The 116,713-nt window shown below is 49.9% G+C and overlaps 6 protein-coding genes across 14 annotated transcripts; 2 read left to right on the top strand and 4 right to left on the bottom strand.

The window, feature by feature from the left end:
* Positions 1–17,149: 17,149 nt before the first annotated feature.
* Positions 17,150–18,309, bottom strand: AHSP (alpha hemoglobin stabilizing protein). Of its 2 annotated transcripts, none has more exons than XM_510954.9 (3): positions 17,991–18,309; positions 17,739–17,817; positions 17,150–17,495 (listed from the first exon to the last, which is right to left on the bottom strand). In XM_510954.9, exons 2-3 carry the CDS (start codon positions 17,811–17,813, stop codon positions 17,262–17,264), a joined length of 309 nt encoding a protein of 102 aa, XP_510954.1. In that variant the 5' UTR covers positions 17,814–17,817; positions 17,991–18,309; the 3' UTR covers positions 17,150–17,261. The 2 variants fall into 2 exon arrangements, with proteins under 2 accessions (XP_510954.1, XP_009428975.1); XM_009430700.4 differs by having other exon boundaries at positions 17,739–17,813; positions 17,991–18,103.
* A 19,213-nt stretch (positions 18,310–37,522) lies between these two features.
* Positions 37,523–56,473, top strand: RUSF1 (RUS family member 1). Of its 3 annotated transcripts, XM_001159530.8 has the most exons (13): positions 37,523–37,903; positions 38,099–38,213; positions 45,249–45,294; positions 46,452–46,484; positions 46,570–46,675; positions 49,027–49,128; positions 52,006–52,076; positions 52,155–52,339; positions 52,418–52,475; positions 52,905–52,975; positions 53,613–53,756; positions 53,867–53,944; positions 55,030–56,473. In XM_001159530.8, exons 1-13 carry the CDS (start codon positions 37,604–37,606, stop codon positions 55,125–55,127), a joined length of 1,407 nt encoding a protein of 468 aa, XP_001159530.1. In that variant the 5' UTR covers positions 37,523–37,603; the 3' UTR covers positions 55,128–56,473. The 3 variants fall into 3 exon arrangements, 2 of the variants coding, with proteins under 2 accessions (XP_001159530.1, XP_009428972.1); XR_010152586.1 differs by lacking the exon at positions 52,905–52,975; XM_009430697.5 differs by lacking the exons at positions 52,418–52,475; positions 52,905–52,975.
* On the bottom strand, positions 55,193–62,895 carry SLC5A2 (solute carrier family 5 member 2). 3 transcript variants are annotated; one of them, XM_003315069.7, is made up of 14 exons: positions 62,694–62,895; positions 61,219–61,290; positions 61,040–61,144; positions 60,070–60,234; positions 59,688–59,793; positions 58,562–58,642; positions 58,203–58,432; positions 57,789–57,924; positions 57,472–57,579; positions 57,190–57,340; positions 56,914–57,082; positions 56,624–56,839; positions 55,732–55,858; positions 55,193–55,653 (listed from the first exon to the last, which is right to left on the bottom strand). In XM_003315069.7, the coding sequence occupies exons 1-14, from the start codon at positions 62,838–62,840 to the stop codon at positions 55,427–55,429; spliced, it is 2,040 nt and encodes a 679-aa protein (XP_003315117.3). In that variant the 5' UTR covers positions 62,841–62,895; the 3' UTR covers positions 55,193–55,426. The 3 variants fall into 3 exon arrangements, with proteins under 3 accessions (XP_003315117.3, XP_009428973.2, XP_009428974.2); XM_009430698.5 differs by having other exon boundaries at positions 55,193–55,858; positions 62,694–62,891; XM_009430699.5 differs by lacking the exons at positions 61,040–61,144; positions 61,219–61,290 and having other exon boundaries at positions 55,193–55,858; positions 62,694–62,889.
* A 5,085-nt stretch (positions 62,896–67,980) lies between these two features.
* On the bottom strand, positions 67,981–75,082 carry TGFB1I1 (transforming growth factor beta 1 induced transcript 1). 2 transcript variants are annotated; one of them, XM_001159480.7, is made up of 11 exons: positions 73,738–75,082; positions 72,383–72,498; positions 72,205–72,257; positions 71,962–72,104; positions 71,700–71,787; positions 71,484–71,589; positions 71,182–71,376; positions 69,754–69,927; positions 69,377–69,458; positions 68,929–69,077; positions 67,981–68,629 (listed from the first exon to the last, which is right to left on the bottom strand). In XM_001159480.7, exons 1-11 carry the CDS (start codon positions 73,748–73,750, stop codon positions 68,363–68,365), a joined length of 1,386 nt encoding a protein of 461 aa, XP_001159480.1. In that variant the 5' UTR covers positions 73,751–75,082; the 3' UTR covers positions 67,981–68,362. The 2 variants fall into 2 exon arrangements, with proteins under 2 accessions (XP_001159480.1, XP_009428970.1); XM_009430695.4 differs by lacking the exon at positions 73,738–75,082 and adding an exon at positions 73,490–73,510.
* Positions 75,083–78,753: 3,671 nt separating this feature from the next.
* Positions 78,754–97,307, bottom strand: ARMC5 (armadillo repeat containing 5). Of its 3 annotated transcripts, XM_016929757.4 has the most exons (8): positions 87,418–87,851; positions 86,943–87,065; positions 85,920–86,451; positions 83,893–84,000; positions 83,005–83,791; positions 81,034–81,527; positions 79,939–80,071; positions 78,754–79,840 (listed from the first exon to the last, which is right to left on the bottom strand). In XM_016929757.4, exons 1-8 carry the CDS (start codon positions 87,520–87,522, stop codon positions 79,030–79,032), a joined length of 3,093 nt encoding a protein of 1,030 aa, XP_016785246.1. In that variant the 5' UTR covers positions 87,523–87,851; the 3' UTR covers positions 78,754–79,029. The 3 variants fall into 3 exon arrangements, with proteins under 3 accessions (XP_016785246.1, XP_063653850.1, XP_063653851.1); XM_063797780.1 differs by having other exon boundaries at positions 86,579–97,307; XM_063797781.1 differs by lacking the exon at positions 83,893–84,000 and having other exon boundaries at positions 86,579–97,307.
* Positions 97,307–114,220, top strand: ZNF843 (zinc finger protein 843). The gene is given in 3 exon segments (XM_063797783.1): positions 97,307–104,216; positions 109,669–110,425; positions 110,427–114,220. Coding segments are annotated over 2 exon segments (1,044 nt in total). The 5' UTR covers positions 97,307–104,216; positions 109,669–110,003; the 3' UTR covers positions 111,049–114,220.
* Positions 114,221–116,713: the final 2,493 nt, after the last annotated feature.

The raw sequence follows: 116,713 nt of genomic DNA, 5'->3' as shown, positions 1-116,713 counted from the left end.
TAATTTTTTGTATTTTCAGCAGAGATAGGGTTTCACCATGTTGGCCAGGCTGGTCTCAAACTCCTGACCTCAGGTGATTCACCTGCCTCAGCCTCCCAAAGTGCTGGGATTACAGGCCTGAGCCACCACACCCAGCCTATTTGTGGGGTATTTTGAAGCCAATTTTATAATGGCCAACCTTATGCCTTGAGGGATAAAAGATGAAGGGCCAATGTGGATGAGGAATTTTAATGGTAGCTTTGTTGCTCCATAATCAGCCAGAGACAGAACATTGGTTCACTCCTCTTAACCTACAGCATAGGGTGAAGAGAATATTGCCAGGAGGCCTTCACGCTTGTTGATGGGCATCATTTCTTAGGTCTCTTTTTCTATGGTTTGGAGTAAATATAAATGAGGCAATGATTAGACATTTGTCCCTCATAGTGGGCTCTGTAGCAGCTTCTACTGTGAAGGCTTTGGTTGTACAGCAGTCTTCTTCAAGTTCCCTTGCTATAGTTGTGCTAGATAATAGAATAACTCTAGGTGACCTAATGGCTGAACACGGAAGAATCTGCACATGGTTGAATACATAGGTATTAGAGAGATTTAGTTGTAGGGAATTAACGAACAGCCTGCTGGGTTAAAACAAGTACTCTATCTAGCTCACTCCTTGATCTATTTTATTTTAATTGGTTTGGTTTGGACCCTGGCTAAGGAGCATACTCCAAACTCTTGGTATTATCCTCCGGATACTCACAACAGTAATCTCCCAAGTATTCTGTATTCTCTCAAAAGTATTAAATGTTTGTTTGCAGTCATCTATGGAATGGCAAATGATCTCTTTGACTGGAATGACAAAAACTCAAAGAAATGTATGATCATTGTTTGAAATGCTTGTTCCCTGGTGGTATAAAGAAATAGCACTTGAACATAAATTTAATTTACTCAGCAAGGCCATTTTTACTTCCTGCAGAAAGGGTACACTTGCCAGCAGTTTTGCCAAGAGAGTACACTGAACAAAGGACACAGGGTTATTTATAACCTGACGTGTCCACCCTACTGCTGTGCCTGGTTTCCATTGGCTGGAATGGGGCCTTACATTCTGTATTTGTCCCAATTGGCTAGCAATTTAGAACTTTTTAAAAGAGGCAAAGGCAGAGGAGAACAAAGGAAGGAGGAAGTAACTTGTGGAATACTAAGAAAGGTAAAAACACCTTCAAATAAGGAAGAGGAACAGGCTATGACTTAATGCTTGCTTGAACCAGTATAAGCATGCCAGGGCAAATATTTAGGCAAATTGTGGGAGCTAAGAACATAAAGTACATTGATTTCTTTATCATGGCTAGCAGATATTTAAGAATTGTTAGCACAGGTCTTTGAATAAATTTTGCTTCTAAGAGAAGTTACTATTTATTCCTAATTAAATGGGGAGGAAAATCTTTGAAGAGGAACCTCTACTTTACTTTTTACAATCATGAAAACAACACAATCTACGAATGTATTTGCTGAGACCAGAAGCCCAACATGATAGTGACTCAGAGTAGCACTAAAGCCCTAAGTTTTGGTCACACACAAAATTGAGAGTTTGACCAAAAGAGGAGATTGTTAAATTAAGTTTAGCCTAAAGCTGTCTTCTTATATATTTTAAGTTTGGCCTAAAAGGTTCTCTCTACCTAGTTAACTGTAACTTACCTGGATGTATAGATAGACTATGGCCTGCTCTTGTACCAATCATTGAGCTTTGGCCAAAGATGGCCAATTGTTCACGTCATGTTCAAATAAGATAAATGCCAAGCTATACCCAATGCAGATGTTTCTGCAGCTCACTTCTGTACTTTTTTCTGTATGTCACTTTCTTGATTCTGTCCATAAATCCTCTCCGACCACACAGCAGCATGGAGTCTCTCTGAACCTATTCTGGTTAAGGGAGCTGCCTGGTTTGCAAGTCATTCTTTGCTCAATTAAATCCTGTTCAACTTAATTTGCCTAAAGTTTTTTTTAAAAAACATGACCACAATGAACATGAGCTTGGAATACCTTAGGTGGGAGGAACATGGTAGGTGACATTGTTGGGAGGATGAGGTGAGGCCAGAATGGGGTTTGAGGGCCAGAGAGGGACCCGTCTGTGAGGCTGATGAGGTCGCTATTGGTAACTGTGCCTGTTATATGGGGACAGGGTTATTACCCCTACCAAACATAAGAGAAGAGGAAAAGCAGGAGGTATTTCCCTCACATTTTTTACATTTCCGCAAGAGCCAATAGCCAAGTACATGGCTTCTATCCTTCATTCTCACAGTGTCCAGAATAACCAGCAATGTCCAGTGAAGAAGGGGCTCAAGTGGACACAGCAGTCTTCTAAATACTGACCAAAACAAATTAGGTTTAAAAATCATCTACATATTTCTCCATCACAAAATTTTTATCAAGTTAATTTTTAAAATTGCGTTTGATTTAAAAAAACTTTTTAAATATATAAACATTACTTTCAAAATTCTGGTTGGTTAAATGCCAAGACCAGCTCAGTCGGGGAAGACCCTAACCCAGTGGGGTTAGAGGAATTAAAGACACACACACAGAAATATAGCATGTGGAGTGGGAAATCAGGGGACTCACAGCCTTCAGAGCTGAGAGCCCTGAACAGAGATTTACCCACATATTTATTGACAGCAAGCCAGTGATAAGCATTGTTTCTATAGATTATAGATTAACTAAAAGTATTCCTTATGGGAAACAAAGGGATGGGCTGAAACAAAGGGATAGGCTCTGGCTAGTTATCTGCAGCAGGAACATGTCCTTAAGGCACAGATCACCCCTGCCATTGTTTGTGGTTTAGGAATGCCTTTAAGAGGTTTTCCACCCTGGGTGGGCCAGGTGTTCCTTGCCCTCATTCCGGTGAACCCACAGCCTTCAGCATGGGTGTCATGGCCATCGCAAACAAATCACAGTGCTGCAGATTTTGTTTATGGCCGCTTCTGGGGCCAGTTTATGGCCAGATTTGGGGGATATCCCCAGCATGTCCCCCTTCTTGTTTTTGCAGGGCAATAAAAGCAAAGGTGGCTTTATCACGGTGAGCTACTTCTCACAGGAGTCAGGATCCACATCTGCAGACTACACAAAAACAAACAACACAGATTAAAAGCACAATCACCATTGAAATCACAAAGCCTCCAAGTGTCTTTATCTATTTTAATGGGTTAATAGCTGCTAATCCGTCTGCAGCTCCTTCAAGCACTCCAGTTCCTGGCATTAAGGTCAGGTGTGCCTGGGATGCTTTAAATATTTGTTCTTTTAATTTTGCAATAGCCAAAGACAAATTTGTAGAGTGTCCTTCTAGATCCTTTTTTATTCTTTCCCAAATTTTGATCTTACTAAGAACTATTAATAGTTTCCACAAATCCTTATGTTTAGCTCCTATAGCGGGCCATATCATTTGAGGTTGAGGTGCCACTATACCGCCATGTTTCAATATAATAGGAACTCTTGCTGTACTTCTTACCATTTCTACCATCTGACCATTTTGTTTAGACCAGTTGAACATAGTGTGGCCATGGCACACTATGCTCCAACACTATGCTCCAATCCAGTGATCATAACATTGGAGTACTATTTCTAGAGTGGGGGCAACACAAAGTATATCATCCATATAATGAATAATGTAATGCTGTGAAAATTTTTTACAAGTAGGTTCAGTTGCTTGCCCTATATAAGTCTGGCAAATTGTTGGACTGTTTAACATGCCTTGTGGCAACACTTTCTAGTGAAGATGCTTAGCAGGCTGCAGGTTGTTTACTGCAGGAATCGTAAATGCAAACCATTCACAGTCTTGCTCAGCTAAAGGAATAGTAAAGAAACAGCCTTCTAAATCTATGACTATTAAAAGCCAATTTTTTGGAACCATAGCAGAAGAAGGCAATCCTGGCTGTAATGCTCTCATAGGTTGTATAGCTGAATTAATGGCTCTTAAATCAATTAACATTCTCCATTTACCTGATTTTTTCTTAATTACAAAAACTGGAGAATTCCAAGGGGAAAATGTTGGAGCTATGTGTCCTTTTCCTAATTGTTCAGTAACTAAGTCCTCTAAAGCCTCCAGTTTCTCTTAGCAGCCGTTGTTCTATCCAAATTGGCTTATATGTTAACCATTTTAAGGGTATAGGTTCTGGAGTCTTAACAATGGCCACCATCAAAAATGATATCCTAAACCTTGGTGGGAACTTTGTCTTTCTGCTTGAAGCAGTTCCTTCAAATCTTGCAAATTTTTTACTAGTCCCATACCAGGGACATACCCCATTTCATGCATCATATGTTGACTTTGAGGGCTGTATAATTGCTCTGGAATTAGAACTTGTGCTCCCCATTGTTGTAATAAATCTCTCCCTCATAAATTTATAGGTACAGAAGTTATAATTGGTTGAATAGTCCCAGGTAGTCCATCAGGCCCCTCACAGTGCAAAATATAACTACTTTGATATACTTCAGGGGCTTTACCAAATCCAACTATGTTAAATTTAGCAAGTGGAATTGGCCACATTGATGGCCAGTGCTGCAGAGAAATGATTGAAATGTCCACTCCTGTATCTATCAAACCTTTAAATTTCTTTCCCTGGATAGTTATTTCATAGGTAGGATGTTTATCAGTAATTTGATCCATCTAATAAGCTGCTTTGACTTGTTTATTTGTGCTTCCAAATCCTCCTGCTCATTTAATTTCACTTTTCCCTATTTCTACATATGGCACAATCAGGAGTTGTGCTATACACTCTCCTGGCTCTGCTTTCCAGGGAACAGAAGTAGATATAACAATTTGAATTTCCTCATTGTAATCTGAATCAATGACTCCTGTTTGTACTTGCACTCATTTAAAATTTAAACTAGACCTGCCTAGAAGTAATCTTATCGTCCCTGCTGGCAAGGGTCCACAGACCCCTGTTGTAACTTTTTTTCAGGTTCCCCAGGCAGAAGGCTCACAGCTTTTGTGCAGCATAAATCTACTGCAGCACTCCCGGCTGTGGCAGGTGACAGACATTGTACAGGGGTTAGGGAATGGCCTGAGCTGGAAATGTCCCAGTTTGGAACAGGGCCCAGGACCGGCCCCTCATGCCTTTTTCCGAATTTAAAAGGAAAAGACTCAAATGTAGCTGTAATATCTCCCTGTTGATCTGGGGGGTGTATTCTAACAGGGAAACTGCCAAGCCTCTGTATCACCCTCTTGTCTAGTTTTCTGAATTCCTGCCTGAATAGAACTGAGAGCAGTCGCTCAAGGTGCTGCTCAAACAGTCACTGGGGCAACTACTTTTTGCCCAGTGTCTGCCCGAAAAGAAAGATCTGGGGGGTCAGGCCACTCTTTTTCTTCAAAATAATGAGGGGATGCAGAAGGGCAGGGATGAACCTCTCCCTCCTTTGCTGCTTTAGCTTTAGCTGGTAAACAAACCTGCTCTGTCATCTCTTCTGTTACTTCGTTATACTTTCCTTCCTCCTCATCATGAGTGTTCCAAGGTGGAACAAACCAAAGTCCACACTTGTCCCATTGTTACTCTGATGCTTCCAAGCTCCCCTTCTTACTCACCATGGGGATTGCTTAAGAGTACTTGGGTGTCCTCCAACTTAGTTCCACGTTCTCCAACCCTCACTCCGGTGATCCTTCGACCTGGGTTCGAGTCCCCACATTGGGTGCCACTTGCCAATACCAGCTTGGTCAGGGAGACCCTAACCCAGACACACACCCAGAAATATAGCATGTGGAGTGGGAAATCAGAGGTCTCACTCCTTCAGAGCTGAGAGCCCTGAACAGAGAGTTACCCAAATATTTATTGACAGCAAGCCAGTGATAAGCATTGTTTCTATAGATTATAGATTAACTAAAAGTATTCCATACGGGAAATAAAGGGATGGGCCGAAACAAAGGGATGGCCTCTGGCTAGTTATCTGCAGCAGGAACATGTCCTTAAGGCACAGATCGCTCATGCCATTGTTTGTGGTTTAGGAATGCTTTTAAGCAGTTTTCCACCCTGGGTGGACCAGGTGTTCCTTGCCCTCATTCCGGTAAACCCACAACCTTCAGCATGGGTGTCATGGCCATCACGAACATGTCACAGTGCTGCAGAAATTTTGTTTATGGTCAGTTTTGGGGCCAGTGTATGGCCAGATTTGGGGGCCTATCCTCAGCAGTTAAACAATTATGTAAAGTTCACAAAGTATAGAGGAAGTTCCAAGAAAGTGCCAGAGCCGGAGCTACTCCTAGAGTATGCTTTGGGGCTGCTGTCTCATCCTCAGGGTGTCCCCAAATCCTCCAGCCTGGACGCTGCCTCCAGGGTCCACCCTTGTGGGAGTTCCTACTGAGACCTCCCTCACCAGAGCCCAGAAAGAGCCAAGCCAAGCTCAGCCGGCAGTGGCTGCTCACCCCGGATGATCTGCCTGCTCTGCCATCAGTTACACCACTGCTGCCTACTCTCAACCAACTCCACCCTACAAAGAGACATGGGCGGCACATGCCTGATCATGCCTTTGGTAACAACCCCCCTGCATCTCACCTGTCTCCAGGTCCCCACATCCCTTGAAGCTTGGTTTCCTTGATCAGGATTAGGGGTTTTCAGTATGGCAGGGACTCCTGATAGTCACAGAATGGCATCTATGAGGCCAAACCATGTCTGAATTAACACTCCATATACCTACGTACTGGCCATGTGGTTTGGCAACTTTGTGAGCCTCAGTTTCCAAGTGAGTAATATCCCTGTAATTAAAAGTTCTCACAACTTAAAGTTCTTGTTAACTGTCCATGTCAAGATTACAGGCTAAATTATGGTTCTATTCAGGGGACCATGAGATGAGGAGATCATCCTTGACTATCCTGGTAGGTGCAGCAAAATCACAAGGGTCCTTAGAAGTGAAAGGATGCAGGAGAGAGTTGGCCTGATGTGATGTGAGAAAGACTGGACCTGGTGGTCATTGCTGGCTTTCGAGCTGGAAAGGGACCAGGAGTGAAAGAATGTGGGTTCTTCTATAGACTAGAAGAGGAAAGAGAAAGAACTCTTTTCCAGAGACTCCAAGGGGAACACAGCCTAGAGGACAACTTAATTTTAGCCTAGTGAGTCTCATTTCAGATTTCTGATCTCTAAGTCCATAAGATCATAAATTTGTTTGTTTATTTATTTATTTTGAGACAAGGTCTTGCTCTATCGCCCAGGCTGGAGTGCAGTGGTGTGATCTCGGCTAACTGCAACCTCCGCCTCCCAAGTTCAAGCGACTTTCCCACCTCCGCCTCCCGAGTAGGTGGGACTACAGGCGCCCACCACCACACCTGACTAATTTTTGTATTTTTAGTACAGATGGGGTTTCACCATGTTGGCCAGGCTGGTCTTGAACTCCTGGCCTCAGGTGATCTGCCTGCCACGGCCCCCCAAAGTGCTGGGATTACAGGCGTGAGCCATCCGCCCAGACCATAAGATAATAAATTGATGATGTTTTAAGCCGCCAAGTTTGTGGTCATTTGTAATGACAGTGATGGGAAACCACCTCACAGATATGGAAAGATGTTCACCTTCACTTACCATGAAAGCCATGGAAAAAAATAGATCATCTTTTTTTTTCTTTTTTGCCTACTAGGTTAGCATTAATTAAAGAATTTTTAAAACGAATTAAAAAAAAAAACTTAATATCCTTGAGCCAGTCAGTGGAAAAAAATGATACCATGGTTCCTTACTGGAGAAAGAAAAAAAAATTAGCTCAAACACTTAAGGTGGTAATTTGGAAATACACATAACTATTTTACATGGACTTGTCCTCTGACTCAATATGCTAATGGCTAGAAATGTACAGTCTTCTATTTCCCAAAGTCTGCCAAACAACATGTACAGAATTTCTTTAAAGCAGCTTTATTGAGGTAAAATGGAATACCAATAACCGCATATATTCAACGTGCAAAATGTGATGAAGTTGAATACCTCCTGAAGCCATCACCAGAATCAACAGCGTGACCTTCCCATGACCCCCAGCGGTGTCCTCAGGCTCTGGAATCGGAATCTCCTTAATTTGCATCGGGCGGTTGGGGGTGTGCGGCCCTCCCGGGAAGCTCAGCCCCGGGCACCCAGGAAGGGAGGGCAGCGCGCCGCGATCCCCGCTGGGCGGCAATGGAGGAGCGGGGGTCTGGGCGGGTCCGAGCCAGCGAGGCCCCGGGGCGCGTCCCAGTTAGTGCAGCGCCGGTGCGGCCGGTGGCTGCGGGCCGGACGTGTCTGTCGCCAGTTCCTCCTGCGGGAACTTGGGGGCGGCTGGGCAAGGGGTGGCTCCACGGGCGGCTGGTCCCAGGTGAGCTGCGGCCGGAGCTCCTGGGGCACCCGGGGCTGTCCGGGGACCGGGCCTGGGCCGTGGGGACCTCATGACCTCCGCGGGGAAACGCCGGGGGCGCGGCCTGGGCCCGGCTGCTCCTGGGCTCTGGCCAGGGAGTCGCGGAGTGGGAACTGAGAGGCGCCGGCCCTGGTGACAGCGTCCTGGCTGCAGGACTTTGGGGCGATGGGCTCTGGGGGCGCCCTGGGGCGCGGCCCGGGGCATGCCGGAGTTCCCACAGATCAGTTAAAGGGCGGCCGGGAGGCATCGAGGTCGGTGAATTGTACAGTAGACTTAAATTGTCACCTAACGTCACGTCTTCGCTCCTTTGCTCTCAAATGGATACCCCCCCCCCCCCACACACACACACACACACCCTTGTTTTTCTTATACAGGAGTGTGCTTCTGAGGTGGAAGTGTTTGCAGCTTTGCTTTGGCAAACCTTTTGAACCTGACCTTCCTAGTGGGATTGGACTCACATCTAGGAACAGAAAACGAGGCCTAGGAGGCCGCGCTTCCGTCCAGGAGCGGCCCCGCAGCCCCCACCTTGCCTTGGGTGGGCAGCCTTTGCACAGCCTTGGGAGCCTGGAAAGGCCACAGCCAGAGGACAGGACCGCAGCCCAGGAACGCGCTCCTCCTGCTCTCAAATCCTGGGACTTCGCCTACCCATTGCAATCTTGACATCGTTGTATTTTACCAACTAGATTTTTGAAACTTGTTTTTGGACTTCAAAGGGTTTTTTTAATCAAACCAAAAATTTTTAAATAGATTTGATAAAAATCTTGTGATGGAAAATGACGTGATAATTCTCAACCCTAATGGACTTCTGGCTGTGTTTAGAAGAGGATGTGGGCACCTGAGTCCTTCCTGGCCAGGCTCACTAACTGCTCAGGACCGCGGGCAACAAGGGAAGGAAGCCATACACTTGGCTTGCGGCTCCCTTTAGAAAAATGACATTTGGAAGCAAAGTCCTCCTCCTTGTAGATTTTGAGGCTCAGATATTATTACTATTATTATTATTATTATTATTATTATTGATATGGAGCCTCTCTCTGGGCTCACTGCAGCCTCTGCCTCCTGTGCTCAAGCAATACTTTTGCCTCAGCCTCCTGAGTAACTGGGATTATAGGCACAAGCCACCACGCCCAGCTAATTTTTGTATTTTTAGTAGAGATAGGGTTTCACCATGTTGATCAGGCTGGTCTCGAATTCCTGACCTCAAATGATCCACATGCCTCCGCTTCCCAAAGTGCTGGGATTACAGGTGTGAGCTACCATGCCTGGCAAGGCTCAGATTTTAATAACAGAATTTCCATGGCTGGATGATATCACACAGGACTTACTTTTAAACTTTGTTGGAAAAAAATTAATATGAGTCCTATAAGTAAAACAGAGCCCTAGAGGAGCAGGTCCACACTCTTGGTGTTTTGGCTCTGGAGTATGACGGTTCCTACCAATGATAGCTACACAGACATTTGAAGGTTTTGCCTTCTTTTAGGTAAACTCAAGGAAGATGATCTGTAAACGATCAGTGTCACATTTCTACTTCTTTAGTGGAACTTAGGCAGATAGCGGTGGGAGCTCCAGGAGAGAATTCCACGTGATTATTTATACTCCTCTTGTCTAAATCACCCCACTACCTTCTGGAGGCACCACAACAGCCTCTCTACTGGTTCCCTGATGCTATCTGCATCTACAATCTGTTTCCTTACTGTAGCCAGAGCGGTTTTTTTAACATGATATTTCGTTGTTTAGAACTGTTCCGCAGTTTTTGTTGATGAATAAATTCCAACATATCCTGGCGTTAGAATAGCTTAACACTTAGGAGTGGGGAGTGGGGGGCTCAGAAATCAGAGCATCTGAGCAGATCCCACGTTCACTGAGCTGTGTGAGAAGTCACGTTACTTCTCATTGTTTGCCTCTTCAGTTTGTCTAACTAAAAAAAAAAAAAAAGAAAAAGAAAAAGAAAAAAAAAAAACAGGAAAATCACGAATTTCCCAATCCATTTCTTTCTTTTTTCTTTTCTTTTCTTTTCTTTTTTTTTTTTTTTTGTTTTGTTTTGTTTTAAGATGCCCAAGCTGAAGTGCAGTGACGCTTGGTCACCCAGGCTGGAGTGTAGTGGTGCAATCTCAGCTCACTGCTCCAACCTCCGCCTCAGGGGTTCCAGTGATTCTCCTGCCTCAGTCTCCTGAGTAGCTGGGATTTAAAACACCCACCAATACACCCAGCTAATTTTTGTATTTTTAGTAGACACGGGGTTTCACCATGTTGGCCAGGCTGGTCTTGAACTCCTGACCTCAGGTGATCCCCCGCCTCGTTCTCTCAAAGTGCTGGGATAACAGGCGGAGCAACCACGCCCAGCTATTGATACATTTCTTAATACAAGCTCCTCGTTCTGCTATTTTGATATATTAAATATCCAGCAATAAATTTCTAGGTTCATAAATCTACAAAAATAAAATTAAACCTATTGCTGAAGACAAATTTTGTATTGCAGTTTTGTGAGCTTTGATTCCTTCTCCACTTGCAGGTAAATGCTATTTAGCAGCACGAAGACATTTCGCTTCTGTAAAAGGTATTAGAAACAATATAGCAGTAACAGAATTTATAACTACAAAACTATGCGTTCTTAAGACTGAAAATGCAAGCACATCTCTCCCAAAACATTTGTAATGAATAATGTGTCAACAAAAAATATACAGTCATTATAGTCAACTCAATTTATACACTAAAGTCTTTTTTTGTTTGTTTTTGGGGGTTTTTCTGAGACGGAGTTTTGCTCTTGTTGCCCAACCTGGAGTGCAAAGACACAATCTCAGCTCACTGCAACCTGCACCTCCTGGGTTGAAGCAATTCTCCTGCCTCAGCCTCCCAAGTGGCTGGGATTACAGGTGCCTGCCACCAAGCCTGGCTAATTTTTGTTTTTTGTTTTTTTTTAATAGAGACAGGGTTTCACCATGTTAGCCAGGCTGGTCTTGAACTCCTGACCTCAGATGATCCACCTGCCTCGGCCTCCCGAAGTGCTGGGATTACAGGCATGAGCCACCATGCCCAGCCTAATTTATACACTAAAGTCTTTTATATTTTAATTTTGGCCACTAACTCCATTATGTGACACTCCTGTTTGTTTTGTTTTGTTTATGGTATCAGCAAAAACTCTTAAGTTGTAAGAGGGAAGAAAGTGTCAAAAAAAATTCATGAAAAATATAATTAATTCTCATGAGTGCACAAACTCTGGAGGCTACAATAGAAGTTTTATATGGAAAATCCAATCAATACAGTAATTTTCAAGGTTGGGAGAGGGGATGCTCATGGACAAATGGGCCTCTGACATCTACAGAATTTTTAATTTGGTTCATCTACCTTCAGAAAACCTTTCACAAAAACATGACATTTGCTATAGAAAGATCAAGTAGTTTATTCCCTCACACATACAAAAATAGGAAACTGAGGCTTACAGAAGCTAGATTACTTACCTTGAAAATATATATATATACATATATATATATATATTTTTGAGCTGGAGTCTCGCTCCGTTTCCCAGGCTGGAGTGCAGTGGCAGGATCACGGCTCACCGCAACCTCCGCCTCCTGGGTTCAAGCAATTCTCCTGCCTCAGCCTGCAGAGTAGCTGGGACTACAGGTGCGTGCCACCACATCCAGCTAATTTTTTTGTATTTTTACTAGAGACGGGGTTTTACTATGTTGGCCAGGATGGTCTCGATCTCCTGAACTGGTGATCCACCCGCCTCGGCCTCCCAAAGTGCTGAGATTACAGGTGTGAGCCACTGCGCCCAGCCAATTTTTGTATTTTTTGTAGAGACAGGGTTTCCCTGTGTTGCCCAGGCTGGTGTCTTAGAACTCCTGGACTCTTTAGCCCAGCATGGTGGTACGCACCTGCAGTCCCAGCTACTTGGGAGGCTGAGGCAGGAAAATCACTTGAGCCTGGGAGGCGGAGGCTGCAGTGAGCTGAGATTGCACCACTGCACTCCAGCCTGGGCAACAGAGCAAGACTCCATCTAAAAAAAAAAAAAATCCTGGGTTCAAGTGATCCTCCCACCTCAGCCTCCCATGTCACTGGGACCACAGGCACGCACCACCACACCTGGCTAATTTTTGTATTTTTTGTAGAGACAGGGTTTCTCTATGTTGCCCAGGCTGGTCTCTTAGGACTCTTGGACTCAAGTGATCCTCCCAACTTGGCCTCCCAGTGTACTGTAATTACAGGCATGAGCTACTGCATTATTAATATATAAATGCATCAAACAAATGTATCGGGGATTCCAGTGGATTCTAAGTGGACTTGGACATGTTGGGATGTGCCTGGAACACTAGTGGGCATGGACCTCCCATCTGCATTTGCAGGAGAACTGAAAAATATCCAGAAGGCAAAACCCTTTAGGAGCTACAAGAAGCAGGCCCTAGAGGAGAGTAAGGCAAGCGAGGCATGCAGGGCACAACATTTAAGGAGGCCTCACTCTCAGGAGCTGACCCTGCACTTTCACGAGCCTGCGAGAGAGGGCTTCCTTAAATTTCCCACTGATTCCTCTTTTGTCTCACCAAGTCACAGCCCTGGTAAGAAGCCAGAAGTGGCTGGGCTTGGTGGCTTATGCCTGTAATCCCAACACTTTGGGAGGCTGAGGCAGGCGGATCACCTGAAGTCAGGAGTTTGAGACCAGCCTGGCCAACATGGTGAAACTCTTGTCTCTACTAAAAATACCAAAATTAGACAGGCATGGTGGTGGGTGCCTGTAATCCCAGCTACTTGGGATGCTGAGGCAGGAGAATCGCTTGAACCTGGGAGGCGGAGGCTGCAGTGAGCCGAGGTCGCACCACTGCACTCCAGCCTAGATGACAGAGCAAGACTCCGTCTCAAAAAAAAAAAAAAAAAAGAAGCCAGATGTGTCCAGCTTGTTCCAGTGGTCAGAATTGGGCACAGAGTTTTATCATAAGAACATGTTGCAGCTACTAATAGGAGTAAAAAGAAAGAATTTACTACAATGATGTAGCAGACATTTGTAATGCAATGTGAATATTTTGTTGTACAGATGGGGGTGGGGTGTCTTGCTATGTTGCCCAGGCTAGTCTCAAATGCCTGACCTCAAGTGATCCTCTCAATTCAGCCTCCCAAAGTGCTGGGACTACAGGTGTGAGCAAATTGCTGAGTCTTGATGAGGGTAAGGGTCATGTTCCAGGGTCAAAGTCCAGCTGAGAGTCATCGTGAGGATCAGAGTGGGGGTCAGTGTCAGAGTGAGGATAAGGAGTGTGAGGCAAACATTCAAAGCCTGGGTCAGGGTGAGGGTCAGAGTCAGTTTCAGGGTCAGAGTTCATCACAGAGTGAGAAAGACTTAGTGCCAGGGTCAGGCTGAGTGTATAGTTCAGGCTCAGCATAAGTTTCAGATTCACAGCATGTTCAAGGACATGGTGAAGGTATGGATAAGGGTCCTTATAGAGTCAGGGTGAGGTCAGGATCAAGGAGACCATAAGGGTCAAGTCAGGGTCAGTGGAAAGTAAGCAGCAGAGTCAGGGTCAGGTAAGGGTCAGATTTATGGTCATGATGAGGGTTATGGTGACATTAAGATTCCAGGCCAGGGGAGGGTCAAGTTGAGTGCCACTGTAGGGTTAGCTTCAATGTTCGGTTGGGATTAAGGGTGATGATAAAACTGAAGGCAAAAGTGAGGGTCCGGGTCAAGTACAGAATCAGGGTCAGGGTGAGAACGAGATAGAGTGTGTAAGTGACAGTCAGGATCAGGGTCCGGTGAGTGTCACAGTCAGATGCAAGGTGAGAGTGAGCACCAGGGTAAGGCTCAGGTGTGAAGGAGGGGGTGGTGTCAGAACGAGAGCAAGGTCAGAGTCAAGGTGAGAGTGTATGCTTCAGGGTCAAGAGTCATGGTTAAAGGCCAGGTGCAGTGGCTCACACCTGTAGTCCCAGTGCTTTGGGAGGCTAAGGTGGGAGGCTTGCTTGAGGCCAGGGGTTCAAGACCAGCATGGACAACATAGTGAGACCCCATCTCTACAAAAAATACAAAAAAAATAGCCAGGCATAGTGGCATGCACCTGTGGTCCCAGCTACTCAGGAAGCTGAGGTATGAGGATCGCTTGAGCTCTGGAGGTCAAAGTTGCTGTGAGCCATGCTGGCACCACTGCACTACAGCCTGGGTGACAGAGCAAGACCCTGCCTCTTTAAAAAAAAAAAAAAAAGTCATAATTATGATCACTGTCTAGGTCAAGTTGAGGATCAAGGGTCAGGGTCATAGTGAGGGTCAGAGTCAACATCATGCTAAGGGAAGGGTCAGTGAAGGTCAATTTCAGGGTAAGGGTCAGGGTAGGATTCAGGTTGAGGGTCAGAGACAGGGTGAAAATTAGGATCAGGTAAGGTTTAGGGTCCAATTCAGCATCAGGATCAGTATAAGAATGAGAATGAGAGGCAATGTCAGTGTGAGAGTCAGGGTCATTGTGAGGGCAAGGTGTCCATTATGATCAGGGGCAAGATGAGGCTAGAGGTGAGGCTCAAGTTCAGGGTCAGCTCTAGGTCAGGTTCAATATGAGGGTGAGGATAAGGGCAGGGTTATGGCTATAATGTTTTACCATTTATTTACAATCTTATTTCTAGTATTAATTCAGATACTGCTAAGCAAAGGAAGGTTATTCTTACTAATTCTAATTTATTTTCCTTCAGGAACAGTAATGGATTTGGGGCACTCTCTGCTTTAGTTATTTTATTTTTATTATTATGAACCATCAGGTTCATATCACCATCTCTGAAAAATCAAAATATCCCCAATTTTACTTCTTGTAGATTTATAACCAGTCACTTCGTTGATAGTAATATGAGAGCAGAAAGTGCAGGTAACAGATTTTTCTGTCTTAAAAATATTTTTTGCAGCTTCTCAATTGCACAAGCTTATGGAATGGTCGGAATGGAGTTTCAATGTTGAACTTCCCAGTGAGAATCTTTTCTACCTTACACCTGTAATTGGTCATTTTCCTTTGAGCACCTGAGAAGTGCTTAGCTCAGCAGCTCCCATAGCTGGATAGTTATAAAGGTATGGAAAATTCCTCTTCATGAATTGAGCCAAAGCGGCTTCTAACATTCTTTTCAGCTAAGCTGAAAGACAAATACAGTGGTCCCTCCGTATCTGTGGGTTCCGCATCTGTGGATTCAACCAACCAAGGATGGAAAATATTTGGGGAGAAAAATGGATGGTTGCCTCTGTACTGAACATGTACAGGCTTTTTTTCTTGTCGTTACTCCCTAAATAATACAGTGTAACAACTATTTGCATAGCATTGACGTTGTAGTTGGTATTGTAAGTAATCTAGCCATGATGTGAAGTCCACGAAGAGATGTGCGTGGGTTACATGCAAACATTTCGCCATTCTGCATAAGGCACCGGAGCGTTGTGCTGTGCGCTCTCCTAGCGTCCCCCACTCACTGTCCTCCACCCACACACACCAGGCCAGGTCTTTCTTGCAAAGGTGAGGCTGCCGACTACTGTCCCGCCTGAGCGGGCTCTGGTCCTCATTCACAGACTGAGATTTCCTGAGAGGTGCCGTGGAGAAGGCCCCAGACTCTGCCTGGACCACCGACCCCAACCCAGAGGAGCTCGCCGCCTGCTTCCCTGGGAGGCGCCACTCTCCCAAGCTGGGTCTAGGGCCGACCACACCCCAGGGTTGGAAGCACCGCTGGGGACACTGAGCGGGTTCCCTTTCCACCCTGATCCAGGCTGCAGAGACCTACAAAACAACAGTCGGTTCACAGGTCCCAGAGGAAAGCTTGCTGGAGGTTGGAACGAGGAGCAATCCCTCTGGGCCCCAAACTTTTCCCGCGTTAGAGAGAACACCGAAAAGGTCCAGAAGTGCGCCCTCCAGCTCCCCGCGCGCACCCTGAGCCGCGTCTGATTGCTGTGCGGCGCCTCCTAGCCGCGCCCCCGCCCCGCGCACCCCCGCCCCCCGGGTACCCCCGCCCACCGCCCAGCCCCGCCCCGCCCCGGCACCCGCCCCGCGCACCCCCGCCCCCGCTCAGCACCCCGGGAACCCCCTCCCCCCGCGCGCCCCCGCCCCGCGCCCCCTCCCCCGGAGGGCCCTCCCCTCTGCGCGTGGAGGCTTTTCCTGGAGACTGCGCCGCGGGTCTAACACCTTCATTTCGTTTTTAAAAAGCTCTTGAGTCTGGCCCGTCCCTGGTTCCGCCCAGAGCCCTAAAATAGAGGCTTCGAGTCTGGAGGTCTGGGAGAAAGGGAGCTAGACCGGGAATTGATCTGAGAAGCTTGGGGTGGGGGGAAGGCGGGTTCCTCTGCTTCCCAATCCTGGCATCTGCGCCCAGGGATGTTGGAGCCAAAGGGAAGCGGCTTCCCCGCCTGAAATATAAGGGGCGCGCTAAAGGGTTCCCAGGATCCCTTCCAACTCTAAATTCCTGCGATGCCTGGGGCTCCGGGGAGGTATTTTGCGGTAGTCAGAGTCCGAAGATCCTAGAATGTAGTTTGAGCTGGGGCTAAGGACAGGGGATTGAAAAGTCGAGGCGGTGGACCTGGCGCAGGATGAACAAGACTGGGAGACTTCCAACAGTTTCCTCCTCGACAAGCAGGTCACAGGACAATGTCTGGAGGACTTCTATCCCCCTTTCTTGTTTCTGCCACCCCCTCCCCTGCAGCTCTGCACTCTCTCTAGTCCCGCCTTCCTGGCCCTCGTTCAGCCTGTTTTAGTTTAGAATCGCTGCCCGGTGGTCACTCAAGGCTGCTAACCTCTGCTGTAAGGAATTAAGCTTCCAAGAGCATATCTAAGAAGGAGGGCGGAAGGAAAGGGACCGAGTGCCTCCACATGTCAGGACAGACCATGAAAGAGAAGCCAGGAAGTCCAACAAAACCAGCACTGGTCTTTATTGAGGTGTCAGGGTAGAGTGGCAGGAGCACAGCCTAAGGACATGAAGGTCAGAGTTTCTCAGAGAGGAGGGGCTGGGTCCCTGAGCTAGGAGGAGGGCGGTGGGTGACTCGGGAGCTCATGAGACTTCAGGAAGTCCCTGTACTTGGCCAGGAAAGGGTTGGCCAGAGTGTTCAGCTCTTGCCGAAGCTCCTGCAGAGCCTTGTCTCGCTCTTGGGGCTCCCCTGTCACCTGCTGCCTGTAATAGTTGATGTAGAAGTTCATCCAGTCCTCCACCACAGTCACCATGTCTTCTTCAGAGACGAGAGGATCATTGAAGACCTGGGGGGTTGCGGAGAGGCAGTTGGCAAGGGAGAATGTGGTCAGCAATGGGATTCGGGAATACCAGAATAGTGCCACAGCACCAACTCTCACATTCTCTTTCCTCTGCATTGTATCCCGTGTCTCTCATTGTTTCCATCAACTCCACCATTACTTCACCAGCTCCAATTATCCTCTTCCTCCACTTCCCTGGCACCCTCCAGTCTCCAGGCCAGTCCTTTGAAATGGAAAGCTTGGACTCACCTGCTGATTCAGCAGAACGCTGAACTCCTTCAATCCTGCGGAAATGAGATCCTTATTGGCCTTAAGAAGAGCCATCTGCCTGGGTAGAGAAAAGGGTAGAATTTACATATCTGTTTCCCTCCTCACTGGGTATTTCCCCCAACCCACTCCCTCCCCTTAAAAATCCCTCCTGCCCTGCAGGGCCATCTCCTTTCCAAAACCTTTCACATCCTGCCCTGCTCTGAGGTCACGATTTTCCCAGGTTGGGCTCACCTTCAGGTCTAACAGGCTGTATATGTCTCACCCACACTCTTGAGGGTGCGTGAATCTCTCTGTGCCAAGCTATAGATGTAGGCAAGGAGTCAAGTGTCAGCCTAAGATAGAAACGCCCTGCATCTAGGTCCTGAAGGAGGGTGATAGGTCATTCTAGGGAGGAGAAGAAGGGAGAGGCTTCCCTGAAGGTAGAAAGATAACAAGGCCAAAAAAAAAAAAAAAAAAAAAAAAAAAGATAAATGAGGAAACCCAGGAAATGCAAGAAGGCAAGAGCCAAACCAGGGGCATGTTCCTGCCTTTTGCCCCATATCTCAGTATCCAGGCTCGAAATGCTATGGAAATTGACGTTTACTGAGCCCTATTACATGACAGAGGCTTTTGTGTAATCACAACGATGTGATCGCAATGATTCTCCCAATTCGGAGATGATGTATTAATAGCAGCTTGCATTACATTTATTCATTTGTGCCAAGCACTGTTTCAAACATGTACAAAATATTTATCCTATAAAATTTCTTTTTAGACACATTTTGCAGATAAGCCACCTGTAAGCGTGTGGACTGAACTCCACCACGCTGTGCTCCATAAGAATGGAGATAAATAGCCGGGCGTGGTGGCGGGCACCTGTAGTCTCAGCTACTTGGGAGGCTGAGGCACGAGAATCGCTTGAACCCAGGAGGCAGAGGTTGCAGTGAGCCAAGATCACACCACAGCACTCCAGCCTGGGTGACAGGGCGAGACTCCATCTCAAAAGAAAAAAAAGAATGGAGATAGATTTGTCTTGTTTACTACCCTGTCAACAGGTACCCAATAAAGCAGAAATACTCTTTTTCTTCTTTTTAAATATTTTTCCAGGTATTTTCCATTTTCAGTAGATGTTTCTCAAATTTCAAAATCACTATATACTAATTGAAATAATTAAAACAATACAAAAACGTACACTGAAAAACTGAATCATTTTTGCCCCCTCCAAAGTAACCAGCATTAAACATTGTATATTTCCTGTCACTTTTTTTTTCCATTCAAAACCCAACATTCATAGGTGCCTATACACTCATAAAGCTTTGTTGATTTGCCTTTTTGGTTGTAGCATTTTTTAATCAATATACAGCAAAACTGACTTCCTTTTGGTGTACAGTATATTAAATTTTTTTTTTTTTTTTTGAGAGGGAGTCTCCCTCTGTGGCCCAGGCTGGAGTGCAGTGATGCGATCTCAGCTCACTGCAAAATTGCCTCCCAGGTTCAGGCGATTCTCCTGCCTCAGCCTCCCAAGTAGCTGGGATTACAGGCGTGCATCACCACGCCTAGCTAATTTTTGTATTTTAGTAGAGATGGGGTTTCACCATGTTGGCCAGGCTAGTCTCGAACTCCTGACCTCAAGTGATCGACCCACCTTGGCCTCCCAAAGTGCTGGGATTACAGGTGTGAGCCACCGCGTCTGGCCTAGTTTATTAATTTTATAACAGATTTGTGTAACTACAAACGCAGTTAAGATACAGAATGTTTGTCACCCAAAAACCACTCCTTCACGTTACCCTTTTGTAGCCACCCCTACCCTCACCCATAACTTCTGGCAACCACTTATCTGTTCATCACTACAGTTAAGCCTTTTTCAGGATGTCATATAAATGGAATCATACAGTATGTAACCTTTGAGACTGACTTTTTTTGGTCAGCATGATGTTCTTGAGCTCCACCCAAGTTGTGGCAAGTGTCAGTGCACACATTGCATTGTATGGATGCACTGTAGTTTGTTCATTCAGCCACGGAAGGACATCTGGATTGTTTGTACTTTGGGGCAAGTGTGAATAGAGTTGCTATAAACATTTGTGTACAGGTTTCCATGTGAACATGTTTTCATTTATATAGGGTGGAAAGTATGTGTTACCGGCCAGGCACGGTGGCTCCCATCTGTGATCCCAGCACTTTGGGAGGTCAAGGCAGGCAGATCACTTGAGGTCAGGAGTTCGAGACCATCCTGGCTAACATGGCGAAACCCCCTCTCTACTAAAAATACAAAAATTAGCCAGACATGGTGGCATGCACCTGTAATCCCAGCTACTTGGGAGGCTGAGGCAGGAGAATCGCTTGAACCCAGGAGGAAGAGGCTGCAGTGAGCGAAGATCACGCCACTGCACTCCAGCCTGGGTGACAGAGTGAGACCTTGTCTCTAAATAAATAAATAAATAAATTTATTATCTTACAGACTTAGAGGTCAGAAATCTGAAATGAGACTCACTAGGCTAAAATTAAGTTGTCCTCTAGGCTGTGTTCCCCTTGGAGTCTCTGGAAAAGAGTTCTTTTTCTTTCCTCTTCTAGTCTATAGAAGAACCCACATTCTTTCACTCCTGGTCCCTTTCCAGCTTGAAAGCCAGCAATGACCACCAGGTCCAGTCTTTCTCACATTACACCAGGCCGACTGTCTCCTGCATCCTTTCACTTCTAAATAATTTTTCTTAAACATTTCTTTAAAAATAATTCATTACCAGATGGGAAAGATCAAGATCCCAATGCCCTTCCAAAGCTCATTAAGGAAAAGTTTCAGGAAGGTCTCTGGTACATGCCAGGAAACTCAAAAGAGATGGTGCTGCCTCAGATGGCTTAGAAGACCATGCTGCCAAGAACACATCTAACATTGAAGCCACGCACAGTGGCTCATGCCTGTAAGAGGCAGAGACGGCAGGATCGTCTGAGCCCAGGGGTTCAAGACCAGCCTGGGCAACATAGTGAGACCCCATCTTTTAAAAAAAAAAGGAAAAAAAATCTAATTTTGTTCATTCCTCAAAATTTCCTGGCACAGTTGGAACTAATCTAACTACCTGGACTATAATGAATTGCAGAGTAAAATTAGTGAGATGTAGTGAAGAATTGAAGTCTCCTCCCTCAACCAGTGTCTTGAGAATAGCAGGGGAAACTGATTCCCTTTCAGCATGCTAGATACATCAATAAAGGAAGGGTTGAACGTGAGATTACAAAGACACATTTGCTAAAGAATTGTAGAAAACCAGGATCACAAACTCATTCTGCAACAGAAAAATAAAGCACTGCTGATTTACAGAGGAATTCACTTCTGGTGATGTCTCTTAAAAATTAAGAAACCTAATAGGAACTCCCTCATCGAGGCAGGCTCTGCTTCAGCTGAACAAGAAATTAGCCAGAGGGAGGAAAAGAGAACTGTTTGGACTTCCAGGAAGGCCTCTCCTTCCACCGAGAGGACTGCAATGAAGACCTCAACCATCAGGGAAAAAAGAGCCTTCTCCAGAAATCTGATTGGAATTGATGACCCAAATCCCACTCTCAGTCAACGCAAAACCCTGACTTGCTCGTGGCAGTACCAGGTTAGAGTCAGGGCAAAAAGGTTGTAGATTTCATGTTACATAGTTTGGCCCATGGTTTCCCCTGTGAACATTTTGGGAGGGAGGTGAGAGCTGAACTGGTTAGGTGGAACCTTGGTCTTATTTCCTGGAGATGTGACGTTTTGGGGGCCTGTTCCTGCTGTGACTGGCACAGCAATCAGGACCTGCAGCCTCCAGAGGGTCCCAGGGCTGGGGAGGAGACATGAGCCTTGCGCATCTGAAGGTCAGCGTCTTGGCACCATGGCTACTCGCAAGAGGGAGGAGCTCACTCTGGATCCATTCGAGAGAGACTTGTCCCTTCCCCCTCTTCTGCCCCACCCCTGGGCCACTTTCCTGTCCCCTGACTCCCACTTGACTTTGTTTTCACTAATTGGAGCTTAGCTCAGAAAATGGAGGGGACTGAAGTTATAGGTTATGGGAGGGGAAATTTAAGTTTGGGAAGACAGAGGCTCCCTTGATTGGCACTACCAGCCACATCTGCAGCCACATGAGGGTCTCAATGCTGGGGCAGGGGGCAGTGAGACTGGCCGGGAACCTGAGTCCCCCGGGGACTCGCAGACACCTGCCCCACACATCCTGAGTGTGCTGAGGGAGACCCAGCCGAGATCAGCTGTGCTCCTGGGTAGGTGAGAGCAGGCCCTGCAGGGGGCCCAGTCCACCCAGGAAGGATGCCCAGAGTGGCTGAGTGTGCACCTCCCTCTTCTGCCTCTCCTTTTCCGCTGCAAGCAAGACCGGGGGTCAGGAGTTACAGCTGCCAGAGTCCAGAACGGGCCCCTCCTCCCCAGCAATGTGGGTGGGGTCAGGGGCTCAGGTCAAATTCAAGGAAAATCTTCAAGCCACATGGTATAGAGCCAAAGCTAAAGAGGCCGCCCTAATAATAGACAGCAGCAGCCCCTTACAGATATGCTCAGACTCATAGGGTCTCAGAATGCAATTCTCCACAGTAGAAAGGACATCTGCCCTGACAGAAGACTGCACTCCTAGATAAACAGGGGTCATCTGGCCCATTATTTAAAGGTAGACCTGTATGTTCAGATTATGTTAGTGGAATAAAATTCATGACATGAACATTTTCTTTGGAAAGAAACATCCCTTAAATGGCTCCTGGAACCTAAAACATCCTCTGGAACTTCCTTGAGGCCATGTAGGTCATGACTGCTAAAATTATGATGAGAACCAAGTCTTATTTTCCTACAGGAAAATAGAACAAATGGAGACAAAGGCCTGGGCAGCCCCACTGCATATTTCAGGAGGAAAAGTAATGTCAGCTAGGGATTAGACTTTCAGATATTCTTTCCTTTAACTGTCTTCAAATTCTTTCATCCAATCCTTCTAAAGAATCTTTGTGTATACTCCCACACAAGTTTTGTAGACATTTATTTTTGCCTCATACATTTAAATCATAGCAAAGGCTTTTAATTGTGACAGGATCCAAACACATTTAAACAAACCACACATCGCTCTTTTGAATGTGTCCAACACAATGTTAATGGGGTGGTGATTTGGCCCTGACCACTATATATTTTTTTAAAAACCAAACAAGTTTTTCCTTAGCAGCTGGGAGTTTTACAACATGCCTTTTACTTCTTGAACTTGTATTTCTATTCCACTATCCCCACTTAACTTTATCGTAAGATAACTCACATGCTTTTGTGCTTGTGAGTATTTTGTTCACTCCCATTCTACTTACTTGCAACTTCTCTCATGTGCTGTGTCTTTCTGTTGTTCTCTCTGTATAGATACATGGATAGACAGCTCTGACATATATATTCAAGAGGAAATTTATATATATATATAACATATATAGACACATATTTAGTAAAATGCAGTTTACCAAAGTGAATGTTTCAAATTTTAATAAATATTTATGAAACAGAAATTCCAATTGTATTGGAAATAAATCCTCTAATCAGAAGGATGGCATAGAATTGAGGGAATTGTTGAAGGGTCCCTATTCTGGTGGTCTGGGACAACGCCCCTTGTAAATTTCAGGCAGGTGAGATTGGCAATTGGGAGAAGGAAGGAAATGTGAGAAGGGCCCAGGGGCAGGGACTCCCCTGGACACCGTTTCCGGGCCTAGTTGATTTTGAGAATGAGTGAGTATGGACTTCAAAGATCTGGAATTTGATTCTCTAAAACTTCCCAGGACCGCATACCCATTGGAAGGGTTCTTCCTGCTCATCTCGGGACCATGGTGTTCTGACTACAGGGGTCTCTGAAATACCTGGATTAGTAGGAGACAGCTGAATTCTCACAACTGCTTCTGCTTTGGGGAACTCCACCCCACACTGCAGAGCAGAGGAGAGTGAAAAAGTTAGATAACATGGAGTGTCAATTCAGACATGGTTTGGCCTCAGAGATGCCATTCTGCGACTATCAGGAGTTCCTGCCACACTGAAAACCCCTAATCCTGATCAAGGAAACCAAGCTTCAAGGGATGTGGGGAGCTGGAGACAGGTGAGATGCAGGGGGGTTGTTACGAAAGGCATAATTGGGCATGAGCCGCTGACGTCTCTTGGTGTAGACTTGGTTGAGAGTAGACAGCAGTGGTGTAACTGACAGCAGAGCAGACAGATCATCCGGAGTGAGCAACCACTGCCGGCTGAGCTTGGGTTGGCTCTTTCTGGGCTCTGGTGAGGGAGGTCTCAGTGGGAAACCCCACAAGGGTGGACCCTGGAGGCAGCATCCAGGCTGGAGGATTTGGGGGCATCTTGGAGACAAACTGAGCTGGGGTTCCCACAGGAACCAGTTAAGGTGCGGGCTGGGCTGGCAGCTGGATCTGTGAATTGTACAAGGGACCCTGTTTGGTCACTGAAAAGAAAGGCCTCACCCCCTTTGCTTTCAAAGTGATTCCCCAACCCCCTTATTTGTAGTATTCAGGGGCATGCTCCTGAGGTTGAAGAGTTTGTAAATGTGCTTTGCAAATCATTTGAAACTGACCTTCTTATAGCGACTGTACTTAACATCTAGTATGGAAAATGGGACCTATGAGACACCTTCTTTCCATCCAGAGGAGCAGAGTTAAAGGTCCCCTATTTCTCTTACACAGCAGCAACTGTGTGTTTGAAAGGTCAGCTCCATGTGTGACCTATGTAGCTTAGAAAGACTGTAGCACCCTGAGGACAGGACAGCAGCCCCGAAGCTCGCTCTGGGAGTAACTCTAGCTCTCACACTTCATTGGAACTTCCCCTATATTTCATGAACTTGACATAGTTGTTTTGCCAACCAGAATTTTGAAACTAATGTTTATATACTTTAAAAGGTTTTTTGTTTGTTTGTTTTGAGACGTAGTCTCGCTCTGTCACCCAGGCTGGAGCGCAGTGGCGCGATCTCGGCTCATGGCAACCTCCACCTCCCAGGTTCAAGCGATTCTCCGGCCTCAGCCTCCTGAGTATCTGGGATTACAGATTACCTGCCACCACGCCTGGCTATTTTTTGTATTTTTAGTGGAGACGGGGTTTCACCATGTTGGCCAGGCTGGTCTCCAACTCCTGACCTCAAGAGATCCGCCCACCTTGGCCTCCCAAAGTGCTGGGATTACATACATGAGCCACTGCACCAGGCCTTAAAAACGTTTCCTTAATCAACCAAAACTTTTTAAATTGACTTGATAAAAATTCTGTAGTGGAAAAAGATGTAGATTAGTATTTAGAAGACTGCTCTATGCACCTGAACCCTCCTCATTGGACATGGCTGGCTACTCTGAACACTGTGAGAATGAAGGACAGAAGCCATATACTTGGCTTTTGGCTCTTTGTGGAAATATAAAAAGTAGGAGGGAAATACCTCCTGCTTGTGTTTTAAGAACTTTTCCCCTTCTCTCATGTTTGATGGGGGTAATAACCCTGTTCCCATATAACAGGCCCAGTTACTAACAGCACCCTCATCAGCCTCTCACACAGGTCCCTCTTTGGCCCTCAAACCCCATTCTGGCCTCACCTCATCCTCCCAAAAACATCACCTACCATGTTCTTCCCACCTAAGGTATTCCAAGCTCTTGTTAACCTTGGTAATGTTTAAAAAAAATAAGTAAAAAGTAAAAAAATACTTTAGGGAAATTAAGTTGAACAGGATTTAATTGAACAAAGAATGACTTGCAAACCAGGCAGCTCCCTTAACCAGAATGGCTCAGAAAAACTCCATGCTGCTGTGTGGTCAGAGAGGATTTATGGACAGAATCAAGAAAGTGACATACAGAAAATGGTACAGAAGTGGGATACAGAAACAGCTGCATTGGTTACAATTGGCATTTATCTTATTTGAACATGGTTTGAACAATTGGCCAAAGCTCAATGATGGGTACAAGTTTATACATACATAGTCTGTTCATACACTGTTCCAGCATCCCCGAGCAGTTGGTCTCTCCCTGGACTGTTCACAGACTGTTATCACCTGTGGGCTTGGGTAGGAGGGGTTCCCAGATAGTCTCACACCAGGCAAGTCACCAACTGAAGGAATTACTAAAACAGTATGTGACTGTTTTTAAGGTACCCAGAGAAAGTGGGTCAGATGCAGACAATAAAGTGTTACCGAAGGCAGCCACATCTCAGCTCACCAGAAAACAGGCTGTGGGCTCTTAAAACAGGTTACAGTGTGTATTGTGCCCGTAAAAATGTTATCCATCAGACAATAGCCACAGCTGCTCTATTCAAAGGCTGAATACCCTCCCTGCACTTGTGGAAACACCATCTCTGTGGCAACAAAACACATGAGGAGACAAAGGCTTAGCTACATATTTATGGGCTGTGGTCTCCAGTGAGACACCCCAAATCCACATTTCTACTTTTGTCACTGCTGTCTTATTGTAATTAAAATTGTAAAATATTTTCATATATTTTATTCTATTTTAAAATTTGTATTCCACTCATTTCTATTTCTATTCATGAATCAACAGTACACTATTTTAATTCCCATGTTTTTTATTTATTTATTTATTTTTTCCTATGGAGTCTTGCTTTGTCACCCAGGCTGGATTGCAGTGGCGTGATCTCGACTCACTGTAACCTCTGCCTCCCGGGTGCAAGCAATTCTCCTGCCTCAGCCTCCTGAGTAGCTGGGATTACAGGTGCCCACCAAGACCTGGCTAATTTTTGTATTTTTGTTAGAGACGGGGTTTCACAATGTTGGTCAGGGTGGTCTCAAACTCTTGACCTCAGGTGATCCGCCTGCCTTAGCCTCCCAAAGTGCTGGCATTACAGGCGTGAGCCACCGTGCCAGATCCCCATGTTTTAATAATATATGACAAGGGAAGTCACTCTTTTTTTTTTTCCATTTCAAATTGTTCATGGATTTTTTTTGTTTACTTTACATAGCAATACATTTTTTAAATCTTCAGAACTCAAGTACATGGTATTATATTTGGGTCAAACTCAACATATAAATTTATTCAAAGATTATTGACTTCTCAATATTGTTGAATTTTCCCACCCAAACATTTGGTGTCATTATTTTTCATTTGTATAAGTCTATTTTCATGTTTTTCAGAAATCTTTTACACCAATTTCTTACTAAATTTATTAAACATAATTTTCTGTAGAATTCTGCCAATTTTTTTGCATTGATGAACATAGTCACATGACATTCTCATTCATTCTATTAATGTGATTAATTTCATCGATGAATTTCTTAATATTGAATCATACTTACCCTCATAACATAAAGGGCGATTGATTATGCATTAACATATTGATGCAATAGTTTCTAATATTTAATATTTTACTCTTAAATGTATATGTCACCAGGCACTGTGGTTCACGCCTGTAATCCCAGCACTTTGGGAGGCCAAGGGGGGTGGATCACCTGAGGTCAAGAGTTCAAGACCAACCTGACCAACATGGAGAAACCCTGTCTCTACTAAAAATATAAAATTAGCTGGGCATGGTGGCGCATGCCTGTAATCCCAGCTACTCGGGAGGCTGAGGCAGGAGAATCACTTGAACCCGGGAGGCGGAGGTTGTGCTGAGCTGTGATCGTGCCATTGTACTCCGGCCTGGGCAACAAGAGCAAAACTCCGTCTCAAAAAAAAAAAAAAGAAAAAAAAGTATATGTCCTATTTGTCTATAGTATTCTATATGGCTAAATCTAGGCAAGGTTCTGGTATCACCTTTATATACCCTTCCTAAAAACTATCTTAGGAAAGATTTACCTCTCTATAACTCTTGACTAGTTTAACTAGCATTAGTTTATTGATTATTCTATCAGTAGAATTTCCCTCTCAACTACATAAACTTGGTGCTTGTGTGTGTGGGAGGGGAAATTCCTTGTTAAATGTCTTTGTTTCTTCTATGACTATTGCTCAGTTTAGCGTCTAACTCTATTGAGTTACATTTTGATAAAACATGTATTCAAAACACACACACACACACATACATATGCAATCTACATGTGCATATCAACTTGCATTGAATTACACAGATGTCTCTATTTTCTTTGTCAATATTGAACCTCACATTCTTCCTGGCACTGTAATCTGTTGACAAATCCTTCTCAAGTTACCATTTATCTATTTATAATTCAAAGATTGTTCATTTAAAGAATTTGGGGAGTAACAGAAAATGAGAGTTTCAGCAAAAACACATCCCAGGAGGCACAGAATCCAGCACCCACTGCGCTTCATTGTCATCCCCTTCTGTCTCAGACTCCGCATTTTCTGCTTCCTCCAGGAGAGCCCCTGTCTGCCTCAAAGGATCATGGAAAAGCAGAGCCTCTCCAGGCACTGCCATCTCTCTGGAAGTGCTGCAGGGAAGTTGTCATTGTTTTTGGTAATTGTAACTGGGACAAAGTTTTTCAAAAATTACTGGGGGAAATTCAGCCCCGATATTTCACATAGGTTCTTTTCTATTTTCCCTAAGTGTCGGCCAGTCTGAGAAATAAAGGGAAAGAGTACAAAAGAGAGAAATTTTAAAGCTGGGTGTCCAGGGGAGACATCAAAAGTCAGCAGGTTCTGTGATGCCCCTCAAGCCACAAAACCAGCAAGTTTTTATTAGCAATTTTGAAAAGGGGAGTGAGTGTACGAATAGGGTGTGGGTCACAGAGATCACATGCTTCACAAGGTAATAAAATATCACAAGGCAAATGGAGGCAGGGCAAGATCACAGGGCCACAGGACTGGGGTGAAATTAAAATTGCTAATGAAGTTTCAGGCACACATTGTCACTGATAACATCTTTTAGGAAACAGGGTTTGAAAGCAGACAACCGGTCTGACCAAAATTTATTAGGCAGGAATTTCCTCGTCCTAATAAGCCTGGGAGCACTACTGGAAACCGGGGCTTATTTCATCCCTCCACTACGACCGTAAAAGACAGCTGTCCCCAAAGTGGTCATTTCAGAGGCCTCCCTTCAGGGACGCATTCTCTTTCTCAGGGATGTTCCTTGCTGAGAAAAAGAATTCAGCGATATTTCTCCCATTTGCTTTTGAACGAAGAGAAATGTGGTTCTGTTCCACCTGGCTCACCGGCAGTCAGAGTTTAAGGTTATCTCTCTTGTTCCCTGAACATTGCTGTTATCCTGTTCTTTTTTCAAGGTGCCCAGATTTCATATTGTTCAAACACACATGCTCTACACACAATTTGTACAGTTAACACAATCATCACAAGGTCCTGAGGTGACATACATCCTCTTCAGTTTACAAAGATGACGGGATTGAGAGATTAAAGTAAAGACAGGCATAGGAAATCACAAGGGTATTGATTGGGGAAGTGATAAGTGTCCATGAAATCTTCACAATTTATGTTCAGAGATTGCAGTAAAGACAGGAGTAAGAAATCATAAAAGTATTAATTTGGGGAACTTATAAATGTCCATGAAATCTTCACAATTTATGTTCTTCTGCCATGGCTTCAGCCAGTCCCTCTGTTCAGGGTCCCTGACTTCCCGCAACAAAAATATTTTCAATTCCCCAAGTGTGTACTGTCGTTGCTGCCCCAGGTGAAAGTATAATTGCAGTTCTGTGGGGAGGTGAGGTCACAGGATCCCGAGCCCATATCTCTGACCTGGCCGCCTCCCTCCATACACTTGCTGGCCGTCCTAACAGTCACTGAGTTCCACAGCCCGGCAACAGGGAGGCGCCTGGTGGGTGTGTTACATTTTGGTCTATGAGGGATCGCCTCCAAGGGGAGGAAGTGTATCAGGAGGTGGGGTAAATGCTCTAGTCTGGAAAGGGGACTTCACTGGGCCAGAAACTGACCAGTGCCAAGGCCATGTGGGGAAAGGAAATAATTGCTGGGTCATGGGCTAAGTTGTAGAGAGGGAGCTAAGTTCTAAGAACATGAGCCAGTCCCGAACTGCGGCTCATTTATGTCATTGTTGGTTTTTGATGCAAGAGGCCAAAAATCTGTTGTTGTTTTTTTTTATTTGAGACAGGGTGTGGCCCTGTCACCCAGGGTACAGAGGGACGATCTCAGCTTGCTGCAACCTCCACCTACCAGGTTCAAAGGTTTCTTGTGTCTCATCCGCCTGAGTAGCTGGGATTACAGGCATGCACCAACATGCCTAGCTAATATTTTTTGTATTTTTCATAGGGAAATACAAAATGATTTCACTATTTTGCCCTGGTTGGTCTCAAACTCCTGACCTCAAGAGAGCCGCCCACCTCGGCCTCCCAAAGTGCAGGGATTACGGGCCTGAGCCACCATACCTGGCCCCAAAAATCTGTTTTTGTTAATCTTTCTTGTCTAAGATCTCCTTACCCGTAAAATGGGAATAATGGGTTTTTTAAAAAGTTTTGTAGTTTAATTTGGAAATTAATTCACTAGTTGTTCTATCAATTCCACAAGTCAGAACCATTTTCAGGATGAGTGGAAGCATTTCTACAATTCCTTCATGCCTGTGATAATGTATAAGATACAGCTGATTAAATTATCTTATTCTTTTTCAAAAGTATTAAATATAAAGCTTTAACCTACTCTGGACATACAAAGTACCTAATGGAGACTGTGATGTGTGGTGACAGGAAACATCTGGTCTCTGAGAATGATGAAAAGACCATATTCTTTCATGAAGTCAGGGGATGAGCTGTCAAGGTATCTTGATGACCTTAGGTTTTCATATTAGAACAAAAATCATGGACTTCAGTAGTTTTCTTAAGTAAATTATTTGATAATATTTACTCTGCCTTCAAAAATGTCCTAAAGCCATTCTTCGGCTCAATACTCATCTTAGTAACACTTAATTCAGTGAATAATTTTCCGTACCTCGAGTTTTCCTTTTACATAATAGACTTGTGTTTTAATATATCTAACAATTCTGACATTGAAATAATTTTTTTTTTTGAGATGGAGTCTGGCTGTGTCACCCAGACTGGAGTGCAGTGGCATGATCTCGGCTCACTGCGGCCTCTGCCTCCCAGGTCACGTGATTCTCCTGCCTCAGCCTCCCAAGTAGCTGGGCCCACAGGCATGCGTACCACCACGTCCAGCCAATTTCTGTATTTTTATTAGAGACAGAGTTTCACCATGTTGGCCAGGCTGGTCTCAAACTCCTGACCTCAGGTGATCCACCTGCCTTGATCACCCGAAGTGCAGGAATTACAGACATGAGCCACCATACCCGGCCTCCCCATCTCTATTTTTTAAAAAATAAAAATTTATTCTTTCCACAAATAGGTATTTGGACCCTACCTTGTGCCAGGCACTGACACAAAGCCCTGGAAATAGATTAGTGTTCCTGGATCTTATGATCGTTAGGGGAAGCGACAGGATGAGTGGCAGGGGTGAGGTTCAAGAGATCAGGCAGGGCCGGATCTGCAGAGTTTTGTTTGCTCTGACAAAAAGTTCAGGTTTTATTTTCAAGTATGAAGAAAAGCCATTGAAGGGTTTGGAGGAGAATGTTGCAATCTCCTTCCATAAAAGTAATGATAAGCCACTGTGAGGTGTTTTTGTTTTTGTTGTTTTTGAGACAGAGTCTCATTCTGTCACCCAGGCTGGAGTGCAGTGGGACAATTTCGGCTCACTGCAACCTCTGCCCCCCAGGTTCAAGTGATTCTCCTGCCTCAGTCTTCTAAGTAGCTGGGATTACAGGCTAGTGCCACCATGCCTGGCTAATTTTTATATTTTCAGTAGAGATGGGGTTTCACCATGTTGGCCAGGCTGGTCTCAAACTCCTGACCTCAAGTGATCCACTCACCTCAGCCTCCCAAAGTGCTGGGATTACAGGCATGAGCCACTGTGCCCAGCCCACTGAGAGTCTGTAAACCAGAGAGTTGGAAGCTGTGTGGAGAGTGACTACAGGAGGCAGGATTGGAAGGGGCGAAATCAACTAGGGGAAAGTCAAGGGGCTGAGAGCTTGGAGTATTCTGCCCCGTGCTTGATATACCGGTGATCTTTGAACAACACGGGTTTGAACTGGGCAGGTCCACTTATAACGTAGATTTCTTTCAACCAAATATAGATCAAAAATATAGTAATGGCTGGAAGTGGTAGCATGCACCTGTAATTCCAGCTACTCAGGCAGTGAGATGGTAGGATCACTTGAGCCCAGGAGGTCAAGGCTGCAGTGAGCCATGGTCACACCCCTGCACCCAGCCTGGGTGACAGAGTGAAACTATCTCCAAAAAGAGGAAAGGAAGAAGGGAGGAAGGGAGGAAGGGAGGGAGGAAGGAAGGGAAAAAGAAGGGAAGGAGGAAAGGAAGGAAGGGAGGGAGGCAGGAAAGGAAAAGAAGGAAGGGAGGGAGAGAGGGGAGAACAGAGCAAGAAGAAAAGAAAGGATACCAACATTTTTTCTTATTCAGTTAAATAATAAAAGGAAAAGGAAAGAAAATACAGCAGGCTGGGCACAGTGGCTCATGCCTATAATCCCAGCACTTTGGGAGGCCGAGGCGAGTGGATCATGTGGGGTCAGGAGTTCGAGACCAGCCTGGCCAACATGGTGAAACTCCGTCTCTACTAAAAATACAAAAATTAGCCAGACATGGTGGCATATGCCCGTAATCCCAGCTACTTGGGAGGCTGAGGTAGGAGAATCGCTTGAACTCAGGAGGCGGAGGTTGCAGTGAGCTGAGATTGTGCCACTGCACTCCAGCCTGGGCAACGAGAGCGAAACTCCATCTAAAAAAAAAAAAAAAGCAAATACAGTAACAGAGGGTTGCAAAAGCCACATATATGCAGAGCCAACTGCAAGACGAGTGTGTGCAGGTTTGCGTATACTCCAGGGTCCTGGAACCAATTCCCCAACTATAACAAGAGACAGTTGCACTGTCAAATGACAGGATTTAGGCGCAGGCTCTCAAGAGACCTCATGAGAGAGAAATGTTACAGGCCGAAAGAATGAGGGTCATGATCAACTCAGTATACCACTGGAGGCTGTATGAGTAAACAACAAACTGTTTCTCATAAATGCAGAATGTTGGCAAACTGACAAACTGCGTCTGCCACCCAGAAGGAATGCTGAGGGCAGTCATGCCCCAAGCACAGTGTTTCTTGAGATTAGGTACATCTGAAGCCTGTTAATAATATTATGAACCTGTTTTCAGTTAAGCAGCCAACCCATCATTACCTCCTCCTCCCTGCTCTTGCTACCCAACAAATACGAAGGGCTGTGGAAGCTCAAGGGCTGCCTTTGCTCACTAGAAGCAGGGAGCTCTCTTCTTCTTCCCCTGGACCCTTCCTTTTTGCTTTAAGTTTTCATTGTCTATGTTCATCCCTTCATTCAGTCTTGTAATGAGGGTGTTAAAGAGTAATGGCAGTAACTGTTATAATGATGGGCTCAAGTAGTAACAATAGTAACTGTTGTAGTGATGGTCTCAAGTAGTAACAGCAACTGTCATAATGATGGTCTCAAGTACTAACAGTAGTAACTGTCATAGTGACGGTCTCAAGTAGTAACAGTAGGAACTGTCATAGTGACGGTCTCAAGTAGTCAGTAGTAACTGTCGTAGTGAAGGTCTCAAATAGTAACAGTAGTAACTATCGTAATGAGGGTCTCAAGTAGTGACGGTGGCAGTCAGCCATAAAGGGGAACTATCACTCATCTCTTTGTCAAGCCACCTGTCTGCACACTCGGGTCACAGGGAAGTGTATGATGGGTCCTTGCCCTCAGGCACTTACAGTCCACTTGGGAAGACAGGACATCTGTACCTAACAAAAGCAAATACAAACTGGCTCCAGACAGCATAGGCTAAGAGTTAAGTAAATGCTACAACGAACAGGGACTGTCATAGTCTCTGAGTAGGGAGAGGTCAAGGTGGACAATGGTGAGCAGTAGAGCTGCAGTGGGTTCATAAATAATGTGACCATATATTCCCATTTGCCCGAGACAGCTTCACTGCAGACCTGTTTTCCCGCAGACCTGTTTTCCCAACACAATTATTACCAGTGCTTCCTTTAATGACCCTCTCAAAAGTCCTGGTTTGCACAATAAATTATATAGTGACACTAGTCATGAGGGCCACTTGCCTCACTTGGAGCCAAGGGCCTCACATTTGAACACTTGACATTATCTCTGAATAAGAACCAACACTTAAACAGTATGTACTATGTGCTAAATACTTTAAGACTTTTGCACATACGACATGACTTTTTTTTTTTTTTTTTTAGACAGAGTCTTGCTCTGTTGCCCAGGCTGGAGTGCAGTGGCACAATCTCGGCTCACTGCAACCCCCACCTCCCAGGTTCAAGCAATTCTCCTGCCTCAGCCTCCCAAGTAGCTGGGACTATAGTCACATATCACCACACCTGGCTCATTTTTGTATTTTTAGTAGACATGGGGTTTCACCATGTTGGCCAGGATGGTCTTGATCTCTTGACCTCATGATCCGCCCGCCTCGGCCTCCCAAAGTACTGGGATTACAGGCATGAGCCACCGCGCCCGGCCAAGACATGACTCTTAATTCTCGTTCCAACTCTGTGTGGTAGGTACTAGTATTATTTCCATTTTACCATTACCATTTCGTCTTTCAGAAGAAGAAACTGAAAGACAGAGAGATATGTAACTTGCCCAAGATCTCACAGCTTCCTGGACAGCTTCCTGGACAGAACCTACATTCACAGTAAGGCCCTCTGATGGAATTCATAGACGTTTGCCCCAGAGTCCTATCCACTCACAGAAGCTAACCTTTCAAATATAACACAATGCTTGATCTTTCACTGTGCCAGGAAACTCAAAATTATTTTGAAAGGATAATTTATTGACAGTGTTATAAGCTAAATGGAAAATAAGAATTAAACATTAAATTTCTGCCAGGCACAGTTCATGCCTATAAGCCCAGCACTTTGGGAAGCTGAGGTGGGCGGATCACTTGAGCCCAGGAGTTTGAGACCAGCCTAGGCAGCATGGCAAAACCCTGTCTCTACAAAAATAAAATACAAAAATTAGCTAGCCATGGTGGCACACGCCTGTGGTCTCAGCTACTCGGGAGGCTGAGGCAGATCGCTTGAACCCTGGAAGTTGAGGCTGTAGTGAGACTGTAGTGTGATCGCACCACTGCACTCTCTGGGTGACAGAGAACCTGTCTTTTAAAAAAAAATTAAATTTATTCAACTACTTCTCTAAAGTGCCACTCCAACATATACCAATATATTCTTTAATCTCAAGAGCTTTGGGAGGCTGAGGTGGGAGGATCACTTGAGGCCAGGAGTTGGAGACCAGCCTGGGCAACATAGTGAGATCCCATCTCTACAGAAAATTTTAAAAGTTGGCCAGGCATGGTGGTGCATGCCTGTAGTCCCAGCTACTTGGGAGGCTGAGGCAAGAGGATCACTTGAGCCCAGGAGTTTGAGGCTGCAGTGAGCTATGATTGCACCACTGCACTCCAGCCTGGGTGACAGAGCAAGACCCTGTCTCATCGATCGATTGATTGATTGATTGATAGAATAAAAAATAAATCTTAACCCTAAGGATGAAGAAGAGCTTGGCCTACAATGTCCTGCAGTTTGGCCCCTAACTCCCTAGCAGCCCTTTCCCCATGCCCCTCGTGCTCTAGACTTCTGCTGCACCGGCCTTTGTTGGATGTTAGGTACCATGCTCCCTCCCCACTCAGGACATGCCACTCCTTTCCAGAAAATTATTTTCCCATCATAATCAAGTTAACTCTTACTCTAGATCTCAGCTAAATACACACTTCCTCAAAAAAAAAGTTTCCCAGCTGGCCTCAATGGCTCATGCCTATAATCCTAGCATTTTGGAAGACCGAGGCGGGAGGCCTGGGCAACACAGAGAGACCCCAACTTAAATTTTTGTTAAAAAGTTTCCCTTGGCCGGGCACAGTGGCTCATGCCTGTAATCCCAGCACTTTGGGAGGCGAGGCAAGCAGATGAGTTGAGGCCAGGAGTTCAAGACCAGCCTGGCCAACATGGCAAAACCCCGTCTCTACGAAAAATACAAAAATTAGCTGGGTGTGGTGGTGAATGCTTGTAACCCCAGCTACTCCGGAGGGTGAGGCAGGTGAATCACTTGAACCCGGGAGGTGGAGGTTGCAGTAAGCCAAGACTGTGCCACTGCACTCCAGCCTGGGTGACAGAGGGAGACTCCATCTCAAAAAAAAAAGTTTCCCTTGATTCCACTGATTAGCTCAATTCTCCTTCTAAAAGTCCTCATATTAAATAACATGTACCCCTCTACAGCAATTGAAATAGTTCCAACTTTGCATTTATTTGTATGATTGGATCAATATCCTTTCCTAATATAAGTTCCAAAAGACCAAGACCCTTGTTTGTTTTTGCTCACTATCCCAACGAGCACATAGGTAGCAACAGATATTTGTAGAAGAAACTGGCAAACCATTGGTAAAAAAGAGATAACAAACACGGAGTTAATGACAACTGCACGGTTCAAGCGATTTTCTTGCCTCCGCCTCCCGGATAGCTGGGATTATGGCCACACCACCCCCACGCCCAGCTAATTTTTGTATTTTTAGTAGAGATGGGGTTTCAACATGTTGGCCAGGCTGGTCTTGAACTCCTGACCTCAAGTGATCCAACTGCCTCGACTTCCCAAAGTGCTGGAATTACAGGCGTGAGCCACCACGCCCAGCCCGAGGATCACTTTTGAGGCCAGGAGTTTGAGAGCAGCCTGGGCAACATAGGGAGGCCCTGCCTCTATTTAAATAAATATGTTTTTAAAGTACTTAGTCTTCAAACCTTGTTTTATTTTTGTCCTCTATTCAAACCAGTACCTGAATTTAGACAACATTACAGAAATGTTGTGATTAGGCCATTTGTATTTTGAAACCCGAAATTAAAAAAAAAAAAAGAAAGAAAAGAAAAGAAGTGTTCAAGTTTATCTCAGTCAGAGAGAGACTGTGTTTGTGTGAGATAAGGTGAAGTGGGGTAGAAGGGCCTTCCAGGATTAAGTCCACGAGGAAGGTGATGGTTTGGGAGAATCTGAAGTTTCAAGTAAGGAGTTGTCGGTTGGGATCAAACTGTGGGGATCCAAGAATGCCAGGCTAAGAAACCAGGATATTTTATTTTCTGATAAAAAGAGGATGCTTTTTTGGCAAATTTCTGCTTCGGAGTGAAGATGCTGCACTAGATGGGAAGGAGAAGAGGAGAAATGGAAAGAAGAAAAGGTGAGTTCCAAGGACAGAAACACTCCCTCTTTGGACTCCCCCCAATTTCATGGACTCTCTCCCGCAAAAAACACACAAGAACTTCCTGCCTTGTTTCTTTGTTTTGTGACATCATTGCAATCTCTTGATTTTTTTCATCCCTCGGATTCCTTAGCATCCTTCAAAAGTAATGTTCCTGCAGTCTCGCAGAAGGCCGAAGGATGGAGAATTTCTAGTCCAGGCCAGGGACACTCAGAAGAGAAAAAAAAAAAAAAGAACAAAAAAAGACCCAAGCAGCTTCACAGGGCCTCATCTGGTCCAATTTCTTCTCATGATGCATTCATTCACTCATAAATATCTTTTGAGCACCTACTATGTGTTGGGTAGATCTAGGGATAGAATCAGGGTTAAAAATACAGTCGCTGGTCTCACAGCAAAAAAAGGCACCTGAGGCCCAGAGAGGGCCACTGACTTGCCAAAAGTCACACAGCTAAAACTTCTGTGGCCGAACCGCGTCTCGAACACAACTGGCGGAGGCCCACGGCGCCTGCAGCCCAGCTGCAGAATGCTACAAAGCAACGGGGGCCGGTGCCGGGGCGTCCGAAGCAGCGCCGAGGCCGGAGAGAGCGACAGTCAGTTTCCTAACTGCGCGGCGGACGCCGGGGCCGGCGCTTGTTTTTGAAGGATGTCCCTCCGCAGCCGCGGTAGCCCAGCCGGAAGTGCCGCGTGCCCCGTCCACCGTGCGGCAGGGGCGGGGCTGCGACCCAGAAGCTCGGCATGGCTGACGACGCGGGTTTGGAGACCCCGCTGTGTTCCGAGCAGTTCGGCTCCGGGGAGGCACGGGGCTGCCGCGCCGCCGCGGACGGGAGCCTGCAGTGGGAGGTCGGGGGCTGGCGCTGGTGGGGGCTCTCCAGGGCCTTCACGGTCAAACCTGAAGGACGAGATGCGGGCGAAGTGGGGGCTCCCGGGGCCCCCTCACCGCCCCTCTCCGGGCTCCAGGCCGTGTTCCTGCCTCAGGGCTTCCCTGATAGCGTCAGCCCGGACTACTTGCCCTACCAGCTGTGGGATTCCGTGCAGGTCAGCTCGGTCGTCTGGGGCAGGGGACAGTGCAGGCCACTCCTCCCTCCCCAATAATGGACGGGTGACTGAGACTCGGAGCCGGGGGGGCGGGGGGTCTGACATGCCTCATACACCAAGAACAAGAACAGATGAAGGCACTTAGACCGCCACGCTCCTACGCCCGCTTCTCACCCTACTTGTTTTCTTCTCCAGGCCTTTGCTTCCAGCCTCTCCGGCTCCCTAGCCACCCAGGCAGTCTTGCTGGGCATAGGGGTGGGGAACGCAAAAGCCACTGTTTCAGCTGCCACGGCCACCTGGCTCGTGAAAGGTGAGCTGCACCCCTGGAGCCTCACGTATTGCTGCTCTCAGCCCTGCCTTCGCTGGGCTCTTATGTGTATATATGTATGGACTCGTGCCCCATTAGGTAGAATTCAGGCAGGTCTCCCCAGTGATTAGAGCGGTGCTTTGTAACCCAGTCTTACTTCCCACATCTGGAAGACCCTCATCCCACTCACCAGCCTAGCAGCCGCACTCCATTCCCCACACAGACTTCTGAGTCTCAATCATCTGGATCCCAAATCCCGTCCCCTCCCCTTTATTCCTATTCTCTTTGTGGAAGATTGCATAAGAATGCAATTGATGGAATAAAACTGCCAGCTGCCCAGGATAGGGGAAATTGGTGAGCTCCAGAAAAAAAAAGATATAGTTGGTCCTGAGAAGGAGAGAGGAGAGCCTGGAAAGAATGGAAGGTATTGTGTATGCTCTGGGATACCAGATGATGCTGTAAATAATAGAGTGACTATCTGCTGAATATGTACAGCTTTTAAAAAAATTGTTTAAGGAAAAAAAATACAGTTTGGTACCATGCCACCCAGAGAGGGAAATAGAACAGAAAGGGGAAATTGTTACATGTTCTACACGAGGAGGCCCCATGGCTTTTGCCACTGCCCTTTGTCTTTCACTACTGCTCCCAGGGGATATTTATTAGGCTGGTGCAAAAGTAATTGCGGGGTTTCTTTGTCGTTATTGCCATTAAAGGTAATGGAAAACCCGCAATTACATTTGCACCAACCTAATAGATCTAAGGAAAAGCGCTTTCCATTCATAGCATCAGTCTGGCCACATCCCTTGTGAGCCTCTCTGGATTTTTTTGAGAAAACAGGAGCCTCCTGTTTACACCTTTACCATTAAGACTGAGAAAACTGGGCCGGGCACGGTGGCTCACGCCTTTAATCCTCGTACTTTGGGAGGCTGAGGCATCCTGGGCAACATAGGGAGACCCCCATCTCTATTTTTTTTTTTCCAGACTCGTAATCTCACTGTCACCCAGGCTGGAATGCAGGAGTGCAGTGGCACAATCTCAGCTCACTGCAGCTTCCTCCTCCCGGGTTCAAGCGATTCTCCTGCCTCAGCTTCCCAAGTAGCTGGGATTACAGGCGTGTGCCACCCTGCCCCGGTAATTTTTTGTATTTTTAGTAGAGACAGAGTTTCACCATGTTGGCCAGGCTGGTCTCGAACTCCTGACTTCGGGTGATCCATTCGCCTCAGCTTCCCAAAGTGCTGGGATTATAGGCGTGAGCCACTGCGCCCGGCTTGTTGGCCGTATTTTTGGAATGCATTTGGAGCTTGGGTCAGTAGTTTTTGTTTTCATGTGATGTCACCAACATGTTGCCTGTACAGATTGAATATCCCTTATCCAAAATGCTTGCAACCAGAAGTGTTTTGGATTTTGGAATTTTTTTTGGATTTTGGAATATTTTCATGTATATATGAGATTTGTTGGGGATCAGACTCAAGTCTAAACATGAAATTCGTTTATGTTTCATATATACTTTATACACATACCTTAAAGGCAGTTTTATACAGTATTTTCAATGGTGTGCATGAAACAAAGTTTGTGTTCATTGATCCATCAGAAAGCAAAGATGTCACTGTCTCAGCCACACGTGGACAATCTGGTTGGTTAGCGTCCCCATCGTTCCTGACTCTGAATGTATATGCTACCAAGAAGCAGTCATTTTCTTATACCTATTCACACAGAAGTACTTAACAGTATAAAACATGATATACCACTAATACAGTGAGAAATTGTGTGTTCAGGGTAACTAAGCAGCACAGCAGGTCACCAGAACACCTGTATCAGCTTCTGAACCATAGCAGCAGCAACAAAAATGGCAGGCTGTCAGTCTTCAGCTGTTTTGGTGAAAAGGTTACTGGACACCATATTTTATTTTTTTAAGGTGAGAAGAAACATTAGAAGCAGTTGAAGGACAGGAAGCGGGTCCTCTAGGGATGAGGAAGTGTTCTGCTGGATGGCTTTTTAAAATGTTTCCTCCAGAGTCATTTGCCTCATTAACTGTGGTTTCTATCTTAGAAGTCTCTCTTGGATTCTATGAACTGCCTGATTTCTTGTTCTGTTATGAATGTATGCTGCTCTAGTGCCACAATAATCCCCTCCCACATCCTCACCATGCTGTCTATAGGCACTTTTTCTGTAGTGGTAACAGTATCCTCTTCATTGTCACTGTTACCATGATTGCCTTGATTCAGAACTGAAGGAGGCCAGCCCTTCCACACTGTGGGTATTTCTCATCAGGTGGGACGAGAGACTGAGAAAAGAAATAAGACACAGAGACAGAGTATAGAGAAAGAACGGTGGGCCCAGGGGACCGGCACTCAGCATGCGGAGGACCAGCACCAGCACCGGTCTCTGAATTCCCTCATTATTGATTACTATTTTCACTATCTCGGCAAGGGGAATGCGGCAGGAGAACAGGGTGATAGTGGGGAGAAGGTCAGCAGGAAAACATGCGAGCAAAGGAGTCTGTCACAAATAAGTTCAAGGGAAGGTACTGTGCCCGGATGTGCACATAGGCCAGACTTATGCTTCTCTCCACCCAAACATCTCAGTGTAGCAGAGTAGCAGAGCAGCATTGCCGCCAGCATATCTCTCCTAATACTCCTCAGCACAGACCCTTTACAGGTGTCGGGCTGGGGAACAGTCAGGTCTTTTCCTTCCCACGAGGCCACATCTCAGGCTGTCTCAGTGGGGGGAAGCCTTGGACAACATCCAGGCTTTCTTGGGCAGAGGTCCCTGTGGCTTTCCACAGTGCATTGTGCCCCTGGTTAATCGAGAATGGAGAATGGCGATGACTTTTATGAAGCATACTGCCTGTAAACATATTGTTAACAAGACACATCCTGCACCGCCCTAGATCCCTTAAACCTTGATTCCATACAGCACATTTCTGTGAGCATAGGGTTGGCGCTAAAGTTACAGATTAACAGCATCTCAAAGCAAAACAATTTTCTTAGTACAGATCAAAATGGAGTTTCTTAATGTCCTCCTTTTCTACATAGACACAGTAACAGTCTGATCTCTTACTTTTCCCTACAAGAACAGTTTGTGCTATTTCACCATCGGCTCTTTCTACTGGTGGCATCGTGTCTGCACTCCCAAAAGCTGCAGGTTTTGGAGCATTTCAGATTTTAGGTTTTTGGATTAGGAATGCTTAACCTTGGCCGGGCATGGTGGCTCATCCCTGTAATCCCAGCACTTTGGGATGGGGGGCCAAGGTGGGCAGATCAGTTGAGGTCAGATGCTCAAGACCAGCCTAGCCAACATGGTAAAATGCCATCTGTACTAAAAATACAAAGATTAGCCAGGCATGGTGGCACGTGCCTGGAATCCCAGCTACTCGGGAAGCAGCGGCAGGAAAATCACTTGAACCCAGCAAGTGGAGGTTGCACTGAACCGAGATAGTGCCACTGCACTCCAGCCTGGGCAGCAGAGCAGTATCCTGTCTGAAACAAAAAAGGAACGCTAAACCTTTAGCTCCGACAAGTTATTAAGAAAAATCAAGATCACTTTAAGATATGAAAAAAAAAAAAAAAAAAAAAGGCCAGGTGCCGTGGCTCACGCCTATAATCCCAGCACATTGGGAGGCAAAGGCAGGTGGATCACTTGGGGTCAGGAGTTGGACACCACCCTGGCCAATATGGTTTAACCCCGTCTCTAACAAAAAACTCAAAAATTGGCCAGGCATGGTGGCAGGCACCTGTAGTCCAGCCTGGATGACAGACTGAGACCCTGTCTCAAAGAAAAAGGATGAAAAATCTACTTAAAAGGCTTGTTATTGGCCAGGTGCGGTGGCTCACGCCTATGATCCCAGCACTTTGGGAGGCTGAGGCAGGCAGATAACCTGAGGTCAGGAGTTCGAGACCAGCCTGACCAACATGGAGAAACCCCCTTTCTGCTAATAATACAAAATTAGCCAGGCATGGTTGTGTGCACCTGTAATCCCAGCTACTCAGGAGGCTGAGGTAGGAGAATCACTTGAACCTAGTAGGCGGAGGTTGTGGTGAGCCGAGATTGCGCCATTGCACTCCAGCCTGGGCAACAAGAGTGAAACTCCATCTAAAAAAATAAATAAATAAAAGCTTGTTATTGATAGTAAAAGAAGCTCTCAATTAGGATTTTACAAGCTCATTTTCATCAAACATGGGAAATTTCTGTGCAGAGCTTCATCTGAGAAACTTACTTGGAATTTTTTGATGTGATCATTTTCAGTTACCTATCTCAGTGGAACGTGATGCTAATTGTCATGAGTAGCAATGGTAATAAAACTTGTTGCTAATATTTTGGCAACCTACCTTAATTTGTATGGTTACATGTAATATGTGTCTTGATCTCTGCAGCAGCCATATTAGTTAGCTGCCATTATTCATTTTTTAGATGGAAAAACAGAGACAAAAGTGTGTTTAAGTAACTTGTCCAAGGTCACTTAGGGCCATGATTTTGACCCAGGCAGACTTATTCCTGTGTTCCACTCTCAACTACCACACTCTTTTGCCAGCTAAGAATTTCAAGTGGAGCCAAGTACAATTTGTGGTCAGCTGATTCCTTATTAGGACTCAGATGTTTCTAGATCTTACAGCTTGGCCAGTTGTAAATGAAGAGGAAAAAAAAGCAAGTGGGAGTTTTCTATTCTAGTGGACAGTAGTGACTCAGATGCTAGGGAGTATATATATCATTTGTCCTGTAAATGCCTCTGATGATCCATGGAAAGGTAGAATAGGCTCCCTTTCTGTCAGGTGGCCCAAGGAGGACATACACCTGAGTGGATACAAGTGTGTAGCCAAAGGGAAGAAAAATAGAGTCTGAGCTGGGCACAGTGGCTCACGCCTATAATCCCAACACTTTGGGAGGCGGAGGCGGGTGGATCACCTGAGGTCAGGAGTTTGAAACTGGCCTGGCCAACATGGTGAAACCCCATCTCTACTAAAAATACAAAAGTTAGCCAGGTGTGGTGGCTGGCACAATGATGATTTTGCCGAGAATATAATGTACTTGAAGGGAAGAGGTTAAAGTGAGGGATGGGAGGCCTGTAAATCCACCTTGTTGGGTGTTACTTCCAGAGTCAGGACAGAAATGGAGAAACAAAGCAGGCCAGATGGCAGTAGCTTGGACCCATGCTTTCCTTCAGTGAGGTAGCCCCAGCTGATGCTGGCCGTGAGAGAGGGCAGCCCCAGTGTGGCCATGTCTTCAGTTTCTTCCAGAGAAGCTGGAAATCCATATTTTCTTGTAAAATGCCTCAATTTTATTCACCGATTTAATGGGAGCCTTAGTGAAGGGGAATGATCCCTCCCAAAGTCTCAGGATCATTGTGAAGATGAAAAAGCACAGGTATTTCAGGTGTGCACCGGAGCGCTTACTGATTTCCCTCAAGTCCAGGGTGGGCAAGCATGACTCAGTGCCCAAGAAGGCTCTGGAAAGGGGAGAATGCATCTGCTCTCAGTGGAGAATGGGAGGGCTGGCCCGTGTCATTGCATTTATGTTTCGTGGGAAGCTCCCAGCCCTCATTCCCATAACGTAGTGTCCTTTCTCCTACATCCCCAGCTCAGGATCAGTGCCCTCAAGCTCAGACAAGTCCAAATCCTCTCCCCATGGTATCTGTCCTCTCCCGTGTCCACTGTATGAGTCCCTCCCAGGTGTCTCGTTCTAAAATATTCCTGCCAGGCTTCATGGGTGCTGCTCTCTGTATAATGGATGGTCCAGATTGACAAACTTTTTCTGTAAAGGGCCAGATCTTAATGCTTTGCAGGCTTTATAATCTTAGTTGCAGCAACTCAGTTCTGTCATTGTCTTGCAAAAACAGCTATAGACAATCTGTAAACAAATGGGCATGGCTGCATTCCAGTAATACTTTATTTCCAAAACCAGGGAGTAGAAACAGTTTAGTGATCCCTGGTCTAAGTCAGTGTTTTCTATACTGATTGTTATCTGCTCTTTGGCTGGATTTTGACCCTGGGATCATCTTGGTCACTGTGGTCATGAAGTACCTGGCAGAGAGAGTTAGGTAGCCAGAAAGCATTTGTTGTGCAAACGAAGGTCCCACTGATTCCAGAGACTTTTCTTACTCTGCCCAGCCTAAGGAGGCCTGTCCCTCTGCTGTGCAACCCCAGCTGCAGTTCAAATCTTTTTTTTTTTTTTTTTTCCTGAGACTGGGTCTTGCTCTGTCATCCAGGCTGGAGTGCAGTGACATGATCATAGCTCATTGCAGCATTGATATCCTGAGTTCAAGCCATCCTTCCACCTCAGCCTCCCAAGTAGCTGGGACTACAGGCATGCCACCATGCCTGGCTAATTTCTTTCCTACTTTTTGTACAGATGGGGTCTTGCTGTATTGCCCAGGCTGGTCTTGAAGTCCTGGCCTCAAGCGGTCCCTGGGCCCAAACCCCCTGTAATCCCAAAGTGCTGGGATTATAGGCCTGAGCCACCATACCCGGCCTAAATCCTTTTATTTATTTATCCCATAATAGCCATCTGTGAGCCAACTGCCCAGCCTAAGAGCTAGAATAGGTTAGCAATAACCTTTGAATTTCCACTTAAGATTTCCTGCTTTTTTGAATAGTTTTACCAAATAGGTAAATATTCCTAAGTGCTATATTGTTTAGTTTTAATTTTAGAGCTTTGCAAACTGTGCTGTATGTGGTCTTCATGAGTTATTTTCATGCAAGAGTTTAATAGTATTCATCTATGAATGAATGCCTCTGGGTGAATATACTAGAATTTATGTATTCTGTCAGTCAACATTTGCATTATTCCCAGGTTTTTTGCTGTTATGAACAATTCTGCAAAGAACATTTCTTGTCCATGTCTCCTAGGGGACATATTGAGGAACTGCTATTTGTAGGCACTTCTGACCCCATTATGTAGCTATGACTATCCACAACTTTTAGTACCAGACTGAGTTCCCAAAGGCAGTGACTCAGTGAATTGGCCAATTCAGTGCCAGGGTCTGCCAGGCCCCACAGCTCCCACGCCTCTTCCTTGCTCCTTACCTGTGCCTTCTTCCCCCAGATTCAACTGGCATGCTGGGCCGCATCGTCTTTGCCTGGTGGAAAGGGTGAGTTTGTCTTCCCGGCCAGCAACTCTGGCAGCTCTTCCCAGTGGTGGTAGTAATGATAGTAATAGTATTGCCATTAGTTGTGGCTGTAAGGGTTCCATGAGATGATCTATGCAAAGTGCTTAATGCCCGTGGCATCGTACATAATGGCTTGGTAAACACTAGCTACCATTAACAGCTGTAACTGTGCCCCCTGAGCCTCTGTATGTTGTCTCTAATCCTTACAGCAACTCTGTAGGATGGGATTGGATGTGTACATTTCATAAATGTGAAATATACCTGCATGAGGGAAGTTACCTGCCCAAACCATACAGCTTATAACTAGCGAGATGGGATTTGAACGTGAAGCCTGTGCTTTCCATGGTATTGGGCAGTTCGCTGGGCAGAACCCTCAACCAGGCCATGTGTTCAGGATCTCGTTATGTGTGTCTGATACCTCTCCCAAGAATATTCCCATTCCCTCCAGGAGATCTCAAACTGAGACTCGGGCCTAATGCTGCAAATCCTGAGCTGGGCTGGGGCTGCAGTATCTCCTGCCACTGGGACCCTAGAGAAGTTGTTTCCAAGTGTTTGTGCACAGGGCAGGGAGTCACTGTCGGACGAAAAGGGCAGGTGAGGTAGCCGTCCACGGTGTTGTGTAACAGAAGTACCCTAGGCCTGGATGTCGGAGCCCGGCTCTCTTAGCCTTTTCCCCAACTCTGCGTGTGATCCAGGGAAATCATATCCCCTATGAGGGCTAGTTGTCTGTAACATGCAGGGTTACACACTCAATGTGATGTTTACTAGTCCAAAACATGCTCACTGGGTACCCTCACTCTAAAGCAAGAAGAGCGGAGAGAGGCAGAGGAACCCAGGAAGAGCCTCCCTCCAAGGACAGACAGAGGCTGGGGAGCAGCCACAAGACAATCAGGGTTTTTCCTTGGTAAATCGTGAGTTCATAAGCGGGAGACACTAGGTGATCAGTCAGTCACTGAAGGTCCTCCCAGCTAATGGTGGCATTTTAGGTAGCAGTGACCGGCTGTGGGGACAGATGTCTGTCTGGGGGTGTGGGTTTTCCTGAGCTCTTCAGACTTTACTGTGGTCCAAGACTCCCCACACTGCCCATAGGATGTGTTTCTCCTTAAGTCCAAATTACAACAACCTCTCCTCCCCAACAGGAGCAAACTGGACTGCAATGCCAAGCAGTGGAGGTGAGGAGGGGCGGGGACGGGGGAGGGGAGTCTTCCATTATGAAAGTCTCCTACCTCTGACCTCTAACCTCTGATCCCTCCCCAGGCTTTTTGCGGACATCCTCAATGACGTAGCCATGTTCCTTGAGATTATGGCTCCTGTATACCCAATCTGTTTCACCATGACCGTCTCCACCAGCAACCTGGCCAAGGTAGCCGCCTGTGGGGGCACCCATCTGCCTAAAACACCTGCCTTGGTAGTGTGTGAGTTTACCTGGGCTCTGTGAGTTTACCTGCCACTTCAAGAAGAATAAGAAAGTTCAGATGTTTCTACTCGAACCCAACCATCCTTTCTGACCCTCCTTCAGCCAGACAGCGTCTAGTGCCCCAGAAAGTGTAAGGCAATGTCTAGAGCCACAGGACTGGGGAGGGAGCTCCGAGCTGAGAACTAGAAGGGGTTGTCCAATGTTGACATTTTGGGACCAGCTTCCTTGACTTCCCTTTGGTTCTTTCAGTACAGTATTTATTGAGTGCCTACTGCATATTTGGCACAGAATGTGGGCCCCCGTCTTTGAAAGGAAACCACACATAATTGCACCAGTGTTTGTGGAATTATAGGTACAGGTATTCTAAATGAGAAATGTTGGGGCCTGCAAGAGGCTGAGGCGGGGATTCCAGCCTGGTCAGGGAGTGTAGGAAGAGCTCCCCTGAGCCTGGGTCCTGAAGATGGAGTTTAAGGTGCAGGGCGGGTGTTCCGGGCAAAAGAAACAGCACAGCTTAAGGTCTGGAGGCGAGGTGGAGATGGAGCACAGACCGCACAGTGAGCTGGGGGACACGCGGGGCTCAAGCACACTCTTCCTCCACGCCAAGCTGTTGCCTGCACAACCCTTGCAGGTTGATCTCACCCAAATGAGGACACTGAGGCCTGGCGTGGTTCAGTAAAGAGCATATCCTGTCAGAGTTAAGTCCCTGGCCCAGAGGAGAAACTCAAGAAAATGGAAAACCCATTCCAAGGCCCATGTGTCAACTTAAAATCACGTTAGGGCCGTGTTTCTCCATAAGTACTAGCATTTGGGGTGCAACGGTTCCTTGTGGTAGAGGACATTTAGCTTCCCTGGTTGCAAGCCTAAATGCTACGAGCACCCCTAAACAGGGTAGGAAACCCCAGAGAAAAGCATGGCTGTAGCTATGGACCGAGGGTTGTGCCATCTGGCTTTTGCTTCAAACTCTGCCTTTGAGACTTCAGTCTCTTCATCTGTCCAACAAGGGAATGGAACAGGGCCATGAGCTTCCCTCTTAAGACCCCTCTCTAGAGTTCCCCTCTCCACAACCTCCATCTCCAGCTGCACCAAGAGAAGCCAGCCTGGCTGTCATCTATGCTGCCGCCACCACCACTGCCACCACCTCCTCCTCTTCCCCCTTCCCCTTATCTGTCACCTTCGGCTGAACCTTCAGTTCTGTTATTTTTCCCTCCTCAAAATCTCCAGTCCATTCTCTCCTCCGTCTTCCTGTCACCACCTCTCACTGCTGAGAGAGCACCGTTGCTTCCCAGGTAGCCTCCCTGCCGCTCCCCTCTCAGAGCAGCCCGGTGATCCTTTCAGAGAGGAAAGCAATCAGGTCACTCTGCTGCTCCATTGCTCTTAGGGAAAGACCTTCACCAGGCTTGCCAGGCTCTGCGTGGTCAGGTCCCTGCCAGCCACTTCGCCCTCACTTTGTCCCTCGTTCCTCTGGCCTTTGAACAGACTGTTTCCTCTGCCTGCGTATTAACTTGTTTATTTGTTTATTATCTGTTGATCTATATGCTCCATGAGGGCAGGGTCTGGGTCTGACTTGTATCACAGCACCTAAGTCTGTGTCTGGCATCTAAAAGAGCCCTCAGCCAGGGGCGGTGGCTCACGCCTGTAATCCCAGCACTTTGGGAGGTTGGCGTGGGAAGATCTCTTGAGCCCAGGAGTTCCAGGCCCGCCTGGGCAACACAGGGAGACTCTGTCTGTATTCAAAAACTAAGGATAAATAAAAATAGTAATAAGTAAAAGAGCTTTGATGAACTCGGGATGATTGTGAGTGACCAGTGACCCTCCTTGATTAGCTTTATGCTGCGATCTCAGAGGGAGAGATCTGGGTACCCTGGGAGGTCAGGGCCATCAGTGTAGGTTTCGACAGCTTTAACTGGGGCAGGAGGAGAGTAGAGGAATTACAGGAGGCAGATGTAAGCATGAAGCTGGAAACCAGCCTGAGCCTCCCGCCAGTAATGGGGAGGGTATAGCCCAAGCAGGAGCTGGAGGGCTGGGAGTTCTGGGCTGAGAATGATCTTTGGGCCTCCACCTTGGGGAAGGAAATTGAGCTTCTGTGAGGCCAGTCCCCAAGGTGATAGTGGCAGGTGGGACTCCAGTTTCCTAGAACAGGACAGGGAAGTTGAGCCTAGGGGGCATCAAGGTGAGAACTAGATGCCAAGGACAGCATTCAGAGTTTGGCCGGGGCCAGGTTTTCTCCAGCTGGTCTGAGTGCCTGTGTTACCAGGACACGTGTCTCTGCCAACCTTCTCTCTTCCCCTCCCACCCAGTGCATCGTGAGTGTTGCTGGTGGGGCCACTCGGGCTGCCCTGACCGTGCACCAGGCTCGGAGGAACAACATGGCTGACGTGTCAGCCAAGGACAGCAGCCAGGTGAGTGCCAGAGCTGGAGGGAGGGCGTGGAGTGGGGAGGGGAAGGGGAGAGAAGCCACTTGAGTGCCCTGGAGGGCCCAGGAACACACAGGAAGAAGTGTGGGTGCTCCCTGCTGACTCAAGACACCCAGGCAGGAGTAGGGGTTTGGGCTCTGGTGGCGGCAAGTCCGAGCTGATCTCAGGCCCTGCCCGCCACCTGTGTGGCTGAGAGCAAGCCCTCAGCCTTACCCTCTTCAGACCCCACCGTGCAAGCTGGATGTTCTGATCACATGAGGCCCCACATGTCAAGGCAATTGGCAAGTCAGAGTTACCCAGCATGTGGGGTTGCTGGGTCACTGGCTGGGGCCTCCACTCAGCAGTTTAGCAGGCCCGCTGGCCCAGCCCCCCTGCCCACCCCAGGGAGCCTGGAGTTGGGGTAGGGACACCCCTAAGGCTGAACTCCGCATGGATTAGACCTCTACAAACCCCGTGCTGAGTGCTTACGTGTACTGCATCACTTAACTCTCACGCCTGTCATCCTAGCACTTTGGGAGACTGAGGTGGGAGGATCACTTGAGGCCAGGAGTTTGAAACCAGCCTGGGCAACCCGGCGAGACCCCATCTCTACATAATATATAAAAGAAACTTTAGCTAGGTGTGGTGGTGCACACCTGTAGTCCCAACCTCGAGCTCAGGAGGTGGAGGCTGTGGTGAGCTAAGATCCCCCCACTGCACTCCAGCCCAGGTGACAGAGCAAGACCCTGTCTCAAAAACAAACAAACTCTCACACCAACCCTTTGAGGTAGGTACTACTTTATCCCTAGTTTACAGATGAGGAAATTAAGGCCCAAGGAAGTCCCAGAAGTGTGAGATGGTTTTCTTTGACACTGAAGCAATTTAGAAACTGCTGTTCTATGCATTCCTACTTTCTGGCCTTCTCTTCCATTGTTTGGCTCAATAATCTTAACCCAAGCTAATATTTATTAAGCACTAACCATGTGCCAAGTATTTTGGTTCTGGAAACTCTTTAAATTCTCACAGTGGGCATGTGCAGTAAATGCTCATGGTTGCCTTAGTACAGATGAAGAAATAAAGCATGGAGAGGTCCCATCTCCCTGGGGGCCCCTGGGGAAGTCCCTTCTCTCAGGATGCTCGGGCTTATTCCACCCATTGTCTCTTCTGAACCTAAGTCCACAGGCTGTTAAGGAGCAAGCAGGAAGCACAGCACAGGCCCCTCACCGCAGGACTCCCAGCTCCATGCCTGGTGTCCCTCTCCTGTTCTCTCGCTGGCCCCCAGACCTCCCCCTAACCCCAAGCCATTTTTCCCAAGACCCCAGGGCTTCCTCGGTCCACAGAGCCAGGGACGTATCCGGGACTAACCTGGGAATGTGTCAGTCCCACAGCAGACCCCAGCTTTCTGCCAGTGCAGCTTTGCTGTCACTGGATGTGGCCACTGGAAATGACTCTTCCCACCTGGGGGAGAGGAGCTCCTGAACTCCCCAGGTCCCTGATCCCCAGTTTCCTGCCACACCCACAGCGTTTATTCCCACAGCATATGCCCTTCCCAGGAGGGCTGGGTGAGAAGAGCTCTCCAGTCTCGGGTCCTCTCTATGCCAGGACCAGGTGTCCCTGGGAGCCCAGTAGTCAGGGGCACCAATCCAGACTCCTCCCTCATGATGAGTTGGGGGCAGGTAGCCTGGGGTCCCTTCCCCTAGAGTGATCTCAATCCAGCCATCAGAGTGTTCTCCTAACATTGATACACAAGGGAAGAGGTGTGGGTCTTGTTCCTTTTCTTCCTGGGTGGTTCCTTGACCCCTTTGCAGATCTGTCTGCCAGTTACTGCATACCAAAGGAGCTTGGTGGGAGGGGAGCAGTCAACTTTTTAAAATCAGTAAATAAAAGTTATTCCAGCTCATGCCTGTTATCCCAGCACTTTGGGAAGCTGAGGTGGGGATTGCTTGAGCCCAGGAGTTCAAGATCAGCCTGGGCAATATAGCAAGACCCATCTTTACCAAAAAATGCAGTAATAATTAGCGGAGGCGTGGTGGTAGGATCACTTGAGCTCAGGAGTTTGAGGTGGCTATGAGTTATGATTGCACCACTGCACTCCAGCCTGGGTGACAGAGCGAGACCCTCGCTCTTTAAAAAAAAAAAAAAGTACACATTAGTGAGTGCCTGAGTGTGGGTCTATTCTGGTGACTTGCAAGACAAGATGTGTTCAAGGGTATTCCGAGGGCATCTACCTGGGCAAAAAAGCAACTGATACACATATGTATTTAGACAGGGTATCACTGTGTCTCCCAGGCTGGAGTACAGTGGTGCAATCATGGCTTTTTTTTTTTTTTTTCTTTTTTGGAGACAGTCTTGCTCTGTTGCCCAGGCTGGAGTGAAGTGGCGTGATCTCAGCTCACTGCAACCTCCACCTCCTGGGCTCAAGCAGTTCAGCCTCCTGAGTAGCTGGGACTACAGGCACGCGCCACCATACCCGGCTAGTTTTTTGTATTTTTACAAAAATGCAATGGGTCTCACCGTGTTGCCGAAGCTGGTCTTGAACTCCTGAGCTCAGGGAATCTGCCCACCTCGGCCTCCCAGATTGCTAGGATTACAGGCGCGAGCCACTATGCCCCACCAAATTTTTAATTTTTTTGTAGAAATAGGGTCCCACTATGTTGCCCAAGCTGGTCTCAAGCTCCTGGACTCAAGTGATCTGCCCACCTCAGCCTCCCAAAGTGCTGGTACTACAGGTGTGAGCCACCTCAAAAACTAAAAATTTACCCACATTGCATTAAGGAGCCCTGGGAGGTTGTGGAGCAGGGAGGATGAGGTGAAAGGCACTCGGGCACTCAGTCTGGCCTGGAGGGGCACCTTCCAACTCCTTCTCCCTCTGCCATTTTCCAGGAGACGCTGGTGAACCTGGCGGGGCTCTTGGTCAGCCTCCTGATGCTCCCTCTGGTGTCAGGTTGCCCTGGGTAAGCCGGAAGCAGGGTGGGCAGGAGAACCCCAGCTGGGCCTCTGCCCACTTCAGCTACCTCACTCTCTCACCCCAGCTTCAGCCTTGGATGTTTCTTCTTCCTCACTGCCCTCCACATCTACGCCAACTACCGCGCGGTCCGAGCCCTGGTCATGGAGACCTTGAATGAAGGCCGGCTCCGGCTGGTCCTGAAGCACTACCTTCAGAGGGGAGAGGTACTCGACCCAACTGCAGCCAATCGCATGGAGCCGCTGTGGACAGGTGACCCTGCCCCTGGTCTCGGGTCCTGTGTCTCAGCCTCTCCCACTGCCTAGGCATCCTGACCCCAGCTTCCCACAGGTTTCTGGCCAGCTCCGTCTCTATCCCTAGGGGTCCCCTTACACCGCTTGGTCTCCAGGTGAGTGGCCTAGCGTCTCCCACTCGTCACCACCGCCACCCACACTCCCCGCACACACCCCTCACTCCGATTACACACTGGCCTCCCTGGCAAGGCCCCACCTCTCTGTCCTGGGTTCTTCATTGCTGCTGAACAGACATGGGGTTGGTGTGGGTGTGTGAGGAAGGAAAGGGTGTATAACATGAAGCAGATGTAAGAGATGTGCTTGATGGGTGAAGGAAGGATGGGTAGATGGGGAAGTTGGATGACTGGATACAGGAAGAAAGGATGGATTTGGTGTGTATGGGTAATGGCTGAGGGAGAGAGGAAGCGAGGGGACCTGAGTGAAGCCTGGATCATTTCAGTTCACTGGGTGGCTGTTCAGTGGCTGGTTGGGCATGCCTGCCTTTGCTGTCCTCCACCCCCACTGCACTGTCCTCTCCCCCACAGTGTCTTTGAGCTGCAGCAGCTGGTTGAGGGGCACCAAGAATCCTACCTCCTCTGCTGGGACCAGTCACGAAGTGAGTGTGCCTCGTTCTCCCAGCCTAAGACGCACCCTCCCGGGTCAGCCTCTCATTCCTCCAACCTAGGGCCCCGAGCTCTGGGCAGTTTGGAGGCTGCCTGTTCTGGGGGTTGCTCTAGACCGTTCAAATTACAGCTGCAATGCCCCAGTGAAATTCACGTCACCGCTTTGTAAAACAGAGCTAACAGTACCTGCCTTATTCCTTGCAGTGTTTTTATGAGGATCAAATAATGTGACTGCAAAGCTACATTGCAGCACTCTTAGGAAGGCTATGACCTTTGCTGTCCGTGGGAAACCACCCTTCTCTCCATCCTGGGTTGCCTCTTGGGTAAACAAGTCCTTGAGTGTGCTGGTCTGCTGGTTGAGTGTGAAAAGGTGCTTATTCTCACTAGCCATTAAAGAAATGCAAAATAGAACCAGCCCAGTGAGCGGCTGTGAAATTGTATTTGGAAATTGGTCAGTTTGGCCCGAACATTGGGGAGCAACAGGAGATGAATTGGAAAGGAAAGGGTGAGGTGCTGGCCTTCCGTGCCAGGCCAAGGTCTCGGGGCAGCCAGGGGAAGCAGGGTGATGGGATAGAAGGGGTTTGGGAGGTGGCCCTTCCCTGATACCAGTCTGTCTCTGGGTCCCTCCAGACCAGGTACAGGTAGTTCTGAACCAGAAGGCAGGCCCCAAGACCATCCTAAGGGCCGCCACACATGGGCTGATGCTTGGGGCCCTGCAGGGAGATGGACCCCTTCCAGCAGAGCTGGAGGAGCTGAGGAACCGGGTGCGGGCAGGTAAGTGCCTCAAGATTTAGACTGCTGATGCCTCAGGGTGGGGAGGAGAGAGGACAAACTCTGTCCTGCTGGAGGACACAGAGCTTCTGGTTCTGCACCCCTGTACCCAGGTCCTAAGAAAGAGAGCTGGGTCGTCGTTAAGGAGACACACGAAGTGTTGGACATGCTGTTCCCAAAGTTCTTGAAAGGTAACATCCCTCAGCCCATGGCTGCTTGGCCCCTGAAGCCTTGTCCCTGGGGGCCCCGCCTTCCCCCACTCCCACCCTTTCACCTGAAAGGTAAAAGACTTGGGTTCTTGGGCCTGGTGCAGAGGCTCACACCTATGATTCTAGTGCCTTGGGAGGCCTAAGTGGGCAGATTGCTTGAGACCCTGCCTGGGCAACATGGCAAATCCTTGTCTGTACAAAAAAAATACAAAAATTAGCCAGGTGTGGTTCTGCTCTTGTGGTTGCAGCTACTCAGGAGGCTGAGGTGGGAGGATCACCTGAACTGGGGGAGGTCGAGGCTACAGTGAGCCATGATTGTACCAGCCTGGGTGACAGAGCAAGACCCTCTCTCAAAAAAAAAAAAAAAAAAAAAAAGACTGTCGGGCACAGTGGCTCACACCTGTAATCCCAGCACTTTGGGAGGCCAAGGCGGGCAGATACTTGAGCTCAGGAGTTCAAGGCCAGCCTGGGCAACATGGTGAAACCCTGTCTCTACCAAAAATATTAAAAAATTAGCTGTGCGTGGTGATGCACGCCTGTGGGACTGTCAGGAGGCTGAGATGGGAGGATCACTTGAGCCTAGGAGGCAGAGGTTGCAGTGAGCCCAGATTGTGTCACTGTACCCCAGCCTGGGTGACAAGAGACCCCATCTCAAAAAAAAAAAAAAAAAAAGATGAATTCTCTCTGCAATCCTAAGTTTGGGACTCAGTTACTCAGTTTCCCTGTTTATAGGACGGAGAGCTTAGAATGGTCTTTGAAGTGGTATCAGTGTAGACAGTCTGTGTAATCCCAGTTGGCATGTAGGAAATGGGAGGATGGAGCAGGGAGGCCCTCACATTGGCTGATGAGGATGTTTTGTCTGGCGCCTGTTCCATCCCAGCGCTCTTCTGTGTGCCATTTCAACGAATTCTTGCTGCAGCCAGGTGTGGTTTCAGCCTCATTTTATGCCATACTCACCCAGCAGAGGCAGTGGGAGCCCCAGTAGTGCACAAAGCCTGCACCCAGCCTGTGCCTCTCCTTACCCTTGTCCCCAGCATTCCCGGCAGCACCCCATGATCTCTCCCCAGGACTGCAGGATGCCGGCTGGAAGACCGAGAAGCACCAGCTAGAGGTGGATGAGTGGAGGGCCACATGGCTTCTGTCTCCCAAAAAGAAGGTCTTGTGAGCAGCCCAGACGGAGGCCCAAGCCCAGGGCAGGAACCTGGAGCAAGGACACTTTGGCCACAGCAGGACAGGGGAAAGGCAGCTTTATTTTTCCTTAGGGCAACTGCAGTGGGTGGGCCAGGCCCTCATGGGAAGTGACTGCCAATCAGATGCAGTGGGCCCCAGGCAGAGGAAGGCCGGGAGAAGGGGAGCCAGGACCTTCTCACCCCACTGCCCCTTCCCCTTTTCTGGGGAGCACCGCAGGCTCCTCACCCCCACTTCCTGTGAGGCTGTGGCTTATGGTGTCCAACGCAGTTGGTCTTAGGCATAGAAGCCCCAGAGGAACACGGCCACTGCCATCATGAGCAGGGCATTGAGGTTGACCACACGGGCCCAGCTCGGGTCCTCGCTGATGTCCTCCAGCCGCCTGGCTGCTGCCGCTGCCTCCTCCTGGGTAAGGGGCGGAGGACTGCCCACCCCACCTCTGCTCATTCCACAAAACCAGAGCAGGCACTGGCGGAAGAGGCTTGGTGCCAGGGCCTGGGGCTCTGAGGGAAATTGAGGCCCTGCAGTTAGTTTGCGGGAACTCAGCTTCTCCAGCCCCACCTCCCAGCATGGTGCCCTACCATTCGTCTCCATGGCACTCTCTGGGCACCCATTCTGTACAGGGAATGAGGAGCCTTGCTGCTCATCAGCATCCAGGTCCTCCCGTTCCTCCTTGCTGTGCCGGAGACTGAAGACCAGGCGGTGGAGCTGGGGAGGGTGGGAGCACGAACGAGGTGGGAGTTCTGTCCCCCCATGCCTGGCCCTAAAGTCTCTTGCACACCAGCTCGTCACTGCCTGCCCTACCCACCTCTGTCCAGTCTACACACCCAGCCCAGGCTCAACTCATGCCAACTCCACCCTACATGGCTGCCCTGTGCCCTCGGGATAAACCCCAAGCCCCTGAGCTTGTGTTTAAAGCCGTTGGCCTTGCTCCCCCAGCTTTATCAGCTCAGGTCTGTCTACACCCAGATGGTAGCGCTTGTGACACTGGCCTGGCAGTCCTGCTCACAGTGTTCTGTGCCTGTGTGCTCCCACCCTTTCCTCCTGCTGCTGCAGAAACCCGGCCATCCTTCCACACCCAGATCTCTTGTCCTGTCCTCACCCCACCCTGCCACCATCAGCCCTGCCTGGAGCCACCTGCCCTTTGGCAACAAAACCAAACCTTTTTGTGGGCGTTCAAGATGGTATTGTGCCCACCAGTCAGATCCTGTGTTTTGAGTCCCAAAGGCCATGCCAAGGATTGGCTTTGGGAGGCTTTAATCACCAACCCATCAACATCAAGCCTCCCCCAGGCCGGTTCAAATAAATGTATTTAAATAAAAATTCTTGCTCTGCAATTGCAACTGCAGCTGGACCCCCAGCCCATTCCCAACTCTCAGTCGAGAAATTCAGGTCCTCCCAGCTGGGCACTCCAGGAAGCAGAGGGTAGGTGCTGTGTCCCACAGTGCTTGCCTGGGGCACCTGGCCACTCACGTGCTTTCGGGGGATGGGCGCGGTGCACAGGGAGACCGTGAGGGTGAGGAGGCCAGAGCAGAAGAACAGCACAATGGCGAAGTAGAGGTAGTGCACGCCGCAGAGGAAAGCTGGGCACGCCGAGGGCTGCACACAGCTGCCCGAGCCGAAGGAGAACTCGGGAATCAGGCGTGCCAGGCCCATCAGCAGGCCCCCGATGAGTCCCCAGAAGGCGCCCTGCGAAGGAAACAGGTCAGCCTGCTGAGGATGTGCAAGCCCAGCCCTGCCGTCACCACGCGCGTGCCGCTCACCTGCTCATTAACGCGCGGCACGAAGAGCGCCAGCACGAAGACGGCGGACACGGGCGGTGCCAGGTAGCTAGAGACTGCCTGGATGTAATCGAAGAGCTGCCCGCCCTGTGCCGCCTGCACCACGGGAAGCCAGGCCACCGACACTACCACGATGAACACCACCCAGAGCCTGCGGCGGAGGCCGTCGGATCGAACCCGGACCCTGGGCTCCCCTGCAGGTGCGCAAGCCCCCGCCCCGGGCTGATCCGTTGGGGAGGAGGGGAGCCCAGGCCGCACCGTCCCACCAGCAGCAGCTCGCGGTCGCCGGCGCGTGGCCGCAGGCGCGTGTAGATGTCCATGGTGAAGAGCGTGCTGCTGCTGTTGAAGATGGAGGCCAGCGAGGACATGAGCGCGGCCAGCATGACCGCCAGCATGAGTCCGCGCAGACCTGCGGGCCGACGGCAGCCGTGAGGCTGGGGCCACTGGGGGTCCAGGGCGGCTGCAGCTGCGCGAGGGACGACCCCTCCCAGCAGCGGGCTCCACAGCGAGCTTGCGCCTGTGGCCCGGGGCTGCCCTTACCGTTGGGCATGAGCTTCACGACGAGCCGCGGGTAGGCGATGTTGGAGCAGCCCACCTCCGTGCCGCACACGCGCCTGCACACCTCAGGCACCACGCACGCCACCTCGTCTGCCAGAGAGAGGCCACCGCACCGCTAGGACGGGGCCTGGTCTGGGAATCCCAGGAGGTGGGGACTGGGAATCCTAGCAGAGGAGGCGTGCGACCCCCGGAGGGAGGCGGGACTCCGGGCCCAAACTGCCGAGTCTTAGGAGGGTGACGGAACTGGGCGACGGGCGCCCGGTTGCTGGCACAGGAAAGGGGCGGGGCAGGGACGTTACCTGGGTACAGAATGCGGCTGATCATGCCTGGCATGACCATGAGAAACATGGGCGTCAGCTTCAGGTACCCACACAGGATGCAGCCCGCCTTGATGTGGGTCAGGCTCTTCCCGGCCAGGCAGCGCTGCACGATGACCTACGGGAGGGGCGTTCAGCTGCCCGCTTGCGGGCGTCCCCTCGGCCCCGCCCCGCGCCCCGTTCCGCTCTGTGCCCCGCCTCTGGCTCGTGAGTGCCCCAAGTTCAGCTGCACGCTTGGAGTAGATGGAGCCTTCTGTCTGGTTTAGCACCAACCCGAGGGGTTCCCGCCCCTCAGACTGCGCCTTAGACAGTTGTGGGGAAGGCGGGGAGGGACTCAGGCTACGCCCGTCTCGGCTCCGCCCCGGCCTCACTGCAGGCGCAGCCCTATACCCGCACCTGGTCGCTGCACCAGTACCAGCCCGAGACGATTGTGAGTCCGAGGAGCAGCGCGGGCCACGGCAGATCCCCGGTCACGGGGTGCCGGAGCAGGTGGTAGGAGTCGGGCCGGGGTCGATAGCAGAAGCTGGAGATGTTTCCCACGGCTGGATCCTCGGACACCGTCAGCGAAGTCGCTGCTCCCAGGTATTTGTCGAAGAGACCCGAATACCCGCCCACCTCGTGGAAGGCTGCCGGGCAAGGCCGTCAGGGGACCCTCCTTAGGACCCTCAGACCGGAGACGCGCAACGGCCCCGCGCGCAGGCCGAGAGCTCCGCGACCATGCCCTCCGCGCCCCTCCCTGGTAGGCGAGCCCCTACCGTAACCCATGAGGATGCAGGCGCCCCCCAGAATGACGAAGGTCTGTACCGTGTCCGTGTACATCAGCGCGGCCAGCCCTCCTGCAACAGGCCGGGGTCAGGGGACAGCCCAGCTGTTTATGTTACAGGCTGGCCTTAGCAATAAGGCGTCTTTGTGGGAATTTGAAAGAGTTCCCCTTCCTGGAGAATAAATTTCAAAACGATAGCCTGTTCTCGGGGCTCATGCACGCAGGCACCAACAGGCAGGGCTTGGCGGGCAGAGTGTGGCTGAGTTTTAGGGCCAGGCGCCTACTTGCAGGACCCCCACTAGCAGCCCCCTCTAGGCCCCAGTTTTGTTTGTTTTTGTTTTTGTTTTTGAGATGGAGTCTTGCCCTGTCGCCCAGGCTGGAGTGCAATGGTGGATCTCAGCTCACTGCAACCTCCGCCTGCCCGGTTCAAGCAATTCTCCTGCCTCAGCCTCCCGAGTAGCTGGGATTACAGGGGCGGGCCACCACGTCCAGCTAATTTTTTGTATCTTTAGTAGAGACGGGGTTTCACCATGTTGGCCAGGCTGGTCTCAAACTCCTGACCGCATGATCCGCCCGCCTTGGCCTCCCAAAGTGCTGGGATTACAGGCGTGAGCCGCTCCCAGCCGGCCCCAGTTTTTTCTGCATCATCATAGGAGAGGATGATTGTCTAATGTCCTATACTCAGTTCGGTTCCTTCTGGAGGTGGGTCCCCTCAAGCGGGCCTTGGCACCAAGCCCTGCCTACTCTGGTCCGCATCTGACCTCAGGCCCCACCCCAGGTCCCTATGAACCATACTGGGTTTGGCCAGAGATCTTGGAGACTCGTCAGGTATGCTCTCCCAGGTGTTCAAGGCAGGCAAGAGCTGCTAAATCTTCCTTTTCTCAAAGTCCTCACTCAAGCCCAGCATGGCTTTCTCTCTGAACTTCCAGTCAAAATCCAAGAGACAGTGGAAAGAGAGGAAGCCTTTGCTCTCCAAAGATTTAGTTCCTTCTCCTGCTTGGACCACACCACACTTCCAGACCTCTCCAGCTTGCTTTCCTCTGGCAGCTCCCTAAACCCTGGCCACAGCTGGCAGCAGTGTCCCAGGCCCACTCCCTTTCCTAAGCCCCTGCTGGCACCTGTCACCGTGTAAATCATGGTGATGCCCAGAAGCGCGATGACGGAGGCATAGATGTTCCAGCCCAGAGCCTGCTGGATGAATACAGCTCCGGAGAACATGTCCACCTTGGGGGAGAAGCAAGTGCCAGGTCAGGACCCAGGGCAGTGTCCCCAGCCCACCTCCTGCCCAGGCCATGCCCTACTAGCCTCAAAGCTTCCCTCCATTTTTCCAGGTCCCAGCACTGTAGCTGGTGCCCCGGAGACATTCATTGCAGGCTCTGCCTCCATCATCATAACCCTCGCAGTGGTTTCTCCTAGGTCTCACGCCCTCTAGGGTTCTCTAGAGACCCCACTTGAGCCCCGCCCTTCTAGGGCCCAATCGCGTCTGCCACAGGCACTCACTGAGATCTTGGTGAAGATGTACAGGAAAAGGGAGAGCACAGACAGGTAGAGGCGGATGCGGCGGCCGCCGAAGCGCTTGCGCAGATACTGTGGCATCGTGATGACCCCCGCTGTCAGGTACACGGGTGCAAACAGCCAGCCCAGTAGCAGCACCACGAAGAGCGCCTACGGGGGGCAATACTGCCGCTGAGGGTGGCTTTGCCCTCATCCCTGAGGATCTGACCTCTTCATGAAGGTGCTACTCCAAGCAAGTGGCCCTGGGAAGGGCCACATCTGGGGCCCAGAGGACAACTGCAGGTGATGGCCCCGGGGCCCTGGGCACCAAGGAACAGAGCTGACACCCTCCTGGGCTCTTAACTGGAGCCCTCCTTGTCTCCCCAGGCTATCACTTCTGGCCCGTTTTTCCCAATGTTGTCCCTATGATCATCTAGAGATGAACCCCAGCATAGACCCCTCAGACTGACCTGAGCCAAAGCCACCCAAACCTTGTGTCCCTCAAGGATCAGCTCAGCAGTCTCCTCCTCCAGGAAGCCCTGAGCTCAAAGCCCAATCTCCCCTCCAACAGGAGCCTCAGTCCCAGAGCTTTGTCTCTGCTCCTCACTTCTGCAAAGGGCTTTAACTTGGCCCCAAATTCCTCACAGACCACAGCTTCGGAGCGCATCTGAGCAGGTGCTTCCCTGGCTTTGAGGCTGCTCACCCCACTCAGAGAGGAATAAATGGAAGCCCCCAGAGGCAGTGGCTGGTGCAGGCTGGCTCACATGGCAAGTCAGAAGCAGGACCAACAGTGGTCACCCCTGCACCCCTCTGCTTCCTGGCTAGATGTATGACCTCCACTCCCAGCCCAGCCACACCCCGCAGTTGGGAAGTCCCACTGCCAGTCTCATTCCCCCTTTCCTGGAGTTTCCCTAAGGTGTGACCCTTCCAGGTGTTCTCACTGAGGGTGGGGTTATTGGAAAAAAGAGGGCCTCACATTCCACTCGAATCCAGCAACAGCCAAGCCACTTGCAGCGCCAGTCCCTGCCAGGCCCACAAAGTGGCCACTGCCGATGTTGCTGGCGAAGAGAGAGGCCCCAACCTGGGTGGCCAGAGGAGGGAGTGAGCAGGGCTGCTTCTCCAGGCCCCTCCCGTTCCCGGCCCAGCCCGTCTCACCGGCCACCACACCATGCTGCGTCCTGCCAGGAAGTAGCCGCCCACAGTGCCTCTGTTGGTTCTGCACATGGACTGGGAGACAGAGGCGGGGGAGACCTAAGTTTGGGGCACAGCCTTGGACCTCATCAGCCACCTCAACACATTCCTCAGCCTTGTTTCTGGCTGAAGATTAACGAGCCAAGTTTCCCTGATCATTTGCACTCCCACCCCCAACTCCTCCCAGACACTCAGGGCAACCCAGGCTCTAATCCCAGTGTCCAATTCCCCCAGTTTTTTTCACATATTTTTTCTTTTTCTTTCTTTTTTTTTTTTTCCTCATTTTTTGAGACAGAGTCTTGCTCTTGTTGCCCAGGCTGGAGTGCAGTGGTGTGATTTCGGCTCACTGCAACCTCCACCTCCCAGGTTCAAGCAATTCTCATGCCTCAGCCTCCAAAGTAGCTGGGATTATAGGCACACACCACTATACCCAGCTTTTTGTGTGTGTGCGTGTGTGTGTGTGTGTGTGTGTGTGTATTTTAGTAGAGACAGGGTTTCACCATGTTGGCCAGGCTGGCCTTGAACTCCTGGCTTCAAGCAATTCACCTGCCTCGGCCTCCCAAAGTACTGAGGCATGAACCACCTCACCCAGCCCCACATCTGTCTTTCTTTTTAGAGACAAGGTCTCGCTCTGTCTCCTAGGCTGGAGTGCAGTGACATGATCATAGCTCACTGCAGCCTTGAACTCCTGGGCTCAAGCAATCTTCCCACCTTGGCCTCCGAGTAGTTGTGACTACAGGCACACACACCACCATGCCTAATTGTTCCTTTCTTTCTTTTTTTTTTTCTTTTTTCTTTTTAAGAAACAAGGTCTCACCCAGGCACAGTGGCTCACATCTGTAATCCCAGCACTTTGGGAGGCAGAGGCAGAAGGATTGCTTGAGCCTAAGAGTTCAAGACTAGCCTGGGCAACATGGTGAGACCCCTCTCTATTTAAAAGTAAATAATTTTTAAAATAAATTTTTTAAATAAAAAAGAGATATGGTTTCACCATGTTGGCCAGTCTGGTCTCAAACTCCTGGCCTCAGTGATCCCCCTGCCTTGGCCTCCCAAAGTGCTGGGGTTACAGGTGTGAGCCACTAGTCCCATCCCAACTCCCCAGGATTTATCATGTGTGGATTTGGCTTGACCTTCCTGGGGACCTTGAATATTTTCTGCTGGTCAGCCACAATGTGGCCAGGGGAATGAGACCCCATTTAGAATGTCGACCCTGATGAAAATCCATGGACCCCTTCAGCTAGCACAGTCCCAAAGTGGGAAGACAAGGGAGGAATGTTGGCTGGGCCTCCCTGAGAACTTCCAAAGACCTGCTTGCCCCCAGGCCTAGGTTTCTCCTTCAAAGATCCAAGCATCATTCTCCCACCTAGGGTCCCCCTGAGACTTTTCCCCCAGGCCCCCGAAGCCAGCAGCCACCAGCAGCACACCCCCCAACTCCTCACCCACAAGCCAACGCCAATGACCAGCAGGAAATATGCAGCAATGACTAGGATGTCAGCAGGATTGTCAATCAGGGCCTTCTGGGCCCCCAGCTCTGGTGCCGAGCCTGCCTCTGTGTGCTCCTCCATTCTCCCCAGGATCTGCCCCATCCAGGAACCAGCCCCTGGATTCCCCCAGGGGAAGGATTAATGGTTACCTCAGGGGCACTGAGCCGACAAGTCCCCCAGGTCTCATTCCCGCTCCCCAGCTTTGTTTAGCTGAATCAGGTCATATCAAGGCTGAAGGCTGGTCTTGGGGAGCTGGGCCCTTCCAAGTTCAAGAGCACTCTTTCCTGGGCCTTAGCATCCGCCCTCTCCCCTGTGCTCCAGGCTCAAAATCACTCTTTTACTCCCTAAAAATGCATCGCTTCCTTAGCTAAGCTAGCACCGCTGGATTTAACTAATCCAGAGGAATCATTTTCAAATCCAAGTCTGACAGGGTGACTCGCCCTCCTCAGGAACCCTCCATAGCTCTTAGTACAAGCTCTTCAGCCTGATTTCCAATCCTGGCCATGCCCCAATTCCCGCTCATCCTTCCCCCTGCTTCTCCAAACCAAATCTAGAGGAAATCAGAAATCCTTTCCCACTCCTTTAACCTACCCAGCCCAGATTTTTGCTTTTTGCTTTTTTTGACCAGATATTTTTATCCCCACCAAATCCTTGCACAAACTGTGTCTTCTGTTTAGAGCACTTCCCTGTCTCCCAAATGGCCAACTCCTACTCAGCTTTCAGTACCCAGCCTGTGTCGCCTCTTCAAGAAAGACTTCTCTGACATTTCTGATGTAGTTCTGAGCACACTGTGTGGCCCTTGCCTGGGTCCAGGTCTGTCTTCCCAACAAACTAGTGTCTCCTCAAGAGCAGGACTGGCTGGGTGTGGGGGCTCATGCCTGTAATCCTAGCACTTTGGGAGGCTGCAGCAGGAGGATCACTTGAGCTCAGGAGTTTGAAACCAGCCTGGGCAGCGGAGTGAGACCTCATCTCTTAAAAAATAAATAAATAAAAATTAAAAAGAGCAGGACTGATCTGATTCATCCCTGGAGTCTCATTTCTCAGCACAGGACTGGATTCAAGAAGGGAGAGGCTGGTTAATATCTGTATGTCTACCTTTCTAGAAGAATTGACCAGACTTGGATGTCAGGAGACAGTCGAAGGAAAGTCCTGCCTGATTATGGCAGCGATGGTCATCCCGGAGATGGGGAACAGAGAAAAATGCTTTGAGTGTAATATGACAGAGTTTGGATGAAGGAGTACCTTAGCTTGTGTTCCTCTAAAAGGAGAACCTGAGATGAGAATTTGTGTGCAACGACTTTCCTGAGGAGGTGATTCCAGTATGGACTGTGATGGTGTAGGGAAGAGAAATGAAACAAGGAGAAAAGCCAACAAAGCATGTGTTTCTTTGTTTTGAGACAGGGTCTTGCTGTGTCACCAAGGCTGGAGTACAGTGGTGTGATCACAGCTCACTGCAGCCTCGACCTCCTGGGCTCAAGGGATCCTCCCACCTCAGCTTCCCAAATAGCTGGAACTACGGGCACGCCACAACACTCGGCTAATTTTTGTATTTTTTATAGAGATGGGGTTTCACTATGTTGCCCAGGCTGGTCTCAAAATCCTGAGCCAAACTGCCTCAGCCTCCCGAAGTGCTGGGATTACAGGTGTGAGCCACCACGCCTGGCGTAAGGGTGTGTCATTTGTCAGGTTACCACAAAGAGCAGTTGGAGCCTCATCCCAAAAAGGACACTCTGAGACACTGTGAAGAACACCCCATAGCAATGTTCCTTGAGGGGCCAGGTGGTTGGGGTATCTATTCCCTGATTTGTGTCTGTCACTGGCTAAAAGCTGCAGAAATGCCCACACACTTCAGGCCTGCTGAGAACACGGAGCACACTCCCTCCTCCCAAGAGCAGCCTCAGACAAGAAACTCCAGGAGGAGCTGCAAGTCAGGGTGTCTGGAAACTGTCACAGTATATGACTTCCAAGGTGGGCCATGCAGGTATATGGGTGGGGCACCCACAGTGTCTGCTTCAGGGGGTGATGAGTTTAAAGTGCCTGAGAGAAATCCAGCGCCAAGTGTCAGAGGACACGTGTGTGTTACAGACATTTCAGATAAGGTCCCTTCACCACGGCCGTCAAAGGCCTTCATGATGTGACATCTCCTTCCTCTTTGGCCTCCCCATTGCTGGCTCCAGTCCAGCCACAGTGGCCTTCTTTCTTCCAAGGCATCAGACTCTCTCCTCCTCCTGGCCTTTGCACCTGCTTCCTGTCTGCCGGGAATGCTCTCCTTGGCACCTTGCACAGCTGGCTCCTTCTCCATGTTCGGCTCTCAGCTGAGACCTTACATTTTACTACCTGGTGAAAGTAATCTCTTCCTCACCTCCCCTAACTTACTTCTCTATTTCATCCACTGTACTCTCTCTCTTTCCTTCCTTCCTGGTTCCTTCCTTCATTAACAAACACGTATGGAGACTGGCTATGTACTGGACCTGTTCTAGACACCAGGGAGAAAATGATCAGCAAAACAAATGCACTGCCTGCTCTCGGGAGCTTCTGTTCCGGTTGCAGAATCAGATAGAAGCCAGAAACAATAAGGTCCAGGTGTGGTGGCTCATGCCTGTAATCCCAGCATTTTTGGAGGCTGAGGCAGGGGAATCACCTGAGGTCAGGAGTTCGAGACCAGCCTGGCCAACAAAGTGAAACCCCGTCTTTACTAAAGATATAAAAATTAGGGCTGGGTGCAGTGGCTCACGCCTGTAATCCCAGCACTTTGGGAGGCCAAGGCGGGTGAATCACCTGAGGTCAGGAGTTCGAGATCAGCCCGACCAACATGGAGAAACCCCGTCTCTACTAAAAATACAAAATTAGCCGGGTGTGGTGGTGCATGCCTCTAATCCCAGATACTCGGGAGGCTGAAGCAGGAGAATCGCTTGAACCCGGGAGGCAGAGATTGCAGTGAGCTGAGATCACGCCGTTGCACTCCAGCCTGGGCAACAAGAGCGAAACTCCATCTCAGAAAAAAAGTAGCCAGGCGTGGTGGCACAAGCCTGTAATCCCAGCTACTCAGGAGGCTGAGGCAAGAGAATCGCTTGAACCCAGAGGTTCAACCTCAGGAGGCAGAAGTTGCAGTGAGCCCAGATGGCACCACTGCACCCCAGCCTGGGCAACAGAGCTAAACTCTGTCTCAAAAAAACAAAAACAAAAACTCCTACTTGCAAGAGCACTGCATGCTAGGAAGGAACTAGGGAGGGGCCGTGGCACGGAAACCAGGGAAGCATTGGCTTCAGCTAGGCGGTCGGGAAGGTACCGCTCCTTCATCACGCATGTCACCTTTGTACTTGGCTGTCATCTGTCTCCGCTACTAGACTTCAGCTCCCTGAAAGCAAGGGTCATAGCTGCTTGGTTCCCCATTGTCTCCCCAGAGCCTGGCACAGGAGTGCTCAGTAAATATTTGGTGAATGAATGAATGCCAATTTGGGCATCCTCAAGATAGGGAGGTGGTTACAGGCTGGGGTTGGGGGTACATTCTTTGGGGAGAATATGTGGAAGGAGAAGAGCAGGAGACCTGGGAAGACCATGGGAGAGGAGCCTTAGAGAGGAAGAGATCTGGGGGCCTGGGAGAGGCTGCGGCCATGGACGCCTCACCTTTTCCTTGTGCCCATACATGCTCCCTGTGGCTTCTAGCTCTTCCTGATGAGCTGGAAAGGGCTCTGAGGACCTATCATTTCCAGCACCAGAGGTCCCTAGAGTCTAGACCCAGGGGACCACCCTGGGACTTAGGGACTCAGATGGAACCTGAACTTCTTCACACCTGAAACCCTTGGCTCCATCTTCCACACCTGAAAACCCCTGGCCCCATCCTTCTCTGCTAGGACTTGGCTCAGGTCCTGGGTGTCAGTTACTCCAGGACGCATCCCTTGACTCCCAGTCTGGGTTAAGAAGCCACCTTCTGGCTTCTACAGCCCCCAGTGCTTCCCTCAGTCACAACCTGGCCACACCAAGTGTCATCCTCTGTCCAAGTATCTGCCTCCTCAGCCTGGGGCTCTCCAGGGCAGTGAGCCTGACTCATCTCTGGACCCAGCACCACCCAGCACAGGGCTAGGCCGGGAGAAGCCTCAGGTGGTGGCAGACAGGCCAGCAGGGACAGTAAATAATGGCTCTGAATGCGCTGATTGTTCTGCCTTGACTGGGACACCTGGGGGTGGGAGTGAGAAAGGGTTAAGCTGAGGCCGTAACTACATGAAACATTCAGGTGATCCAAGATGTTGTGGGTCAATAGTAAGAGGGAAGCTGTACCTTAGTGCCCAGAACCAAAAGGTGAGCACAGCTGGCACTCTGAATAGAGCTCCATCCCTCAAGGCCCTTTAATAGGAGAAAAAATCTGGGAACCAAAGGCAGTGCAGGAGGGGAGCAGATTAAGTTCTTTCTCTCTCCTTCCTTCCTTCTTCTTTCTCTTTCTTTCTTCCTTTCTTTTCTTTTTTTTTTTTTTTTTTGAGACGGAGTCTCGCTCTGTTGCCCAGGCTGGAGTGCAGTGGCGTGATCTCGGCTCACTGCAACCTCTGCCTCCCAAGTTCAATTGATTCTCCTGCCTCAGCCTCCAGAGAAGCTGGGATTACAAGCGTGTGCCACCATACCCAGCTAATTTTTGTATTTGTAGTAGAGACGGGGTTTCACCATGTTGGCCAGGCTGGTCTCAAACTCCTGGCCTCAAGTGATTCACCCGCCCTGGCCTCCCAAAGTGCCAGGATTACAGGCATGAACCACTGTAAGCGCTTATTTCAAGAATAAAGGGAAGGGCGGGCACAGTGGCTCACACCTGCAATCCCAGTACTTTGGGAGGCCAAGGCGGGAGGATCGCTCAAGACCAGGAGTTCGAGGTTGCAGTGAGCTATGGCACCACTGTACTCCAGCCTGGGCGACAAAGTGAGACCTCATCTCTTAGGACAAAACAAAACAAAACAAAATATAGAACTGAAGAAGGAGTAATGAGGGCGGGAATATTCGGTGGGGCCCCAGTTGGAGCTCTTGTCCTGGCTCTGCCACTATCTGTACAGTCCTGCGCGAGTCGCCACCCTTTCCAGCCTCAGGCTCATCTGATACTTGAAGTAGGAAGTGCAGGAGTGGCTACCTGCAAGGGCTGAGGCTGCAGGTCCCGCTGCGGCCACAGGGCAGTGGCCTAGAGACGGCCGGGAACAGAGCCAGCGCGGGGGTGGGGCGTCAGGGCCAAGCTCCTGCGCGCATTCAGAGACAGCACCAGGGAGAGGTGGAATGCGTGTGTTTATGTAGGTAGAAAAAGTGCACAGAACAGTGAGGGTGCAGGGAGCAAGGACGTCCTGGCCTGGCCTCCGATTCGCTGGAATTGCAAGGACCCTCCCCCAGTAAGGGGGCTCCCTCAAGGGTGGGAATAGAGTGGAGGCCCGCACGGGAGCTCTTGTCTGTGTGCGATCCACTTTGTGGGCGTGTGGGTTTAGGTCTGGCTGGGCCTTTTCTGAACTTGACCCCTGAGGACTCATAGTACCTTAGGGGCGGGGCTCTCCAGTGGGTGGGGCCTCCCGCTCTGAGAGCAAGGCCTCGGGGTCTGGAGGACCCGGCTTTTCCGGGAGGGCGCGGCCTCCGGGGGAGAGGGCGAGCCGAGCGGGCTGTCAGCCGAAGAGCTTCAGGAAGCAGGGCTGGCAGTAGGGCTTGCCGGCGCGCTCCTGGAAGGAGCCCTTGGTGAGCGGGCGCAGGCAGAAGGTGCATGTGAAGTGGTCCGGGTGGAAGCGGCGACCCAGGGCCGACACGCAGCGGCCGGTCACGGGGAGGCCACACGTGGCGCACAGCGAGCCGCGTCGTGCGTGGAAGTGGTTCTCGCACAACGGGCGGCCCTCGTGCTCGAAAAAGCTGCCTCCCGAGAAGGGCGCGAAGCATTCCTGGGGAAGGGAAGCCGCGAAAGAGGACAGACAGGTCAGCGGCCACTGCCAGACAACGCGCGTTACTAGCGGATAACGCCCTGGGACCCCGCAGCCCGCCCTAGACGCGAAGAATCCCGTCCAGTGGGACCCTGCCCGGAAAACTCGCCCCACCCGAGGTTCCTAGCAGCGCCTCCCGTGACCCGCCCCCCCGAGGGCCCGCCCCCTGCCCTGCACCCTTGACCCGCCCCTCCAAGGCCCCGCCCCACAGCCTTGTACCCTTGACCCGCCCCTCCAACGCCCCGCCCCGCAGCTCGCACCCTGCAGACGAAACAGTCCGGGTGCCAGAGCGCGCTGAGCGCCGAGATGTAGTTATCCAGGATGGGGCCCTGGCAGCCCTGGCAGCGTGGGGCGAACAGCTGCAGGAAGTCCCGGCGGCAGTAGGGGCGGCCCTCGCGCTCGTGGAAACCTAGGAGAGGGAACCGAGTGGGCTGAAAGCAAAGGGTGCGGGCGGGACGGGGGACCCACAAGACCTGAGATCTGGGGCCGAAGGAGAGGCAGTCCGAGGGAGCCTTGGGGAAGGAGGAGCTGGGTCTATGGCGGGACAGAGCGGGGAGGGCTCGGGTCCGGAGTCTGTGTAGGAGAGGGCAGGGCCAGAAGAGAGCAGAAGGAAAACCATGGCCCTGAGGACTCCGGAGGTCGGAGGGGCTGGGGCGAGACGTCGAGGGGACCCGCAGCTTTTAAGGTGGGAGTCGAGTTCACTCTCACCCTCATCTCCGAAGGGCTCCCCGCAACTGACGCAGCAGAAATGCTCTGGGTGCCAGTGAGTGCCCAAGGCGGTCACCATCTTCTGCAGGGAGGGAGAGGGCACTCAGCGCGGCCTCCGTGCCTTCGCGCCTTCCTCTCCCGCGCGGAACCCGGGTGACTGGACTAAGGCATGCGTGGGGGGAGGGGGAGAAGATCTAACTAGGAACGTGGGGGTCAGAAAGGAAGAGTGGAGTCCAAGGGGCCGTGGACATTGCCAAGGGGAAGGGGTAGGGGTGGAGTGGGGTATCGCGGGTGGGGCGGGACCCATGCGGTGGAGGCCCGTCCCACAGCTCTCCTGGTGAGATAGGGCGGGCTCGGTGCGGCCGGGCGAGGCTCACGTGTCGGATGGGCTGGTTGCAGAAGCCACATCTTGGCGAGAAGCGCTCAAAGTAGCACTCAGGGCAGAAGGGGGCTCCATCCTTCTCGAAGAAGCTGCTGCCTCCCAGGGCGGTGGAACAGCCTCCGCAAACGAAGTGCTCGGGGTGCCAGGCGCGGCCCAGAGCCGTCACCACCTGCGAGTGGGAGGTGAGGCGGGTCAGAGCGGCTCTGACAACCACATGCCCAGTGAGGCAAGATTTACGCGGCGTTTTTCGAGTCCTCTCTGAGCGATCAGAATAAAGAATCCAGTGTTCGAGATCACGCAGCCTGTAAGCGATGGAGATCTAGCTCCCGTCTTCCGTCTTCCAGCTGCGCTCCAGGATTGACCTATACATGAGGCACAGCAGGCACAGCTCCTGGAGCCCACAATACATTTAGGGGCCCATAAAAACGTTTTAATTTTTTTAAAATCAAAATACGATCAGGCTGGGTGGCTCGTGCCTCTAATCCTAGCATTTGGGAGGCTGAGGTGGGAGGATTACTTGAGCCCAAGAGTTTGAGACCAGCCTGGGCAACATGGCGAAGCCCCATCTCTACAATAAATAAATAAAATTAGCTGGGCGAGGTGGCGGGCGCCTTTAGTCCCAGCTACTTGGGAGGCTGAGCTGGGAGGATCGCTTGAGCCCAGAAGGTCGAGGCTGCAGTGAGCCACAATCGCACCACTGCACTCCAGCTTGGGTCACAAGAGTGAGACTTTGCCTCAAAATAAATAAGAGGGAGGAAGTGAAAAATCCGTTTTTAAAAATTCAGAATAAAAAAATGAACTAGAAGAAAATGCTGTAATACACAATAATAACATACCCATCTTTACACCAACACAGGCATAAAAATCTATTTATTTTAATGGACGAAGGGACTCATGAAGATGAAAGTGCCTATGATCCACAAAAGTCACAATGCCACCCTCCTTTGCTGAGATGGGCAATTCTGGGCTGGGAGTCAGGTACTTGATCTAGCAGGGGGCACTAGGTTAACCCCTAGGCACAGCTGTTGTCAATCACATCTGCTCAGTCAATAAAACAAGGACCAGTGAACCCAGTCCAGACTCCGACGGAGGAAGAGAGAGCCTTTGTAGATGCCTGAGAGATATTGGGTGGAGCCACAGAGTGTTTTGTGAAGATCAGATGAGATGAGGGTTTGTAAAGGAGCTGGCACAGTGCCTGGCACACAGTAGGACCACAATAAATGGTAACATGATTGGAATTTTCACCCTACCACTAACCTGCTGTGTGGTTCAGAGCTTCAGTTTCCTCATCCATAAAACATAAGTAATAATGATACCCACTTCCCAGATTAACTTACTAAAAGGGAACAGCATAAAGCCCAGCTCTCACTAAAGATGGGTCTGTGACAGGTCTCTGCCTCCCTTCTCACAAGGCTCCACTTACTTGCCCAGCAATAGGTTTATTGCAGGAGCCACAGAGGCCTTTGGCCTGGGTGGGAACACCCCGGCGGCTGAGGTCGGACTGCAGCAGCCCCAGCATGGTGTCAAGGCTGCCCTTGCCAGTCGGCTCTGGTGGGGATGGGGAGCCCTCATTTGTGGAGCTCACCACCGGTGGCTGAGTTGGCCCAGAGGCTGGAAGCTGCAGCGGGGAGGACATGAGAATTGAGTCAGCAAGGCAGCAGATGTGGAATTGTCTAGAAGGGGTTGGGGAGCCACAAATGGACACTGGCCCACTGCCCAACTCACATGGTTTTGAACGCGGAAGTCAGAGAGTGAGGCCATCAGTCTATCCAGCTCCAGAGTGGCTGAGGTGGCAGAAGCCTTTGGGAGGCCAGGAGACGGGCTGGAAGGGCTGTGAAGAACATGCTTGTGTCATCCCAGAGCCTCCCAGAGCAACGCTCCCTCTAGTGACTCAGATATCCAGGACTCATCTCTCAGCCCTGACAATGACGCCAAACTCACAGGCTGGGTCTTTTCTTATCTTCAGACTGGTCCTCCTTCTGCTCTCCTGAAGCCACCTTGCTAGATGGGAACTGAGACATGATTTCATCTGGAGAGAGGAGAGGAGGACGCTACATATAGGGCCATGCTCAACGCACCCTCACACTTGAGGCTTTAGGTCCCTTTAACTGCTACTCTGGGAAGTGTATTCCTCTTAGTCTCTGCCCCACCCTTCCCTCCCCTGCCCCTATCGCATCAAGGCCTCTCTCAGTCACCCTGGTACCTGTGATGTTGAACTGAGTGGCATTAAGTTCCTGAAGCAACCGATCTAGCTCACAGAGCCCAGTACCCAAGACACCGCTGGAAGAGGAGAATGGAGGGGCCGCCGGGGCTGCAGGCTTTGGGGACCGAGGCTTGCATACCGTGCTGGGAAGCAGAGTGGGAGCCTGGGTTCAGGGGTGGGGAATCCAAGCCTCCTCACCTGAGACTCAGTTGGCCCCCATGCCCTGGTTTCCAGGCCCCTCACCTGTACAGGTGGTCCTTGTCCCCCGAGGCTCCTGAAGACTCCCCAGACCCTGTCTACAGAGCGGAGACGCACAGGTGGGATGACAGGCCTGCACTCTGCCCCACTGAGGCTGAGATCCCCATAGACCAGGCCGAGCCTGGCCCTAGTGGCTGCCCCAGTCCCCAACATCCGATCTCACCTGTGGCTGGTGGCCATAGGATGGGGGAGGGGTGAGAGGCTCCGCAGGGCGCTCTTTGGGAGCCCCTGACCTTGGCATGTGCGAGGTGGTAGTCTCCAGGTCAGAGAGCAGGGCATCTGCAGGAAGAGGCCATCAGGGAGAGAGACAGGGGTCACGGTTAGATCAGAAGATAAGGTTCCCAGTGGGCAGTACTGGAGAAGGACAGAAGCCAGTATTAAGAGAAGAGGTCACAGGGCCAGAGCCAGGCAGAGCACTGCTCGAAGGGTAGCAAGGAATATTTATGACCAGAATATCCCAGTTGCTCACGCTTGGAGCCAAGCACAAACCCAGCCTCCTGATTATTTTATTCTCCCCATCTTCTCTGATGCAGTCAAAATGGGCTCTTCACCCAAGCCAAATTTGGCTCCCCTCCAAATTGCTCCATTGGCCCAGTGCCTGGCCCCCAGCTTTCTGATTGGACGCTCTCTCTTCCATGCTGGTTAACTCCTCCCTCTACCTACACAGGCCCCGCCCAGCCTGGCCACTCCCAGGCCCCTGAGTCCCGCCCTGCGCTCCTCACTGGCGCTTCGCTGGGACCTGCCTTCTGATTGGCTGTTTATCTGCGGTACAGCGTCAGTTACCCCTACCGAGCAGCGCCCTCTACCGCCAGGGGCCGGAAGCCCCTCTCTCCCGTGGAGCGCACAGCCTTCCAGCCCCAGGCTTCGCAGGGAGGACGAGATACCTGGGTCCCCCTTCCGGACAAGACACCTCTCTCCATCCCTGCATCCCCAGATCCGGGTCTTTTGAGCCCTTTCACTTCCAGAACCCAGAAGTCCTGCCCTCAGTCTTCGTCTCTGAGCACCCGCGTGAAACCCTGAAGCCTTCGCGGGCGCCTAGGCACTCCTGAGTTACTATTCTCTTCCTTGCCTCAAGGACCTGACCCTCACCGTGCTCAGGAGCCCTTAACTCCTCCTCTCCCAAAACTCTGGTGCAGGCAGGCCCGCTTTTTTTCTCCAAAACTTGATGCCAGACTTTCCCGTGCCCTCTACTTTCCCGGTCCCCGGGCCGAGGCCCCTTTCACCCCTCCCTCCCCAGAGCCCCGCGCCCGGGAGCCCGCGGGCGCCGCACCTCCCGTTCCATCTGCCGCAGCCTGGGATGGAGGAGCACAGCGAGGGAAGAAGGGAGGGAGCGGCCGGCCCAGGAAAGGCAGGAAGGGAGAGGCAGGAAGGGGGACGTGGAGTTGGAAAGGAGGCGCGGGCAGAGGCGAAAAGCAGAAGTAAGAAGACAGGGATGGGGAGATGCGGGAGAGCGACGGCGGGGAGGCAGCTCTGGGCAGCGGTGAGGGGCCACGGACCCGGGGATCCGGCCCCACTCACCCAGGTCCTCCATGGCGGGGCGCGGGCCGGTGGCGCGGGGCGAACAGGGCGGGGGCCGTGTCCGGTGGGGGCGGGGGGCGGGGGACGTCCGGGAGCTGGAAGCCCGGCCGTGACCATGTAAGGAAGCCGGGACCCGCTGAGATGGGGATGGGGGGGCGATGAACGGGGGAACCCGAGGTGGGGGCGTGGAAAGGAGGGAGCGCCCCGGCCCACCCGAGCCCAGCCCGCCGGCCTGCCGCGGAGGCGGCCACACCCCAGGCTTGGCCTCAGCTGCAGGGAGCCCCAGGAGGCCAGAGCCAGAGAGAAGTGGCTTCTCCAGACCAAGCCCCAGAGCTGCTCCCTAGGGAGACTTACAGACACGGACTGAGGCCCCCAAACAGACACCGCTCAAAGCCAGCGCCTGAGTCCTAGACAAGAGCCTCCCTCCCACCCATGCCATTCCTGGGAGACTTGTCCCAGACGGAATTTTTGGATTGGTAGCAGGAGTGATATTCTAAGGCTCAATTAGACCTCAGGTTCGGAGACCCTCCCATCGGAGACCCTGACAGATAAATAGAGGCCCCAAGAGGCATACATACCAGACACAAAGAAATCTGAGGGACGGGGACAGACACAGTGAACCCACCCACAGACTCTACACTAGGACCTTCCCTCCAAGACTTGGTCATGGACACACGTAAACTCGAACCCGGGCGCAAGCCCCTTGCAAATTCGGGGAAAACACTCCCAGGCAACCAACCCCCAGCCAGCCTGCAAGACAAAGCCCTTCCTCAACACTGAGGTGGCCCAGGCCTGCTCTGAAACAGCCCTTTCCCAAGTTACTGATGAACTCAGAGCAGAAAGCAAGACACAGTCTCCAGCCACAAAGTAGCAAGGCCTTCCCTGGACTGAGACCCTGAGAAACGAGGTGGAAACGAGAGGCCCTAGAGGTAGTTATGGACAGACAACTGTGCTGCAGCCACTCTTCTGGACAGATCTGAGCACTGGAATGTGAGTATCAACCCAGCAGCAAATCGGAACAACCTGGGGAGCTTTTTAAAAATGCCAGACGGGCATGGTGGCTCACACCTATAATCCTAGCACTTTGGGAGGTCAAGGCGGGCAGGTCACTTGAGGTCAGGAGTTCAAGACCAGCCTGGCCAACATGACAAAACCCCATCTCTACTAAAAACACAAAATTAGCTGTGCGTGGTGGTGGGAGCCTGTAATTCCAGCTACTTGGGAGGCTGAGACAGGAGAATTGCTTGAAACCTGGAGGCAGAGGCTGCAGTGAGCTGAGATTGTGCCACTGAACTCCTGAGCAACAGAGGAGACCCTGTGTCAAGAATAAAAAAGAAAAAGAAGAAAAAATGGGCAAACGACCTGAATAGACAGTTCAAAGAAGTTATATAAATAGCCAATGATTACATGAAAAGATCCTCAACATCATTAGTCCCCAGAGAAATGCAAATCAAAACTACAATGAGATGCCACATCATACCTATTAGGATGGCAATAACAAAAAAGGTAATTAGGCAAGGAGCAGTGGCTAACACCTGTAATCCTAACACTTTGGAAGGCCGAGGTGGGTGGATCACCTGAGGTCAGGAGTTCGAGACCAGCCTGGCTAACACGGTGAAAACAGTCTCTACTAAAAACACACAAAAAAATTAGCCAGACATGGTGGTGGGCACCTGTAGTCCCAGCTACTTGGGAGGCTGAGGCAGAAGAATCCCTTGAACCTGGCAGGTGGAGGCTGCAGTGAGCTGAGATCGTGCCACTGCACTCCAGCCTGGGCAACAGAGCGAGACTCCATCTCAAATAATAATGATAATATTTTAAAGGCCAGGCTCAGTGGTTCACGCCTGTAATCCCAACACTCTGGGAGGCCGAGGCGGGCGGATCACCTGAGGTCGGGAGTTCGAGACCAGCCTGGTTAACTTGGCAAAACCCCGTCTCTACTAAAAATACAAAAATTAGCTGGGTGTGGTGGCACACCTGTAATCCCAGCTACTCGGGAGGCTGAGGCAGGAGAATCACTTGAACTCGGGAGGCAGAGGTTGCAGTGAGCAGAGATTGTGCCACTGCACTCCAGCCTGGTGACAGAGTGAGATTCCGACTCAAAAAAAAAAAAAAAAAAAAGCTGAAAAGAAAGAGGTAATTAGCAAGTTTTTGTGAGGATATGGAGAGATTGGAACCCTCACACATGGCTGGTTGGAATGTAAAATCGTTCACTAACTTTGGAAAATGGTCTGGCAGTTCCTCACATGTTTAAACATAGAGTTATATGATCCAGCAATTTCCCTTCTAGATATGTAACCAAGAGAAATAAAAGCATATTCCACAAAAAAACTTGTACATGAGTATTCATAGCAGCATTATTCATAATAGCCCGAGTGGAAACAACCCAAATGTCCGTCAACTGATGATTGAAGAAATGAAAGTGGCATATCCATGTCTTAGTCTGTTTTGTGCTGCATCGTAGAATGCCTAAGGCTGGATAATTTATAAAGAATAGAAATATCTTTCTTTGTGTTCTAGAGGCTGGGAAGTCCAAGATCAAGGGCCCTGCATCTGGTGAGGGCCTTCTTTCTGCCTCATCCCACAGCAGAAAGCGGAAGGGCAAGACAGTGCAAGAGAGGGGGTGGGGTGGGGGCAGAACCCATCCATTTATCTATCAGCTGTCCACTCCCTTGATAACTAACCTACTCATGCAATAATGCCATTAATCCATTCATGAGGGAAGAGCCCACATAACCTAATCACTTCTTAAAGTTCCCACCTCTCAAGAGTTGAATTGGGGGTTAAGTTTCCAACACATGAACTCTGGGGTACATGTTCAAACCACAGCAATCCATAAAGTGAAACTGTATTATTCCTAATAAAAAGAAATGAGATGCTACAGTGTGGATGAACCTTGATAACATTAAGCTATATGAAAGAAGCCAGATATGAAAGATCACACATTGTATGATTCCATTTATATGACATGTCCAGAATAGGTCATCTGTAGAGATACGATGTAGATTAGTGATTGCCTAGGGTTGGGGGAAAGGGAGTGTTATGGACTGAATGTTTGTGTTTCCCCCACATTTATACATCAAAGTTCAACCCTCAGTGTGACTATATTTGAAGATAGGGCCTGACTGGGCACGGTGGCTCACGCCTGTAATCCCAGCACTTTGGGAGGCCAAGGCAAGCAGATCACCTGAGGTCAGGAGTTCGAGACCAGCCTGGCCAACATGGTGAAACCCCATTTCTACTAAAAATACAAAAAAAGTTAGCCGGGCATGGTGGCACCTGTAATCCCAGCTACTGAGGCATGAGAATTGCTTGAACCAGAGAGGCGGAGGCTGCAATGAGTCAATATTGCACCACCACACTCCAGCCTGGGTGACAGAACAAGATTCCAAAAAATAAAATAAAATAAAATAAAATACCGATGCCCAGTCCAATGTGAGCAAAAAGACCCCAGGCATCAATAGTTTTTCAAAGCTCACTGCTTGGTTCTAATGCATAGCCTGAAAACCAGAGACCTGGACCAACACTCACAGAGACTCAGAGACAGCAAGTGCCAACCTCAGCTGCCCAGAAGCAAACCTTGGCAGGCCCAGTGCAGCTCTCCCCAAAATCAGGCTGCCACTGAGGAGTCAAAAATATGCAAGCCAATTATTAAAAAGTACAAGAGCAACAGATGTTGGCATGAATGTGGAGAAAGAGGAATACTTATACACTGTTGGTGGGAATGTAAATTAGCTCAACCTCTATGGAAAACAGCATAGAGATTTCTCAAAGACCTACAACTAGAACTATCATTTGACTCAGAAATCCCACTAATGAGTATCTACCCACAGGAAAAGAAATCATGTAAAAGACAGCTGGACTCATTGTGTTTATTGCAGTACTATTCACAATAGCAAAGTCATGGACCCAACCTAAGTATCCATCAATGGGTGACTGAATAAAGAAAATGTTGGCTGGCACAGTGGCTCGTGCCTATAAATCCTAGCATTTTAGGAGTCTGAGGCAGGAGAACTGCTTGAACTTAGGATTTTGAGACCAGCCTGGGCAACATAGCAAGACCCTGTCTCTTAAAAAAAAAAAAGGAAAATGTGGTACATATACACCATGGAATAGTACACAGCCTTAAAAAATGAAATAATGTCCTTTGCAGGAACATGAATGGAGCTGGAGGCCATTATCCTAAGTAAACTAACTCAGACACAGAAAACCAAATACTGCATGTTCTCCGTTATAAGTGGGAACTAAGCAATGGGTACACAGGGGCATGAAGATAGAAACAGACACTGGGGACTCCAAAAGGGGGGCGGGTGGGTGCGGGGCAAAGGCTGGAAAATTACCTAGTGGGTATAGTGTTCACTCTTTGGGTAATGGGTTCACTAGAAACCCAATCCTCCCCAGTACACAATACACCCATGTAACAAACATGCACGTGCCCCCTGAATCTAAAGCAAAATAATAGTCAAAAAAAAAAAAAAAGATCTGGAAGCCAGATGATGGAGACCCTGCCTTGGAGACCAAAGCAATGTGAGCCCTTCCCTCCCCTCAACGCCAGCACAGGTCTTTGTCTGTCTCTGGGCATGACTAAGACAGGGCTCAGAGATTCCCTCCACAGCAGGTCTTCCCTCAGACAGACAGCAGTAGGACACGTGGCCCAGGAGATGAAAAGGGAGCCAAAGAATGGGGGCCCAAGATGGGCAACAGTCAGTAACGCAAAGGCCTTCAACACATCATCAGACTAACAGCATTCCCTCAGCACAACCCTTTCAGCCCCAAGCAAGGTCTGTGTGTCCAGTTGGGTTGCTATGTCAGAGGAGTGAGGCCCTGACAGCAGGAAGCAGGCTTCCCCTGGGGCCCAAAACCACATCCTAAGCAGCAGCCTGGGAACTCAACCCTGTCCCAGTACTTATTAAACTGTCACATGCAAGGGTGGTCTGTGTCCAGACACAAAGACCTGAACAAGACCCTGCTTGGTGGGCGAAGAAACAGAAGCAGACACACCACACAACACAGGTATCCAACTCCAAAGTGTTTAATCTCAATTCCAGAGGTCTAGGCCAGGCCAGGCACCTGAGGCTCTGGGCTGTTCTGCTTCTCTGGGCCCTACGCCCAGAACCTGGCCTTGGCTTCTCGCTCCCGGGTCTTTAGATCGTCATCTTGGAGTCCGGTTCCATGTTCTCACCGCTCCTCCACGACGACTCCTTCTGCTCAGCCTCCTCCCTTGCCAGTCTCAGGGAGGATCCTTCACAGCCAATTCATCCTTGGGTCCCCTTCCCAGGGGACGTCAACAGTCTAGGCAGGGACCCTTGCCCCCAACTCAATCCCCATCACCACAGCCAGCAAAGCCTCCGTCAGGGGCCCTGCCTCTTCACCTGCTGCCTCCACAAGCCCCACCAGGGCCAGACCCCGCTTCCTCGGGCACTGCTCTGACCCCAGTGTCCAGCGGGCACAGTGGGCAGCCAGCCGGGGCCGGCCCAGGCGGAACACCTCACCCACTGACTCCGGGCCACCCTGGGGTCCCAGGTGGATGCGGCCCACGGCCTCTTCCAGCTCCTCCTCCAGCCCAGGCAATAGGAAACGGCCAGCGGCCTCCAGTGCCTCCTCGGCCTCTGAACCCAGCAGGGGCTGGCCTGGTGGGGGCACGGGCCCCAGGGCAGCCCCACACCCCCGACAACCATGCAAATGATGCAGGACAGGCCAGGCTGCACCAGGCGACAGACCTCGCAGGGGCACCAGGTCCATCTGGGCTTCTGCAAAGCTGCCTGACAGCAGGGCCCGGAAGAAAGGGGAGGCGGTGGCTGAGGCCGCTCGCTGGGCAGGGAGCTGGAGGCCTGAGTCCAGCAGGAAGTGCAGGTCGGGAGCTGGGACAGGGGCTGGGCCCAGCAGAGGTTCATAGAGGCAAGGGGAGGGTGAGTCTAGGTCCATGGGGACTGCCTGTGGGACAGCTGGGCTCACAGTGGGAGACACCAGGTCTTGGAGGCAGGAAAGGGAGTCTGCGGCAAAGAAGAGGAAGAGCGGGTGTGGGGCCGGCCGGGTCAGCGCCGCAAGGAGGAGCCGGAGGCCACCCTGCTCCAGAAGCAGCCGGCGCCACAGAGAGGGCTTCCTACAGGGAAGAGAGAGGGCCTTTCAAAAGGTGGGCAACGGGCCTGGGAAACACAGCACTCCTCCCCCAACCCCGCAAGGCACCCACTTCCCACTCACCGGCAGATGAAGGGCAGGGTCAGCGCGCAGGCCACTCGGTCCTCAGGGCTCCCAGAGAGCAGCAGGTGCGTGAGGGCCCCAACCCCAAAGGGCGACTCAGCCTGAACCGTCAGGTTCTGCAGTAGCCTCTCCCCTGTGAGTGGAAAGCTTGTCAGGCTGGGAGCTGGGGTCTAAGACAGGTGGGGTGAGTGAGACAGGGCTCTGGGCCCGTGAGATGAAGGAGGGTGAAACCTCTGGGTGAGAAATCAGGGCACTGAAGAGACAGTGCTGGGCTCGGGACGCTGGGAACCTGAGGTCCAGGACAAGGACAGAAGGTGGGACAGTCAGGGTGTAAGTCTGGGCCCCTGAAGTGTGGGCGGCAAGCCACCCAGGCGCCGAGGCAAGAGACGGAGGACACGAGCTGTTCCAGTATAATACAATATAAAACAAGAATAGTTATACCAGATATAGATCTTAGAGATATATGAATATCATTAATCATTAGTTTGTAGTAATTACTCTTTATCCCAATATTATAATAATCCTCGCTCTACAATCATAACCTGGGAAAAACCAGGTCATAAAGAGATAGGAGCTGAGGGGACATAGTGAGGTGTGACCAGAAGAGAAGAGTGCGAGCCTTCTGTTATGCCCGGACAGGGCCAGCAGAAGGGCTCCTTGGTCTAGTGGTAACGCCATGAAGCAGCCTGTGGTCAGGGCACAGCAGACAGGGCAGTCCCTGGCAGTGCTGGGGGTGATGGTGAGGCTGGGGTTCACAGGTCAGCGTGCTGGTGGGGAGCAGTCAGGACAGTGCTGAACCAATGGCAAAGCCAGGAAAGAAGCACAGACCAGCCCAGATCCTGGGCGCGGGGCTGCATCTAGAGTTAGGGTATCTGGGTCCCAGGGCTAGGGCAGAGGACACAGCAGAACTCTGCCTGTGGGCCCATGGAGGGACTGGAACGCCCTGCTCCCCACCCCACTCTGGTGACAGGTTGTCTGGAGGACGGGCTGGGGAGGACAGGTGAGTGGGAAGGTGAGGTTCTGGGCCCATGGAAGCCATGGGGGAGGATGGGGACTCACATGGGGGCAAGGAGACGGGTAGGTGTGGGAACTCACCCAGCTCTCGGTGCCGGCTGTGGAGAGTGGGCCGGGCACGTGGTGCCGGCCAATCGTCAGGCGCCACCCCCAGCACCAGCCAGGCCCGCAGCAGCGCCGCGCCATAGCTGCGCACGAAGGCCTCGAGGCAGGCAGGGTTGCAGGTGAGGCGTGACAGAATGCGCAGTGCACGTGGGCTGGGCGGGCCCGGTGCGCCGGTCACATAGGTCAGCAGGCCGTACAGCGCCGGGCCGGTCACAAGTGCCCCACTTGGGTCAGGGGCCTGGGAAAAGCGCGACAGCAGCAGCAGGGCTGGCCCTTCGCGTCCCCAAGGCTCCTCGATGGCGGCGGCGGGGCTGCGGCCTGGAGTGCGTTGGGTGCGTGGTGCCCGCAGCGAGGTCGGGGTGGGGGCGGGGCTGGCCGGCTCCATGGGCTCCGGCGGACACTGCTCAGGAGACCAGTCGGGGGAGATGTCATCAGGGCCTGTGGCATAGCCCTCGGAGATCAGCCACGACCTGTGGAGGGCAGAAAGGGAAGGAGACTGAACCCAGAGCCAAGGTTAAGGGGCAGAGTCCAAGAGGCGTGAGGCGTCTTTTTTTTTTTTTTTTTTTTTTTTAAAGAAACGTGGTATCCCTCTATAGCCCAGGCTGGAATGCAGTTGTGGAATCCTAGCTCACTGCAGCCTTGAACTCCTGAGCTCAAGTGATCCTCCCACCTCAGCCTCCCAAGTAGCTGGCACTACAGCTGTGTGCCACCACACTCAGCTAATTTTTTAAATGTTTTGTAGAGATGGGTCTCGCTATGTTGCCCAGGCTGGTCTCGAACTCCTGTGCTCAAGCGATCCTCCTGCCTTGGCCTCCCAAGGTGCTAGGATTACAGGCGTGAGCCACTGCATGAGCTAAAAGCTGTCTTGGAGGGAGGTAAAGCCAGGGGAGAGGAGGAGGGCAGAGAAAGGGGAGAAACGGAAGTGAGAGGGGGATAGGACTAAAACCTCATTCAGTAATTACTGATGCCTGTCACGTGCCAAGCCGTTCTTTAGGTGCTGGGTAGAAGCACTGAACAAAGTGCCTGTCCCCCTGGAGTTTATGTTTCAGTGAGAAGAAGCAGACAAGAAGTAAGAGTACCATGAGTTATGTTAGTGTGGGGCTAGTGTAGAGTACAGGGGTCATGGAGAAAATAAAAAGGAAATAGGAAGCGCTGGGGGCTGGGCATGGTGGCTCACATCTGTAATCCCTACACTTTGGGAGGCTGAGCCGGGAGGGTCACTGGAAGCCAAGAGTTCAAGACCAGCCTGGGCAACAAAGCGAGATCCCCAACTCTAATGTTTAAAAAAAAATAAAGAGTCCCTCAGCTTTCCTGTGATGCTTCAGCTCATGAGTGATGGTAAGAGAGTAAGAACTTGGACTCCAGAGCCCACCATCTTAACCAGCGTATATCCCACCTCCCAGTGAACTTGTCTGGGGCCCAAAGTTCAAAGGTGCTGGCGTGGAACCAAGGTTAAAAGGTAGATCCAGCCAGTGCAGTGGCTCACGCCTGTAATCCCAGGACTTTGGGAGGCTGAGGCGGGCGGATCACCTGAGGTCAGGAGTTCGAGACCAGGCTGGCCAACATGGTGAAACCTTGTCTCTATTAAAAATACAAAAATTAGCTGGGAGTGGTGGCCGGCACCTGTAATCCCAGCTACTCGGGAGGCTGAGGCAGGAGAACTGCTTGAACCAAGGAGGTAGAGGTTGCAGTGAGTGGAGATGGCACCACTGCATTCCAGCCTAGGCGACAGAGTGAGACTCTGTCTCGAAAAAAAAAAAGGTAGACCCAGGGGAGTGGAGTGTGTTAAATAGGAACTGGCAGGTGCTCGTGTGGGAATCAGCAGTCTGGGTTATAAAAGTCTTATTCAGACAGAATGGGGGTGGAGGTAGTTAAAAGGACCAAGACAGACACAAACCCCACATCACTGCACTGCTCACCCTCCCAAGCCCTGAGGCAGGGACTCACCTGAGGCTCCGGAAGCTTCCACCCTGTGCCCGCTCAGGGGTCCTCTCCTCAGGGAAGTCCCAGGAAGCAGCTTCTCTTCCCTCTTCTTCCTCCTCACCAGCCTCACCACACAGCTGCCCAGCCAGGAGAGGCACAAGTCCCAGAGCCTGCAGCCGGCCCAGGGCCCCAGTGTCATACAGAAACCCCACAAGGGCAGCCACAATACGAGGGTGCCATGCGCTTGCACGAGGGTCCCGCAGCAGGCCCATCAGTAGATCCAAGCCACCAGCATCCCGCAGTCGGGCCCGGTTGATGGCCTCACGACATAGGAGGCACACAGCCCGCACCAGGGGCTGCTGGGAGGTTGGGCTAGCTCCATTAGGATCCCGGCGCTGCCGGAGCTCATCTACCAGCACCTCCACGCCACCAGCATTGCCCAGTGCAGGCCGAATCAGGCCCTGGGCACACAGGTTGGCGAGGATCAGAATGGTTCCCTCACGTACTGCCCGCTTGGGGTGGGAAGCCAGGCTGACGAGTGGGCCCAATCCCCCACCCAGACTTAGCTGCTCAGCACAGGCCCGGGAGCAGCCTCGGCTGAGTTCCAGGAGGGCACGGATGAGGGCTAAGGTCAGTGCAGCATCTGGGGCAGTGGCCAGGAGCTCGGCCAGCGGGCGCACTGCTCCCTGCTGTGCCAAGGCCAGGCGGTGCTGGGGTGAGTCTGCCAGGTTACGGAGGGCACGCACCACGCTCTGTAGGCACTGCGAGTCCTGGCAGGCTGTCAGGCTCTCCACAAGCAGGGGAACAGCACCTGAGGGCAGGAAAGGGGAGCACAGAGGGTGAACAAGGACAGACACTCAAGCCTTTCTTCTGCCCCAAGCCCTAGCAGACCCCAACCTCACAGCCTCTCACCAGCACAGTGGATGTCCCCACAGCTCTCAGGTTCCATGGCTAAGTTCCCCAGGGCACGGGCCGTTCGGTTCTGGATGCTGTCTGTCTTCATGCACTGAAGAATGGTCACTGCAAGGACAGTTTGGGCTTGTGAGGGTTCTACCCCTTACTGTCTCTCACATCAATAACCTGGAGAATGTGGCCTGAGAGGGCCTGGAAGGCTTTCAGAAGAGGCTAATGGTCGGCAGGGCACCGTGGCTCAAGCCTGTAATCCTAGCACTTTGGGGGACCAAGGTGGGTGGGTCACTTGAGGTCAGGAGTTCAAGACCAGCCTGGCCAACGGGGCCAAACCCCATCTCTACTAAAAATACAAAAATTATCTGGGCATGGTGGTACGCACCTGTAATCCCAGCTACCCAGGAGGCTGTGGCAGGAGAATTGCTTGAACCCAGGAGGCAGAGGTTGCAGTAAGCTGAGATCGTGTCACTGCACCCCAGCCTGGATGACAGAGCAAGACTCCATCTCAAAAAAATAAAAAGAAAGAGGCTAACACTCGGGCTGGGTCTGGAGGGGTACACAGGAAGGTATTTGCCAGAAGCACGGTGGATGGGGGTGTGAGAAGGCATTTCAGGTTTGGAAGCAGCCTTTCCAAAGGCCCAGAGGTAAGATACAGTGTCTGTGAAAGGCTTCAAATGTCAGGCCAAGGGGTCAGGACTTGAATGTGAAGGCACTGGGGGCCACACAACGGTTTTATGAAGGGGAGTGACATGATACAATCTGGCATCCATAGGGAGAATGCATTATGGGGAAAGAATAGGAAGGGGGGAGTCAAAAGGCTGTCATAATAGTCCAAGTATGAAAAGACAATAGCTTGAACCAACCCAGCTACTGGCATCACACAGCACAGAGATACCAGTCTCTGGGCACACAATGGAAGTAGGAAGACAGAGAAGCAGATAAATTCAGAAGATATTTAAGATGAAAAATAGTAGCTGAATGATGGGGGTTATTTAATAACCAAGGCTCTTGTCAAACATATACGGTCCAGATACATTTTATGTAAATTTTAAATATATTAATGCTTCCCTTTATCTGAAAAGTTAAGATGTCATCAAAACTAGCATAATTTCGTGGAAGGCAGGTAGTGACATGTAAACTGCTTTCACACATTGCCACTAGGAGGCACCAATTTAGCTGGTAAACAGAAAAGCTTATGTTTTGCTAGGATTTGTTCTTACTGTGCTGGTTTTAATTATTTTTATTATTTTTTCCTGCTTCCTAAGCGACTACTGATTTGTTTGGTTTTCTAAGATACGAGGTCTTGTTACGTTGCCCAGGCTGGAATGCAGTGGCTATTCACAGGCAGTCATTGTTCACTGCAGCCTCAACCTCCTAGGCTCAAGGGATCCTCCCGCCTCAGCCTCCCAAATAGCTGGAACTACAGGCGCGTACCACTGCACCCAGCTTATGCTAGTTTTTAATAACTTGAAATACGTATCATGCTTAGAATATTTGCATATTCGTGCTATATTTGTACTTCGTTTTCTCCCCACTCTGATTTTTTGAGGTAGCTATTATCGCCCCATTTTACAAGGAATCCTAGCCTCGGAGGGGTTAGGTGACTTTTGCAGATCTCCCTTTCTGAACCACTACACCTTCCAGCTCATCAGTGGGGCTTCAGAACCTTGCACAGGGCCGGACACATAGTGGGCACTGAATGTCTGCTATGAACATCATAACTGGACGATAACAATCATCTGAAAAAGTCACCAAATAACTCTTTGGCCTCCGCTAGTCCAGCTTCGAAAGAAGTCCTCAACAACCAATTCCTAGATAATGGCTACAATTATCTGGTCTGGGAGGGCTCTCTCTCATCTATAGAGAGTGCAGTGACGTCACGGGGCACAACAGATTGAGAAACAGGAGCGATGCGCCATCACAAAGCACGTTATTCCGGGATAGGACACAAAGAACTCCAGACTGCCGGGTCCAGAGAGCAAGGGAGTTGCAAACCTAATCTTTCTAGGAAACGGGGGCGGAGCACTTACCCAAAGGGAGTATGCCTCCGAGTCTGCGCACTTCGGTCCGGCACGCCCCTTCCGTACAGCAATCGGCTAAGATGCTGAGCGCCAAGTCCAGCGTCTTGCGCAGGCGCACTGGCGGCGTAGGACTAGACGACGACACAGCGGAGGGGGCGGGGCCCGACGCGGGGGCGGGGCTAGAAGCTGCCGACGCGGCCGACGAGGGGGCGGAGCCGGGGCCTGCCTGGGACGGGGCGGAACCCGCTGCAGCCGCTCGCCGTAGCAGCGCGAGTAGGGGGCGGAGCCCGCCGCGTGCCCGGAAGCGCTCGATTCCCCCCGCTGCCTTGATGTGGCGCGTGCGGAGGGCTAGGAGCGCGCGGCTCAGGGGTGTCTCGTTGGTCGCTGGGTCCTTTTCCCCACCCAGAGCCTCCCCGGCCGCCGCCGCGAGCTGCGCGAGGCAGAACGAGAGCGAGTCCGTGAGGGTTGGCTTCGCAGCCGCCATCTTGGCTCGGGCCTCAGACTCCGCCCCGCTTCTCGCCGCTGATCCCAGGGAGCGGAACTGGAAGACAGGGAAATCGTCGGGCACCGCCTCGCTGACGCTGTTTAGCGCCACCGCAGTGATGCAAGTCGGAAGTTGTAGTTCTCGACCCCGGAAGTCTGTCCTTGCACACGAGGCGCGGCGGTACCTTAATCGCAGCGCATCCTGGGACGTGCGGGCGGTGCATGAGGGAGATGTGGTCCGCGTCGAGCTTCTCACGCCTACCTCGGGAAGCACTGGAAACTCTTCCAGGGCCCTCCAGGTGGGCCGGGGCCTCCGAACAGCCAGGAAGTCCGACCACGGAGCCTTCGTGCCGTGCTCCGCCTCCGGCGTGCACTCGGCGGGGACCGCCTTTCCTCCTCTAGGCTCGCTTCGCTGCCCCCCAGCGGTGGTGCGGCCCGGCCTTGGGACGGACTCCGAGAACCCCGAGCCGGGCCGAAAGTGCGGGGTCCTGACCGCGCCGCAGACGGGGAGCCCTCGCTCGGTCAGAGGAAGAAGAGGGTTAAACCTACCGAGAACGTTCGCTGCCGCTTCCTAGAGTGACGGGCTTGTGGAATTTTCCGTTTCCGGAGCTGGACCCTGGTGTCCCGAGTGTCCTCCGCTCTGGACGTGCTCGTGAGCTCAGGAGCTGGCATCTAGGAAACGGGGAGTTCTTCACCCGCAGCGCAGTCGGCCGCGCCAGAAGAGGCGAGGGAGAATCCGGACGGGGCGGGGCGGCGGGGGAGCGGGACATTCGCATCCCGGGGAGCCCCCAGGTCACCCCTGGATTGCGAGGTGGCTCCGCCTGAGCAGCCCTTCCTGGTGTGGTCGGGGCAGCTGCCCGCCCGGAAAATGGTCAGGCTCTAGCCCTGGGGAGGAAGAAGCCTTTGCCAAGAGCAACCGTCTACAAGCCCCAAAACCTGCGAGTGCCGGAAATGTGGACTGACCACAGCCTGCCTCCCCGGCTTCATTCACCACCAAGGCAGCCCGTCTGGTGACAAGCCTTACCGTTGTCCGGGTTATGGCAGAAGCTTCCGATGTGGCTCTGATCTGGTTAAGCACCACTGGGTACACACCGGTGAAAAGCCGCACTCCTGCCCCGAGTGTGACCATCGCTTCGGCCCTATGCTTGTGCCTAGTGTGGTAAGACTTTCAGCGTCAGCTCCAACCTGATCCAGCACCAGCGCGCTCACACGGCTAAAAGCCTTACCGCTGAGGGGACTGCGGCAAGAGTCTCAGCCTTGGCTCCAACCTGTTGCAGCACCTGCGCTCCACATGGGTGAGAAGGCCTCTAAGTGCCTTGTTTGTAGTAAGAGTTTTGTGCACAGTTGGAATCTGCTGCGGCACCAGCACAGTCACAAAGTCCGGAAACCTGATGCTTGGTGGTGAGTGTGGCCAGACCTTCGGCCACAGCTCCCACCTACCCATCCACTAGGCGGCCCACAGCAGCGAGAACCCCTGCGTCTGCCTGCAGTGTGGCAGGGCCCTAGCGCAAAGCTCCAACCTGGGCCAGCACCAGAGGACGCACTAGGGCGGCAGCCTCTGCAAATAGCCCTGGCTTCAATTTTAGCTGAAACTTCAGCTCTGACTTTGGTTCGGACTTCAAGGAAATGGAAGGAACCAGGATCTCTAAGCAGACCCCCTTCTGCTCCCTTAGGGCTGTTGAGTTTAGAGCTAATGATGGGATTCGGTTGGGGCGAGGGGGTCTCCACATCTTTTTGCCCAACCCTTTGCTAAGTCAAGGAACTCCAGTCTGGGCTGGGCATGGTGGCTCATGCCTGTAATCCCAGCACTTTGGGAGGCCAAGGTTAGCGGATCACTGGAGGCCAGGAGTTCGAGACCAGCCTGGCCAACATATTGAAACCCTGTCTCTACTTAAAAAAAAAATGCTAGCCGTGTTGGCTCTCGCCTGTAATCCCAGCTACTCGGGAGGCTGAGGCAGGAGACTCACTTGAACCCCGGGAGGCGGAGGCTGCAGTGAGCGAAGATCGTGCCACTGCACTCCAGCCTGGGCGACAGAGAGTGTCTCAAAAAAATAACAAATTTAAAATTTGTTTTTAACAAAGGAGCCCCAGTCTGGAAGAATCAGAACACTAGATCTGTGATCACTGCCTTCAAAGAGCCCAGTCAGCTGAGAGGGCTTAGGTTTGTTCTTTGAAGTTACAAAGACAGAACGTCGACCAGCTAAAGGGAGAGTTTTGGAATGGCGGGAGCTATCCAGCGTGGACCCAGCTGCCTGCAGATCTGGCAGTAGCTGACACAGTCCCTTCACAGGCCTAGGGAGTGATGGGGTTAATCACACCTAGAACAACAGCTACCTCTTCCCAGAGGAATGGGACCAGAAATCAGGCAAGCCCCTGTGAGGAGTTCCATGGCAGCACGCAGGCGGGGCATTCCTAACCTCCAGAGGGAACCATGAGGGATCCTGTGTTCTGGCAGATGGGCCAGAGAATTTGAACTTGGGACCATTGTGTGAGCCCTGGGTGTGTGAGCCCTTCAAAAGTCCTCTCAGCACGTGAGAACTATCATTATGGGTGATGCTAGGGTGGTGGGGGCCCCAGAACAGACCTGTATGTTGAGTTCAGGGGTTGCTTTGTTGCATTTCTGGGCAGGGGCAAGAGGCCCAGGATTTGTCATCTGCCCCTTCCCCTGCCTTATCCCCTTCCCTTCCAAGTTCCCCAGGCTCCTTTTCTGCCACTCTGTCAAGAGAGGGAAGAGTGGCGAAGAGTCCTTTGTGCCTGGACATTGGGGACTGAACATGGCCCTTTTGCCTGGGCATTGCCCAAACATATATTTCTACTGGCAAAACTTTGTGTATGTGGGAGCCAAGGGTAGGCTTCCCAAAGCACCTGCCTGTGCTCAGAGTAGACACCAAGCTCTGAGGCCCTTCCCTTCCCTGCTGGGGGAGGGAGTTGTCTGTTTCAAGGACCTAATGTCCACCCCTTGTGGGACAGTCCTACCATCAGTCCAGGCATCTGGTCTGCTGCCCCCCAATTTTACCATCTTTTTTTTTTTTTTTTTTTTTTTGAGACAGAGTCTCACTCTGTTGCCCAGGCTGGAGTGCAGTGGCACGATCTCAGCTCACTGCAACCTCCGCCTCCTGGGTTAAAGTGATTCTCCTGCCTCAGCCTCCCGAGTAGCTGGGACCACAGGCTTGCGTCACGACGCCAGCCAGTGTTTGTATTTTTAGTAGAGGGTTTCACCAACCCTCTACTAAAGACCAGCCTCTAGTTGGTCAGGCTGGTCTCGAACTCCTGACCTCAAGTGATCCACCCGCCTCAGCCCCCCAAAGTGCTAGGATTACAGGCATGAGCCACCATGCCTGGCAATTTTGCCATCTTTTATCAGGCCTTCTGTGTCGAGGACGCTACCCACATAGAGTAGAAGCTAAAGGGAAGGGATGTGAAGTGACCTCACCCTCAGCTTCTAGCTCATGGTGTCAAGGCTTGTGTGACCTTAGACACGTCTGCCTCTTCTGAGCCTGTTTCTTCATCTGTAAAACAGGGATGGGAGGTTGTGGTAAAGATTCCACAGCAACACTGCACACGCATGAAGTACCTGGGCCAGGGATGACTCGGCAGACCTCAGTTTCCCTCTGCCTCTTGCCTAGAGCTGTTAGCAAGCATCCATCATGCGGCTCACACAAGAGCTCCCCCCGGAGGTTACAGAAATGAAGGCAGCAGCCCCAGTCCTTGGGTAGCCTGTTGCCCCTTGAAGGAAACAGACTCAATATCAGCAACACAGAGTGAATGACGCCAGGGTGGCGAACGGGCCTTTCCTGGAGCAAATGCGGGAGGCTTCATGGAGATGACGTGTAATGAACAGCACTCATCTCAGGCTGGGAGCAGCACATGCCCCCGGCAGGGAGTCAGTGATGAGGTATGGGGTTCTTGACATCTTCCTCACCCAGGACCCTTCAGAGAGTACGAGCCAGGGTTTGAGTGAAGGGCCTGAGCCCAGCACATGCATGGTAGGCACTCAAAGAATAATTGTCATGATCAGGTCCTTTTTACACTGCTTACTAGTGGCCTTTAAGCCTCAGTTTCCTCAGAGTTGCCTTGAGTGAGTGTCAAGTGTTGTAGACCTCTGCAAAATTCATAACTGCTTAAGAATATTAGGTATGCGTAGAGTAGGCTTGGAAGAAGGATTGGTTTGCAGAATCCCTTTCAGAGACCCGTAATCTAATTTCTCACATTAGGGCAAATACTCCTGGGACCCCTCTCCTCTCCAATTGCATAAAACAGGTTCTGACCAGAACAGGGAGGCAGGCCAGACCTCAGAAGCAGAGGGACGGGCTTAATCTAACAGGATTTTATCCCATGTCCTGCATCCACTGTACCCTGTGCTGGGTTTAGAAGTAGCTTCACTGTCCAAGCTTGTGACCCAGTGCCCAAGCCCGAGATGGGAAACACATTTGTTTTGGCTGTGTGTGTGTGTGTGTGTGTGTGTGTGTTTTCAAACAAGCCAAGATTTTTACTTTTTGAGGTTCCATTTTGTTGCCCAGGCTGGTCTCTGAAACTTCCAGGCTCAAGCGATCCCCCTGCCTCAGCCTCCCAAAATGCTGGAATTACAGGTGTGAGCTACCATGCCCATTTATTTATTTATTTATTTATTTATTTATTTATTTTTGAGACAGAATCTCACTCTGTCATCCAGGCTGGAGTGCAGTGGTGCAATTGTGGCTCACTGTAGCCTCAACCTCCTGGGCTCAAGAGATCCTCCCACTTTAACCTCCCAAGAAGCTGGGGCTACAGGCATACACCACCACACCTGGCTAATTTTTTGATTTTTAAAAAATGTTTTGTAGAGACGGGGTCTCACTGTGTTGCCCAGGCTGGTCTTGAACTTCTTAGTTCAAGTGTTCCTCTGGTCTCAGCCTCCCAAAATGCTGGGATTACAGATGTGAGCCACCTAACCTGGTCTTTTTATTTTTTTAAAGAGCCAACATTTAAATAAGGAGATTTCACATCACAGTCGATTTCTGGGGCTTGGTTTGTTGTTGTTGTTGTTGTTTTTAATTGAGACAGGATCTTGCCAGGTTGCAGACTGGTCTTGAACTCCTAGGCTCAAATGATCCCCTCCTGGCCGGGCGTGGTGGCTCACGCCTGTAATCCCAGCACTTTGGGAGGCCTAGGTGGGCGGATCACGAGGTCAGGAGATCGAGACCTTCCTGGCTAACAAGGTGAAATCCTGTCTCTACTAAAAATACAAAAAATTAGCTGGATATGGTGGCAGGCGCCTATATAGTTCCAGCTACTCAAGAGGCTGAGGCAAGAGAATGGCGTGAACCCAGGAGGCAGAGCTTGCAGTGGGCGGAGATCCTGTCACTGCAATCCAGCCTGGGTGACAGAGCAAGACTCCGTTTCAAAAAAAAAAAAAGAAAAGATCCCCTGCCCCGGCCCTTCCCTCCCCCACCCACCTCGGCTTCCGAAAGTGGTAGGATTACAGGCGTCAGTCACCACACCCGGCCTGCTTTATTATTTATATCAGAAGATGCTGCAACATTGGATCTTTATGGCAGCAGTTTGTTGAGTAGTGGCTGTCCTGGACATAGGAACAGGGACACTCCCTCTTGCATCCCTGACTCAGCACGTTTCATATGTGTTACTTGCCTGTCCCCTGCAGAAAAGTACTTGAGGTTACAGTCTCCATCCCACCCCACTGTGGGTGAGAAGGACCTTTCCATGCAGTGAAGGCACTTTTCCCCTTTCCTTCACCCCTTCCTGTTCCCTACTCTGCCATTTTCCTTCTTCTCCCCCAGAACTCCTCTGTGAAATACCTGGCCTCCTTCCCTGAGCCTCCCTGTCTCCCTGCCACCCCATCTCCACTCTGTGCTATGACATCACCCCATAATTTGAAGCTCCTTTCCCTATCTGAAGGGAGGCAGAGACAGAGTGCACAGGCTCAACTAGGCAAGGCAGACCCTTGCATGCCTGGGTCAGAGGTCAGGGTCTCTGGCACACATTCCTCCCAGAGCAACTGTAGGAAGCAAGCCAGTACAGAGGTACTCTAAGCGCTAGACAGGAGGGGGTAGGAGTCGGTAACATCGTCTCCTCTGGGCTGGCCCTGCTTCTGCTTAGCTCTGGGCATAAGACTGACTCCAGTACAGTCACAGTTATGTCTCTGAGCTCACCCAGTCCTGGGTTCCAGGTTCCCAGCTCTGAGCCTGGCAAGACACACACAGGCTGGTGCTGTGGGATGTCTTGGTACGGTGGCTCACGCCTGTATTCCCAGCGCTTTGGGAGGCAGAGGTGGGCAGATCACCTGAGGTCAGGAGTTCGAGACCAGCCTGCCCAACATGGTGAAACCCTGTCTCTACCAAAAATACCTGGATGCTCAGCTGTGGTGAGGCAGGCGGTTTTGGAGGGGTACTTGGGATGCTGGAGGAGTGCCCCCCATCCCAGGCCAGATTCCCTCCTTCCCTCCCTTCCCTGGACATCCCCATAGGCATTCTCCAGGAGGATAGAGACTGTTGTCTGCACTGTCCCTGCTAAGTCCCCAGCATCCCACATGGGGCAAGCATAGAGAGCCACGAGAAAGGCCCCCACACTGCCGAGGTGATCGGCAGCTTCTCTTTCCTGGGATCTGGGTCCCTTTCCCAAAGGAGTGGAGGAAGAGGGGGAGGCTGTCCCAGGAAGGGCTGAGGAGGGGAGGCTGGCTCAGGGCAGACCTGCCTACCTTCTACCCCAGCGCAGCTGCAAGGCTGAAGGCCCCAGGGCTATTCACCCATGGGCGCAGGTGAATCCCTAGCCAGGGACAGAGACCAGGGGTCCATTTGGGAACAGGATGGTGATGGGAAAGGGAATGGCTGGCAGATCCAAGACCTGCAAAAAGGAGGTCAGGGATTCAATTCTGAGAAAGAGTCATGTAAAGTGACTCCAAATGCTAATGGAGCCAAGAAACCAAAGAAGGCAGACAATCCAGTTTGCTGGTATTGGGTGATTTATTAGGAAAACTTACAGGCAGAAGCATGGTCTACCTGCGAAACGGAGGTCTCTGCACTGCAAGGCCCCAGACCCAGGGCTTATATCGTGGGGAAAAAGTATGCATGCTCTGGAAGGAATGTACAGGTTGTTGTGGGTGTCACAGCATCTGATTTCTGGAATAGCACAAGGGTTGTTTTGGAGGAAACTTAGAGTGAAGAGGTGTTTCCTCTTCCCATGAGGGCCGGGCACGGTGGCTCACGCCTGTATTCCCAGTGCTTTGGGAGGCCGAGGTAGGCAGATCACCTGAGGTCAGGAGTTCGAGACCAGGCTGCCCAACGTGGTGAAACCCTGTCTCCACCAAAAATATAAAAATTAGCCAGGCATGGTGGCACGTGCCTGTAATCCCCGCTACTTGGGAGGTTGAGGCAGGAAAATTGCTTGAACCCAGGAGGTGGAGGTTTCAGTGAGCCAAGATCGTGCCACTGCACCCCAGTTTGGATGAAAGAGTGAGACTCCGTTTCAAAAAACAAAAACAAAAAAAAACAAAACCAAAAAACAAAAAAACACATCAGCTTGACATTTTGGAGGCATTCCCAGACTCAGGGTTAGTCAGCAGATTAGCATTTAAAAGAAAGTCTTGTCCCTACAGATTCCCTGACCTCAGCTACCCATGAAGGGTGGGAAGAGGAGTCCTTAGCAAGAAGTCCAGGAAGTTGACAACCTCCTCAGACCTGATAGGACACTCCCCTCTCCACCCTGCCTCCTGACTGATTTAATCTCAGGGGTGTGAGGACCTCTGAGATAGGCCCCAGGAGTCTCACCCGCACCACTTATGTCTCAGGGCTAACCAGAGACTCCCTGAAACAGATCCTAGAGGATTCCCAAGTGATAGGATAAATAGAGAGGTACTGAGACTTCCTGGCGTGGGTGACCTCTCCCAGGCTGGCCAACCTCCCCCATTCAGAAATTTGCTGAGCACCAGGAGTGAATGAAGTGCCCCTAGGAGTTCAAGAAGCAGAGATTTCCAGGTCCATGCACCAAAGCTCATGCGCTCAATTCTCAGGAAAGGCCTCACTCAGTTAAAAAATTTTGTATCATGAAAGGGTAAATGAATTAATTAGTGAATCTGGTTTCTAAGCCAATGGCTTACTAGAAATATTATAGTAAATCAGAAAAAAAAAAAAAAAAGGTGGTGACTCACACCTATAATCCCAGCACTTTGAGAGGCTGAGGTGGGAGGATGTTTTGAGCCCAGGAGTTGGAGACTAGCCTGGGCAACATAGCAAACCCCATCTCTAGAAAAAATTAAAAAACCAGCCAGGTGTGGTGATGTTCACTGTAGTCCCAGCTATTCAGGAGGCTGAGGCAGGAGGACCGCTTGAGCCCAGGAATTTGAGACTGCAGTGAGCTAGGATTGTGCCACTGCACCCCAGCCTGGGCAACAGAGTGAGACCCTGTCTCTAAAAAAATAATTTTTTTTAAAGAGAATTCTTCAAAGGAGATCCGCTCTTCCTTTCCTACACCCATTCCCTTTCCTCCCTTTCCTGAACAATGCTGTCTTACAGCCTCTAGGGGCAGGCAGAGCCAAAGAGGCCTCTGCCGGGTGTGGGGAGTGAGACGCAGCAAGCCAGAGCATGCATCAGACCTCCAGCAGGTGGGGGAGGGTGTCCACACGAGAGGGTGGCCTGGCTTGGCGTGGCAGAACCTGATAGGATTAGGAAGGCATCAGCCACGGGAAGGAGATGGCGAGAGAGATAAGAAACTGCTTCCACCAGCTATTGGTCAAATAAGTACACATTTGAAAGATAACAGCCAGGTTTCTCAGTGTCAGAGAAAACCGAGACACAGCTCGGGAAAGGGAGAGAATGTGGGTGGCCCTTGTGGTGTCGAATTGGAACTGGAGGTATAGGAGTAGACTCAGGATTTTCAGAAAGTGTTTAGATAGACGTAGAAATTAGTATGGGTGTGTATATGTGTATGTGCATGCAGATGTGTGTAAATGTCCATATATTCCCTAGCTCTGGAAAGCCCTGGAGCAGTGCCATCCCAATTACAAAAAGCTTTTTATGGTTTTTTGAGATAGGGTCTCTCCCTCACCCAGGCTGGGGTGCAGTGGTGCGACCACAGCCCACTGCAGCCTCGACCTCCTGGGCTCAGGTGATCCTCCTGTGTCAGCCTCTCAAGTAGCTGGGACTACAGGCATATGCCACCACACCCAGCTAATTTAAAAAAAATTTTTTTTTGTAGGGACGGGTCTTGCTACGTTGCCCAGGATGGTCCTGAACTCCTGGGCTCAAGCAATCCTCCCACCTCAGTTTCCCAAAGTACTGGGACTACAGGTGTAACAAACAGTTTTAAGGTGATCAGAATCAAGAAATGATTGAGGTGATGCTCTGGAATAATGGGGACTAGAGAGTCGTGACAACTAAATGCAATGTGTGGTGTGGTAGCATTTTTCTGGGCTGTAGTCCCTAGATGGGTAGAGAAGAAAGCCCCAGAGAGGGTGAAGAGGTGGGGATGTGGAAGACGTCAGAGAGAGCACAGGGCAGAGCGCAGAGAACTGCATCCACAGGCCTCGCCATGCCCCCAGCATGGCTACACCACACCAGCAGATGCTTCGCTTCCCAGCAGTGGACACAGGTCACTGGATCCTCACAAATGAGCAGCCAGGAGAATGTTTGCAGCCTGGAGATTCGGGGCTTTGTCAGCACCTTGGGAAGGTTTTGTTCTTGGGTTTTGGGTTTTTGGTTTTTGGATTTTTTTGGTAACAATATTGCTATATTTATTCTCCTACAGTACACTTTTAAATTGCTTCAACATTTTCCCCTCAAAATAAAAAAGAACAACAACAACAACAAATTCCAAACCTTAGAATTGAAATATTTGGCCCTTTCTCTCTCTCTTTTTTTTTTTTTGAGACGGAATCTCGCTCTGTCACGTAGGCTGGAGAGCAGTGGCGCGATCTCAGCTCACTGCAACTTCTACCTCCTGGGATCAAGCGATTCTCCTGCCTTACCCTCCTGAGTAGCTGGGACCACAGGCGCATGCCACCATACCAGGCTAGTTTTTTGTTTCGTTTTGTTTTGTTTTTTTGGTATTTTTAGTAGAGACGGGGTTTCACCGTGTTAGCCAGGATGGTCTCGATCTCCTGACCTCGTGATCCGCCTGCCTCGGCCTCCCAAAGTGCTGGGATTACAGGTGTGAGCCACTGCACCTGGCCTTGGCCCTTTCTCTTTTTATTTCCTCGCAGTTCTCTCCCTTTTTTAAAAAAAAAAATAATAAATTGAATTTATAAATAGAGGCAAGGTCTTGTTATGTTGCCCAGGCTGGTCTCGAACTCCTAGGCTCGAGGGATCCTCCCACCTTGGCCTCTCAAAGTGCTGGATTACATGTGTGAGCCACCCCACCTGGCCCCAGCTCTCTTAATTGCCAGCACTCCTCTTGGAAGTCCCTCATCTTGATTACCTTATTTAAGGTCACCTCCTCACAGGCCCTATCTTTTTTTTTTTTTTTTTTTTTTGAGAGGGAGTTTCGTTGCTTTTGCCCAGGCTGCAGTGCAATGGCGTGGTCTCGGCTCACTGCAACATCCATCTCCTGGGTTCAAGCCATTCGCCTACCTCAGCCTCCCAAGTAGCTGAGATTACAGACATCTGCCCCCACACCTGGCTAATTTTTTGGAATTTTTAGTAGAGACGGTGTTTCACCTTGTTGGCCAGGCTGGTCTTGAACTCCTGACCTCAGGTGATCTGCTTGCCTTGACCTCCCAAAGTTCAGGGATTACAGGCGTGAGGCGCCATGCCCAGCCAGGCCCTGTCTTCAAATACAGTCACACTGGGGGTTAAACAATGTATAAATTTGGGGGCGATACAAACATTCAGTCCATAACACCCCCTATACCCCAACCCTAGGCAACCACTAATCTACATCTTATCTCTACAGATGACCTATTCTGGACATGTCATATAAATGGAATCATACAATGTGTGGTCATTCGTGTCTGGCTTCTTTCATATAGCATAATGTTATCAAGGTTCATCCACACTGTAGTATCTCATTTCTTTTTATTAGGAATAATACAGTTTCACTTTATGGATTGCTGTGGTTTGAACCTGTCCCCTAAAGTTCATGTGTTGGAAACTTAACCTCCAATTCAACTGGTGAGAGGTGGGAACTTTAAGAAGTGATTAGGTTATGTGGGCTCTTCCCTCATGAATGGATTAATGGCATTATTGCATGAGTAGGTTAGTTATCAAGGGAGTGGACAGCTGATAGATAAATGGATGGGTTCTGCCCCCACCCCACCCCCTCTCTTGCTCTGTCTTGCCCTTCCGCTTTCTGCTGTGGGATGAGGCAGAAAGAAGGCCCTCACCAGATGCAGGGCCCTTGACCTTCGACTTCCAAACCTCTAGAACTGAAAGAAAGATATTTCTATTCTTTATAAATTATCCAGCCTTAGGCATTCTACGATGCAGCACAAAACAGACTAAGACATGGATATGCCACTTTCATTTCTTCAATCATCAGTTGACGGACATTTGGGTTGTTTCCACTCGGGCTATTATGAATAATGCTGCTATGAATATTCACGTACAAGGTTTTTGTGGAATATGCTTTTATTTCTTTTGGTTACATATCTAGAAGGGAAATTGCTGGATCATATAACTCTATGTTTAAACATCTGAGGAACTGCCAGACCATTTTCCAAAGTTAATGAATGATTTTACGTTCCAACCAGCCATGTGTGAGGGTTCCAGTCTCTCCACATTCTCACAAAAACTTGTTAATTAACTGTCTTTTCAGCTTTTTTTTTTTGAGTCGGAATCTCACTCTGTCACCAGGCTGGAGTGCAGTGGCGTGATCTCAGCTCACTGCAACCTACGCCTCCCAGGTTCAAGTGATTCTCCTGCCTCAGCCTCCCAAGTGACTGGGATTATAGGCGCCTGTCACCACGCCCAGCAAATGTTTGTATTTTTAGTAGAGACAGGGTTTCACCAAGTTGGCCAGGCTGGTCTCAAACTCCTGACCTCAGGTGATCCGCCCACCTCGGCCTCCCAAAGTGCTGGGATTACAAGTGTGAGCCACTGCCTGTAAATATTATCATTTAAAAATATCATTTTTAAAAATATTATTTTAAAAAAATTTTTTAATGTTTTTTAAATATTATTTTTAAAAATAATAATAATGTTATTATTATTTGAGATAGAGTCTCCATCTGTTTCCCAGGCTGGAGTGCAGTGGTGTGATCTCAGCTCACTGCAGCCTTCACCTGCCAGGTTCAAGTGATTCTCCTGCCTCAGCCTCCTGAGTAGCTGGGACTACAGGCACCTGCCACCATGCCTGGCTAATTTTTTGTGTGTTTTTAGTAGAGACTAGGTTTCACCATGTTCACCAGGCTGGTCTTGAACTCCTGAGCCCAGGTGATTCGCCCACCTCAGCCTCTCAAAGTGATGGGATTACAGGCATGAGCCGCCACTACTGGCGTAATTACCTGTCTTTTTTATTATCACCATCCTAATATGTATGATGTGGCACCTCGTTGTAGTTTTGATTTGCATTTTTCTGAGGACTAATGATGTTGAGGATCTTTTCATGTAATTATTGGCCATTTATATAACTTCTTTGAACTGTCTATTCAAGTCATTTGCCCATTTAATTTTTTTTCTTTTTCTTTCTTTTTCTTGAGACAAGGACTCCTCTGTTGCCCAGGAGTGCAGTGGCACAATATCGGCTCACTGCAGCCTCCGCCTCCATGGTTCAAGTGATTCTCAGCCTTCCGAGTAGCTGGGACTAGAGGTGCAGGCCACCACACTCGACTAATTTCTTTCTTTCTTTCCTTTTTTTTTTTTTTTTTTTTTTTTTGAGACTGAGTCTTGCTCTCTCGCCTAGGCTGGAGTGCAGTGGCGTGATCTCTTCTCACTGCGACCTCCGCCTCCCGGGTTCAAGTGATTCTCCTGTCTCAGCCTCCCGAGTAGCTGGGATTACAGGCACATGCCACCATGCCCGGCTAATTTTTGTACTTTTAGTAGAGACAGGGTTTCACCATGTTGTCCAGACTGTTCTCAAACTCCTGACCTCAGGTGATCCGCCCACCTCAGCCTCCCAAAGTGCTGGGATTACAGGCGTGAGCCACCGTGCCCAGCCTAATTCCATTTTTAAATTGGATTATTTGTCTTTTTTATCATTGAGTTGCAATAGTTCTTTATACAGTCTAGGTACAAATCCCTTACCAGATATATGATTAGCAAAGATTTTTACCTGCTCTGTGGGTTATCTTCTCCTTTTCTTTTCTTTTTTATCTTCTCTTTTTCTTAATAATGTCCTGTGAATCTCCCTGACGTCTGGGTATTTGGAAAGAAAAAGAAAAAAATTAAAGAATAATGTCATATGAAGCGCAAGAGGTTTCAATTTTGATGGTGTTCAGTTTCTGTATTTTTTTCTTTTGTTGCTTGTGCTTTTGGTGTCATATCTAAGAAAGCATTGCTTAATTCAAAGTTATAAAGATTCTAAGAGTCCTAACTTTTAGTTCTATGATTCAATTTGAGTTAACTTTTATATGTGTTGTGATATAGGGATCCAAATTCATTCTTTTGCATGCAGATATTCAATATCTACCTTGTATATATACATATATTTTTTTAATTTTTAATTTTTTTTTTTTTTGAGACAGAGTCTCCCTCTGTCGCTGAGGCTGGAGTGCAGAGACACAATCGCAACCCACTGCAACCTCTGCCTCCCAGGTTCAAGGGATTCTTGTGCCTCAGCCTCTCGAGTAGCTGGGATTAGAGGTGTGTGTCACTATGTCCAGCTAATTTTTGTATTTTTAGTAGAGACAGTGTTCTGCCATGTTGGCTGGGCTGGTCTCGAACTCCTTGCCTCAGGTAATCCGCCCACCTTGGCTTCCCAAAGTGCTGGGATTATAGGAGTGAGCTACCTCGCCCTGCCTATTGTATAATTTTTTATTGAGAGTGCTATGGTTTGAACATCCCCTCCAACTCATGTTGAAATTTAATTGCCATTGTAACAATATTAAGAGATGAGGCCTTTACGAGGTGATTAGGTCATGAAAGTTCTGTCCTCATGAGTGGATTAATGCCATTATCATGGGAATGAGTTAGTTATCACAGGGGTAGGCTCCTGATACAAGGATAAATTCAGTGCTATTTCTCTCTGTGTCTCACGTCTCACAAGATTGCATGCCTGATATGGTTTGGCTCTGTGTCCCCACCCAAATCTTGTCTCAAATTGTAATCCCCACATGTTGGGGGAATGGCCTGGTGGGAGGTGACTGAATCATGGGGGTGGACTTCCCCCTTGCTATTCTCATGATCGAATTCTCAGGAGATCTGGTTGTTTGATAAGTGTGTGGCTCTTCCTCTTTGCTCTCCCTTTCTCTTCTGCTGCCATGTAAGATGTGCCTTGCTTCCCCTTCACCTTCTGCCATTATTGTAAGTTTCCTGAGGCCTCCCCAGCCATGTAAGTCAATTAAACTTTTTTTTTTTTTTTTTTGAGACCGAGTTTCAATCTGTCACCGAAGCTGGAGTGCAGTAGCTCTGTCTCAGCTCACTGCAACCTCTGCCTCCCAGGTTCAAACAATTATCCTGCCTCAGCCTCCTGAATAGCTGGGATTACAGGTGCCTGCCACCATAGCCAGCTAAATTTTTTGTAGAGACAGGGTTTTACCGTTGGCCAGGCTGGTCTCAAACTCTGTATCTCAAGTGATCTGCCCACCTTGCCTCCCAAAGTGCTGGGACTACAGGCGTGAGCCACTGCGCCTGGCCTCTTTTTTTTCTTTCTTTCTTTTTTTTTTTAAAATAAATTACCCAGTCTCAGGTAGTTCCTTACAGCAGTGTGAAAACCAGACTAATACAAAGCACTTTCACCTTCTGCCATGGATGACCCTTGATGCTGGTGCCATGCTGTTGGACCTCTAAGCCTACAGAACTGTGAGCCAAATAAATCTCCTTTCTTTATAAATTACCCAATCTGTGGCATGGTTATAGCAGCAGAAAATAGACTACACCAGAATATAGAATATATCAAGAGTATAGAAACACAACTGACTTCTCTGTATTGATTTTGTTGTTACAGCTTTGCAGAATTTGTTTATTAGCTCTAACAAAGTTTTTTTCATAGATTCTTTAGGATTTTCTATAAAATCACCTCATCTATAAATGGAGATAGTTTTACTTCTTCCTTTCTGATTTGCTTGCTTTTTATTTTTCCTTGCCTCATGGCAAGAGCTTCCAGGCAAGAACTGGTGAGAGCTTCCAGTACAAGGCTGAATAGATGTGGCAAAAGTGGGCATCCCTTTCTTGTTTCTGATCTTAGAGGAAAAGCTTTTATTCTCTCACCATTGAGTATGATGTTGGCAGTGGGTTTTTTCATAGATGCCCTTTATCACGTTAATTGAGTTTCCTTCTATTCCTAGTTTGCTGAGTATTTTTATGATGAAGGGTGCTGAATTTTGTCAAATGCTGGTTTTACACCGATTGAAATAATAATGTTTTCCTTTATTGTATTGATGTAGTGTATTAATTGATTTTCATAAGTTAAGCTAACCGTACATTCCTGGGATAAATCCCACCTGGTTATCCTTTTTATATATTTCTGAATTTTATTTGCCAGTATTTTCTTGAGGATTTTTATGTCTATATTCATAAGAGATATTAGTCTCTAGTTTTCTTGTGATGTCTTTGTCTGATTTTGATAGTAGGGTAATACTGGCCTCAGAATAAGTTGGGAGGTTTTCACTGTCATGACTTTTATAACCTAATTATAAGTAATTCTTGCCAGGTACGGTGGCTCATGCATGTAATCCCAGCACTTTGGGAGGCTGAGGTGGGTGGATCACCTAAGGTCAGGAGTTCGAGACCAGCCTGGCCAACATGGCAAAACCCCATCTCTACTAAAATTACAAAATTTAGCCAGATGTGGTGGCCGTATGTGTAATCCCAGCTACTTGGGAGGCTGAGGCACGAGAATCACTTGAACCCAGGAGGCAGAGGTTGCAGTGAGCCGAGATCGTGCCACTGCACTCCAGCCTGGGTGATAGAGCAAGACTCTGTCAAAAAAAGAAAGAAAGAGAGAGGAAAGAAAGAAAGAGAATGAGAGAAAGAGAGAAAGAAAGAAACTCCTATAGTATTCCACAGGTCACATAGACCAACCCTGGTGCATTGTGGGAAGGGACTAAAAAGGGTGTGAACACCAGGAGTAGGATCACTGAGAACTATCTCAGCAGATGGCTGCCATAGCCACCAACTGACTAACAGTCACTGAACACTTACCATGTGCCAGACATTGTGCTAAGCTCTTCACTTGGCTTATCTCCTTGAATCTTCCCAGCAACCTTATGAGGTAAGTAGGTGCTGTTATTATTGCCATGTTACAGATGAAGAAATTGAGATACAGAGATTAGATTCACCAAACTGCCCAAACTCCCACAGCTATTAACTGGTGGAACCAGGAATCAAACTCAGTAGGGTGTGCATATAATATACTTTGGGTGGTTGTTGTTGTTGTTGTTGTTGTTGTTTTGAGACAGGGTTTCACTCTTTCACCCAGGCTGGAGTGCAGTGGCATGATCTCGGCTCACTGCAACCTCTGCCTCCTGGGTTCAAGCGATTCTCCTGCCTCAGTCTCCTAAGTAGCTGGGATTACAGGTGTGCACCACCATACCCGGCTAATTTTTGTATTTTTAGTAGAATAATTTTTGTATTTTTAGTTTCACCATGTTGGCCAGGCTGGTCTCGAACTCCTGACCTCAACTGATCCACTACCCTTGCCCTCCCAAAGTGCTGGGATTACAGGCGTGAGCCACCGCGTCTGGCTTTTTTTTTTTTTTTTTTTTTTTTTTTTTTTTTAAAGAGACATGGTCTTGCTCTGTTGCCCAGGCTGGAGTGCAGAGGTGTCACCATAGCTCACTGCAGCTTCAACCTCCTGGGCTCAAGTGATCTTCCCACTTAAGCATCCTGAGTAGCTGGGACCACAGGCGCCCACCACCAAGTCTGGCTAAATTTTAATTTTTTTTTGTAGAGATGGGGGTCTCGCTTTGTTGCCCAGGCTGATCCCTAACTCCTGGCCTCAAGCAGTCCTCCCGCCTTGGCCTCCCAAAGTGTTGGGATTACAGGCGTGAGCCACTGCGCTCAGTCTGTGTATCCTGATTACTAAATTTTGGGGTGTCTCCTTAAATTCTGTGCCAGAAGCCAGTGCCTCACTCGCCCTACCCTAATTCCACCCATCCCGGTGACCCAATGTCCCCGTTCAACCTGCACCATGGCGCTTCCCAGCCCCGCTCCTAGCGCCTCCTCCCGCCCCTAGGGGTCGCCGTCGCGCCGTCATTCCCTTCCTTCGATTCCCGGGCGAGACGCGCAAAAGGTGGGAGGAGGAGAGGCCCGCGCGTGTGCATGCGCATGGCGCGGACTCTCTCATCCTGGTCAGGGAGTGGAGGGGTTGGGTCTCAGGCAGCTGTTAGCGGAGTCCTCAGTGTCTCGGTCGTTTCTCCCTGTCTTGGTGAGGGCCAGGGGACAGGTCGGGGCAGTATTTGGGGGAAGCGAGAGACAAGCAGGGCGGGCTGGATACGGAGCGCCCTATGACTGAGGTTAGGGAGGACGCCCGAGACCCCCGGTATCCTAGTCCTGGGCCGTGGGCTCCGGACGCCGAGCCAGGACGCCTCCAGCTCCCAGGGTCCCTTGCGGGGACCACGTTTCCCCACAGGCCCCGCGGCTGCCGGGTCCTCGCCACGTCCCCTTCCCGGAGCTACGCGCCCGGCTGGGTTCCGATCCGCCGTGTCTCTCGGGGGCGGCTCGCGGGGCAGGGGCGCTCCCGGCTCGGCCGCACGCCCAAGTGTCATGCGGGAGGTACGCGGGCACGGGACCTCACCGGGTAAGAGCGAGCGAAGGGGCCGGGCGCGGTGGCTCACGCCCGTAATCCCAGCACTTTGGGAGGCCGAGGCGGGCGGATCACGAGGTCAGGAGTTCGAGCCCAGCGTGGCCAATATGGTGAAATCCCTTCTCTACTAAAAATGCAAAAATTAGCCGGGCGTGGTGGCAGACGCCTGTGGTCCCAGCTACTCGGGAGGCTGAGGCAGGAGAATCGCTTGAACCCGGGAGGCAGGGGTTGCAATGAGCCGAGATCTCGCCACTGCACTCCAGCCTGGGGAACACAGCGAGACTCCCTCTCAAAAATAAATAAATAAATAAATAAATAAATAAATAAATAAATAAAATCGAGCGAAGGGCCGCAGCCCGGGCCCACCGCCTCCACCTGAACACGCGCCTCCGCCGAGCCCCTCGACCCCGCGCCAGGCGAGGCTTGGTGGGGCGTTCCGTGGACCCCACACGCACGTCGGTGTTATCAGGAGGGAAGGGGCGGGCCAGCACCTCCACCGCCTTTGTGGCCGGCCGTCCACCCTCCATTCTCCTGCTGGAGCCGTTTCCCAGCGATTCTCCGGCAGTGCTGGCTGCAGCACACCCGGCCCGCCTTAAAATCTCAGCCGCCTCCCCCGTCCCGGAGTCCTCCCCTGGGTTCTGTCCTTAACCGCATCACCGACCCCACATACACACAGGCATGAACACCCATCTTTTCACACGCCCCGTTTGCTTTCTCAGAACTTAGCAGATACTCTTAAGCTGAGAGGGTTTGGTGAGGTTAAAATTTATCTTGTGACATTGAGTCCAGCAGTTCAGAGCCTTGAACACCTCAGTACATGGCCTTGACCTTAGTTTATTACTTCTGTATTCTGCCGGGCGCTGCGGCTCACGTCTGTAATCCCAGCACTTCGGGAAGCCAAGGCGGGAGGATCGCTTGAGCCCAAGAGTTGGAGAGTAGCGTAGGCAACAATGAGATCCTGTCTACACTAATTATTTAAAAAAAAAAAAAAAATTAGCCAGGTGTGGTGGTGCACACCTGTGATCCCAGCTACTCAGGAGGCTGAGGGAGGACCGCTTGAGCCCAGGAGGTCGAGGCTGCAGTGAGCCATGATGGTGCCACTGCACTCCAGCCTGGATGATAGAGGGAGAGCCTGTCTCTAATACTAATAATAATCAATAATAATACTGTACGGTGTGCCCATTACTCAGGAGGCACTGTAGTAGAAGGATAAGCTGTGGCGGTAACTGAGGATAAACAGATAACCATTTAGCTAAAAAGGTTCTTAACCTTGGCTGTATGTTGTTACTCCTGGGTGCAGCACAGGCAAAATAATTTTGAAAGCTCCCAGGTAATCCTAATGTGCAGCTAGCACTGAGAACCACTGCTTTAACCCCTGAGGAAGGTAGGTAGGGCCTAGGGTGGCCCGAAGCACTGGGCCGGGCACCTTCAGTAGGGAGCAATCTCAACCCTTTATCCCTGTGAGTTACTCATGTTGTAACATTTTCTGTGGGTTCCATGCTGTGAAAACAGTAAACACTGCCCTACAGTAACAAGCATGCTTGACAGCCCTTGTGTCAGATCATCCATTGGAAGAGAGGGGAATCAAATCACAAAAGGCCAACTGGAAAACACACTCATCTAGGGATGAGATTAGGAAAGCCTGGGCAAGGCTGATGACAGGGAATGTAGGAGAGGAGTTATAGTCACAGGAAGAATGTTGAGTGATAGTAGAAAACTAGATGGAAATTTCTGGCAGCCTGTGGTACTTTTAATTGGCACAAGGACTGATTTTGGTAACAGGTCCCCCTGACTCCCAAAGGAGAGCTGCGGGAATTGCTGTGGTCTTCCTAGGGCTCTCAAGACCATGAATGGGCTGGAGTCTGGACCAGTCTCAGGCGCTAGCAAATTGAACAGTAGCTCATTCATACTGGTATAAGAGCTGCTGCTTTATCGAGGCCAGAGGCCCTTTCTTATATGGGGCAGCAGCTGCGCTCCTGGGAATGATTCCTACATAAAAGATTCCACATGGAAAAAAAATAAGCTCTGTGCATTCCATGAAGATGCTCATTACAGCATTATCTCTACTAATGATCTATTCCAATAATAAAGGAAATGAATACAATATAATATGGTATTTCAAACAAAGCCATTAAAATAGATCATTATGAAAGAATGTGAATGAATGAGAAATGTTCATAAGTTAAAAAAAATGCTTATTTTTCAGAGAGCAAAATTAGACTCGTCTGTTGCTTGGAATGGCTTCCTCTTGCTCTGTGTCTAAACTATGATTATGGAGTAGTTAAAATGCATATGCATGTTGGCAAAGCCTGAATAAAATATGCAAACGTGAAAATATTTTTTGTAGAGGAGATGAAATTATGGAGGAAGGAGTGTGTCTATTTCAAAATTGTCCTAATGAGAAGTATTGTGGCATAGTAGTTCAGAGGAAGCTCCCTGGAGCCAAAAATTTTTTTACCGTATATATGGCTTTTCTAAATTACTTAAACTTTCTATGCCTCAGTTTCTTCATCTGTAAAATGGGGTAATCGTTAGTATCTTGGAGAGTTGTTGTGAGGTCTAACCAATATGTGGAAACTCTTAGAATAGTACCTGGCACGTAGTAAGTACACTGTAAGTCCTGGCTATTTCAACTCCGTATTATTTATAGCTTAATAAAATATTTTAAAGATAGTTGGCCAGTCAGCACTGATACTCCTGTCTACCTGTGTTACATCTCAGAAGAAGCTTAGCCTATCTGTGCTGACACTTACTGAAGTATAAGTTATATATAAAACACACCCATTTTAAGTGTACAGGTTGCTGGTTTTTGGTGAATGTGTACACGGGCATAACCATCATCACATTCAGGGTGCAGAACTTTGCCATCACCCTCTCATGCCCCATGCAGTCAGCTGCTCTCTCCCTGACCCAGCCCCAGAGAACCACTGGTCTACTTTCTGCCCCTATGAGTAAGTTTTGCTTTTTGTAGAAATAGAATTTCACAGAAATTGAATCATATAGTATGTATTCTCTTGTGTCTGGCTTCTCTGGTTTAACATAATTTTGAGATTCATCCATTGCTTGCAGGTAACAGCAGTTCCTCTTTGTTGCTAGTATTCTGTTACATGAGTAAACCACACTTTATTCTTCCACCCATTGATGGACATTTGGATGTTTCTAGCTTATGCCTATTATGAATAAAGCTGATATGCACATTTGTGAAAAAGTCTTTGTGTGGACATATGTTTTTATTTTCCTTGAGTAAATCCTAAGAGTAGAATTATTGAGTCATGTGGTAAGTGTACATTTAATTTACTGTTAACCAAAACTGGTTTCCAAAATGCCCAGGCCATTTTACATTTCCCCAGCAACGTGTGAGACTCCATATCCTCAGGCAACAGTTAGCACCTTCAGTCTGCTCGATTTTAGTGGGTGCATAAGGGCACTCCTTGTGGTTTTAATTTGCATTTCCCGGTGACTGATGATAGCACATCACTTTTTTTTGTATTATTATACTTTAAGTTTTAGGGTACATGTGCACAATGTGCAGGTTTGTTACATATGTATACATGTGCCATGTTGGTGTGCTGCACCCATTAACTCGTCATTTACATTAGGTATATCTGCTAATGCTATTCCTCCCCCCTCCCCCCACCCCACAACAGGCCCCTTCCTGTGTCCAAGTGTTCTCATTGTTCAATTCCCACCTATGAGTGGGAACATGCGGTGTTTGTTTTTTTGTCCTTGGGATAGTTTGCTGAGAATGAGCACATCACTTTTAAATGGTAGCTCACTTCTAGGGAAGGAAGGAGAGCGATGAGTCAAAAGAAGTTCCACTGTTTTTGAGCTTAGGTGTCCAAGAGAATAAAACTGGTGCCACCAACAAAAGTGAAATTAGGAGTCAGTGATTTTTTGGCATAGGGGTATTAAATTTGAAGTGATGGCAGGATGTTAAGGGGGAAATACCTGGGTGGCAGCATGCTTTGCAGGCTTGGAGCTCAGTGGGAGGTCAGGTCCTGAGATAAGAGCCAAGTATCCGCTGAGAGGTGAAGCACAAACAGGGAGAGAGAGAGAGAGATGAGACCCAAGGATCAAGCCAGGGCTGAGTGGCCAGAAGCATCTGTTCCCCAGTCCCCATTTCCAAGTAATGGAAAATCCAGACTGACAGGCCTAATAGGCCTAAAAATAGATAAAATTAGCCCACTTATATATGAGCCACTGGAATACTTTCTAGTCCTATTGCAAACTCTACTCTTGGCTACTTTGTTAAAATTGTAAATTAAAAGTTATCTATACCCTTTTTAAAAAAGAGTTTCAATATGGTTTGTGACAATCAGTTAATTATCTTTGTGGCCTGAGGGGCCCCCTTCTTTTAATCACCTTAACCAATAAAGCAATAATGTCTTTCTGAAGTTGATTCTTTTTGATGGTTTGTGTTTGGATGTTTAAGGTTAATGAGGAAATGATCCTTACCACGCTTTTGTAATTTTAATACAGACAGGGTCTTGCTTTGTTGCCCAGGTTAGTCTCCTGGGCTCAAGGATCCTCTGGCCTCAGCCTCCCAAAGTGCTAGGAATATAGGCATGAGCCACTGTGCCCAGCCTCTTGCTACACTTTCATTCAGGATAAAGATGGTAATATCCAAGACTACTGAAAGTCTTATAACCCCAATCCAAATTTTAAAATAAATCTTACTATTAAGAAGCATTGATTGGCCATGTGCAGTGGCTCACGCCTGTAATCCCAGCACTTTGGGAGGCTAAGGTGGGTGGATCACGAGCTCAGGAGTTTGAGACCAGCCTGAAAAACATGGTGAAATCCTGTCTCTACTAAAATACAAAAGAAAATTAGCCGGCCATGGTGGCAGGTGCCTGTAATCCCAGCTACTCAGGAGGCTGAGGCAGGAGAATCACTTGAACCCGGGTGGCAGAGGTTGCAGTGAGCCGACATAGATAGCACCACTGCACTCCAGCCTGGGTGACAGAGCAAGACTCCCTCTCAAAAAAAAAAAAAAGCATTGATTATAGGAAGCCGGGCATGGTAGCTCATGCTTGCAATCCCAGCACTTTGGGTGGCCCAGGTGGGCCAACCGCTTGAGCCCAGGAGTTTGAGAGCAGCTTGGGCAACATGATAAAAACCAGCTTCTACCAAAAAAAAAAAAAAAAAAAAAATGCTGGGCCTAGTGGTGTGCAACTACAGTCCCAGCTACTTGAGAGACTGAAGTGGGAGGATCACTTGAGCCAGAGAGGAAAAGGTTGCAGTAATCAGAGATCATACTACTGCATTCCAGCCTGGGCAACAGAAATAGACCCTGTCTTTAAAAAAAAAAAGAAGAAGAAGAAGAAGAAGAAGAAGGAAAGAAAACGTAAAATAGTAATAAAGAAGCATTGATTATAGGATTCTGAAAGCAAAGTCTCCTTTGCAGTTTGTAGTAAAATTTTTCTGTGGTTTTCTCTCCCTCTAGAGAGAATGATGGCTCTGGGATCTGAAATCTTTCCTTCCGCAGGAACTGGACACGGCAGTGAGGACCAGCGTATCCAAGAGGATGGACTTAGTGATGGGGAACACCCAGGGACATGCCCGAGAGCCTCAAGAAACATCTTCAGATGACATTGCCCAGCGTCTTACATTAGAGAACTCTCCAGACAGCCCCCGAGGCCTGGGGCCGGGTGCTGCTCCCAGACTGTGAGCTCGTGGCCACGGGAAGCCTGAGTGCGGCAGAGGCCCCACAGCTGCGCCAAGTGCGGCAAAGCCTCCCGTACAGTTACTCCCTGAGCGGTCATCTCCGAAGCCCTGCTCATGAGAAGCCTCCCCTTTGCCCTGACTGTGGAAAGCGTTTCAGCCAGAGCTCCTTCCTGCTGCAGCACCGGCAGATTCACCCAGGGCCGTCAGCCCTGCAAGTGCAAGGCCTGCGGGAGGGGTTTTACTCAGAGCGCATTCCTCCTCCAGCACTGGCGGGTCCACAGCGACTGACGAGAGACCTTGTCGCTGTCCCCAGTGCGGCAAGACCTGCTGTGGCCGCTCCAACCTCATCAAGCACCAGCGAGTCCACTCGGGAGAAGCCATTCGTCTGCGGGAGTGCGGCAAGGGTTTAGCGGCCAGCTCTGCTGCTGGCTCACCAAGGTGCACACACTGGCCGAAGCCCTGCGTCTGTCCCCAGTACCAGCAGGTTTTTGGGGACCGGTGGAAGCTGATCGGCCACCAGCGAATTCACACAGGAGAGTGTCCCTTCTGCTGCTGCAGCTGCGGTGACAGTGTCAATGAGAAGACCTCCCTCTCCCAGCGCGTCCTTCCGCACCCAGGGGAGAAGACCTGCAGGGGTGGGAGCGTGGAGAGCGTCAGCCTCGCACCCAGCTCAGTCGCCCCGGACAGCACCTCCGGGCTCCGGCCCTGTGGGAGCCCCGGGTCCTTCCTTCAACATCTGCCCCCATCCACACTCCTGCCCCGACCTCCCTTCCTTTATCCTGGCCCCCCACTCAGTCTCCAGCCTCTGGTTCCATCCGGCCTTCCTGCAGTGCCTGCAGTGCCTCCGGGAGGCCTGGAAGTTGCCCAGGTTCCGCCAGCCACCCAGCCGGCAGCTCAGCAGGAGGGGGCGATGGGGCCCAGAAGCTGTGCGAGCGCGGGACGGGACTCGCGGGAGGCGGTTCAGGCCCCAGGCTACCCTGAGCCAGCCCGGAAGGCCTCGCAGCACAGAGCGGCCCGACCGCTCGGCGAGGCCAGGGCCAGGCTTCAGCGACAGTGCCGAGCTCCTCCGCCGCCCTCGAACCCACACTGGAGAGGAGCCCTACCAGTGTTTCCGGTGTGGAAGGCCTCCAGCCGGAGGTCCAACCTGGCCCGACACTGAAGAACCAGCGTGCTGCAGCCCTGGGTGGAATTGTTGCAGCCGCCGGTGGACTGTGGATCTGAGATGCAGTCCCCTCCCTCCACACAGACCCGCTCAGGACGGCTTTTCTGTATGGCAGATCTTTCTCAGAAGTGCTGGGGGCTATTTTGTTTGTTTTTTTCCCCTGAATTCTCACTCCTTTCCCTTATACATTAAGGGATTTAGGCAGGTGCGGCTGCGGGCGGTGACTCACACCTGTAATCCCAGCGCTTTAAGAGACCGAGGTGGGAGGATCGCGTGAGCCCGAAGAATTTGAGACTAGCCTGGGCAGCCTAGCGAGACCGCATCTCTGTGAAATAAAAATAAAACGAGCTGGTGTGGTGGCGCTGGCCTGTAGTCCCAGCTACTCAGGAGGGCGAGGCGGAAGGATCGCTTGAGTTGGAGAGTTCAAGGCTGCAGTGAGCTATGATCAGGCCACTGCACCCCAGCGTGAGAGACAGAGTGAGACCCTGTCTCTCTAAAATAACTAAAATAACAAAAGGATTTAGGTAGGTAGTAGGCAAAGGTATATTATCGAAGTAACAATATACAAGGTATATTCTTGGTGTGGACAGGAATAATATTGTGTTATCTTAATATTAGTGATTAATATTATTTCTCTCTCCTTTTTTTTTTCTTGAGACGGAATCGTGCTCTTTTGCCTAGGCTGCAGTGCAGTGGCATGATCTCTGCTCACTGCAACCTCCATCTCCCGGGTTCAAGCGATTCTTCTACCTCAGCCTCCTGAGTAGCTGGGATTACAGGCGCCCACCACCACGCCCAGCTAATTTTTGTATTTTTAGTGGAGAGGGGGTTTGACCATGCTGGCCAGGCTGGTCTCGAACTCCTGACCTCAGGTGATCCGCCCACCTCAGCCTCCCAAAGTGCTGGGATTATAGGCATGAGCCACCGCACCCAGCCTCTCTTGTGCTTTTTAGATAAGTATTTTTAAACGTGTTTGTTGGTTGTCGGCTGGGCGCGGTGGCTCACGCCTGTAATCCCAGCACTTTGGGAGGCGGAGGAGGGCGGATCACGAGGTCAGGAGATCGAGACCATCCTGGCTAACACGGTGATACCCCGTCCCTACTAAAAAAAATACAAAAAAATTAGCCGGGCATGGTGGCGGGCTCCTGTAGTCCCAGCCAAGCTGGAGGCTGAGGCGGGAGAATGGCGAATGGCGTGAACCCGGGAGGCGGAGCTTGCAGTGAGCCGAGATCGCGCCACTGCACTCCAGCCTGGGCGACAGCGAGACTCCGAATCAAAAAAAAAAAAAAAAAAAAGTTTGTTGGTTGTCTTAACGATGTGCTATTAGAGTGAGGAAAAAAAGTTACCCTATGAGAATTTAAACTGCATGAACGTCTGTGGTAGCATTACTGGTTCGGTTCCAAGCTTGCTACCTCAATCCTTGATGCCTCTTTCTCCCAATCCAAGTAGTATCAGGCACTGCCGTCTACTTGTTGTACCTCAGAAGAGTTTTTCGACAGCACCCCGTGCCCTCTGTGGCCTGTGCTCTCTCACAGGTGCAAGTCCTGTCATCATGAGCCTGGACTGTTGCAGAAGACTCCTAGCCAATCTCCCCTGCTTCCTGCCTCTGCATTCTGGTTCAGCATCCATAGAACCTACCAGTTATTATAGATTCCTCCCTCAGACTCCAGACTCCAACACTAAATCTGATGTCAGTCTCCTGCCCGAAAGGATCTCCTGCCTGCCACTCCCACCCCTCCACCCCCTCCACTGACCCCAGCAGGGCCTACAGAACAGGGTTCAAATGCTTTAGCATGGCATGCATGCTTCTCCATTGGGCTTCGCCTGACCTCTGTGCCTTTGCTGGCCAGGGCCTCCTGCACCTCTGTGTCTTTGCACTTGATTTATTTCTTTCCACTGCCCAAAATGACCTTTCCCCTTTTCTGTCTCCCAGACTTGCCCTACTCATTCATATGAGCCCCACTTCCACTTAGAGACTGCCCCACCTCTCGTGTCACACCTGATGTGGTGAGTGCTCCAGTGGCATTAAGAACATAGGGCATGTCTGTCTGGTAACCTGTCTATCTCCCCAGCAGACTGAGCTCCACGAGAGCAGAGACCCTGGTGCAGGGCCTGGCTCACAGTGGGTGCTCAATTAATATTACTTATGTGAAGGAACCACTTCCAGCTGCTCAAGTATTCTATGCTAAAACTTGGGTTTCTTTCATCCTTGTTGTCCTCCCAAGATACAATGTGTACATAATTGGAAAGTTAGCCAAGGTGACTATGAAGGTGACCCCACCCAATCAATCTATGTCTTCCTGGTTATTGTGCCTGTCATTCGATGATTCCATGGTTATGTCTATAGTGATAACAGAAAAAAGCAACTGAAAACAATATTATTTACTCGGGTCTCGTGCATCTCCTCCACACATTTGTAGAAATGAGATTACCACAAATTGCCAAGACGGTTACATCAAATTTTCAGCAGCATCAGTCATAGGACAAAAAGGCCTTTGAGTGTATTTTTAATAATCAGCATTTACTGGTGGCAAAATACTGGTTTAGAAAATATCTGAGATTATGGTCAGGCACGGTAGCTCACGCTGGTAATCCCAACACTTTGGGAGGCTGAGGCAGATGGATCACCTGAAGTCAGGAGTTCAAGACCAGTCTGGCCATAATTTCAGATGGTGAGATTATAGTGAAACCCCATCTCTACTAAAAATGCAAAAATTAGCTGGGCGTGATGGCGCACATCTACAATTCCAGCTACTCAGGAGGCTGAGGCTGCAGTGAGCTGAGATCGCACCACTGCACTCTAGCCTGGGCGACACAGTGAGACTCCGTCTAAAAAAAAAATCTGAGATTAATAGGTTGCCATTTTAGGAGCTCTTTATAGACCAGCTGGCCTAGTGGTCCTGGTTCCGTAATATGTGAAGTAAAGGTCTCGCAGGGGAGCACCAGTTTCAAACTCTGTCCTAGTTTGCAGCCTTGGCTGGAGTGACCCCAGTCATGAGGCAAACTGAGCACAAGTGTGCAAGTGTCATGGATTCAGCCAGAACATCAGTGTTCCCAGCATCAGACACAGATTCGGGAGAAATCAAGTCACAGTGTAGAGATGTATTGTGATGTGTCACTACACTATTATGAAATGGAAGAAAATAAAATTACAGCCTCAACCTTTAAACATTTAGCAACTTGGGCTGTATCTCAATGTGTAATTTATTTGTCTCACTTCATTTTCACAAACATTAAATCCCTTCATATCAAGTGCCTATGAGGTTTAATTCATTAAAGGCATGCATACTCCAGAATGTTTATTAAATACATTTCTACCATTTCTACAAAAGAAGCCCCAAAACTTCAATAAAATATGGATCACAGTACAGAGGAACAGAAATCAGAAATGTGCTGGTAAAATTTTAGAGATGTGGTATAGCTTCATAAAAAATGTTTAACAATAAATTAGGACTTAAAGCCCCATTTCTAACTGGCTTTTACGAATAGGGGATTTGTTATTTCACATAACTGAAAAGTCTTAAGAGTTCAGCTCTTTCTCAATTCCGGCACATCTTGACTCAGGGATTCACATAATATTAACAAGGCTAGATCTCCCATTTTTCAGGTCTGCTCTGAAAATGGCTTCAATATTGGCTTCAATTGAAGGCCCCAGCCTGAGGCTCCAGCAGCTCCAAGTCCAGTTGAAGTATAATTGTGTTTCAACAGTCCAAGAGACAGGCCTGAAAATTGGAACTCATGGACTTGTGCCCCTCCCTACAATAATCATCCCAGCCTGGGCAACACAGTGAGACCCATCTCTACAAAAAATTTAAAAATTAGCTGAGCATAGTGGTTTGTGCCTATAATCCCAGCTACTTGGTAGGCTGACATAGGAGGAATGCTTGAGCCCAGGAGTTCGAGGCTGCAGTGAGCTATGAACACACCACTGCACTCCAGCCTGGGTGACAGAGCCAGACTCTGTCTCAAAACAAAATACAAAAAACAATCACTACGGCCAGGTGGGGTGGCTCACGCCTGTAATCCCAGCACTTTGGGAGGCCGAGGCAGGCAGATCACTTGAGGCCAGAAGTTCGAGACCAGCCTGGCCAACATGGTGAAACCCCATCTCTACTAAAAATACAAAAAAGTAGCCAAGCATGGTGGTGTGCACCTGTAATCCCAGCTACTCAGGAGGCTGAGGCTGAATAATCACTTGAACATGGGAGACAGGGGTTGCAGTGTGCCAAGACTGCACCACTGCACTCCAGCTTGGGGGACAGAGTGAGACTCTGTCTCCAAAAAAAAAAAAAAATCACTATGGCCTGGAGAATAGAATGCTCTGATTGGGTAGGCCTGGATCATGTGGCCCTTCTTGGAGCTAGAGGAGGGAGTCAACCCCACTTGAACTTGAACTGAGAATAAGGGGGGCAGGGGTGTGTGTGTCAGTATCAGAAAAGAAGGCATAGATATATTGGTCATATGACACAAAACAGTAGACATCCACTATTACATAGCCACTGGCCCCTCCCAAGTGCAGAGGGAGCTCAGAGCCCCATTTATTTAGAGTCTATGTCCCTGTTGCCACTGGACCCCACCCCAATGCTGTCTGAGCTCCATCTCTCTGTACCTGTTCGTTCTAGCTAACCCATGTCCTGTATCACCATACAGTTGTTTTTCCAGGACAATTCTAATTTCAAATACGCTGTCCCTAGGGCCCCCATAAACATTTATACTTAGTAGATCACATGTAATCAATCTTTGCTTTAGAAAATGTGGTCATGGTATGCAGCATCCCAGGAAGAAGGCACAAGAGAAACTGACCCTGAGTCATGCCTCCACCTCCTTCACCACCAACAGCTGAGATACTCTGAACAGACGCTGAGATGCTGCCCTCCGGGGTTTATTTAGCACCTGGTGAGTTTGTTCTTCCCTCTGCCTAAAGTGGAGGAAAAATTAAACCTCTAGAAACTGAAAGTGTTGGCAGCAGCCAGGTTACACACAGTTACACACAGTTCTCACTGTGTGAGTGAGAACTTACAGAAACAATGGTGAGTGCACAGCCTGGAAGAGACAGCTCTGCACACCCTCTAGAGAGGCAGGTAAGATGGTGACAGGCCCAGAAAAGCACAGACCACCTGAGCGGAGGTCTCTGGGTACCTGGGCAAGTGCACCTCGTGATGGTGACAGCAGCCCAGGACAGAAGTGGCCCTCCTCAGGGCGTTCTTGACATCCCAGCAAGAAAACCTCTCCACAGGGGCTCCCAAGCTGAGAACAAAGGGATGGGAATTCCCAGGGAATTGTTTGGCAGCAACCAGAAAAACTCTGAGGGGCCATTTAGGGGAGAAAAGAAACCTAGAACCTTTTCTTCCTTTTTTCCTTCTTTTTTTTTTCTTGAGAGAGTCTTACTCTGTCGCCCAGGCTGAAGTGCAGTGGCACAATCTTGGCTCACTACAACCTCCACCTCCTGGGATCAAGCGATTCTCCTGCCTCAGCCTCCCGAGTAGCTGGGATTACAGGCACAGGCCACCACACCCAGCTAATTTTTGTATTTTTAGTAGAAATGGGGTTTCACCATGTTGGCCAGGCAGGACTCAAACTCTTGACCTCAAGTGATCCGCCCCCCTCATTCTCCCAAAAGTGTTGGGATTACAAGCGTGGGCCACTATGCCAGGCCTCTAGA

This window comes from Pan troglodytes, chromosome 18 (genome assembly GCF_028858775.2).
Source record: "Pan troglodytes isolate AG18354 chromosome 18, NHGRI_mPanTro3-v2.0_pri, whole genome shotgun sequence".
Taxonomy (NCBI): domain Eukaryota; kingdom Metazoa; phylum Chordata; class Mammalia; order Primates; family Hominidae; genus Pan; species Pan troglodytes.
Note: the sequence above shows the minus strand (reverse complement) of the source record. Positions and strands in the feature narration are given on the sequence as shown.

Excerpts from the sequence above, each read along its gene's own strand:
- ARMC5 (XM_016929757.4), bottom strand. The coding sequence starts at position 87,522 with ATGGTCACACTCGGGGCAGGAGTGCGGCTTTTCACCGGTGTGTACCCA. Across the intron at positions 87,066-87,417 it reads CTGCCATAACCCGGACAACG|ATGCCAGCTCCTGAGCTCAC; the intron begins GTAAGGCTTGTC and ends CCCGTTTCCTAG. Across the intron at positions 86,452-86,942 it reads AGCGGCAGCGAACGTTCTCG|TTCCGCTCCCTGGGATCAGC; the intron begins GTAGGTTTAACC and ends CCTGTCTTCCAG.
- RUSF1 (XM_001159530.8), top strand. The coding sequence starts at position 37,604 with ATGGCTGACGACGCGGGTTTGGAGACCCCGCTGTGTTCCGAGCAGTTC. Across the intron at positions 38,214-45,248 it reads GGCCACCTGGCTCGTGAAAG|ATTCAACTGGCATGCTGGGC; the intron begins GTGAGCTGCACC and ends TTCTTCCCCCAG. Across the intron at positions 52,476-52,904 it reads TTACACCGCTTGGTCTCCAG|TGTCTTTGAGCTGCAGCAGC; the intron begins GTGAGTGGCCTA and ends TCTCCCCCACAG.
- AHSP (XM_510954.9), bottom strand. The coding sequence starts at position 17,813 with ATGGCTCTTCTTAAGGCCAATAAGGATCTCATTTCCGCAGGATTGAAG. Across the intron at positions 17,496-17,738 it reads GCGTTCTGCTGAATCAGCAG|GTCTTCAATGATCCTCTCGT; the intron begins GTGAGTCCAAGC and ends GCAACCCCCCAG.
- SLC5A2 (XM_009430698.5), bottom strand. The coding sequence starts at position 62,840 with ATGGGGCAGATCCTGGGGAGAATGGAGGAGCACACAGAGGCAGGCTCG. Across the intron at positions 59,794-60,069 it reads ACATCTTCACCAAGATCTCA|GTGGACATGTTCTCCGGAGC; the intron begins GTGAGTGCCTGT and ends TTCTCCCCCAAG. Across the intron at positions 58,643-59,687 it reads CATGATTTACACGGTGACAG|GAGGGCTGGCCGCGCTGATG; the intron begins GTGCCAGCAGGG and ends GGCCTGTTGCAG.
- TGFB1I1 (XM_001159480.7), bottom strand. Across the intron at positions 71,377-71,483 it reads ACTTCCGCGTTCAAAACCAT|CTTCCAGCCTCTGGGCCAAC; the intron begins GTGAGTTGGGCA and ends TCCCCGCTGCAG. Across the intron at positions 68,630-68,928 it reads CGGACTGTTTCGTCTGCAGG|GAATGCTTCGCGCCCTTCTC; the intron begins GTGCGAGCTGCG and ends TCCCTTCCCCAG.